This window comes from Mustelus asterias, chromosome 4 (genome assembly GCF_964213995.1).
Source record: "Mustelus asterias chromosome 4, sMusAst1.hap1.1, whole genome shotgun sequence".
NCBI classification, from domain to species: Eukaryota; Metazoa; Chordata; class Chondrichthyes; order Carcharhiniformes; family Triakidae; genus Mustelus; species Mustelus asterias.
In genome coordinates this window covers 144,743,877-144,888,055 of record NC_135804.1, presented here as the reverse complement: position 1 = coordinate 144,888,055, position 144,179 = coordinate 144,743,877, and the positions used below count along the sequence as shown (strand labels likewise).

Below are 144,179 nucleotides of genomic sequence, written 5' to 3'. Positions count from 1 at the left end.
CTGGTTTGATTACTAAGTTTCCGGATGACACAAAGGTTGGTGGATTTATGGATAGTGATGAGGACTGTCAAGAGGAGACAGCAGGATATAGATCAGTTGGAGACTTGGGCGGAGAGATGGCAGATGGAGTTTAATCCAGAAAAATGCGAGGTAATGCATTTTGGAAGGTCTAATAAAGATGGGAAATATACAGTCAATGGCAAAACCCTTAAGATATTGATAGGCAAAGGGATCTGAGTGTACAGGTACACAGGTCACTCAAAGTGGCGACGTAGGTGGAGAAGGTAGTCAAGAAGGCATACGGCATGCTTGCCTTCATCGGCCGGGGCACTGAGTTTAAAAATTGGCAAGTCATGTTGCAGCTTTATAAAATCTTAGTTAGGCTGCACTTGGAATATAGTGTTCAATTCTGGTTGCCACACTACCAGAAAGATGTGGAGGCTTTGGAGAGGGTAGAGAAAAGATTTACCAGGACATTGCCTGGTATGGAGGGCATTAGCTATGAGGAGAGGTTGGAGAAACTTGGTTTGTTCTCACTGGAACGATGGAGGTTGAGGGATGACCTGATAGAAGTCTACAAGTTTATGAAGGGCATGGACAGAGTGGGTAGTCAGAAGCTTTTTCCCAGGGTGGAAGAGTTAATTACTAGGGGCACAGGTTTAAGGTGCGAGGGGCAAGGTTTAAAGGAGATGCACGAGGCAGGTTTTTTTACACAGAGGATGGTGGATGCCTGGAACTCGCTGCCGGGGGAGATAGTGGAAGCGGATACGGTAGTGACTTTTAAGGGGCGTCTTGACAAATACATGAATAGGATGGGAATAGAGGGATATGGTCCCCGGAAGGGTAGGGGGTTTTAGTTAAGTCGGGCAGCATGGTCGGTGCAGGCTTGGAGGGCTGAAGGGCCTGTTCCTGTGCTGTAATTTTCTTTGTTCTTTGTTGGAATCAAACTTATTGATAGCTTCTCAAGGCTGTACATTAGATATTATCTGTGCCTATTCCATTAAATGACTTGGAATAGTATGTTGCAACCTGACAGGAAAGCTGAGGTGGCTTCCATACTCATGTCCCAGCTAGAAAGCAATCAGCCTGTGTTCAGGTCATAAGACCCCAATTTTCATAATTTTATATTTATTACTAAGAAAGTATATTCCCATCTGACCATCTCTATTTGAACATTATGGAAGAGGTGGGTCAGAATGCAAGAGCAGTACCTGTCCACACATATTTACAGGACCAAATAATTATATCTTAAGATGTTTAAAAATATATCTCGGGGCTGAAACTGGTCTATGCCGGCAGCACGAAACAGATTTACGGTGAAACACTACACCAGTTTTTATCTTCCATTGACTAGGAAAATATCAGCAAGACTTTTAATTTAACATCAAGTAAAAACAACATGAAGACTAGGAAACAAATCTACAAGGATAGTTTGAACTATTGTTCTGTGAACTTCAGTGGAAAAAAGATTGAACACAGTGAAAAATCATCTGCCAACTTGCTCCGAGTGAATTCACACTGCTGCTGTCCACCAATTTCACCCCCATTTGTTCAGAACATTGATTCCACAAAAAAAGACCATGGCAGAACTGGAGAACCTCGTAGCCAGATCTGGAAATCGACTCAAGGACACATCAGCTGTTAAAATAACTTCTCCCTTGAATTCCTATGCCACTGAGCCCTTCCAAGTAACAGCATCAGATCATATCTAGCACATCACACAATGTGTAATGCACAGTTGCATCATGAACGTGGCAGAACCATGGCAACACAAAATAGTCCTGCACCATTTGACTGGATTTCTCCAAGTGTAAGAAATTATTATTTGTGGAGTACATCTTTATTTATTTATTCACAGGATTTGTGCATTGCTGGCCAGGCCCAGCGTTTATTGCCCATCTCTAATGCCCTTGAGAAGGCGGTGCTGAGCTGCCTTTTTGAATCGCCACAGTCCAGGTGCTGTAGGTACACACATATTGCTGTTAGGAAGAGAAGGAAAAATGAATAATACTCCAAGTAAAAGTGGAAACTTTACTTACGTGCAGCTTCCTTTGGGCTTAGGTGATGTCAGGGCCCTGTGTTTGTCCAAGAGTCTGGGCTGGTTTGAGCTGACTACACCACATGACAATGAAAATCCCTATCCTCAATGCTGCCACTTCATTAAAAAATGGTTTCATTCATTTGTGGCCAATCTGTGAACACAGGAACAGAATAATCCACATGAATGTCCGCTATTCTGGCCATTATGATGATCCCTCCATGATGCTATTGCTTCAAGAGTGAGTTGTGGAGGGGTGGTACTTCCCAGCACATACGTTCAATTTTTTTTCTCAGTCAGAATTACACAGCAGGTCACATGCACTATGCTTCCCAGAAGGCATCACACTGAAACAGAAACAAGTGCAGGTGAGCAGGGACCGGTATAAACAAATAGAGAGGACTTGACAGGAGGGGACAGGAGTCACCTGTTTAAGTGCCTGCAGAGATAAATTGACATGGAGGGCAATTGGTGAGCAACCTGGCAAATGGTATCCTGGCCTTCATAGCGAGAGGATTTGATTATAGAGATAGGGATGTTTTGCTGCAATTGTATAAGGCGTTGATGAGGCCACACCTGGACTATTGTGTGCAGTTTTGGTGTCCTTATCTGAGGAAAGATGTCCTTGCTATAGAAGGTTTACCAGGCTGATTCCTGGGATGGCAGGTCTGTCTTATGAATCATAAAATCATCATAGAAACTCTACAGTGCAGAAGGAGGCCATTCGGCCCATCGAGTCTGCACCGACCACAATCCCACCCAGGCCCTACCCTACATATTTTTACCCGCTAATCCCTCTAACCTACGCATCCCGGGACTCTAAGGGGCAATTTTTAACCTGGCCAATCAACCTAACCCGCACATCTTTGGACTGTGGGAGGAAACCGGAGCACCCGGAGGAAACCCACGCAGACACGAGGAGAATGTGCAAACTCCACACAGACAGTGACCCGAGCCGGGAATCGAACCCGGGACCCTGGAGCTGTGCTACCGTGCCGCCAGCTGCCTGGACCGCTTTGGTGGGGCCCTCCAATATAGCCCCCAGATATCGTCTGTGGTCGTGTGCTGTGCCCTACATAACCTGGCATAGCAGCGAGGAGACTTTTGGGAGGAGGAGGATGTGGAGGCTGACCAGCCGGGTGTCGCTGGGGAGGGGAGACTAAGTCGGTTAGGGTTATATTCACTGGAGTTTAGAAAAGTGAGAGGGGATCTCATAGAAACTTATAGAATTCTAACAGGGTTGTACAGGGTAGATTCAGAAAGAATGTTCCCGATGGTGGGGGGAGTCCTGAACTAGGGGTCATAGTTTAAGGATAAGGGGTAAACCTTTTAGAATTGAGGTGAGAAGCACATTCTTCACCCAGAGGGTGGTGAATGTGTGGAATTCACTACCACAGAATGTAGTTGAGGTCAAAATGTTGTGTGATTTCAAGAAGAAATTAGATATAGCTCTTGGGGCTAAAGTGATCAAGGGATATGGGAGGAAGTGGGGATCAGGATAGTGAATTTGATGATCAGCCATGATCAAGATAAATGATGGAGCAGGCTCGAAGGGCCGAATGGCCTACTCCTGCTTCTAGTTTCTATGTTATTTCACCCCACACCTGTGACTAATTTGTCTCTGATTGCCCCCTAAAAGCAATGTACTTTCCCCAATGGTCGCCAGAGGGACCCTGCACATTGATGTCAGTGGGGGAAGCCCCTCAATGCACTGCTCCTGAGAAAATCAAGGCACTCAAATAATTCACTGGCTACAGCAGGTAGCATGCATTGGCAGTGACATCATCTGCCGTGGCATCCCCAGAGCCCACGTGAGATTCCCCCCCCATCCGCCCTGGGGCCCTGCTTGGGGGTTTAGTGCTCCGTTACCCACCACCCAGATGTGGGCCCAGGTGCCAGCATGCATGTGGAGCTCAGGTAGGAGTCAGACTAGTTTGCACCAAGGCATCATCACAACGGCGCATAACGAGTCATCATCATCTTCCTGCCTGTCATAGAAACTCACTAACACAGTGTACCCAGGCCCACCACTCTGGTGTTACAATGTTGCAGGAGGTTGTAGGACTCAAGGGGGGTGGAAGGGGGCGGGGGGAATGGAACCCACGTGCAGCCACACAGGCCCCTAATGACCAAAGCACATGGTGATCAGAGCCTCCCTTGCATACCTAACCCTTGCTGCCGCCAGCCCTTCAACACCTGGCTGGTGTTGCTCGTAGTCGTCATCCTCCCCCTTCTCCTCTTTCTCCTCCTGCTGGCCGTCTCCTCCCCAGCGACACCCGGCTGGTCGGCCTCCACATCCTCCTCCTCCCAAAAGTCTCCTCGCTGCTACGCCAGGTTATGTAGGGCACAGCACACGACCACAGACGATATCTGGGGGCTATATTGGAGGGCCCCACCAAAGCGGTCCAGGCAGCTGAACTGCATTTTGCAGAGCCCTATTCACCACTCCACTATCGAACGGGTGGAACATGGACCTCTTTATATCAGGTCCCCGCCTCAGCCTCAGGCCTCCACACAGGTGTCATCAGCCACGTCCACGGGTACTCCATGTCCCCCACTAGCCATCCCTGCACCCTACGGTCCTCCTCATAGACCTCCAGAACATCGGAACTCCTCAATATTAAACTGTCATGCACGCTGCCAGGGTGTCTGGCGCAGACGTGCATGATGTTCAGCTGATGGTCACACACCAACTGCACATTTGTTGAATGGAAGCCCTTTCTGTTCATGAATCTTCCTGAATTCTTCGCCGAGGCCATGAGGGCGACATGGGTGCAGTCTATAGCCCCCTGCACATTTGGCATCCCCGTGATGGCTGAGAATCCTGCAACCTGGACTTCCTGCTGGGCCTGGTCCAGGTCAAATTTAATATATTGGCCAGCCCAGGCATACAGGGCATCCATGGCCTCCTTGACACACTTCTGGATGGATAGTTGGGAAATGCCACAAAGGTTTCCACTGGCAGTCTGGAAGGTTCTGGTGATGTAAAGGTTTAAGGCAGCTGTAACTTTCACAGCCACCGGGAGTGGGTGTCTCCCCCCCCCCCCCCCCCACCCTCCCCACCATGCGTTGAGGTACAAGGTCCTGCAACAAGTGGCACAGGTGTCACACTGTCTTCTTTCGGAGACAGATCCGGAGCCATCAGCAGCACACGATGTCCAACAGTTGCTCGAAGGACACTCTCGTGCGGAACTGCCGGAGTCTCCTCTCCTTCCTTCTCCTGCCCTCCTCCACCCCCAAGGGCAAATGGCGGCCACGTCCTGTCTCCAGTGGCCGTCCCCCTCTACTCCTGCGAGAGATAAGGCGTGGGCCTCTTCTGCCCGCAATTCATCCTCCTGGCTCCTCCTCCTCAGCTCCAGCAGCAACCAAAAGAACAGTAAGATCAATGGGTTGCATTGCAAAAGACATCTCGTCAATCTGAAAGGGGGAGGATGGAATTTGGGGAAGGGGAGAGACAGATGGAGGAGTTAAAGAACTCTGCTTGCCCCCAGCCCAGCAACACATACTCCCCATAACCCCCCCCCATACACAGACCCCCAGCAACACACACTCCCCATAACCCCCACACCCCTCCAGCAACACACACTCCCCATACCCCCCACACACCTCCAGCAACACACACTCCCCATACACCCCCACACCCCCCCAGCAACACACACTCCCCATACACCCCACACACCTCCAGCAACACACACTCCCCATACACCCCCACACCCCTCCAGCAACACACACTCCCCATACCCCCCACACACCTCCAGCAACACACACTCCCCATACACCCCCACACCCCCTCCAGCAACACACACTCCCCATACCCCCCACACACCTCCAGCAACACACACTCCCCATACACCCCCACACCCCCCCAGCAACACACACTCCCCATACCCCCCACACACCTCCAGCAACACACACTCCCCATACACCCCCACACCCCCCCAGCAACACACACTCCCCATACCCCCCCCCCACAGACCCCCATCAATACACACTCCCCATACCGCCCCCCCCCCACAGACCCCCAGCAAAACACATTCCCCATACAGGGTGGTTGGTAAGCTGATGAAGAAGATCCTGAGGGACAAGATTTATGAGCATTTAGAGAGGTTTAGTATGCTTAAGAATACTCAGCATGGCTTTGTCAAAGGCAGACCGTGCCTTACGAGCCTGGTGGAGTTCTTCGAAAATGTGACTAAACACATTGATGAAGGGAAAGCAGTAGATGTGGTTTATATGGATTTTAGCAAGGCGTTCGATAAGGTCCCCCATGCAAGGCTTCTGGAAAAAGTGAGAGGGCATGGGATCCAAGGGGCTGCTACCCTGTGGATCCAGAACTGGCTTGCCCATTGGAGGCAGAGAGTGTGTACAGATGTGTCTTTTTCTAAATGGAGGTCGGTCACCAGTGGTGTGCCCCAGGGATCTGTTCTGGGACCCTTGCTGTTTGTCATTTTAATAAATGACCTGGATGAGGAAGTGGAGGGATGGGTTGGTAAGTTTGCCGACGACACGAAGGTTGGTGGGGTTGTGGATAGTCTGGAGGAATGTCAGAAGTTACAGAGGGACATAGATAGGATGCAAGACTGGGCGGAGAAGTGGCAGGTGGACTTCAACCCAGATAAATGCGTAGTGGTCCATTTTGGCAGGTCAAATGGGATGAAGGAGTCCAATATAAAGGGAAAGACTCTTAGTACTGTAGAGGATCAGAAGGACCTTGGGGTCCGGGTCCATAGGACTCTAAAATCGGCCCCGCAGGTGGAGGAGGTGGTTAAGAAGGCGTATGGTGTGCTGGCCTTTATCAATTGAGGGATTGAGTTTAGGAGTCCGGGGATAATGATGCAGCTATATAAGACCCTCGTCAGACTCCACTTGGAGTACTGTGCTCAGTTCTGGTCGCCTCATTACAGGAAGGATGTGGAAAAGATTGAAAGGGTGCAGAGGAGATTTACAAGGATGTTGCCTGGATTGAGTGGCATGCCTTGTGAGGATAGGCTGAGGGAGCTCGGTCTTTTCTCCTTGGAGAGACGTAGGATGAGAGGAGACCTAATAGAGGTATATAAGATGTTGAGAGGCATAGATAGGGTGGACACTCGGAGGCTTTTTCCCAGGGTGGAAATGGCTGCTACGAGAGGACCCAGGTTTAAGGTGCTGGGGGGTAGGTACAGGGGAGATGTTAGGGGGAAGTTTTTCACACACAGGGTGGTGGGCGAGTGGAATCAGCTGCCATCAGTGGTGGTGGAGGCATACTCAATAGGGTCTTTTAAAGACTCCTGGATGAGTACATGGGACTTAATAGGATGGAGGGTTATAGGTAGGCCTAAAAGGTAGGGATATGTTCGGCACAACTTGTGTTTTGTGCTGTAGTTTTTCTATGTTTCTATACCCCCCACTCACCCCCAGCAACACACACTCCCCATACCCACCTCACAGACCCCCAGCAACACACACTCCCCATATCCCCCACAGACCCCCAGCAACACACACTCCCCATAGCCCCCCACAGATGCCCAGCAACACACACTCACCCATACCCCCTGCACAGACCCCCAGTAAAACACACTCCCCATACTCCCACAGATCCCCAGCAACACACATTCCCCTACCTCCCACAGCCCCCCATCAATATACATTCCCCATACTCCCCCCGCAGACCCCCAGCAAAACACACTCCCCATACCCCCCCCACACAGACCACCAGCAACACACACTCCCCATACCCACCCCACAGACCCCCAGCAACACACACTCCCCATATCCGCCCCACAGACCCCCAGAAACACAGACTCCCCATAACCCTCCCCTCAGACACCCAGCAACGCACTCCCATAACTCCCATAGAGCCCCAGAAAAACACGCTCCCCATACCCCCACAGACCCCAGCAATACACATTCCCTGTACCTCCCACATACACCCAGCAATACACACTCCCCATACCCCCCCACAGACCCCAGATACACACACTCTCCATACGCCCCCCACATAGAACATAGAACATAGAACATTACAGCGCAGAACAGGCCCTTCGGCCCACGATGTTGCACCGACCAGTTAAAAAAAAAACTGTGACCCTCCAACCTAAACCAATTTCTTTTCGTCCATGAACCTATCTACGGATCTCTTAAACGCCCCCAAACTAGGCGCATTTACTACTGATGCTGGCAGGGCATTCCAATCCCTCACCACCCTCTGGGTAAAGAACCTACCCCTGACATCGGTTCTATAACTACCCCCCCTCAATTTAAAGCCATGCCCCCTCGTGCTGGATTTCTCCATCAGAGGAAAAAGGCTATCACTATCCACCCTATCTAAACCTCTAATCATCTTATATGTTTCAATAAGATCCCCTCTTAGCCGCCGCCTTTCCAGCGAAAACAATCCCAAATCCCTCAGCCTCTCCTCATAGGATCTCCCCTCCATACCAGGCAACATCCTGGTAAACCTCCTCTGCACCCTCTCCAAAGCCTCCACATCCTTCCTGTAATGTGGGGACCAGAACTGCACACAGTACTCCAAGTGCGGCCGCACCAGAGTTGTGTACAGTTGCAACATAACGCTACGACTCCTAAATTCAATCCCCCTACCAATAAACGCCAAGACACCATATGCCTTCTTAACAACCTTATCTACTTGATTCCCAACTTTCAGGGATCTATGCACACATACACCTAGATCCCTCTGCTCCTCCACACTATTCAAAGTCCTCCCGTTAGCCCTATACTCAACACATCTGTTATTCCTACCAAAGTGAATTACCTCACACTTCTCCGCATTAAACTCCATCCGCCACCTCTCGGCCCAACTTTGCAACCTGTCTAAGTCTTCCTGCAAACTACGACACCCTTCCTCACTGTCTACCACACCACCGACTTTGGTGTCATCAGCAAATTTGCTAATCCACCCAACTATACCCTCATCCAGATCATTAATAAATATTACAAACAGCAGTGGCCCCAAAACAGATCCCTGAGGTACACCACTTGTAACCGCACTCCATGATGAATATTTACTATCAACCACCACCCTCTGTTTCCTATCCGCTAGCCAATTCCTGATCCAATTTCCTAGATCACCCCCAATCCCATACATCTGCATTTTCTGCAGAAGCCTACCATGGTGAACCTTATCAAACGCCTTACTAAAATCCATATATACCACGTCCACTGCCTTGCCCCCATCCACCTCCTTGGTCACTTTCTCAAAAAACTCAATAAGGTTAGTAAGGCACGACCTACCTGCCACAAAACCATGCTGACTATCACCTATCAATTCATTACTCTCCAAATAACTATAAATCCTATCCCTTATAATTTTTTCCAACATCTTGCCGACAACAGAAGTGAGACTCACCGGTCTATAATTCCCGGGGAAGTCTCTGTTCCCCTTCTTAAACAATGGGACAACATTCGCTAACCTCCAATCTTCTGGTACTATACCAGAGGCCAACGACGACCTGAAGATCAGAGCCAGAGGCTCTGCAATCACTTCTCTTGCCTCCCAGAGAATCCTTGGATAAATCCCATCCGGACCAGGGGATTTATCTATTTTCAGACCCTCCAGAATATCCTGCACATCCTCCTTATCAACTGTAATACTGTCTATTCTACTCCCTTGCAACCCAGTGTCCTCCTCAGCTATATTCATGTCCCCTTGCGTGAACACCGAAGAGAAATATTGGTTCAATGCTTCACCAATCTCCTCCGGTTCCACACATAACTTCCCTCTGCCATCTATAACTGGCCCTAAACTTGCCCTAACCAACCTTCTGTTCTTGACATACCTATAGAACGCCTTAGGATTCTCTTTAACCCTATCCGCCAAAGTCTTCTCATGTCCCCTTTTAGCCCTTCTAAGCTCGCTCTTCAACTCCCTCTTAGCCAATCTAAAGCTTTCTAGTGCACTACCCGAGTGCTCACGTCTCATCCGAACATAAGCCTCCTTTTTCTTTTTAACCAACAAAGAAACTTTTTTGGTGCACCACGGTTCCCTAGCCCTACCAATTCCTCCTTGCCTGACAGGGACATACCTGTCACAGACTCGCAGTAGCTGCTCCTTGAAAAAACTCCACATGTCGGACGTTCCCAGTCCCTGTAATCTCCTAGTCCAACCTATGTTTCCTAATTCTCTCCTAATAGCCTCATAATTACCCTTCCCCCAGCTAAAACCACTGGCCCGAGGTTCATGCCTATCCCTTTCCATCACTAAGGTGAACGTAACCGAATTGTGGTCACTATCACCAAAATGCACACCAACTTCCAAGTCTAGCACCTGGTCTGGCTCATTTCCCAGCACCAGATCCAATATAGCCTCACCTCTAGTTGGCCTGTCTACATACTGAGTCAAAAAACCTTCCTGCACGCTTTGAACAAAAACTGACCCCTCTAACGAGCTAGAGCTATAACAATTCCAGTCAATATTAGTCAAGTTAAAATCCCCCATAACAATTGCCCTATTACTTTCACTCCTAAGCAGGATTGACTCCGCAATCCTTTCCTCAACCTCTCTAGAACAGACCCCCAGAAACACACACTCGCCAAAGCCCCCACAACCCCCCAGCAACACATACTCCCCATAACCCCCACAGACCCCAGAATGGCAATAGAGTCCCTCCCCCCATACCCTCCCCACTCACAAACACACACCCAGAACCCTTGCAGTAGCGGCCACAGACAGTGGTGCTTGACAGGTCCTGAGTGCAAGCAACAGTGTTTGCTGCTGCCACCACTAGGACTCAGAGTCAACGCTAAGACCCATGATCAGCACCCTGACCCGAGGCTGAAGTCGAACCCCGTGAACGACAGCAGCTCCACACACTCGCAGGCCCCCCTGACCCGAAGCACAATACGTCCGCCACGAAACAACTCCCCCTGGAGCAGTTTGAAAGCAGAGACGTACCTCCTCGCTCACCCTCACTGCTCAAATGCCTGAATGCGACTTTTATACTTGAGGTATTTTCCTGACTGATCCGGCTGCAGTGAATGAGGTTGTTGAGGCGGTTGAGCTGGGATGATTGGCAATGAAGCTTACTAATTACATTGTGATGAATACAAAAAAAATCAGCAAATTGACGTTTTGCCCGTTTTGGGTGAGGTCTCGATCGCGACGATTTTTTTTTCCCTGGTAAAATGGGAATGGGCGTGTAAACAGGCACCATTCCCGCTAGTTATATCACACCCGATTTTACAACATTTCCCACTGCAAAACAGGTCTGATGAGGTCGTAAAATTCCACCGCTGTGATGTCGTGTAAAAGTTTGAGGAGGTGGTCAGGACCGTGATCAAAATGTGAGTTTTGAGAAGCTTTTAAAGGTGAAGAGACAGGGATTAAGGGGCAAAGTCTCATAGGCAGGGAATTTTAAAAGGATTTTAAAAAATCAATGTGCTTTTTAAAAAAATCTAGTTGATCCCTAGATCTGCTTAAGCAATTACCCTCTAACTGACCTCAGAAAGACACAGCTACTAGACGCTATGGTCTTAAAGGGCATACAACTCCACCCAGGCAGCAGAATACATGTGTGTCACAGACAATAACTGCAGACATAAGGTCAGCCATCTTAATGGTCTTTGTCAGTCAAAAGGTCCAATTTAAAATTAAGAAATACCATGAGGATATATTTTATTTAAACAATACACAATGATAGGTCTGTTCCATCTCAGACATCTTCTTCAGGGTGAATATCTTCTTCCATTCTTGTGCCAGTTTTTCACATAATGACTCAACACCTTTATTCCTTTTATCTATTTTTTCTTCTCCTGCTGCACAATGTGTTCTGTGTTTTATGCCAATTAAAGGCTGATTATTTAATGTAGTTAAGATAAATAAAGTTTTAATTTTATTTGTTCTGATATATCTTCAAACAAAGAACAAAAGAAGCTATGTTTCAGTATTGGAAATATCACACCTCGTTATTTCTAACAGACCACCTGGGGACAACACAATCCAATTTTAAAAAGACCTACACGAAAGCCATGTGCATTGAATAGACCAGGCTTGCCAGTGGAGTCAGAGAGTCTGCTAAGACAGTAGCTTCTCAAACATTCCTTTTAACCCATAATGGCAAGGACGTCAGTAGTCCTGAAAACCAAGTCAAATTTCAAATACTGGATAAGCAAGTCAAACGCGGCAGCATGCACCATTGGCAGGACCAGGAGATCCCACCAACATGAGCAGCCAGAAATTTCAGCCGATGAATCTACATGTTTTTAAAACATTATGACTGGGGCTCAAACAATATCTCATAATTATTTCATTAAATAAATGTGATACATTGGCCCAGATCATCTGGTCTCTGGATAGTTTGAGATCAGACTAAGCCCAGAAGATGTGCTATAGGACCCTTTAGAAGTTCTAACTCACTGACTGTGTGTGAATTGTCTGGGAAGTCTGAACTTCAGATGGGCTCAATTGCTCCCTGGTATCCTCCAAAAAAAGTCTCTCAGTTAGAGTGAAAGACTTTAGACAGTTCCGACTTGCTTACCTGGATAGTTACCCAGGAATCCTTAGACAGAAAAATCGGAGTCTATTTCCTTTCCTACTGAACTGACTCCCCACAGATTCACAGTAAGCCCCTGATAACCCCCCTTGACACAACTTGATCAGCTTCCACGATCAACTAATCCCCAACAACCCTCCGATTCCCCTGTGAACGCTGGCTCCCCACTGATATGACCTGCCTAGCCCCTGACCCAAACTGACTAACCCTCACCACCTGATTAACTCCTGACCTCCCATCACCCCAATTGATTCCCGAATCCCACCCGACCCGACCTGATTAGCTCCTCTGACCGCACTGACTTCCCCCATCGACCTCTTGACTCAGCCCCAACCCAATCCGGCCAGTCCCCGACCTGACAGGCCCTTCCTACCTAACTATCCCCCAACCCACCAAACTAACCTCCTACCATCATATCACTCTACCCACCTCACGTACCTACCCTACACACTCGCCACCTCAACCATCTGCTACCCTACCCACTTGTTACCCTACCCCTTACTCTGTTACTTCACCTATTCTACCTTTTTATCCACCCACCCTCTTACAAACTTACCTTCTCTCCATAGCTTTTCAAATAAGCTTTGGGACATATAAACTTGCTTACCAGAATATGGCAAGTGGTGCCGTAAAAAGGGGGCATCGCTTGTCTTCCCCGATGCTGCAACGCTATGATAAAGGTCTTTGAGGGACTATATGCTCTCAATTTTTGGAGAAGCCAGGATTGGAAGTCCCAGAAAGAAATAGCAGAGAAAAGTAGATTTAGTTTAGTTTATTTATTAGTGTTGCAAGGAGTGGTGTCACAATCCAACTGTGATTGGCACCGCTCGGAATATTTGAGTTATTGATTTAATTTGAATTACCGGGGTGTTGTACTTTTCTCACATTTCAAATGGAATCCACCTACACCAACAACATTTTACACTTAGCATATAAGTCAACATCCATTTTTGAAAGGATTTTTCAAAGCCTAAAGGGTCGAATTATGAATCTGAGAGTTCAGATTTTTTAGTACATACCAGAACATGCAAATCCCTGTCTGGCTAATTACCATGAGGCAAAAAGCTGCATTACTTAGCAGGAAGTAGCTAACCTAACTACAAAATAATTAGAATGAATAACCAATACCAATAGCGATATTGCTGGTATTTCAGATGGCAAACTGTGACATAATCATTTGCATCACAAAATCTCAGAATCATACAGCAGAAAAGGAGACCATTCTACACATTATGCCCATTAGTTCTTTGAAAGACACATTCAATCAGCCCTCTGTTCTTTCTCCATAGTCCGACAAATACTTCCTCATGAGACACATATCCAATTCTATTTTGGAAATTAATAGACTGAATTCAGAAAAATGTTTGCATTGTGGTTTATTGATTTTGACCATTGCATTATTCATCTTTTTGTAAATTAAACAAAATCAACAAATGTTTATGTAAAGATTCTCCCATCCCGCTGTGCTGATTTTTTAGAGATTCTAGTGGGGGCCATTTCGCGGGCCTCAGCATTCTCCCAGCACCAGATATCCGGCGCCATCAGCTCCGTGCTGGAAAAGGGTGCGGAGCTGAATAAATTATGTACCCCCCTAATTTTAATATAATTCAAATGTCATTAGCAGGCCAGGGACTGAAATCTCCGGGCCCGCTAGCACCTCTCCCCCACCAGGAGTGTTTCACTCCAGCAGCGTTTACAGTAGCTTCCCACTTGCTGGGAGCTAGCGGCCCGACCACGTTGGAGTGAAGGGGGGGGCAATTGAGGCCTCCTCGAGGGTCGTGCGCCAGGAGGGTGTCCCCTTGGCTTTGGCACCTTGGCAGTGCCAGCCTCGGCCCCCTAACAGTGGGGCAAAGTCCCAATGCCCAAGGGACACCTTGGCACTGCCCATACGGCATGGGGCAGTGCCAAGGGTGTGGGGCATAATGGGGTGGGGCCTGATGGGGCAGAACCTCTGGGAAGGGCAATCCGTGGGGGTGGGGGTCCCACTGCCATTCTGCAGTTGGGAGCGGTCAGGGAGGGGGGGGAGGCCAGCGATCGGGGCTGGCCATCGTGGTGGAGGGGGGGTGGCGGGTATCAGCAGATCAGGGCTGAGGGGTGGGGGGGTGGTCAAGGCTGGACCAGGCATGTCCGGGAGACCAGCGATTGGGCTTGGGGGGGGATGGGGGGAGGGGCGGGGGTGGGTCAGCGATGCAGAGATCACTGGGCTGGCCAGTGATCGAGCTGGCCAGCAATCGGAAGGCTGGCAGTGCGGGAGGACTACGCATGCGCCGATCTCTGCTGTGACAGATTGGCGCGTGTGCAGTGGTCCGCTCAGCGCTATGCTGCCGGCCTCTCCAGCGGGAATAGGTGTCGCCCCCTGATTTTCAACACGATTTACGCTGAGGCACTCTGCAGTACACAAGATGTGGGAGATTCTTTTTTAAACTCCCACTGAAAAAGCCAGTGTGATTTACTCCAGTTTTTACGCAAATTCGACAGTTAGAATTTTTTGGAGTTCAGACTATGTCAAACAGACAAGAATTTTAAACTCTCTGAGAAGAAAGACAACAGTGCCTTGGGGCACAGTGGCTGACTGAATGGTCAGTTATAAAACTCAGAAAAGTGATCAGATTTGGGGATCTGCTGCTGGAAGACTGAGTTCATGGAACTCATTAGTTTGCCCAGCAGTTGAAAAAACACTGAGTTTAGACTGGTTTTTGGGTGCCTTGGGGAGAGATACAAATTGGGTGAAAAGCATCAAGTGAATGCTCAGGAATTCACTGGGAGAAAACCATTTGCAACTGTGCCAGTCCCAAGTGAGAAGCCTTTATGTCAAGTTCATGGTAATTCTTCACTGGCGACACGGTAGCACAGTGGTTAGCACTGCTGCTCCAGGGACCTAGGTTTGAATCCCGGCTCGGGTCACTGTCTGTGTGGAGTTTGCACATTGTGTCTGCATGGGTTTCCTCCGGGTGCTCGGGTTTCCTCCCACAGTCCAAAGATGTTCGGGTGAGGTTGATTAGCCATTCTAAATTGCCCCTTAGTGTCCCGGGATGCATAGGTTAGAGGGATTAGTGGGTAAATATATGGGGATAGGGCCCGGGTGGGATTGTGGTTGGTGCAGACTTGATGGGCCGAATGGCCTCTTTCTGCCCTGTAGGGATTCTATGGTTTATATATCTGTAAAGATATTGCTGAGGTAAAGGAATAGTGTGAATTTGAATCACATTCTTGTGTTTGTATTGAGCTCTTTCCATCCTTTTTGTCTAACGTAATATAGTTCAATTTTCTTTGTTTAATAAATATTTCATTCTGCGTTATAAGTTTATCAGCAGATTCTTGAGAATTTGTCCAGTAACTTTCCTTCCATGGTTTCTAAAAAAAAGTTAGGAATCTATCAAGCCAGGTTTTACTGTGGGATCTAACGTGTTCAATATTGTTAGCTGGGATCATAAGAAATTGGAAATGAAAAGCTTGTGTTGGTCATCTCTCTGCTACAGTTTTATGATTTAGTGATACATTCACAAGTAAAATGACAAGCAAAGAGCTTACAGTTAGCCACATATTCACAAGTTGGTGAACAGCCAGTCAGTTATCTGCTTCACTTAGCACATTAAACCAATTGTTTACAAACAATTGGAGTTCGTCTGCAAATCTTGGTATCCCTGCTATGGTAGGGCTGGCATATCAGCTGTTGAGGCTGGTATATGAAATAGATCAGAAAAGATAGAAAATCTTAATATTCTGTGCCCCGAATTCTAGCAATTTCAGCAAAACTACGTGATAGTGGTGCAATTAGTTGTAAGATAAATGATAGACATTAATATAACATAAGTAGATTTGTTATAATTACAAGGTTAGAGGTACCAGCATATTGAGCACCTATGTGGAATAGCACATAATACACAATATTGGCTGCATGGTGGAAAGATCTGTGCGTGCAATTTGGTACCCTACTTGCTTTCACTGCATTTCATGCCATTAGTCGCAAAATATACCAGTGTTTTCCTTTCACCCAAAGCTTTAGCTATTTTCTTTATAAGAGTGTAAGTGTGCTTAGTATTGATTCTGCTGACATTCGTAACAATGTTAAATGTCATTTGCATAAAGCAGGCCCATTCCCCAACACATCAAGGTCTGAACATGCTCGCAATAGCCTCTTCCACATGCCTAACACCTACACAAATCTTCACATAATCTGCAAATTTTTGGAAGCCTGCCAGGGGTGGTCTAATATATCCTTGTGGTGTCGGTGAAAAAGCAGACTTCCCTCAGCCACAAGGGACGTAGGAAATGTATAACTCTTCTGGCTACACTCCTGTCAGCTTTTATCAGAGATTAAGGCACTCTGTCCGACCCATGCAATCCAAATTTAAAATATTGTCATGGATCGAGACTTTTGTGTATTTGCAAGGTCTTACTGGCTTCACCCAAATCCCCACGAGTTAATGGTGGTAGTGAGAAGCACATTACAGAGGTACAGCAATATATCTGTCCTTGGTGTAAAGTCTTACCAATATGTTCCAAGATAAAACATGGATTATTTCTCTTCTACAACATCTGGCAGATGTATGCTTTTTGCAAACATACAGAAACTTACCTCCAAAGTTACCTTTATCTTTATAGTATCAGAACATCTCATTTCACCTGCACCTAAATTCAGATAGATAAACAGATAAGTTAGAATTGTGAGATAAAAGAATAAAATAATGCAATAATCTAATTGATAATTTCTAGAGTAATCATGCAAAAAAAAGATTATTATGGTTTCAAGGAAAATAATGCAAGATTTATTTTTATATGTCAGTAATATTTTAGAGGCACTTGCAAAGAAAGACACCAAGATGGCGAGTTTACACGTTTAATGATGTCTTTGTGAACTGCACACACTCATAACAAATACTGTACACTCCTTCATTTTTCTTTTAAATGAACTATTTTCTGTTGCACTAACTATATAACTTCAAATAAAGCAAATAAACATTTTTTAAAATATGTTCCTCATCTGTACTTCCGTCAACTAAGTCCAGCCATTCTATTTGTACATTCTTTTCTAAACACAGTCTTTCTGAGTTCCAGTTGCCGTGACTGGAAGATCATCATCTGCTACACCTAATGTGAAGACTGCACCTCCATGGCCTACATATGATAGCATTCTCTTTCAAATTGTGACGTTCAATACTATCAGACGCATAACCCACTGCTGCATCCTTGATGCTGCCATCATTGGTATTGCAGACTTTGGTCCCAGAATAGCTGCTAGAGGCTTATGATCTGTTATGAGTGTGAAGTTTCTATCCAACAAAAACTGGTAAAACATTTTGATTCCAAAAATGATTCCAAGTACTTCCTTGTGTACTTGCGCATAATTGCATTCATTCACGATAATGGTCTTCTTTTAACTATCATCCATGACATGACTAATCATGGCCCCAACTCTATGGTTTGAAGCATCATATGTCAGATTTAGTGATTTGTGTCATAATGAACAAGTGATGCATAACTGGTCCAGTTTCTTTTACATGCATCATAAGCATCTTGTTCCACTTTAGACCATTCCCATTTCACAACTTTCCTCAACAACTCACGCAGTGAAGCTAACATCCATCCAAACTCGAGCAGAAATCATGACTAATGCACCATGCCTAGAAAATAATTAAGCTCAGATACATTTTTTGCTTTTGGGGCATTGGCTATAGCCTTTATCTTTTCTTTCCATAGCTGCAGCATCTTTTCACTGATATTCAGGCCAAGGTACACGATCTCAGAATGCATGAAAGCACAATTGATTCTTTTCAACTTTACATAGTGTTCATTCTTTTTAACATTTCTTTTCTTCTGTTGCAGTCGTGATCAACATGTCATCCGGATGGGACAAGAAAGCAACAATCCTTGAAAAATTGTAGCTTGGAAGATTTTAGGAGAAAGCATCATGTTATAGAGCAACCTAATGTAGGAGTATAATCCCACATGCACATTTATTGTGAGATACAGTTGACTCTCAATTCGCAATGAGTTGTGCATAAGCATGAGACAAACTCAGTTTTGTGAATATCTTGGATCTTGTTAATTCCACATACAAATCTTGGGGACAGTAATATATACTGCTCATCATCCAATGTCTGGTTAATTGTGATTTTATAGTCCCCAAATAGTCTCACAGTTTTGTTTGATTTGGGCAATACTATGATTGGGGTTACCCAATCATTGTAGTCAGATTTGATTAGCACACTATTTCTTCTTTGTTTCTTTAGTTCTTCCTCAATATAGATTTTGAGCGCAGAAACAACTGGCCTAGCCTTGCAATTTACTAGCTTTTCATCAGGTCTAATTCGGATATGCACTTCCACATTTGTTATGTCTTCATTAACTGTCCTGGAAAATGTAGCTGCAGCTATTCAGTAGCTGATCAAGCTTCCTGGTCATCTTAACTTGAAAACTTTAACTTGCAAAGCCAATTTTTACTCATTACAATTAGTTTGTTGACATCTTGCTACAATAATTAGCAACTTGAGAGACTTGCCCTTATATTGGACATTGCACTCCACTCCACAGATTGCCAGCACTTCACCAGAGTAGGTTTTCAATTGAACTGCACTCTCAGTTAGATTTAGAATTGAAATGTTTCTCCAACTTGGTGGTAATTGTTTTGAATGGCACATCTTTTGCCGATTCTGAGTAAGAAAGTTGGTCACGTGCCATATTTTTCTGGGCCTATCGCCATTCGCAAAATTGCATTTTTGTGCTCAAGAATTGTTTTATTCTGAGTCTTCACTTTCAACTTTGAGTTGTAAAATATTGCTAACTCTGAAAAACATATCCATTCTTCAAAATAAAAGCTGAATGACTCCCAAGTTGTCTCATGTGTTCCTACCTTCTGGTGCCTCTCGTGGGCACAGCCAAATTGTTGAGATTCAAATGCGAGAGTGACACAGCAGCCTCACTGTGATTTTGCAAAATAATGATTCAAATCTAAATGCTACATTTTATGCTCCCACTCTGGTGAGTTTGAAGGCAGTGGACATGTAAAATCTAGCAGGTGGTGTTCCACCACCTACCCACTTCACCCAGTCTGAAATTTTATTGGGGGGGGGGGTGGTTAGGCAACCCTGCCTGTCCTTGGCCTTATTTAGACTCTTAAGTGGATAATTAATGAGTTGGGGGTGGGTGGGTGGAGAGCGATAAGCCACCTGCTGGAATTCACCAGCATGTTGGTGGGGAGGCTCATCCCCATCAAACCCTCATCTGTCCCCTTGCAGAGATCTCCAAATCCGAACTTACTTAGTCTCCTTGGTGTGGTGGTACAGCTCGTAGGCCCAGCAGTAGCCACCTTTCCTGGCTGATGGCTGCTGGGCCTACGGGCAGTCCTACCATAGTGTGTGACCAATTGATGACAGGAACAATGAGGTTCAGCACGTTCCAGTCAAAATCTCCACCATCCAAGCAGGTACCAGCTGATCTTGTCCATCACAGTCCCATTTGCTGTCTATACTGTTGTGCTTTGATCCCATCATTTTCACCAAAATCTGTGACATATTGAGAAGCAATTGTGAAGAAAAACAGACACCAAGGTGTCCAGTTCACATATTTAATGACATCATGATGCACTGTTCATGCTCACAGTCTTAATTTAAAATGTCATAACAGCCAGATGGTAGAAATATTGTTTCAGCGGCCTTCAAACAATCCAGGAAATAAAATCCCACCTGCTAACGTGCACCTGCTTAATCCAAGATTGAATTCTAGCTAATAAAAGTAATACAACTCTTTGTTAACTGATACCATATCTAGAATAAGTAGGGCATTCAGTAGCTGCATACCATCACCACACTGTGTTAATTCAACATTATTACAATTATCTAGCTTTTCCTTGAGGCTTTTCCCTGCCTGGTTGATGCCCTGTAACTACAAAGCTGAAAGTGATATCTTTTTGTTAAGAGCTTCCATCTCAATGAGGAGGCTTCAGGCCAATCCACATTAAACAACCTGCTCTGAAAATGCTGCTCACATTTTGATAGCTAAGGCGAATTGCTCCCCAGCAGCTGGAACAATTACAATATTCTAAAATAATCAACACAATTCTAAATCAAACAATTCACAGCATTATTTTTAAAAAGTCAATTAACTTAATCTCCCAATGTTAAAACATCCTTTAAAAAATTCAAAGACCTGGATTTTCGCCAAAATTATCCATGGGCTATATCCTACATATGCACCAAGTTTCTTCGAAAGCTGTCCATTAGTTTATGACATAAATGGCTGCACTTAACTTGGTAGTGGTGGTGGGGGGGGGTTGTGGTGTGGTGGGGGGGCGGTGGTGTGTGGATGGCTCCCCCCCACCCACGGAACTAAAATTGGAAGGAAGCCGATTCGCTGCACGCCAGCCCACTCTGCAGCCATAACATGTTGTAGGTGGGGTAACTCTGGGACTTCCACTCCTGGGGAGGGGGGGGAAAGCAGAAAGTCCTGTCCTCGGATTGGCTCACGGCCAGGTTAAGGAGAGGGTGGGGGTTGGAGATGGTGGATTTTGGTGAGCAGGTGGGCAGGAAGGAATACTATATTTTGGGGAGCTGCTCCCGGATGCACAAAGGTCGTCCCTTGAAGACGGTACTGTGGTGTTTGCAGGATTGACTTTTAGAGAGCTTTATTCAGGAGATGTTAACATTGCAGGGTGTGATCGTACACTGCCCAATTACCAGCACAAATGGTCGATGATATCATGCATGGATTCTCTTAAAGTGCCCCTGCTCAATTGCAATGCTGCTGATAAAGAATCACTAAAAATACGATAAATACCCAAACATCTCCTCTGCCTTTAAATAAAACATCCCTAACACATTGAACAGTATAACATGAACAATCAATTAGCAACCTGAACAATCAATGAACAACAGTCAATAAGTCAGACGATTTGGAGGTCGTTGTTGAACCTCTGGCATCTGCTTCTTAGCACTTGCTGTGACCTCTGGTGTCTTTGGCTTGATGTGAATGTTATGAATGGTTGTTTTAACTGTAGTCGACATTATGATCTGAGGTTGACTCGCAATTTGCAATTAAGGTGTGCCTCAAGGATCAGTGCTGGGTCCATGTTATTTGTCATTTATATTAATGATTTGGATGAGAATATAGGAGGCATGGTTAGTAAGTTTGCAGATGACGCTAAGATTGGTGGCATAGTGGACAGTGAAGAAAGTTATCTCCAATTGCAACGGGATCTTGATCAATTGGGTCAGCGGGCTGACGAATGGCAGATGGAGTTTAATTTAGACAAATGCGAGGTGTTGCATTTTGGTAGATTGAACCAGGGTAGGACTTACTCAGTTAATGGTAGGGCATTGGGGAGAGTTACAGAACAAAGAGATCTAGGGGTACATGTTCATAGCTCCTTGAAAGTGGAGTCACAGGTGTACAGAGTGGTGAAGAAGGCATTCGGCATGCTTGGTTTCATTGGTCAGAACATTGAATACAGGAGTTGGAATGTCTTATTGAAATTGTACAAGACATTGGTAAGGCTGCACTTGGAATACTGTGTGCAATTCTGGTCACCCTATTATAGAGAGAATATTATTAAACTAGCAAGAGTGCAGAAAAGATTTACAAGGATGCTACCGGGACTTAATGGGTTGAGTTATAAGGAGAGGCTGGATAGACTGGGACTTTTTTCTCTGGAGCATAGGAGGCTGAGGGGTGATCTTATAGAGGTCTATAAAATAATGAGGGGCATAGATCAGCTAGATAGTCAATATCTTTTCCCAAAGGTAGGGGAGTCTAAAACTAGAGGGCATAGGTTTAAGGTGAGAGGGGAGAGATACAAAAGTGTCCAGAGGGGCAATTTTTTCACACAGAGGGTGGTGAGTGTCTGGAACAAGCTGCCAGAGGTAGTAGTGGAGGCGGGTACAATTTTGTCTTTTAAAAAGCATTTAGATAGTTACATGGGTACGATGGGCATAGGGGGATATGGGCCAAATGCGGGCAACTGAGATTAGCTGAGGGGTTTTTAAAAAAAAGGGCAGCATGGACAAGTTGGGCCGAAGGGCCTGTTCCATGCTGTAAACCTCTATGACTCTATGACTCTAAGGTGCTGTTTTCCCAGGTTTTCAGGAAGTCCAGGTGGTCCTTTGGATTTTGACTATGCAGATTCTGCTTCTGGTGGACTGGTTCTTGTCATCAACAGTTAATCCGCATCCCTCCTCCATATATCATCTCAGGTTTGAACTATGTAAGAGATCAATCCGCTCTGGGCTATGATTGTGGCGGGAACCCATTTTTCACCTGTAGTATAGTTTCTTGCCAGAACCTCTTGTCCCTGGCAGAAAACACAACGTTTCGCCTTGTTTTCCTGCCATACAACCTGATCTTGTTGCTTTTTCTGGATGATTGTCTTTTGTAGTTTTAATAGGTCAAATGCTGTGCTTAGTTGTCGTTTAATCATTAGCAACGCCTGAGAAATTTTGGTTGAGTGAGCAGTATTTCTATACATGAACAGGAATTGACTCAAGCATTTGGCTAATGAAGCTTGTTCCCTAGTTGCATTTAACATGTGCTTCATCATTTGGACAAAGCTAGTCTGTTCATAACAGGATGGTATGGTGTGGACCCATTCTCCTTCAAGAAGTTTTCAAACTCTTGAGATACGAACTGTGGTCCATTAACACTCAACAATTGTTCAGGATTCCAGAATCTGCTGAAGATTTCTCCCAATCTCTCAATAGTTTTCTCCGATGACGTTGGTTTCATGATGGAGCCATTTTGAATAAGCATCGACTAAAATGAGAAACATGCATCCCTCAAATGGTCCTGCGTAATCAATGTGTACCCGTTACCAAGCCTCTTCTGGCCATTACCAAGGATGTAACGGTGCTAATTGTGGCAGGTTTCATACTCTCATGAAAGATGAACGCATTCCCGCCTTCTCCTCTATTACAGCATCGAAAGCAGGCCATTAGAAGTAGCTCCTTGTAATGCCCTTCATTCTCACAATACACAATGGCTTTTGTGTAATTGGTTCAATAGATGTTTTCTTAATAGTGGTGGAATAATGACTCTTAATCCCAGAGGAGACATCTTGCCTGTACGAATAACTCAAGTCTTCAAGTGGAATATGGCTTTAATTCAGGGTTTACTCCTGAGGTCTTGCCTCAAAGCACCATGTCCATTGCCTCAGAAGGTTCTGGGTCATTCCTCCCACAACAGCCTGGTTCCCCCACCACCTGCTCCTTTTCATACAACACCATTCCATGCAAGCACTGGAGATATATCACTGTCCACAGCCCCAAACAATGCTGCTCGTTGAAACAACGATTTACCTCTACTTCCTTCACATTTAGCATGCTGTATTTGCTGCTTTCGATGTAAGAACATAAGAACCAGAAGTAGGCCCCTCAAGCCTGCTCCGCCATTCAATAAGATCGTGGCTGATCTTTTTGTGGACTCAGCTCCACTTACCTGCCCACTCACCATGACCCTTAATTCCTTTACTGATCAAAAATCTATCTTTACCTTAAAAACATTCAACGAGGTAGCCTCAACTGGGCTACTCCTCTGGGCAGGGAATGTCACAGATTCACAACTCTTTGGGTGAAGAAGTTCCTCCTCTACTCAGTCCTAAATCTGCTTCCCCTTATTTTGAGGCTATGCTCCCTTGTTCTAGTTTCACCTGCCACTGGAAGCAATGGGGGCGATTCTCCCATCACGACCCGCAACCTTTCTTGCGGGTCCGGCTGGGATTTGCACGTCGTCGGCCTTTTTCCGGGATTTGCGCATGCACCAGGAACACATCGGCATGTCCCAGAGCCGGAGAACAGTCGGAGTCCAGACCACGCTAGAAACCGGCGGGAATTCAGGTAAGTCATTTGAATCTTTTTTTAATGTAGTTTAAATATGCTTTGCATGCAATTATCTGAAACTTGCTGGGCCCGATTGAATCGCCCACCCCGCCAGGAGTACTTCATTCTGGTGGGGTTTAGAATGGCTCCCCACGTTCGGAGAACCCGCCGAATGAAGGGGGGGCAACTGGGGCCCCCTTAGGGGATCAGGCGGTGGGAGTTGGTGCCCCCTCGGCATGGGCAGCCTGGTGATGACAGCCTGTGCCCCTGGCACTGCCCAAAGGGCAAAGTGTCCATGCCCAGGAGGCACCTTGGCACTACCCATCGGGCATCGGAGAGTGCCAAGGGGCAGTGAGGCCTATTGTGGGCGGGGCCTAGGGGCAATCGGTGGGGGTGAGAGGTCCCGCTGCCACTCTACATGGCAATTGGTCTGGGCTGGAGGGAGGCCAGTGATTGGGGCGGGCTGAGGTGGGGTGGGGTGGGGCGGGGGGGGTGATCTGCCGTGGGGGGGCCTGCCTCCCAGGGGAGGGGGGGGTCTGACCCTGAGGGGGGTCAGCAGGGGGGTGGTGTGCCGGGGTGAAAGGGGTGGGGGGATCGCCATTGCTGAGGAGGAGGGGGGGGGGGGGTGGGCTGGACATTGGGGGGCTCCAGGGCAGGGGGGTCAGGGCTGGCCCGGGAATTGTTGTTGGGGCCGCGATCGGGCAGTCGGGGGGGGGGGGGGGGAGGGCTGGAGGGGTAGCACTGTGGGGGTCCCGGGCTGGCCAGTGATCGAGCTGACCAGCAAACGTGGAATCTGACAGATCGGGGTCACTGCGCATGCACAGAGTTCCAGAGCTGTCAGACTTCGGCGCAAATAGCACCCCCCCACCCACCCCAGGTTTTTAGTGAGATTCACCATTGTGACCTCTGCAGTGCACAGAGTGGGGAGATTCAAGTGTGAAGTTGAACTGAGAAAACAGTCGTGATCTAGAACAGTTTTCTGACCAATTCATCACTTTTGGGAGAATCGCCCCTAACGTCCCTGCTTTCTATCTTATCTATTGCCTATTTAAATAATAGTCTATTTTACTGTTACTCCTACCAAAATGGATGACCTCACATTTACTAATACTGTCCTCCATCTGCCAGACCCTTGCCCATATGGTCTCCCTACAGTGGCGAGATCAAATATAAACTGGGTGACTGCTTTATGGAACACCTCTATCCAGTGTGCAAGCAAGACCCTAAACATCCAATGGACTATCATTTGAATTCTCTGCCATGCTCCCACTCTGGCCTGTCTGTCCTAGGCCTGCTTCAATATTCCAATGAAGTTCAACACAAGCTCACGAAAAAGTACTTCATCTATTGACTAGGTACTTAACAACTTTCTGAACTCAACACTGAGTTCAACAGTTTTGGAGTCGAGGTGGTAAGACCGGGTGGGAGGCTTAGCATATCATTAATGAGTCCCAGCGCTACTGTCCAGGCTCACTTACCTTAACCACCTCGCTGGTTGAGGTTCCCCCTGGCGAAAATCACAGCTGGTCTCCATCAACGGAGACCATACATGATGGCCTTGTCGGGCGGATTGGAGGCCATTGAAGCCCCCCCCCCCCCAGGGTGGTTGGGAGCAGTGATGGTGAGAACTGCATCCTGGTAATTGTTTTGCACTAACTGCCATAAGATTACATTTTCAAACTCACCCAAAAAACAGGTCTGAAACTCTCCCATTTTCTCAAATTTTTCTCAAAAGATCGCACCCATAATCACTGCAGCCGTTTTGTTTTGGTTTGTTTTGCTGGTTAGTTTTTTTTGTTGTCCCATTACCACTCCCTTTGGCCTTGCATCATTAAATCTTTTGTCATTTCACCTCCTCTGCCTCCACCGTTTCGCAGACATTCACCTTTGTTCTTCTTTTTGCCCTTCCTTCTTTCACTTACTCAAAACCTATCACATTTCTAACTTTTTCCCAGTTCTGTTGATAGGTCACAGACCTCGAACATTGAGCGGGAGTTTACGGCCTCGCCTGTCCCAAAACCGTAAAATCCTGCCTGAGGTCAACGGACCTTCCAATGCTATGCCCCTTGCTCGCTCTGATTCCCATGGGAAAATTCAGGCCATTAACTCTGTTTCTCTCTTCACAGATAGTGCATTTTCTGTTTTTATTTCAGATTTCCAGCTTCTGCAGCATTCTATTTTTGTACCTCTGAATGATTGGTTATTGAGATGACCAGGAGGGTGCATGCTCTCACTCCCTGGACAAGATGAGAGGGGCTTTATGGTATGCTCCAGGTCATATGTTACAAATAATTATCAGAAAGGACTGAACCTTGACATTGCTGGTAGGTGGGTCCGGCCATATTGGAGCTATGCTACATGAAGAAGAGCATTCTGATGACCTACAATTCCTCAGCTTTTGCTGCAAATGGCATCACAATCCAACTCATCACTAAAGTCTTCTCTTCTATGTAACAGCTTACTTACACCAGGATAACACATCCCACAACTTCAGCTCCCTATATGACTTTATAAGCATGCCAGTAAACATCACCTTAGTGATCATATCAGCACTAAACATGTAGTACAAGAAAGAGACAGAGGGGCGATTCTCCCATTCCGAACTGCTAATTTTTTTGTGGGTCAGGTTAGGAGGTGCGCACGTGCGCCGATTCGCAGGATTCACTCTTGCGTTCCCGACGCATGCATGTCTCCCACCACCTGAAAGCAGGCGCAGTCGGGACCACGCAGGAAACCAGCAGGAAGATCAGGTAAGTGATTTTAATCTATTTGTAATGTAATTTAAATGTCATTATCGGGCCCAGAACTGAACTCTCCGGGCCCAATAGCATCTCCCACCCCGCCAGTACAATTTCACTCCAGTGGGGTTTAGAGTCACTCCCCACTTTGGGGGAACTTGCGGGAAACCCTGTTGAAGTGAAGGCAGGCCCCCCCTGGGTGTTGGGCAGTGGTGGGGTGGTGCCCCCTGGGCATGGGCACCCTGGTGGGCAGTGCCAAGGGGGCAGGGCCTATTGTGGGTGAGGCTTAGCACAATCGGTGGGGGTGGGAGGTCCAGCTGCCACTCTCATGGGGATCGGTCAGGGCTGGAGGGAGGCCAGCAATCGGGGTCAGCTGGTGGGGGGTGGCGGTGGTCTGGCAGGGGGGGGGGGAAGGGTCTGCCTCCTGGGCGGGTGTTCTGCCTCCCATGGGGAGGGGGATCTGCCTCCCATGGGAGGGGGGTCCGCCTCCTGTGGGGTGGGGGGGGGTCTGCTTCCTGTGGGGGGTTCGTTACTGCTGCGGAGGGGACGTGTTGGAGATTGGGGCGCTCTGGGACGGGGGTGAGGGGGGGGGTCGGGACTGGCCCGGGAATGCTTGTGGGGGCTGCGATCAGGCCGTGAGGTTGGCAGCAGGAGCAGCACTGCGGGGGTCCCGGGCTGGCCCGCGGTCGAGCTGGCCAGCAAATGGGAGGCTGACAGATCGGGGCCACTGCGCATGCGCAGAGTTCCGGAACTGTCAGACTCCGGCACGAATAGCCCCCATCTCCCTGAGCTTTTAATGAGATTCATGATTGTGACCTCTGCATTGCACATAGTGTGGAAGATTCAAGTCTGAACTCCCACGAAAAATACAATTGTGAATTACACCATTTTCCCTGCCAATTCAGCATTTAGAAATTTTTGGGGGAGAATCGCCCCCAGAGAATCTGGTGAACTGGTGAGATGACAATAATCTCTCCGTCAATGTCAGCAAAATGAAGGCGATAGTCATCGACTTCAGGAAGCACAGTGGTGGACATGCCCCTGTCTACATCGATGGGGATGAAGTGAAAATGATCGAGAGTTTAAATTTTCTAGGTGTCTAGATCACCAACAACCTATCCTGGTTCCTCCATGTCAACACTATAGTTAAGAAAGCCCACAGAATACCTTTACTTTCTTAAGAGGCTAAGGAAATTTCACGTGTCCACTACAGCTCTCACCAACCTTTACAGATGCATTCCTTCTGGTTGTATCACAGCTTGGCTCCTGCTCTGTCCAAGACCGCAAGAAATTACAAAGGGTTGTGAATGAAGCCCAGCCCATCACGCAAACCAGCCTCCCATCTACTGACTCTGTCTACACTTCCTGCTGCCTCGGAAAAGCAGCCAGCATAATCAAGGACCCCATGCACCCCGGACATTCTCTATTCCACCTTCTTCCATCAGGAAAGGGATACAAAGGTCTGAGGTCACGTACCAACCGACTCAAGGGCAGCTTCTTCCATGCTGCCATCAGACATTTGAATGGACCCAGCTCATATTAAGTTGATTTTTCTCTACACCCTAGCTATGACTGTAATACTACATTCTGCACCCTCTCCTTTCCTTCTCTATGTACGGTATGCTTTGTCTGTATAGTGCGCAAGAAACAATACTTTTCACTGTATGCTAATATATCAAATCAAATCAAAACACCCTTTCCTGTTTGATTTTAATCTCCATCCGTAACAAAACACGTCAGTTCGTATTTTCTTTTATTACAATGAAATCCAAAGTACACAGAAGACAACTTATTCTCTTCTACCACCATTCTTCCCCTGGAAAATGACATATAACTTTGAGTTATCTATTCTCGTGTTTTTCTTGTGCCAAGTCTGAGTCAGCATCACAACGGGTGGACGGCTACTTGTGATCTATAGAACTAAGACAGTTCTCTTCCCATGATAGCTCATTCATGGCAGGGAGTCACTTCTTGATTATATCTCTGGAACTTGTTCCTGGACAGCTTTAGTTGTTTTCATTGTTCCGTTGGTTTGATGCTCGGAGGGGGAAGGCTGGTGGCCTGTTATATGCTGCTGCACTACGAGATGGCAATATCAGGAACATTATCTAATTGCCCCAGGTGAAAGTATCTGAACTGGTGCAAGATGAGTGAAGGGGATGAGCTATAGCTGTTTGGCCAGGGGATCACAAAGCAGGAGGTCTGCACAGAAACTGATGGCTCAACTTCAATCGACCTTTATTTCCCTTTTTCATCATCTTCATGACAGCCAAAAGAATAGTTGTGTCTGTTCTTCCTTGCCATGATTGTCCTCCCCCTATGACTTCAGGGTTGTGTTTCTACAGTGTTGGAGCGTAGAAGCAACAATTGCTTTGAGTTACACCAGGGATTAAGGAAGCTGAGAATGGGTTTAAACATGTGCCTGCATGGACTTCACATGGATGCCAGGATAGCAGTGTATATGTTGAATCACTAATCTGACACCAGTAATATATCATGGCAAGAGCTGTGCGCCTCCTGACGAGCTCTATGGGCTTCTCCATATATATATATATATATGTAGTGAGCTGTTTAAAGCTAGTGTTGATTCTTTCAGTGGAGATTGCCTTGCATTGTGTGCCAAGTTCTCCTGCAAGAAATTAGTAAATGATTCAGCTGAGCAATTTGTAGCAAGCAGCATGGGATAGCTGAAGAAGGATGTGGGTACATCAGTCTGTTAAAGTGTAGGAAGTGGTGCATGCAAGTAAAAGATCACATTTAGGTAACACCTTTCACAACTTCAGGACTTCCCAAAGTGCTTAACACTTTGAAGTACTTTTGAAGTGTAGTCACTAGGAAACATGGCAATCAATAATACACAGCAATCTGATAATGTCAAACCAGTCTGCTTTAGTGATGCTGATCGAGGGATAAATATTGGTCAGAACTCCCCTTTTCTTCAAAATACTGCCATGGGATATCCAGATCATCAACAACTGTCCTGGTCCCTCCATTTCGACGCTATAGTGAAGAAAACCCACCAACGTCTCTACTTTCGCAGGAGGCTAAGGAAATTTGGCATGTCCGCTATGACTCTCACCAACTTTTACAGATGCACCATAGAAAGTATTCTTTCTGGTTGTATCACAGCTTGAATGGCTCCTGCTCTGTCCAAGATCGCAAGAAACTACAAAGGGTCGTGAACGAAGCCCAATCCATCACCCAAACCAGCCTCCCATCCATTGACACTGTCTACACTTCCCGCTGCCTCGGAAAAGCAGCCAGCATAATCAAGGACCCCACACACCTCAGACAAACTCTCTTCCACCTTCTTTCGTCAGGAAAGATACAAAAGTCTGAGGCCGTGTACCAACCCACTCAAGAACAGCTTCTTCCCTGCTACCATCAGACTTTTGACCTACCTCGTATTAAGTTGATCTTTCTCTACACCCTAGCTATGACTGTAACACTACATTCGTGCACTCTCTCCTTTCTTTCTCTATGAACGGCATGCTTTGTCTGTACAGTGCACAAGAAACAATACTTTTTACTGTATACTAATACGTATGACAATAGTAAATCAAATCAAAGAGAGCAGAAAGGGGCTCAGTTTAAAGTCTCATCAGAAAGATTAGGATCTCCAACAGTGCAGCACTTCCTAATATCAGTCTAGACTTATGCACTCAAATTTCCAGAATGGGATTTGAAACTGCAACGTTCTGACTCTAAGGCAAGAATGATATCCACTCAGTCACAGCTTATACTTAGCCAGTTTTAAGAGGATGATGCATGTGCTGGTCCAGCAAGAAAGAAAGAGTATCTGGTGTGTTATCTTGCTGGCCTTGGTAAGATCATTGAATTTTTTGCAAACGGACTGAGTGCAAGAGACTTTGCATTAGTGCCAATACCACATTTTAGGCAACATTTCTGACAGAGTTGCTGCTATGGTCATGTAGCAGTAAGCATCGCCTTTGCTTTATTTACTCCAGGAGAGCGTGACGGTCCAAGCATTGTTCCCTCTCTTTTTTGTACACGTTTTGTTTATTGCATTGCCCAGTACATTCAAAACTGCTGTGCACCCATGCAGCTTAAAGGGAACATTAAGTCCAAGCCTGTAAAACTCTAGGTTCACCTTCAGCTACTACTATGACACCCTTAACATAACAAAACATCTCATGGTGCCTCACAGAGACATTATAAATCAAAATATGATACTGAGCCAATAAGAAGATATTAGGGCAGATGATCAACTTTTCTAATGGGACGGGGGTGGGGGGGAAATGAGGAATACGCAAAACCAGCCTCCCCGCCCACCTCCACCCCCCCCCCCAACCCACCCATCCCCCCTCCGCCCCAGTATTCTGAAAGACCACTCCTGCAGCAACATCCTGGTCCACTTCTCAATCACCCCATCCTCTTCCCATGGCATCTTTCCATGCCAAGACAAGAGATGTAACATCTGTCCTTTTCCCTCTTACCTCCTTCCAGGTGAAAGTGATTTATGTGTATTTTGTTCAACTTAGGGTACTGTATTTGCTGCTCAGAATAAGGTTTCTCTACATTTGGGAGACCAAATCCAAAAGATGTTTGGCTAACTGGTCTATAATTCCCTTGTTTCCTTGCTCACCTTTCGTAAATAGGGAAGTGACATGTACAGTTTTCCAATCTGAAGGAAAAGTTCCAAAATTAAGAGAACTTTGAAAGATTATAGTTTGGATATCTGCAGTGTTCTCAACAACTTCCATAAAACTCCTGAGGCGAAACCATCCAGTCTTGAGCTTTGATTTGATTTGATTTATTATTGTCATATGTATTAACATTCAGTGAAAAGTATTGTTTCTTGCGCGCTATACAGACAAAACATACCGTTCATAGAGAAGGAAACGAGAGAGTGCAGAATATAGTGTTACAGTCATAGCTAGAGTGCAGAGAAAGATCAACTTAATGCAAGGTAAGTCCATTCATTAGTCTGACAGCAGCAGGGAAGAAGCTGTTCTTGAGTCAGTTGGTACGTGCTCTCAGACTTTTGTATCTTTTTCCCAAAGGAAGAAGGTGGAAGAGAGAATGACTGGGGTGCGTGGGGTCCTTAATTATGCTGGCTGCTTTGCCGAGGCAGCGGGAAGTGCAGACAGAGTCAATGGATGGGAGGCTGGTTTGCGTGATGGATTGAGCTACATTCACGACCTTTTGTAGTTCCTTGCGGTCTTGGGCAGAGCAGGTTGACGGAGGGGAACCGGTGGATGCGGTGTTTTTGGATTTCCAAAAGGCGTTTGATAAGGTGCCTCACAAAAGGTTGCTGAAGAAGATTGGGTCACACGGAGTTGGGGGTAGGGTGTTAGCGTGGATTGGGGATTGGCTATCCGACAGGAAGCAGAGAGTCGGAATAAATGGGTGCTTTTCTGGTTGGCGGATGGTAACTAGTGGCGTGCCGCAGGGATCGGTACTGGGGCCTCAACTATTTACCATTTATATAGACGATCTGGAGGAGGGGACTGAGTGTAGGGTAACACAGTTTGCAGACGACACAAAGATAAGTGGAAAAGTGAATCATGTGGAGGGCGTAGAAGGTCTGCAGAGAGATTTGGACAGGCTGAGTGAGTGGGCGAGGATCTGGCAGATGGAGTATAACATTGACAAATGCGAGGTTATTCACTTTGGAGGAAATAATAGCAAATTGGATTATTATCTAAATGGAAAAAAATTACAACATGCTACTATGCAAAGGGACCTGGGGGTCCTTGTGCATGAGACGCAAAAACCCAGTCTGCAGGTGCAACAGGTGATCAAGAAGGCAAATGGGATGTTGGCCTATATTGCAAGGGGGATAGAATATAAAAGCAGAGATGTCTTGCTGCATCTGTACAGGGCATTGGTGAGGCCGCAGCTGGAGTACTGTGTGCAGTATTGGTCCCCTTATTTGTGGAAGGATATATTGGCCTTGGAGGGAGTGCAGAGAAGGTTCACCAGGTTGATACCAGTGATGAGGGGTGTTGATTATGAGGAGAGACTGAGCAGATTGGGTTTGTACTCGTTGGAATTTAGAAGGCTGAGGGGGGATCTTATAGAGACCTATAAGATAGTGAAGGGGCTGGATAGGGTAGAGGTGGAGAGATTCTTTCCACTTAGAAAGGAAGCTAGAACTAGAGGGCACAGTCTCAAAATAAAGGGGGGTCAGTTTAGGACAGAGTTGAGGAGGAACTTCTTCTCTCAGAGGGTGGTGAATCTCTGGAATTCTCTGCCCACTGAGGTGGTGGAGGCTACCTCGTTGAATATGTTTAAATCACGGATAGATGGATTCCTGATCGGTAAGGGAATTAGGGGTTATAGGGATCAGGCGGGTAAGTGGAACTGATCCACTTCAGATCAGCCATGATCTTATTGAATGGCGGGGCAGGCTCGAGGGGCTAGATGGCCTACTCCTGCTCCTATTTCTTATGTTCTTATGTTCTTAGGAGCCATACCAAGCTGTGATACAACCAGAAAGAATGCTTTCTATGGTGCATCTGTAAAACGTGGTGAGAGTCATAGCTGACATGCCAAATTTCCTTAGTCTTCTGAGAAAGTAGAGGCGTTGGTGGGCTTTCCTAACTATAGTGTCGGCATGGGGGGGGGACCATGACAGGTTGTTGGTGATCTGGACACCTAAAAACTTGAAGCTCTGGACCCTCTCTACTTCGTCCCCATTGATGTAGACAGAGGCATGTTCTCCTTTATGCTTCCTGAAGTCGATGACAATCTCCTTCATTTTGTTGACATTGAGGGAGAGGTTATTGTTGCCACACCAGTTCACCAGATTCTCTATCTCATTCCTGTACTCTGTCTTGTCATTATTTGAGATCCGACCTACTACGGTGGTATCGTCAGCAAACTTGAAAATCAAGTTGGAGGGGAATTTGGCCGCACAGTCATAGGTGTACGAGGAGTATAGTAGAGGGCTGAGAACACAGCCTTGTGGGGCACCGGTGTTGAGGATTATCATGGAGGAGGTGTTGTTGCCTATCCGTACTGATTGTGGTCTGTGAGTTAGGGAGTTCAGGATCCAGTCGCAGAGGGAGGTGCTGAGGCCCAGGCTATGGAGTTTGGAGATGAGTTTCGTGGAAATAATAGTGTTGAAGGCTGAGCTGCAGTCAATAAATAGGAGTCTGACATAGGTGTCCTTGTTATCTAGGTGTTCCAGGGTTGAGTGCAAGGCCAGGGAAATGGCGTCTGCTGTGGACCTGTTGCGGCGGTAGGCAAACTGTCGTGGATCCAGGTAGTCCGGTAGGCTGGAATTGATTCGTGCCATGACTAACCTTTCAAAGCACTTCATAATGATGGATGTCAGAGCCATTGACCGATAGTCACTAAGGCATGCTGCTTGATTTTTCTTTGGTACTGGGATGATGGTCATCTTCTTGAAGTAGATAGGGACCTCAGATTGTTGTAAAGAGAGGTTGAAGATGTCTATGAATACCCCCGCCAGCTGATCTGCGCAGGATCTGAGTGCACGTCCGGGTACCCCATCCGGGCCAATTGCTTTCCGTGGGTTGACCTTCAAGAAAACTGTTCTGACATCTGCAAAGGTGACCCCAGATCACTCTTTAGTGCCATTATTTTCTTCGTTACTGTTGTTTTGCCTACCTTAATTTTAGAGAAGCCTTGATCCAGAATGCTTCCTTGGGATGTTCAGCATTCTGACTTATTTTGCAATTGGAAACATGACACAAAGTATTATTAATTATGCCAGCGATTTCCTTATTTTCATTCACAATATCAGTTTTCAATGGGCCTACCTTGGTCCAAGCCATTTTATTTTTCTTAATGAAATTGTAAACATGTTTGTGTTGATTTTAATATCCCTTGCATGTTTATTTTCATGTCTATTTGTGTTCTTACTATCTGTTTTGTCTATCTTTGCTGATCTTTTTACCCATCAGGAACTGTGCTATCTTTTACATTTAGCATGCTTTTTTATTCTAGCTTTGTCTTGCCTCTTATCTCTTTCGTCAAATGTGGCTGTTTTTACTGTGAAAGAGTTCTAATCCCCGAGGAGTACAAACTGGTCCTGTATGATAAATTATTTTGTGAACACTTCTCACTGATCACCTGTTGTTTAACCCAATAATGGATTCACCCAGTGGCACAGTGGTTAGCACTGCTGCCTCACAGTGCCAGGGACCCGGGACCTGGCTTGGGTTACTGGGTGTGTGGGGTCTGCATGTTCTCCCCGTGTCTGCATGTCTCCCCATCCCCCAGGTACTCCGGTTTCATCCCACAATCCAACGATGTGCAGGTTAGGTGCATTGGCCGTGCTAAACTCTCCCTCAGTGTACCCGAACAGGCACCGGAGACGGTAACTTCATTGCAGTGTTAATGTGAGTCTACTTGTGACACTAATAAATAAACTTAAACTTACTGTGGACAGTATCAAAGTCAGTCATATAAAAGTCAGTCTTACCTAAATGTATAATCATAGTAGCTGTTTTGTCTTTATTCCTTTCAAACACTCGTTGAACTCAATCACATTATTATCAGTAGTAGATAAATTAAGCTGTTAACTAAATCTAGCTTATTACTAATTAAATATGGCATGCCTCCTTCATGGATCTAGGACAGATTGGAGTGATTGTTATGGGAGGAGGGTGTGGTTTAGCGTATTCCTTGCCCCACCAGTAGATAAGTTGATCTTGGGATCATCGACTTTAGAACAGGCTGGCCCAAAGCGATGATACGCTGAGGTCAGCCTTTACAAGTGTGGAACTACTGCTCCTCAGGGACACAATGCCCCACTCTGGAGAGCTGTCAGTCAATTTGATTGGCCAGCAAGTGACCAGACTCAGCAGCACTGGAACATTGTAGTGGCCGCTGCTGGACCTATAAGGGAGACCACAAAGACTCATGGATGCCAGATTGGAAGTCTGGGGTTTTTGGTTCGGGAGCAATCAGGATACATAAGGAGGGGGGGGTAATGGAATGTCAAGGGTAAGGCTTTGGAGGCCAATGGGGAGGGTCTGATCAATGGCAACCACACAAAGGAGGTACCCCGCCTTCCTTCCTGCATTGTAGCTCGACATGTGGGCTGGCCTCCTTCATTCCACCTCCCCCATCCAATAATTGGCCAGTTAATGGCTTAAGGGTGAGCGGGCTGGCTGATATCTTACCTGCCCAACAAATATGGAAGATAGTTCAGGCGTGGGTTGAAAGGTGATGGGGGTATAAAATTTCTCCATCTTTGCAGGAAACTATCCCAGAAATTCACTATCTTTCTAACATGTGCTAAGCTGTTTATCCCAATTTTTCTTAACATTAAAACCCCCCCTCTCTATTAAAAACCACCCCGCCTTTGCTACATGTTTGTCTGTCCTCTGCAGTTATACAAACTACTATTTCAAAGTTGCTACCAGGGGGTCTATAAAAGCTGTCTTAAAATGTTTCTATTTCTTAATTCCACCCATAAAGTCTCTACTGCCTGCTTACCTTGAATTTTGAAAGCTCCAATTATCACAGGTTAATAATGTATTTGTAGATGTATGTGTAATAGAGTGAAAAATATATAGACACACAGAAATCAAAAGCCAGGAATCAAACCCAGGATCAGAAAACACCAAATTCAATGTTTATAGAATTCCCTAGAAAGGCACAAGTCAGTGCTTGTGGGATTCTGTTTCCCCATCCAGCCCTGCCCTCCTCTCACTGATGACTAATACCAGAATCCACTAGTAAGCAAAATCTCAATTAATCCCCAACTGTGGCAAACTGCAGCTCTGCATTCTACTGTTCTCCCAAACCCCAGGATCCCCGTCCATATGCTGCCAAACTACAGCAGTTCTCCTGAAGACCATTCAATAAGTCAGCGTCCATTTTCCAAGGTTGAACCTCAAATGCAGCAGGAAATTCTCCTTCTTTCCGTATTACTGCTATGAATAAAATAGCTAACTCAATTGGTGCATCTTGTGCATTTTCAGCATAAAAATGGGATTGTGTTTTCTTAGCATTAAAATCTCTTTCTCTTCAAGTACCATGCCCGGAGAGGATGTTGGTGACCTCTACGTTAATCTTGCTCTGGAGGCGTGGATCATCTTCATTGGTGGTACACTCATCCAATTTGTGAGGCTATTCAAAACGTAATTCTTTGTCGAACTCTTTTTCTCTTACCCTCAATCTATCCCATCAGCATAAATCATGATTTCTTATTTCGTGTCCAAGAAATTCCAACTGTTTCTTCCTGATTTTGGTCAGCAGAGTTCTCTTGGTCTCAGATTTTACTGGCACCTCAAAAATGATTAGTAATAAAAATTAAATGCATAGTATGTAAAATAATGTAAATAGAGACTATTGATTTAATTTGCACAAAATAATGGAGTTAGTAGATTCAGTTCCCAAAACGCTGGTGAAAAATCAAAGAATATGTTTAAATGAAAGTGGAATTTTACTTATTCAGTCATTGCAGACTAATGTATCAGATGTTATCCTGTTTTTTTCATAAATACTTCTATTTTTCTAATAGTGAATCCTCTGACTTACGTATTGAAAATTTTCACAGTTTGTAACTTTTCCAATTGGCCAGATTTTGCCACAAAAATAATGGTAAGGTTAACACTGTTTGCTTATGCACAAATTGGGCAACAACTTCTGGCAGGTGCACATGGGAGTTAAAACATGAAAATCCATAATTTGCTGTCCAAGATGTGGTGCTGCTCCAAACATTCTGAAAAAATGACATCTGACCACCTGGCTCTCAATTCAAATGTATTGAATGCCATGGCATTCCTGTACTGATGTCATGATGGATTCTCCCGTTGCTTCAACAGATCAAGATGACCAATTGTTCACCATCTAGGTTGTACATTGTTTCATGCGTGATGTTAAGCCATATTTTCATTTTCAGATCTGATCCCAAGCATTGCATGTGAAGTTGGCAGTGTGGGTGAAGGCACTAGTTTTGCGGTGCACTTGCTCGTTCTTAAGAAACTTCACACGATTCTCCACAAGTGTTGAAATTGCTTGGTAACAGAGTCTTTTCCGTTGAGATCTGTCCAGAGTTGTTTTCTCCCCATCTTGTGGGATCCAACTTACAGATTCTGAGATTGGCTTTCAGAATGTCTTTATACCTAGTTTGCAATGTTCTATGATGTGGGTTCCCATGCTTGGCTGGCTGTAGAAAACCATCTTTGGTGTGCAAGAGTCCTCCATGAGAAGCACATGGCCGACCCAGTGAGGTTGAGCTCTGATGAGTAAATTCTCAATGCCAAGTACGTGGCACCTTGCAAGAACTTCAGTGTTAAGGATTTTGTCCTGCCACTTGATGTTACATATGGATCTTTAGCAGCGAGGTAAAAATGCACTTTTTAATTACGTTATGTGATGCTGGTAGGCTGCCTTACAACCATAGACAACTTTTGAAAACCATTGCCTGGTAGATTTACCTTTGTTTTCAGACAAACTCCATGCTCGCTCTAAAGCCGATTGGTGAGCCTGCTGAATGCTGACCTTGTTTTTTCCATGCAATGGGTGATGTCTTTATCCAATTTGATATTGTTTGAGAAAATACTCTCATAATGGCAGAACGTCTGAACTTTATTGAAAAATGTATTGTTGATTGTGACTATGGAAACTTATTGAAAAGCGTATTGTTGATTGTGACTATCGGGTCTTGGAGCAGGTCAGTACAAATCTCTGTCTTGTTCAGACTTACCGTAAAGCCAAAGCATTCTGAGACTTGGACAAAGCATATTGTTGATTGTGACTATGGGGTCGATGAGCAGTTTGGCATGTAGGCCTGAATTTTACCAGAATTCCCCCCCTGATTCTGGGGACGGGCGAGGTTCGGAGAATGGCATTCTCCGTTGGCCTCGAGCGGGATCATACAAACCTTGGGTGGAAGTGCCGGTAAAATTCAGCCCAAAATCTCTGTCTTGTTCAGACTTACTGCAAAGAAAAAGCATTCTGAGACTTGGACAAAGCTATTAACAACAAATTGGATGTCCTCTGGAGTGTGCTATGAGTAAGAAGTCTCACAACACTTGTTGTGTTGTGAGACTTCTTACTGTGCTTACCCCAGTCCAACGCCGGCATCTCCACATCGTGTGCTATGAGAGCATAGTCATTGATAAACAAGTGTTCACTTAGTAGCTGTTGTGTGATCTTTAAGTGAGCCTTAAGCCTTTGCAGATTGAAGTAGTTGTGTTCTGTCCTGAACTAAATGTGTGCTCCTTTTGAGACATTCAAATGCATGCAAGAGCTTGACCAAAAAATAGATTGCAAGCAGAACTAGAACCATCGTGCAGCCTTGCTTTGTGCCACTGATAACAGGAAAGGAATCTGATGAGGCATCATTCTGCATCATGCTGACCATCATGAGTGGATTACATTGATCAATTTGTCAGAGCAGCCAAATTTGTAGCACCTTCCACAGGCTTTCATGATGACCATGTTGAAGGCTTGGTCAAGTCACCAAGTGCCACGTGGAGGTGCTTGCTCTGTTTGCGCAGCTTTTCTTAAATTTGACATACTGCTAAGATCATGTTGACTGTTCTTCAGTCCAACACGAAAGCCACACTGTGATTCCAAGTCTGGAAGTGACCATCATGTTGAGAATAATCCTTGCAATAATTTTTCCCACTGCGGAGAGAAGTGAAATATTATAATGATAGTCAGTGATGGGCTTTGTTTCCCTTCAATTTATACAAGTGAGTTATGAAAGCATATTTGTTATCTTGGAACACCATTCCCCACTTCCAGATTAAGCAGAAGAGATGAGCGAGTCTCCTAACTATGTGAGTTTCTCCTTCAAGTCAAATATCATCGGCTCCACAGACAGTTGCTTTATGGGCTTGGTGAATTCAGCTTGAGATGGCAATCTTGTGATGTGATTCAGTGCACCTTGTGGATTCTTAGTTCAGGAAATTGTTAAAGTGCCCTGTCCAATGAGAGAATACAGTAAGAAGTTTAACAACACCAGGTTAAAGTCCAACAGGTTTATTTGGTAGCAAAAGCTTTAACCTGGTGTTGTTAAACTTCTTACTGTGTTTACCCGGACCCAACGCCGGCATCTCCACATCAATGAGAGAATGCCATGCCTATTCGTTAGGAGTTGATTTCTGTCAGTTGGCAGCTTCCTGCCACAAGGAGACAAAACAAATCTAAATATTCAAATGCCTGACTAAAGGCCGTCACAAGGAGGAGGGAAGCAAACCTAAATGCCTCATATTTTAGCAAGCTGTTAGTATTTTGCCATTGGTTGATCAGCCCTTTGCCAAATGGTGGTCTCACAACAGCAAGCCTAGGGAATGGGATAAAGCATTTTTTCCGATTGAAAGGGCCACAGGCAAGCAGGACAGCCCCCACGGCCCCATACTGGTGAGAAGGGTTTCCCCCTCCATCAATTTAATTTTTATTTTTTAGTAACTGGAGATTGCTGGACGACTCCTACATGTCATAGAAAGGCCACAGCTCCAATTGGCACTGCCAAGGCTGCTGAGCTGCCACCAGTAAAATCAAGGGAGGAGACTTGGCAGTAAGCTAACATGCACGTTGCCAACATGCGTTCCCAGCCGCTGTTGGGTCATTGACCATTTTTACAAAAATTCTGCCCGCAATCTTCCAATAAACATATAAACTGCTGTCACAAATATGGATTAAAGTTGCCACAGGGCTTGTACATTCCATTATAGGTATCCTGTGCTACAATTTCCATTAAAATAACTTTTAAAAAGGAAATACGAATTTTCCAGTGACCAACAGAAAGGATCACACAACAAGATATCACATTTTAAGACTTTTATTGTAACAAACAAAAATCAACATTGACTAAGCATTATTTAGTAAACAACTAATACACTAAACTATGGAAAAGGTACCTTCCTAGTAAACTGAAAGCTCCATACCATGTTTATACATTACACTACATTCTGGGCAGATATTTATTACTGTCACAAGGCTTGCGTTAAAATTGCAATGAAGTTACTGAGCAAATTCTCTAGCCTTGTAGATTAAAATCCAAAACCACTTGACTTTTCCAGCAGACTCTTTTCTCCCTGCTGTGTCAGGATGAGGTTTCCAGTATCTTTTTGAAAGCTGCTTCATTCAGTCTTCCAGCAGCAAGGCACCCTCTGGCAACTCCTTGTTTCTTAAATCTCCACAAATTCCATCTCTTTGAACAGAGAATCATTTTCCCTCAGCATTTTGATTGGCGTTAACAAAACAACCATCTTTTTCCCCTCTGTTTCTCATATCACCCCGCTGTTTCTCCCCTCTAAGAGTCTGTGTCCAGGGAGACCATTTGCCCTTTTTTTGGTGTCAAGGTGTGAAAACTGGCAATTGAGCTTTTCAGGGTTCTAACTTGGGCCTGTGTCTCAACAGCAACCAAATCACATGGACAGAGTTCGGGATGATAACCATCACCCCCTTCTGAGCACCTGTTTTAGCTTAAATCGAAGGAAACATTTTAAAACATGATTGTGTTATAAAGTCTTACATTCAGAATGCCTATTAAAACTGTGATTACTCTTAATTACTGCCAAATAACCCCAGCACTTAAAATTATCTTTTATAACTGCAGCGTGACATAGATAGGATGCAAGACTGGGCGGAGAAGTGGCAGATGGACTTCAACCCGGATAAATGTGTAGTGGTCCATTTTGGCAGGTCAAATGGGATGAAGGAGTATAATATCAAGGGTAAGACTCTTAGCAGTGTAGAGGATCAGAAGGACCTTGGGATCCGGGTCCATAGGACTCTGAAATCGGCCTCGCAGGTAGAGGAGGTGGTTAAGAAGGTGTATGGTGTGCTGGCCTTCATCAATCGAGGGATTGAGTTTAGGAATCGGGAGTCTGACCCTCGTCAGACCCCACTTGGAGTACTGTGCTCAGTTCTGGTCGCCTCATTATAGGAGGGATGTGGAAATTATTGAAAGGGTGCAGAGAAGATTTACAAGGATGTTGCCTGGATTGGTTGGCATGCCTTATGAGGATAGGCTGAGGGAGCTCGGTCTTTTCTCCTTGGAGAGACGAAGGATGAGAGGTGACCTGATAGAGGTGTACAAGATGTTGAGAGGTATAGATCGGGTGGATTCTCAGAGGCTTTTTCCCAGGGCTGAAATGGCTGCTACGAGAGGACACAGGTTTAAGGTGCTGGGGAGTAGGTACAGAGGAGATGTCAGGAGTAAGTTTTTCACTCAGAGGGTGGTGGGTGAGTGGAATCGGCTGCCATCAGTGGTGGTGGAGGCAAACTCAATAGGGTCTTTTAAGAGACTTCTGGATGAGTACATGGGACCTAATAGGATTGAGGGTTATAGGTAAGCCTATATATAAGCCTAGGTAGGTCGGGACATGACCGGCGCAACTTGTGGGCCGAAGGGCCTGTTTGTGCTGTATTTTTTCTATGTTCTATAACTGCGGAATCTCATTCCTACTGCTTTTAATTATCATTGGAGATTTTTAAAAAAATAAACCTTCTCTGTCAGCAGCATTACAGAAGTGGGAAGTAATCGCAGTCTGACAAGTTTGCGTAAGGAGTTTCCATACATTTGAACAAAGCAATTTATAGTAGAAATCTAAAAAATAGAAGAATGCAAGCCCTTAAACTGGGGTTGAATTACATCTGTGCACGCTGATTCAATTATCTCTTGCCAATCAATCCTACTTCTCCTTGAGACGACAACCCTCGTTGCAATGAATTCCACATTCATATATAATCACTCAGAATGGCTATTTAAATTGATCTTATATTTGGTTAATATATTTCCAGTTTTAAAAGGAGAAAGTGTATAATTTCAGAGGATAGAATAAATGAGTATTCAAATAAAAACAGCATCAGCTAGAAGATGCACCTGCCCTGTCAAGCTTCCAAGACAAAGAACAAAGAAAAGTACAGCATAGGAACAGGCCCTTCAAACCTGTGCCGATCATGATGCCCTCAATAAACTAAAAAAACCCTTCTGCGCTTACTCGGACCATATCCCTCTATTCGTGTACTGTAAAACAGCTTACATTTAGGGTGGAATCCCTCGTCAGCGGTGGGCTGAAGGATTCTACCCAGAACATTAAAATGTCTTCTATCTTTTCAAATCCTGACAGACGTGCTTTGCATTCCAGCACATTTTCTTTTTATCTGGTATAAATTTTAATTGGCTAAATTACAGATCCTAAGCAAAAATGGTTCTATCTTTTAAAATAAATTTAGTATGAGTGTATTATTTGAATACCTTGTAGCTGGTTTGTGAAATGTTCTGAAAAAACTGGTAGGTCTTCTCCAGCCCTGGGCTTGTGTGACTGGAGTTGTTATGGTTGTGAGCAGCTGAGCAAATCAGCATGTCATTAAGCCCATTACTACCACCATATAAAGGAAAATAAGGAGAAGTCTAGTTGTAAAGGTGCACTTCTACAGTTCATACTGTCTCCAAAGTAAATTGCTTCCCAACTTAACTATGGGTGGCACAGTGGCATAATGGTTAGCACTGCTGCCTCACAGCGCCAGGGGCCCGGGTTCAATTCCAGCCTGGGTACGATGCTCTTTTGGAGAGTTGGTGTAGACCTGAAGGACTGGAAGACCTACTTCTGCACTGTAGGGATTCTACTCAGCAATCCCACCAGCATGGTTCCCAGCCCACTTGCTTGCCTGCCCTCCTGACCCAAGTACTTCCGAGCACACCTGTTTGGTACCCATCTCAACTGATTGCCTTCCTGAATGCAACCTGATCTGTCTTTTTAGAGGTCTTCCCATCTTGCTCACATACTTGATCAAGATATGACACAGAGAGGTAGATGATAGGATAAAAAGAAGGCAGAGCAGGGAATGAAAGACAAATGAATGAAATGTGAAGAGGGTAAAAGAGTGAAATCAAACAGAAGTAGAGGGGGAGAGATACAGATGTGAAAGAAGAGGATAAATAAATAAAAGGCAAGAAAGAATTATTTGCAGGCTTGCCACTGCACTGTCTTTTGTGGAGCTCCCACTGAACCATTGAATAAAATAGCTTTTAAGAAATGTCGATCGGCAAGGATGGATGTATAAAAATCAAAATATCTTCTTACAATGAAATTTGGTATACTTTGTTGATGAGATGCAATGGTTATACTTTAATCATCAAGACATCAACACTGTAAACCTATTCTTTATCTAAAAACTCTTCACGATCTCTTCACCTGTACCTTTGCTGATGCACTTCTTGTTCATCACTCAAAGCTCAGATTCCTGCCACAGTCTGGTACAGCACCTCGATTGTACATGCAGTTCGTACTAAACTTTGTTCCTTGCTTTAGTCACTTCCGGGCACAAACATGGAAGTTGATTCTGTGTCCTGAACTGTTTGTCCATTCTTAATGTTTTCAGCTTCAATTTACTGTTTCCGTATTCTGTAGGTACATCCTATGCATGTACGCTCAATACTCTTCAGCCAATTTATGTTCCAATCCAGCTGTTTCCGTTCATCCCACTCCAATGTAACACTCCCCATGACCCTACACTCTAACTGTCCACCAACCTGCTGAATGTGACCAGCCTCCTGAGTCCACACAGTCTTCAAATGTCTCCTTAAATCCCATCCACCAGTGTTCCCAACCTTCACACACATGTACTGCCATGGTCTTGCATGAGTAATCACAGCAGCTGTTCCAGATCCAAACACTTTCATGTCACTATAATTAATCTGAGCTCCAGCCTTCATCGTTGCCTTTCAGATGGCACCCCTCTTCATTGCACATTGGAATTACAAGCTTTGTTTCCTCTCGTGCTCACTTCCTCACCTGACTGTCAATCCTGTCTCTCTCAAACACCCATTTGCTTGCACCACTCCAAAAGCATCTTCTTAGCCCCACTATCTTCCCTATCTCCAGCCTCTCTTTCCTCTTCCCATCTAACCAAGTTTGAAAACAAAGATAGAGATAAAAATATAAAGAATAGCAAAAAGGTTTTGTTGTAAAACTTTTTTTATTTCCAAGAGCGATGTCACAGAACATCTTTAACACAATCACATTAAAATTGCTAAAATGAAAACAAAATTAAATCCAAAGTCATTACATTAATTATATTCTCGTTCCACAGATGCTGCCAGACCTGGTGAGTTTGCCCAGCACTTGGTTTACATTAAAATCAATTCCCTCTAACACATTAAACAATTCAGTAGGTGAAACATATTCATCTATCAGTTTCTTATTAAAAATCTTACATCTGCAAGCATTTCTGCTGTATAAAACCACTTGCTTGTTGTTGCACTTGTGTCTCAGTTTACAAATGCCTAAATGCAAATTATAATGGAAACCATGGCAGCGATTCTCCCAAAAATGCTGAATTGGTGGGAGAACTGTTCTAAATCCTGACTGTTCTATCAGTTCAGCTTCTCTGTGCACGGAAGAGGTAAACACAGTAAGAGTTTTAACAACACCAGGTTAAAGTCCAACAGGGTTATTTGGTAGCAAATGCCATTAGCTTTCAGAGCCCTGCTCCTTCGTCAGATGGAGTGGATATCTCCTCCCAAACAAGGCATGACGTGGAGATGCCGGCGTTGGACTGGGGTAAATCTGGACTGGGGTTGGACTCGTCGATCGACAGTTCCGACGCGCCACAGCGAAAAACTGCACCGGCCTCCTCAGAAGACAAACACGGGACACGGTGGACAGAGTACCCTTCGTCGTCCAGTACTTCCCCGGAGCGGAGAAGCTATGGCATCTCCTCCGGAGCCTTCAACATGTCATTGATGAAGACGAACATCTCGCCAAAGCCATCCCCACACCCTCACTTCTTGCCTTCAAACAACCGCACAACCTCAAACAGACCATTGTCCGCAGCAAACTACCCAGCCTTCAGGAGAACAGTGACCACGACACCACACAACCCTGCCACAGCAACCTCTGCAAGACGTGCCAGATCATCGACACGGATGCCATTATCTCACGTGAGAACACCATCTACCAGGTACACGGTACCTACGCTTGCAACTCGGCCAACTTTGTCTACCTGATATGCTGCAGGAAAGGATGTCCCGAGGCATGGTACATTGGGGAAACCATGCAGACGCTACGACAACGGATGAATGAACACCGCTCGACAATCACCAGGCAAGACTGTTCTCTTCCTGTGGGGGAGCACTTCAGTGATCATGGGCATTCAGCCTCTGATCTTCGGGTAAGCGTTCTCCAAGGCAGCCTTCATGACACACGACAGCGCAGAGTCGCTGAGCAGAAACTGATAGCCAAGTTCCGCACACGAGGACGGCCTAAACCGGGATGTTGGGTTTATGTCACACTATCAGTAACCCCCATAGCTTGCCTCCTGGACTTGCAGAATCTCACTGGCTGTCCTGTCTGGAGACAATACACATCTCTTTAACCTGTGCTTAATGCTCCCTCCACTCACATTGTCTGTATCTTTAAGACCTGGTTGGCTGTAGAGATTCGCATTCTAATCAGTATTCTGTAACTTGGTTTTGTGTCTCTGTATGCCCTGTTTGGGAGCAGATTTCCACTCCATCTGACAAAGGAGCAGTGCTCCGAAAGCTAATGGCATTTGCTACCAAATAAACCTGTTGGACTTTAACCTGGTGTTGTTAAAACTCTTACTGCCCAAACAAGGCACACAGAGACACAAAATCAATTTACAGAATACTGATTAGAATGCGAATCTTTACAGCTCATCAAGTCTTAAAGATACAGACAATGTGAGTGGAGGGAGCATTAGGCACAGGTTAAAGAAATGTGTATTGTCTCCAGACAGGACAGCCAGTGAGATTCTGCAAGTCCAGGAGGCAAGCTGTGGGGGTGACCGATGGGTTCATGTCATACTATCGGTAACCCCCACATCTTGCCTCCTGGACTTGCAGAATCTCACTGGCTGTCCTGTCTGGAGACAATACACATTTCTTTAACCTGTGCCTAATGCTCCCTCCACTCACATTGTCTGTATCTTTAAGACTTGATTAGCTGTAAAGATTCGCATTTCTAATCAGTATTCTGTAAATTGATTTTGTGTCTGTGTGTGCCTTGTTTGGAGCAGATATCCAGTCTATCTGACGAAGGAGCAGGACTCCGAAAGCTAATGGCATTTGCTACCAAATAAACCGGTTGGACTTTAACCTGGTGTTGTTAAAACTCTTACTGTGTTTACCCCAGTCCAACGCCAGCATCCCCACATCACAGAAGAGGTCCCAGTCGTGAATATCATTAAAAAAACCCTTGGGGATTGGGGGGGGGGGGGGGAGTGGGGCCTATTCATGTTGGAGTCTGACAGTTCTGGAGCTCTGCACATGCACAGTGGCTCCAATCTGTCAGACTCCCCATTTGCTGGCCAGCCCGGGGCTCCCACAGAGCTGCCCCTCCAACGCCCCCCCCATGGCCCGATCGCGGCCTCCACTGCAATTCCCGGGCCAGCCCTGACCTCCCCAATGTCCAGGCCCCATCCTCCAGCAGTGGTGGTGTCCCCCCCCCCCCCTCCTCCTCCTCCCAGCACGCCCCAATCGCTGGCCTCCCTCCATCCCAGACCGATCCTGTCTGCAGAGTGGCAGCGGGACCCCCCACCGATTGCCCCTAGACCCCGCCCACAATAGGCCCCACCCCCTTGGCACTGCCCATCGGGCAGTGCCAACGTGCCCCCTGGGCATGGGCACTTTGCCCCTTGGGCAGTGCCGGGTGTACAGGCTGACACTGCCAGGGTGCTCATCCCCCGCCCTCCGACCCCCTGAGGGGGCCTGATTGCCCCCCCCCCCCTTCATTCTGGCGGGGGGAGCTAGTTGGAAACCCGCTGGAATGAAGTACTCCTGGCAGGATGGGAGATTCGATCAGGTCCTGATAATTAACTCATATTTAAAATACATCCAGAAAAGGTTTAATTATTTTCCTGCCTTCCCGCCGGTTTCCAGCGTGGTCTGGCTGGCGACTGTTCTCTGGCAGATGTGCTTTCCCAGCACATGCGCAAATCCCTGTTCAATCCAGAGACGCACGTCTCCCACTGCGACCCAACAGAAATGTTGCCTGTCGCAATGGGAGAATCGTGGCCCGTATTTCTGGCACTCAGAAATTGCATAATCTGATCACTGAGCAGGACTATTATTTCTTTCCCATCAGTCAAAATTCCAGAATGTTTGCCATTCCCATTTTTTCCTTCGTAACTGAAATTTCTGAAGTCCAAAATGAGAGTTTAAACAAAGTTTAAAAATGACATGTTCCACAATAACATGATCTCTTTTGTCTATTGAATTTCTTTTCAGGTCATACATGCTTTTGATAAATATTTTACGTGAAGACTTACCTTCTCCCAAAAGCCTGAGCATAGACTTGATATTTTTTGTCAGGTGCACTGATGCTCTTAGCTGAATGTTGAGTGTGCAGCCTGTGCGGGTGATGATTCTAGAATGGTTCTGGCAGATTGGAAGTTAGCAAATGTAACACCACTATTCAAGAAAGGAAGCAGAGAGAAAACAGGAAAATACAGGCCAGTTAGCCTGACATCAGTCAATGTGAAAATGCTGGAATCTATTATGAAGGAAGTTTTATAATGATATGTTGGTATTTTACTTAAGAACCACGTTTGCAGCTCAAAGGCTAAATTGGAGTGTAACTTACATCTAAAAATGCATGTATGGACTGAGAAATCAAGTTAAAATCATGCAAAAATTTAACAATGATATCATAACAAAAGTAGACGAACAAATTCTGAAGGGAACAGGGATATTAAAAGAAAGGATATGTTGAATTGAAATTATATTCAAATTACAAACCAATACATCATTCCTACCTTACTGGCACTAAAGTACATTTATCATTTTCATTGAGGACCCGTAGCCATAAGAAATAGGACTGCATCGTTTCCTTTCCGGCCTGCATATTAAGGGGTTGAATTTAGTTGAAGTACTAAATTGCTTTGATTGCTCAGCACATGGTGGTGTAACCAGCTCTGAGACTGGGTAGACTGTAAAAAGAATTTTCCAAACTTTGCGCGAATGTTAACTCTGATTTGTAAATCTCATTGAAAGATACAAGATTCTGAAGTGACTTGACAAGGTAGACACAGGGAGGGTGTTGCCCTGACTGGTGAATCCAGAGCAAGCGGGCACAATCTCAGGATAAGAGGCCATCATTTAGGACTAAAATGAGAAACATCTTCACTCAAAAGGTTGTGACTCTTTGAAATTCCCTAATGCAGAGTTTGTGGATGCTCCATCGTTAAATTTAATGGCTACTCTTACCGATGCTATAATGGATTGATATGTCTGTAACAGGTAGCTAGTGTGAATGGGATCAAGTAGATTACTCCTTTACCACTTCATGCAGGCTCAGTTTTATGTCTTTCAGCACTTAATCATAGATCATACTATTGGTCCATTTTTAGTGGTTGACATCGAAGTGTGCCACTCAATGGGTCCTGTGCCATTGCTTTCCTAAAAGCTTCCATCAGGTCATGTTCAGCATGGAAGAGCATTGCTTCATCTGTTGGGGGTATCACGAGCAGAGTTTGAGTGTTTATTTATGTCCACGATCCAAGTGTTTGTGTGAGATTAATGTCTTTCCTTACCTTCAAAGTGGTCTGTCCCAATGTAAACGAGTACAGTAGCAAGCTTCTATGCATTTAAAAAAAGATTATTTCATCAGTGCACACTTATCCAGAGATTTAAACACAATCACGCAATGAGTAATACAGGTGAAGAAAAAATGATTACAATCTGAAATTATTTCAGTCTCTTTGGTGGTAGGCCCGTAGCTTCTTAGATGAATTGTTGCTTTAGCTGGAGTAGAGGTCTTGTTAAGGCAGATGATTCTCAGTAATCTGTGAGGCTTCTTGCAGTTGATTTGCCAGAAAATTGGTTCTCATGTGCGCTTCAAATTGGAGGAGGGGTTGAGGTGAAAACTCTTTCTCCTACTTTCAAGGTATAGCTGGAAATGACCTCGGCTGCATAGTTGTAGCTGGTTCAATTGTTTAGATGGTGTTTCTGATGGTATCTGACTCAAATGAGCTTTTGCTGTTATGTTTTAAAAAGCAGGTACCAAACATGGTTGCCTTACAAGTCTAAAGTCCTTTTCCAAATAAGGTGGTGTGTTTGACTTGTTAACATCCACCGTTGTGGCTTCTCGCACCCTGAGAGTTTCAGGCAACCAAGTTCTGTGCATTTGGGATGAGGAGCCATCACAATTTAAGAAAAGGTTGATGAAATACATTTCATATTCATCTAGCACCCATTGAGTTTTGAGGTCTCTATTGTCCATGGTCCTTTCTGTTGTCGACGCATACTTAACAAAGAGATCTGTGTATGATTTGCTACAGCCATCTTAAACAGCTTCTGGAGTCCATTTTTTAAAATTACAGCTTTAAATTTTGTTAATATAATCATGCCTGTATTGGGTCTCACAGGGTGGGGTGATACAGAAGAAAGCAATTTGCTGGAGCTTTTGCTGACCTAGGTTAACCTGAAAGTGCAGCTAAACATGAGGAATTCTGGGGCTCATCTTACCACTGTGTTACCACAGCTCATAGGTCCATTCTGCTGGTTATGTGACAAACATTCACTTGTTAACTACGTTGTAATTATTCATGGATATAGATTGATTTTATCACCACTGAATAGAAAACAACTAACTAATATCAAGAAATACAATACACTGATATAAAAGGATGCTATCTGAACTCAAATACAGCTGCTACCTTTTAATTCCAATTTTTGTGCCATGGATTTCATCTAGTTACTGATTAGTTTCTTACTTTGGAGGTTGTTGTTACTGACAGCTGTCCTTGAGGCAAACGAGCGAAGCAGCCTGTTGTAGAATGTAGCATATCTGCATGCATTTTGGGAGTTAGAAGTACTGGCCTCATTCAGTAAGATAACAACTATTTTTTTACGAGTCACAGATCTGAAAAATATCCCAGGAGGTTTACTGTATTTTATCAACCTGGCGGGTTTTTTTTGTAAGCGCCTTACTCGGGAACGACAGCTTTATAAACAAGTGCTGCGTATGCATACTTAAAGTTATCAATGAATCAATAATGTCAGAACAGCCCTTGTGAAAATAAGTCATTCCATCCGCCTTTTTTTTTCTCCACTAGCAGTCTGAACGCTAACCATTTAAAAAAAACACATCAGAATGTACAATAGGTTGTGGTTGACAATGTAGAGAGATGATTCATCGTGCTGATTTCTAATAGATTGAAGTACGCAGGGGAGGTAACAACATCCCTTTTCATTACATGCAGACACCAAATGCTTATTCATCTCGAATTTTGGTGTAAACAACACATGCAATGGGATGGGGGGCGGTGTGGGGAAGAGGCAAACAGCAGCACGCCTGCGTTTGCACGGCTCTCTCTCGCAACTGCAGTTTTCTCAAAAGGAAAAGAAAACGTGTTTGTCAACTACAACTCTCATGAGAGGGCTTGACATCGTGCGCCGTCCTGTTTATCCAAGCCATGAGCCCAACAAACTTAAACCATTACAACAGAGCAACTTAATTAAAGCTAAATCCCCACCTTTGGGGGCAGATTTCCTTCATATGTGGTTCCCCTTTCAAACCTATATATTAAATTATGTGCCAGGAGAAAAGCAAAAATACTGCGCTCGCTGGTATCTGAAACAAATACTGGAAAATCTCAGCACGTCTGACATTTGTGGAATCGTTGGCTCTGTTCTCTCTCTCTCTCCACAGATGCTGTCAGACTTGCTGAGATTTTCCAGCATTTTCTGTTTTTGTTGTATATGGTGTGCTCAGTTGACAGTTGGCTATCACCATTTACTACATTATACACCTTCCTCTCCCCCCCTCCATTAACAAATCAGTCTTCTAGATGATGGTGAGAGAGATTGGGCGGAGTGCTGGATGAATATTAATCGGGGAAGGTTTTTTTGGTCTCTCCATAGATATATATATATAGCGTGTTCGAGCTTTGGCACCAACCTAAGAGCGAATGAGAAATGCAATTGCACAATCAGAGAGTGATTTTACACAATACCTCGCCTCATCAGCAAAGCTTTGCGGCTCCAGCAAACTTGGCACCGAGTGAAAAACACACCAGCAGCAACGGCTCCCGCCCTCCTGTCAGCCCCATTGGCGCAGGCGCACGTTCAACGAAAACATCCCGCCCCCCTCCCGCCCCCGATTGGTCTCCGGCGTCTGATTGATAGCTCACCTGGAGGTCCTCCCGCTTCCCTATTGGCCGATCCCCCCCTGTCCGTCAAGGGCGGGCCCCGCCCACCCACGTTAGGCTGAGCGAGTACGGTTCACTCCATTAAGGGTACGTCACAGGTTGTTTTTTTTTTACCGTGATTGAGAAAAAGGGGGTGGGGGGCGGGGAGGAGACGGGGGTAAAGAATCGCTCCATTCGGATGTTTATTTTTTTTAAACGACGAGATGTTTACGGAGCCGAAACCTTGAGAAGAAGGAGGGGGGGGGTTAATAAAAACAACAAGGGGACAGCCGCGCAATTAAGAGGTGGCGGGCTTCCCCTTCCATCAGGAGGAGTGGTGGTGAGGGGAAGCACCCGGTACAATGGCGAGCTCGCCCAATTATTATCACCAGGAGCAGTTACTACTACACCGGCACTACAACAACAGAGGGGACAATGAAAACAACCGACGCGCCGGGGAGGCGGCGACAGCAGCAGCGAGGAGAAGGGCGACGGCCACGGTGACAACGACCAGCAGTAGCATCACCCCGCCGCCAACGGTCAGAAGTGGACACGCGACGGCGGAGCCGGCCCGGCTCGAGGAGCTGGCGCTGCTCAGCCCCCCGCCGCCGCCACCAACGGCCGCCGGGCTCGAGCGGGGGGTTTGTGGCGCGCAGCGCGAGACGGTGCCTGGCAACGCGCGCGAGGGGCCAACGGCCGCCCCCAGTAGCAGCAGCGGCGGCGGCGGCGGCGACAACAACAACATCGGCGCGCGCGAGTCGCCCGCTTGCTCCACGCAGCAGCAGCAGCAGCGCGAGACAGTGGCCCCCGCGGGGCGCGAGGTCTGGGCGGCGCGAGCGGCGTCCGCCACCACCAACCCCACCACCACCACCACGACGACCACCGCCGCCACCTCCACCACCATGGACGGCTACCAGGACGTGAGGAAGCACGGCTACCTGAGGAAGCAGAAGCACGGCCACAAGCGCTTCTTCGTGCTGAGGGGCCAGAGCCACCTGGGTCCGGCCCGCCTCGAGTACTACGACAGCGAGAAAAAATGGAGGAGCCGCTCGACCGCCCCCAAGAGAGTCATCCTGCTCTGCCAGTGCCTGACGGTCAGCCGGCGGGCGGACGCCAAGAGTAAGTACCTGGTGGCCCTGTACACCAAGGACGAGTACTTTGCCATGGTGGCGGAGAACGAGCAGGAGCAGGAGGGCTGGTACCTGGCCATCAGCGAGCTGATGAACGAGGGGAAGAAGGCGCCGCCGGAGCCCGACGAGGTGGAGAACTACGGCAATTTTACCCCCGGCACCGTTTTCAAAGAAGTGTGGCAGATTAACGTGAAGCCCAAAGGGTTGGGGCAAACCAAGAACCTGACGGGGGTGTACCGGCTGTGTCTCTCCAGCAAGATGATCCATTTTGTTAAGATCAACTCTGACGTGCCTTCCGTGCATTTGCAGCTGATGAACATCAGGCGGTGCGGCCACTCGGAGAACTTTTTCTTCATCGAGGTTGGCCGCTCTGCCTCCATCGGCCCCGGTGAGCTGTGGATGCAGGTGGACGACTCGGTGGTGGCTCAGAACATGCACGAGACGATTCTGGAGACCATGCGAGCTTTGAAAGCCTTCACCGAGTTCCGCCCCAGGAGTAAGAGCCAGTCCTCCGGGACGAACCCCATATCGTTTCTGACTCGGCGGCACCTCGGGAATCTGCCACCCAGCCAGACCGGATTGCAGAGGCGCTCCCGGACTGAGAGCATGACTGGTGCCTCTGCATCCAGGAGTGAGGCATATCGTTTTCGAACATCCAGTGAGGGTGAAGGCACAATGACGAGACCCTTCGGATCTGTTACTGGGAGTTTAATCCACTTAAATTCTGCACGGATGGGCTTGAGCAGAGGTGATGGGGGTGGGCGGTATGTAAAGCCACCATTTGGTCCCTCAAACCATAGTAGGTCGGTGTCTCTGCCTGTGACTTACTTGCCATCTACTACAAGCCCTGTAAGCGTTTCTTCCAGCAGTGGACATGGTTCTGCATCTGATCCTCTTACACGTCCATCTAGTTCATCCATTTGCGGTTCTCCAAGTGATGGTGGTTTTATTTCCTCCGATGAATATGGGTCTAGTCCCGGGGACTTTAGGTACTTCCGTGTTCGGAGTAATACGCCAGATTCACTTGGGAACACACCACCAATTCAAGAAGAAAGTTGCTTGTGCGATTATATGTCAATGGACAAGCATATAAATACTGCAAATCATGAAAGCAGAACAAGAGATGACTACATGGTTGCTGAGAAAGGATACAGAAAGAGGACCCACTCTCTAACCAGCTCCGGTGCTGTAATAATGCATCAAAAAACCACACAGACAACTTCATCTTTGGATGAGTCTAATGTTGATTCAAACTGTGTGGGTATTAATAGCCAGTTATCATGTTCTGCGTCACCAAAGTTTACCTGTAATCCTTACCATGAAGATTATAGTCATATTGAGATTGGGTCCTCGGTTAACCAAAGCCAAAGCAGAGCAAGAGATGATGGTTATATGCCAATGATGCCTGGTGTTGCATCTGCTAGCCATAATAGAAACCATGATTATATGCCAATGAATCTTAAAAGCATTTCTGCTCCAAAACAAATTGGTTCTTTGCCAGTAAGTCAAATGGACTCGCGGGGCTACATGGTGATGTCCCCCAATGATAGCAATTCTCCAGTGCGAAGCATGTTTACAGAGTACAGTTCGAAACTACTGGGCAGCAACAATGAAAAATTAACTAATAGTGAATACATGGACATGTCCCAGAGAAACCTGAATAGGCGGAAACTATCTAATGATTGCTTCTATAATCTCACTAGTCCTGATGCTCCTAAATCATACAGCTCGTATTATTCACTGCCTCGGTCATTCAAAACTCCTTCACAGGAAAATGGTGAGCATGATGAATATGTTCCTATGTGTTCACCAGGAAAATTGATGTATGGAGAGGCATCAGTGTTTACTGGCAGTATTAGTAACAGTGGTTTAGTTCATGAAACTTCTCATTCTCCAAGGACACAAAACCAGGATGAGCGTGCTATACAAAAAGGAAGAATTGAGAGACCCACAAGATTATCCCTCGGTACGCCAGAAGTAAACACTTTACCAAAACTGTTTGAGCATAGTTTGCCGCCAGAGCCAAAAAGTCCAGGAGAATATATTAATATTGCTTTCAGTGAAAAAACTAGTAATACACCATATTCTCTCTCAGCAGAAGGATCCCCATCTTCACTTGGCTCCAGCAGTGAGCACAGAAGGTCTCCGTTGTCAGACTACATGAGCGTAGATTTAGATGTACAATCACCGAAGCCAGCTACTCATTCCTCAAATTCTTTGACTAGTATGACCATTGCTTCAAGTTCTAGCATACCCAGAAGCCAGCCAAATGCTGCTTACATCAGTGTTCCCCTTGGTGCCACTTGTGTCAGCAAACCTGCTGAAGTGGATGATTATACCGACATGTCATTTAATTTGACAGTATCAGCCACTTGTCCTGCTTTGCCAAAGCCAGACAATGTAGAGGTGAATAGTCCTACAGCCATTGTGAAGAGATTGTGCATTATTGATCAGTATCCTAGTATAAATACCTTTCCTGTCTCTAAACCTCCCGCTGATGCCAATCATGGTCCAAAGGTGATCCGTGCTGACCCACAGGGAAGAAGACGACACAGTTCAGAGACATTCTCCTCTACACCCACAGTGGCACCCTCTTCTCCCTTTTTTGCTGATGGTGGTAAGAGACACAGCTCTGCTTCATTTGATAATGTTTGGCTTAAGCCAAATGACTGCCTTAGTGATGAGCACAGGAGTTCCATGTGCAGAAATACATCTGCTGGATTTCAGAATGGATTAAACTATATTGCTTTGGACTTGAGGGAAGATCATGGATGTTGTGAATCAAATGGAAGTGTGCAGACTCCAACTCACCTCCAAATCGTTAAGAGTACAGATTCTAGAGGCTATGCCAGCATAGACTTTACCAAATCAGATGGGCTGAAATATACCTCTACATCTGAAGGTTTGTTCTGTTTTTGTTCCCATATTTCAGACAACCGAAGTACAAAGTTGCGTGAGGCTAAGAAATATTAACTGGACAAAATGGAAGATGAGGATTTTGTCAGGTTATAGGAAGTGGAATGGTGATTTATGTGTGTGGTGTGTATATTGATGAGAATTGTGGGGTTGGGGGAATTAAATTCCAACTTTCTCCTTTCATAATGCTTTTTCCATAATACTTCCTCTTTCCAAGCCCCTTGCCACCTTGCTTTCGATTATTTTTCTGCAACTGATGTATTAAGAGGTTAACTGCAAATGCTGTAAAAGTATGTATTAGTGAATGTATTATTTGACAATATTGGCTCTGGTTTTAATATAAGTTTACATGACTAGTGCATTTTTATACTGCACATAACTGGTAGTTGAGACACTGGGCAGCTCTTTTTGGAATTTGCAAATGTAAGCTTTAGTGATTATAGGCAACATGTTTGTTGGCAGCAGGTAGATTGCATAGTTACTCTTGATTGTTAGCACTATGCTGTTTTCCAGTTATGAAGATTTGTTCAAATCTACTTGTGGAGGGTATGTTTAATTTATTATTTACATGTTTTCCAATCATATTGGAACCACTGTTTGCAGTAGTGAGGAAGGAAAGAGTTCTTAGAGCCAACTGTTGTGAAGTCTGGTAAATGTAACTGTGCATGCAACTGCCACAATAGATTCATTTTTGTGGTCTAAATTTACTAATCATTTATCAGAGATAAATGTTGGTGGTCTACAGGTCAGTTTTTTTTTCTGTGTGAAGGGAGATGCAAATCTTTGACTTTACATATTTATTCCAAATTAATTGACCATTTTTCTTACAGGTTGCAGTCACTAGATTATACTATAAATTTTCTCCTCCAATAGGCAAGAAGACATTTAATTCCAAATGGGAGGAAGAAATAGTGAGAGTATAGATTTGTGTTTCACAAAAGACCACTATTCTTGAAAATGTGGATGGGAGAATATTGTCCTGCACTGTTACTTTTGTAACACTGTATTTATTTTCATGTTACAATTGCTGTAATCATTTATTTGTCGAATACCAATATCCTATTGCAGATTTAAGTATAAAATTGTAATAAATGTTAAAGTGATTGAGGGAGATAAAATGACTATATTCTCAATGGGATTTTGGATATTTGCGGAATATTGCTTATGACACCATATTGCTGTTTTTTTAAAAATCCAGTGTCTGCTGAATTAATTGTTGTCTAGATCATGCTGGAAAAGCTGACTTGGCGATCTGTTTGCTTATTGATCCATGAGCTTGAGAACTGCATGAAGAGGTCATAAGCTGTGGATTTAGTGATAAATAAAGAGAGCAAATGTTGCACAACAATTTCTCATTGTACGTAACGTTGTTTCAGTAAGTTAATGAGTGAAAGGGGAGGGCCACGGGTTGTGATGTTTGTATGGAGATGGTTATGGTGAAGTCTTCAGTTTACTGGTTAACCACTTTGAAAGTATTCTTTCAATCTATTTTTGGACACATTGTACTACAGTGTTTGATTATTTCTTTTATCTGGAACTGTTGACTACTTGACACATCAGTCATGCATCTGTAGAAAGGAGGCAAACCATTCATGCCAATCCTATAAAGGTTAATGTGATTTTGCTTCTTGCCAGTGAATGTTACTATCATTTTTTATATATAGATCTGTATAGAGGACAAAATATTGTTACTGCTGTATCAACCTGTTCTCCATAGCTTAAAATCTAGCTCCTCAAAATTGAATATGAATAATTTCCTAATTTCAGAATTTTGATCTAGTAGTTTTTTTTTATTTAGTAGGTGCACATGAGTGAATCAAACTGCCTACTGGTTGAAGAATGCTACCTACCATGTAGAACAGTGGTTAGTACTCCAGCCTCTCAGCGCCAGGGACCTGGGTTCGAATCCAGCCTTGGGTGACTGTAGGTATTGTTGAATCCCTACAATACAGAAGGAGGCCATTCGGCCCATTGAGTCTGCACAGACTCTAACAGAGTTTCTTACCCTCTCCCTATAACCCCGTACATTCACCATGGCTAATTCATTTAAACTACACATCGTTGGACACTAAGAGGCAATTTGGCATGGCCAGTTCAACTAATCTGCACATCTTTGGAAACCCACGAGGACACTGGGAAAACGTGCAAACTCCACACATTCACCCGAGGCTGGAATCAAACTTGGGTGCCTAATGCTATGAAGCAGCAGTGCTAACCACTGCGTCACCGTGCTGCACTGTCTGTACTTGGCTAATATAGAGCTTCATCAAAGAGGTGCATTGTAAGGAAGCCGTTAAAAGGGCAGGAGAGTTGTGGGCAGGGAATTTCCAAACAGTGTCCAGGAAGCTGAAAGTAGATGTCCACTGGTGGTGTAAAGTCAGGAATGGAGGAAAAGTGGCAATAGGAAGAACTGTGCTGGGAAGCTTTTAGGGCTAGGTGGTTGAAGAGAATGAGAAGGGTACAGTTAGGAAGAGATTGAAACATGAGGGTAAAAACTTTAAATTGGTAGCACAAGAGCCAATGTAGGTAGAACAAATTATGGTGAAGCAGAACTTGGTGTGAAATAAAATGCAGGAAGCAGAATTTTATAACTGAAGTTCACTGAATGTGGAGGATGGGAGTTTGAAATTCATTAAATACTTAAAATTTTGCCATGAACGTGTTCACCGAATGTGTTTTTTAGCTGATATTAGAATTTCTCAGCAATCATACTAAAACTTACCTGTGACTTTTTGATATGTGGGTTTATAATTAATACTGTTACTTATCAACAGATTTTTTTAACCAGTTTTTCCTTGGACAAATGTATGTGCCATATTGACATTAATGTGTACACCTTTTTTGGAAAAGAAAATGCTATGCAAATTGGATTCTTGGGGGATTCTCTGTTGTTTTGTGATTATCCTTTTATAATCATCGATCTTCCATTCCTAGTTGGCTAGAGAGCAAGGATAACAGTGTACTAGCACAACCTGCCACATTAATGGTCCCCTGAACACTGGGGTCATCAATCAAAGGCTGACCAAGTCTCGCATCAATGCATATTCTTGGTATAAACAAGATTGCAACTGTTCTTTCTTGTATATTTACCAACATGTTTTTATTCCACCATCCAATCTATATGGATAAAGCTACAACAATAAAGATAGATTTTTCAATTTTATTTTGTGTCTGCACTGTTGTGCATTGTCCTTTTTTAACCTGACTTTTTTAAAAAAACCTATTGCTTGTTTTGTGAATGCCTACATTAACTTTTTTGGCTGAGGTTATACTTTGTTTAGCACTGACATTTCTGCTATTTATGTGTTAAAATACGTTTTAAATTAACAAAAAGTATCTTTTAATAATTCTTGCCTGAAATCAAGATGGTGTTTACTTTCTAATGTGCTCTTCTTTGTCGATGCATTCATCATTTTCTTCTTTTACACTCTGATTCATTCTTTCCAATTTGCACTCTCCCTTGATTGGCTCTTTAATTGTGCTGTTCATTTTTTAAATTTTAACTTTTTTGAAGTCTGGTGATACAAAGTGGTCTTTTCCACTCTGCCTTGTTGATGAATATAAGCCTGATCCATCAATAGGAAAACACTGCTTAGAAGACCTTTCCAAACCTCCAGACCTACAAAGTTGAAGTACGGAATAAAAAGTGATGCATAAACCATAAGCACAAATGACAAATGAGTCACTGGGGCTTTGCTGACAGGATAGCTTTGACTTGCAGGCTGCAATATCGACTCTGTGCTGTAGTTTGGGTATCTCATAAATGAATAAAACTGCCAAATTACCATTGGCGTTGCTTGCAGGCACTTGAGTTTTATGTTTGGGTGCTAACCTGTTGTGACTCTTTTAAGGCCTGATCAAGTTGTCCAACAAAAATGTGGTTTAAATAGCCAACTTTTGGCTAGCTGTAAGTGATTGTAAACCAAGGTTATTGAGAGGGCAGATGGTTCTTTGAAAATTTTAGTTTCCAGATAAATGATATGTCTTTTTTTTTTGCTTTGGCAATAAAGTATCCATCTAGAAGTTGCACATGATAAATTCAACTTAGTGTCTTGAAGAAGCTACAACGTATTGCCAGTTATTGGTTTCAAAATTAATGAGTCTGAAGGAATAAACCTATGCCTTGTTTAAGTTGATGTATGGCTCTTAGCTGTTTTTCACTGCAAGTTGCTGCACTGTTTTCTACCCCTCCACTCCCCCACCACCACCAACCTCCCTGTTCTGTCCACTCCATGAGATAGCAGAATATCCTAATCTTCACATGGTTGCCCCGCATTACCTGTGATTTGATGAGCTAATTTAGTTGTTTTTGATACTGGGTAACCACTTCCCTTATTGTCAAATTTGTGGGTACTTTGTTATCCATGTAGCTTCTGTTTATAGCTGTCTACTTTGAACTGACCTAAAAACTGTATGTATCGTATATCATCTGCAATGTTGCAAACCTTCAACCTACTGAATTATCTTTAAATTATCAGTTTGATTTGAGTTTCCTTGAAATAAAAAGTCAAATTTAATTTTGTGGGAATCATTAATCTGAAATTACAAGGAAACAGCACTAGATGATCTTCAGAAAAATACAATAACATATCTGTGCATCAGTTGAGTGGTCATTGTGTAGTCTTGGAAGGTAAAACTGAGAATGTTGTCATGCCTAATTGTCTAAGTCCATTTGGTCACCACAAAGGATTCAGAGTATATCACAACATGCAGCAAAAATATTGGAACAGGAATGTTGCAGTGTTGATATCTGGCATGTGCCATTTGAATTGATGGCATGCTATAGACTTTTCAAGACATGGAACCCTTTTGACCTCCAATGAGTACTGAAGGGACCCCTGAGAAACATTCTTATTGTGTTGAAGAGCCAAACCAATAAAAATGCATTTTCTCTCTCTTGCTCCTCCCTCTCCCATCTTGCGCTTGCCTACTCGTTCCCCTGCCCCTGTGGAACCTAGTTTGGTAACCCCTGCTATAGACATAGAAGAACTTTTTCTCCAATTTGATTCATGAAAATTAAAATGAATATTTTTTTGTATATCTACTTGGTATTTTGATAGGGCTTTATTGTCTTATTTCCCCAGGTAATGAGTGACAGCAGGCTACTTAACCATCAATAGCATCACAGTCAAACCCAATACTATTCTTGCTTGATATCCATACACACACATGTCCCTGCTCCCAAAAAGGCCGACATAACCATTCATAAAGTCTTCAACCTTAAATATTCCCTTCATCCATCACTGGAATTTTCCATTGGGGTTATATTTAGCTTTTTAGATTTTTTTTAAAAATCACTAAACTACAGGTTGAAGTGTGTTAATGGTATGGTACTGTTTTATCACTATTTAATTTTTTTCTGGTCTAAGCATCATTACACAGTAGCTTCGCAAATAGAGCCAATACATTTCAAACCTAGCGCAACAACATCTGTGCTTTTGCCACCTTATTTGGAATAATTTGTTTTTGTAGGTGCAGTTACCTTTAAAGCTAGTACATTGTCTTGTGAATCTGAAACTGATTTCATAATTCTGTCATCAAACAACTTTCCCTATTCAGAAGTATGATTATGACTTCATGCCAAAATGTCACCCGGAAGGAAAGGTCCTTGGCACATTGTCTGCTGAGGCTTCAATCTGAGCTGTTTGCTTGGTAATATTTCAATGGTTGTTTGCTATTACCTTCCACTCTAAGGGAGCAGGCCCCAGGTTAACTTCAACTGGAATAGGAAATGAAACCATGCTGTTGGTATCATTACAGGGGAGGTAGTGGTAGTGTCACTGGATTTATAATCTAGAGATTATAAATCCAGATAAGATTATAATCCCACCATGGCGGCTGGTGAAACTTTGATTCAATAAAAATCTGGAATTAAAAGTCTCTTGATGAAACCATTGTTGCTTGTTGTAAAAACCCATCTGATTCATTAACGTCCTCTAGGGAAGGAAATCTGCAGTTCTTGCCTGGCCTGGCCTACTTGTGATTCCAGATCCACACTCTTGAATTAGAATCACAGAATACTACAGTGCAGAAGAGGCCCTTCAGCCCATCGAGTCTGCACTGACACATGAAAGGTTCTGACCTGCCCACCTAATTCCAGTTGGCCTCTGAATGAGTGACATCTGAAATACACTTGGTTTGATGGTCAATAAAAGCTGGCCCAGCCAACGATGCCAACATCCCCAGAACAATTTTTTTAAAATTCTAAACCACATGCTATCTATCTAGCCACCTAAGCCAACTGGCTTCTATGCTGAAATGTACCTACTGCTATTTAATTTCATCTGGCATTTGTTTTTGCCCCTTGCATTATCTTATCACTATCTCAGAACTTCTTTAGGTTCACTATTATTTACTGTCTGCTATTTCTGTATGACTTCACTTTGACTCTCAACTTTGGACTGAACTCCTTTAGTTAAATCATTGATACATAGGGTAAATAGAATCTCATGGGACATTCTACCCATTTCTAATCATTTTTGAAACTCCCCTTAACCCACTCTCTTCCTTGCTACAATCCCATTTTTAATTTTCTACTTTCCTCCCCAATTTCATAATTCTTATCTTCTCTATTAACTGCTTTTCGACTTTCTTTTAAAAATTCTGCAAGTTCGCAAGTATGGCATCCATAACGTTTCCCCTCCATTCACCATATCTGTTAGCTTCCTTATAGGACTCTTATCAGCAGACAATGTGCCAAGGACCTTTCCTTCCGGGTGACATTTTGGCATGAAGTCATAATTATACTTCTGAATAGGGAAAGTTGTTTGGTGACAGAATTATGGAATCAGTTTCAGATTCACAAGACAATGTACTAGCTTTAAAGGTAACTGCACCTACAAAAACAAATTATTCCAAACATGCAATCGGGAGTTTCCAGATAGGGGTTTATCCAGCAGGACTAACTACGCTGCACAATTGCAGTGCACTGGGAACAATCGACAAAAGCACTTGACTTCAGCATAACTATTTTAAAGACCTGGACTGGGACCACACAGGACATCTCCAACCCCCACGGGATTCCCCGTGACCCGGCCAGGCCTGACCACCCCCTGACCTGGCCCCAGACCCCTGACCCACTCCACACAATGCTGCATGCACGCACCACACGCACACACGTCCCATTCATGTACTTTAGAAACTTTGCTCCCTTTCAATGGGGCCTTTAAATTCACCTGCTTTGCAGCAGCTGTAGAAAGGAAATATGTCCTCCTTCGCTCTGCTCCTTTTAGACTTCTTCACTTCAGCCTAACTAGTACACATTTCGCTTCTGCAGTCTCACCCAGCCTGAGTCAGGAAGATCAGGTGAGACAAGCGCTCAACAATTTAAGTGACGGGTGGCACAATGGTTAGCACTGCTGCCTCAAGAGTGCCAGGGACCCGGGTTCGATTCCTGGCTTGGGTCACTGTCTGTGTGGAGTTTGCACATTCTCCCAGTGTCTGTGTGGGTTTCCTCTGGATGCTCCGGTTTCCTGCCACAGTCTGAAAGACGCGCTGGTTAGGTGCATTGACCCGAACAAGCGCCGGAGTGTGGCAACTAGAGGAATTTCACAGCAACTTCATTGTAGTGTTAATGCAAGCCTTACTTGTGGCTAATAAATTAAACTTAAACGATTTAGATGCAGTAACCCGGTACAAGTGGCAATCCGTTGCTGATTGCCACTCTGTGGCAGTTAAAGCCTTTGTTTCAAACGCCGATGCAATGTTTTTTTTTCCTTGCCTCTTCTACTGAATGTTAAATGTTGTTAGAGACTGAAATATGATGTATCTTGTGTTGAAGATTTGGAGAAATTTGCTGATATGCAACTGGGCAAGTTGTAGACTTCCCATAACTAAGTGCATATCCTGAAAGCTGTAGTTTAGTAATTGTGTCTCTTCTATAGTAAAGAAAGACATTTGCATTCATATGGCATGTTTTATGACCACAAGATATCCCAAAATGCTTTGCAGCCAATGAAGTAATTTTGAAAGCAAAGAGCGGAGGTAAATGAGTGTTTTCCTGGTTGGCGATCAGCGACTAGTGGTGTGTCTCAGAGATCAGTGTCGGGATCGCAATTGCTGACAATTTATATCGATGATTTGAAATTGGGGACCAAATGGTGTGTCAAAATTCGTAGATGACACTTAAGATAAGTGGAAGAGCAAAGTGTGCAGAGGACACAAAGTCTACAACGGGATATAGATAGTTTGAGTGGGCAGTGTCTGGCAGATGTACAATGATGGTAAATGTGAGGTCATCCATTTTGGTAAGAATAACAGCACAATAGACTATTACTTTGATAAATTGCAGCATGCTGGACCTGGGTGTCCTTGTGCATGAATCGCAAAAGCTTGGTTTGCAGGTGCAGCAAGTAATTAAGAAGGCAAATGGAATTGTGTCCTTCATTGCTAGAGGGATGGAGTTTAAAAACAGGGAGGTTATGGTGCAGCTGCATAAGGTGCTGGTGAGCCCACACCTGGAGTACTATGTACAGTTTTGGTCGTCTTACTTGAGAAAGGATGTACTGGTGCTGGAGAGGGTGCAGAGGAGATTCACTAGGTAGATTGCGGAGTTGAGAGGGTTGGCTTGTGAAGAGAGACTGAGTAGACTGGGACTATACTCATTGGAATTCAGAAGAATGAGGGGAGATCTGATAGAAACATATAAGATAGAAGTAGGGAGGTTGTTTCCACTGGTGGGTGGAACTAGAACTAGGTGGCACGGCCTCAAAATAAGGGGCAGCACATTTAGGACTGAGTTGAGGAGGTACTTCTTCATCCAAAGGGTTGTGAATCCGTGGAATTCTCTGCCCGGTGAAGCAGTTGAGGCTACCTCATTGAATGTTTTTAAGGCAAAGATAGACAAATTTTTAAACAGTAAAGGAATTAAGAGTTTTAATGAGGTGGGCGGGTCGGTGGAGCTGAGTCCATGAAAAGATCAGCCATGATCTTATTGAATGGTGGAACAGGTTCAAGGGGCCAAATGGCTTACTCCTGCTCCTAGTTCTTATGTGCTAATGTACTGTTGTACTCTGCAATGTAGGAAACGTAGCATTGCAATGTAAAATCCCACAAACAGTAATGACCAGAAAATCCTTTTTGGTGATGTTCATTGAAGGATTAAATATTTACCAGGATTCTAGGGATAACTCCCTGGCTCTTTTCTGAAATAACACCATTGACCATTGTAACTTTTATTTACGCCTGAGAATACAGACAGGACCTCTATTTCATATCTCATTCGAAAGAAAGCAATTCTGACAGTGCAGCACTCACTCAGTACTGCACTATAATATCAGCTTTAATTTTTGCACTAGAGGCATAGAGTCATAGAGCAATACAGCATGGAAACAGGCCCTTCAGCCCAACCGGTCCATGCTGACCATGACGCCCTTTGATGTCTTTTGATGTGGGACTTGTACAGTTCAATATATTGCCTGGAAGAGATTCCCACTTGCAGGTGAACATTTTATGAAGCTTGTGTTCTATGCAGTCTCTTTAGATTTAAATTATTAGTTTGCAGCAGCAGCAACTTCTATTTTTATTTTGTGAATAGGGAGCTCTTGCTTTAGCACTATCTGTTTTAGTAACTTATGTAGCGTGTCTTTGTAGACCCTTGGTCTATGTTGGGGAAAAATGTTTAAATGGCAAATAGCTAGAATGTTTGAATCTAAAGTAGAGCATCAGAATTGGATGAGAACTAATTTCATTGGATGATGTTGGTGGATGATGAGTCTGGGAAAGGACGTGTAGATAGTTTGAGTCCTGTTGAGATCAAAAAGGAGGAGGTATTGGGGTATAATCCGGACAAATGTGAGGTAATGCATTTTGGAAGGTCTAATACAGATAGGAAATATACAGTAAATGGTAGAACCCTGAAGAGTATTGATAGGCAAAGGGATCTGGGTGTACAGGTACACAGGTCACTGAAAGTGGCAATGCAGGTGGAGAAGATAGTCAAGAAGCCAAGAAGAGCACTCTGGGGGAGGATGACCTCACTGGGCCTGGAGGTCTGGAGTGCTTATACTTCAATGCAAGGAGCGTAGCAGGTAAGACAGATGAACTTAGGGCCTGAATGCTCACGTGGAATTTGGATGTGGTTGCGGTGACAGAGACTTGGTTGAAAGAGGGACAGGACTGGCAGCTGAATATTCCGGGGTACAAGTGTTTTAGGCGAGACAGAGGAGGGGCCAAAAGAGGTGGGGGAGGAGCAGTATTAGTTGGAGAGCATATTACAGCGGTGCAGAGGGAGGACAATTCAGAGGGGTCGTGTAACGAGTCACTCTGGGTGGAGCTTAGAAACAGGAAGGGCGCAGTCACTATGTTGGGGGTATACTACAGGCCCCCCAACAGCCCAAGGGAAGTGGAAGAACGGATATGTCAGGAGATACTGGATAGGTGCAGGAAAAATAGGGTTGTTGTAGTGGGAGACTTCAATTTCCCTGGTATAGACTGGAAATCGCTGAGAGCTGGGACTCTGAATGGGGAGGAATTTGTAAAATGCATACAGGAGGGTTCTTTGGAACAATATGTAGATAGCCCGACTAGAGAGGGGGCTATACTGGACCTAGTACTGGGGAATGAGCCCGGTCAGGTCTTCAAAGTTTCGGTAGGGGAACATGTGGCAAATAGTGACCACAATTCTGTTAGCTTTAGGATAGTGATGGAAAAGGATGAGTGGTGTCCCAAGGGTAAGGTGTTGGATTGGGGGAAGGCTAACTTTAGTGGGATTAGGCAGAAATTGGCAGCTGTTGATTGGGAGAGGCTGTTTGAGGGTAAATCCACATCTGGCATGTTGGAGTCTTTTAAGGAACAGTTGTTAGGGCTGCAGGACAGGCATGTGCCTGTAAAAAAGAAGGATAGGAAGGGTAGGATTCGAGAACCGTGGATAACCAGGGAAATTAAGGGACTGGTCAAAAAGAAAAGAGAGGCGTATGTTAGGTCCAGGCAGCTAAAAACAGAGGGAGCTCTGGAGGAGTACAAAGAAAGTAGGAAATAACTCAAACGGGGAATTAGAAGGGCAAAAAGGGGTCACGAAATGTCCTTGGCAGGCAGGATTAAGGAGAATCCCAAGGCATTTTATTCATACGTTAGGAACAAAAGGGTTGTCAGGGAAAAAATTGGACCTCTCGGACAAAAGTGGGGAATTATGCTTAGAGCCCAAAGAAGTAGGGAAGACCCTAAATGAATACTTTGCGTTGGTATTCACAAAGGAGAGGGATGTGTTGACTGGGACTATCTCGGAGGGGAGTGTTGAACCGTTGGAGAAAATCTCCATTACAATGGACGAAGTGTTAGGTTTGTTAGAGAATATAAAGACTGACAAATCCCCAGGGCCTGATGGAATCTATCCAAGGCTGCTCAGGGAAACGAGAGATGAAATCGCTGGGCCTCTGACGCAAATCTTTGTCTCGTCACTGGACACAGGTGAGGTCCCAGAGGATTGGAGGATAGCTAATGTGGTCCCGTTATTTAAGAAGGGTAGGAAGGATAACCCGGGTAATTATAGGCCGGTGAGCTTGACGTCCGTGGTGGGGAAGTTGTTGGAGAAGATTCTTAGAGATAGGATGTATGCGCATTTAGAATGGAATAAACTCATTAACGATAGTCAGCATGGTTTGTGAGAGGGAGGTCATGCCTCACTAACCTGGTGGAGTTTTTTGAAGAAGTGACTAGAATGGTTGATGAGGGAAGGGCCGTGGATGTCATCTATATGGGCTTGAGTAAAGCGTTTGACAAAGTCCCTCGTGGTAGGCTGGTGCAAAAGGTTGGATCTCATGGGATAAAGGGGGAGGTGGCTAGATGGGTGGAGAACTGGCTTGGTCACAGAAGAAAGAGGGTGGTAGTGGAATGGTCTTTTTCCGGCTGGAGGCCTGTGACCAGTGGTGTTCCGCAGGGTTCTGTATTGGGACCTCTGCTGTTTGTGATTTATATAAACGATCTGGAAGAAGGTGCAACTGGGGTGATCAGTAAGTTTGCGGACGACACAAAATTGGCAGGACTTGCAGATAGTGAGGAGCATTGTCAGAGGCTACAGAAAGATATAGATAGGCTGGAAATTTGGGCAAAGAAATGGCAGATGGAGTTCAATCCTGATAAATGCGAAGTGATGCATTTTGGTAGAACTAATGTAGGGAGGAGCTATACGATAAATGGCAGAACCATAAAGGGTGTAGATACGCAGAGGGACCTGGGTGTGCAAGTCCACAGATCCTTGAAGGTGACGTCACAGGTGGAGAAGGTGGTGAAGAAGGCATATGGCATGCTTGCCTTTATAGGACGGGGCATAGAGTATAAAAGTTGGGGTCTGATGTTGCAGATGTATAGAACGTTGGTTCGGCCGCATTTGGAATACTGCGTCCAGTTCTGGTCGCCACAATACCAGAAGGACGGGGAGGCTTTGGAGAGAGTGCAGAGGAGGTTTACCAGGATGTTGCCTGGTATGGAGGGGCTTAGTTATGAGGAGAGATTGGGTGAACTGGGGTTGTTCTCCCTGGAAAGACGGAGGATGAGGGGAGACTTAATAGAGGTGTATAAAATTATGAAAGGCATAGATAGGGTGAACGGTGGGAAGCTTTTCCCCAGGTCGGTGGTGACGTTCACGAGGGGTCATGGGTTCAAGGTGAGGGGGGGAGGGGAGGTTTAACACAGATATCTGAAGGACATATTTTACACAGAGGGTGGTGGGGGCCTGGAATGCGCTGCCAGGCAAGGTGGTGGAGGCAGACACACTGGGAACGTTTAAGACTTATCTAGATAGCCACATGAACGGAGTGGGAATGGAGGGATACAAAAGAAAGGTCTAGTTTGGACCAGGGAGTGGCACGGGCTTGGAGGGCCGAAGGGCCTGTTCCTGTGCTGTATTCTTTGTTCTTTGCATACGACATGCTTGCCTTCATCGGCCAGGGTATTGAGTTTAAAAATTGGCAAGTCATGTTGCAGCTTTATAGAACCTTAGTTCGACCGCACTTGGAATATAGTGTTCAATTCTGGTTGCCACACTACCAGAAGGATGTGGAGGCTTTGGAGAGGGTACAGAAAAGATTTACCAGGATATTGCCTGGTATGGAGGGCATTAGCTATGAGGAGAGGTTGGAGAAACTTGGTTTGTTCTCACTGGAGCGACGGAGGTTGAGGGGAGACCTGATAGAAGTCTACAAGATTATGAGAGGCATGGACAGAGTGGATAGTCAGAAGCTTTTTCCCAGGGTGGAAGAGTCAATTACTAGGGGGCATAGGTTTAAGGTGCGAGGTGTAAGGTTTAAAGGAGATGTATGAGGCAGATTTTTTACACCGAGTAGTGGGTGCCTGGAACCCGTGGAAGCGGATACGGTAGTGACTTTTAAGGGGCATCTTGACAAGTACATGAATAGGATGGGAATAGAGGGATATGGTCTCCGGAAGGGTAGGGGGTTTTAGTTAAATCGGGCAGCATGGTCGGTGCAGGCTTGGAGGGCCGAAGGGCCTGTTCCTGTGCTGTAATTTTCTTTGTTCTTTGAAAAGGGTTCTAGTCAACATGCAATGGAACAAGATTGACACAAACTGTAATGGAAGAATGGTTGATCGTTACAGAAGAGGTGCTTTGAGTATAGGCTAGGTACATTTCAACAAAGGTGAAAAATAGGGGAATCGAAGCCAGGGCTCTTGGGTGACTAGGGAGAAAGAAAATATAATGATTTACACATTTTAAAAATATTTTGTGTCTGGTGAATTCTTCAAGCAATTCTTCAAGTGAAAACCAGGTCAAATACAATTGGTTGAGAGGGAAAATGAAGAAGAAAATAATACTGGCAAAGAGAGAATATGAGGATAGGATGGCAGTCAACATAGAAGGGAACTCAAAATCTTCTACCAGCATTTTAGCAGCAAAGTTTTAAATTCAAGAGGTCGATATGCACTTAGAGGCACAGGGTTGGCTTGAACACTGTTTGCCAAGGAAGAGGGTGCGGACAAAATATCAATAGAAGCAAAGACATAATGGATGAGGTGAAAATTGATGGACAGAATGTACTAGAAAGGCTGACTGTGCTTAATGTGCCTGGTCCGGGTGACTTGTATTCCAGGTTGCTAAAGGAAGTGAGCCTGGAGATAGTTCAGTTGCTTGCTACAATCTTCCCTAGACATGTGGGAGGTGCTTGGGGAATTAGAGAATGGCAAATGTGATATCATTATTTAAAAAAGGGAATAATGTCAGCCTAGTAACTTTTGGGTAAGGTTTTAGAAAGAATAATCAGAGGCCAAAATCAAAAGGCACTTGGAGATTGAATTAATTAAGGATTGCTAGCACAGATTTGTGAAATGCAGACTGTGCTTGACTAATCTAGTTTGAAAATAATAGAAGGTTGATAAAGGGAATGGAATGGATGTTGTCTGTTTGGATTTTTGAGAAAATGTTTGACAAAGGTTGGTTAACAAAATTATGGTTTGGAGTGTCAGCTTGGATAAAAATTGGCTCAAGGACCGAAAGGCAAACAGCAAGCCATGGTAGATAGTTATTTTTCAGACTAGAGCATGGTAGATGGCGTGGCCAGTGGTAGACCCATTGTGTGTGTAAGTGCGTGTATGCAGAGTAATGGACAGACAAGTTGTAGATGGAATTTAATAGTGTGATGTGGTGCATTTTGGCAGAAAGGATAGGGAGAGATAATATAGACTTAGTACAGTTCTAAAGAGTGTGTAAGAATAGAAGGACCTGGGGGATCATGTGCATAGAACTTCAAAGGTAGCTGGATATATTGAGAGAATGGCTCACAAAGCATTTTGGATCTTAGACCTTCTAAATAGAGGCATTGGATATATCAGAACACAAGAAATAGGAGCAGAATTAGTCCATTTGGCCCCTCGAGCCTGCTTCATCATTCATAGAATCATAGAAACCCCACAGTACAGAAAGAGGCCATTCGGCCCATCGAGTCTGCACTGACCACAATCCCACCCAGGCCCTACCCCCATATCCCTACATATTTACCCACTAATTCCTCTAACCTACGCATCTCAGGACACTAAGGGCAATTTTTAGCATAGCCAATCAACCTAACCCACACATCTTTGGCTGTGGGAGGAAACCAGAGCATCCGGAGGAAACCCACGCAAACATGTGGAGAATGTACAAACTCCACACAGACAGTGACCCACGCCAGGAATCGAACCCAGTTCCCTGGAGCTGTGAAGCAGCAGTGCTAACCACTATGCTACCATGCTGCCCTAAAGATCATGGCTGATCTGATTTGAATGGTGGATTAACTCCACTTTCCTGCTTGCTTCTCATAATCTTCAAATGCAACAGGGATAGAATGAGGGAATGCCAATGACAGAATTACTCTATGGAGTGCCAGTAACGTCTTGATAGGCAAAATTACCTTGTTCTGTACCATACTATGTCGGATTCTGCTGGAAACTGTTGTCAAAGTTAGTGCATAAATTATTTTAATAGGGAATTCCATAGCTGCTTGATGAAAAGGACCATTGAAGAGGTATGAGGTAAGTCAGATGAGTGGAATTGGCCTCAGGCAAAGACACCACCCATTGAAGCGAATGAACTGTTCCTTTCTGATATTGTGCTGAGTTTCGGATGGAAAGCAGTGGAGCTAACCTCCCTGTGATTCCTTTTTGCTTTCCACCTGCTTGCCCCATCCTCTTCCCTTCACTCACATTCTCTCTCATCTTGACTATAACCCTCACCAGAAGCCTGTTGCTACTCCTGTCTTATTGAACCTCCTGTCTTTTCTGGCAGTTTCACAGCATTGCTCTGGGAGCTTAGCTTCTTCCAGTGTTGAGAATATAGTGAAGAAGCCAGAAGGTCTGGAAAATGCAGTAGATTAGAAAGGTTTCAATTTTTAAATTAAAAAAAGCTGTTTATCTGTCACTCGTTAATCTCCCTTATCATTATTGCATAAGAAAAGTAGGGACCAAGTTTAGTCTGCAGGTGAAATGGGGTTCGAGGAAAAGGGTTTGTTGGATCAGAACATGGTGGCTTAATTTGATCCCTATTTAAAGCCATGCTTTTCTCAGATTTTGATTTTATATTGTGCAAATAGCTTCCCTATAAGGCTTTGATTTTTTGTAATTAATAGTTACAAACAGAAAATTTTACAGCAATTTTTGAAGTAAAGTGGGTTTATGCAATTTTCTTTGTCCAGCATAAACTGAAGATCTGAGAAATACAAAGCTTAACAGCTACTATGTCTACACCAGAAAGAAGGTTTAGTTATGTTGTGACACTTCTATGTTGACAGTTCCCTTTGTAAATGTGAACATAGTAATTGCTAATAAAAAAAATATTAACGCTAAAGTAATGCGATGTAAGATGTTGTGGATGTAAATTGCATGCAGATGTTATATCTATAGTAAAACTTTAGGTATACCACATATAGCAGCATTGGTGCAGATCTTTCATAACATCCATCCTGCCAAATTTTAAAGCATGTGACTACAAGAGGCAATTTCCATAAATTAATATGAATAAATAAGCAGATCACATTAAGAAATTTTCTAAATTCAATGAAAATGTTTATCCATTATTGTGCACTTTGATGCAGATAACAGCACATTATTTCCCATAAGTTCACACTGTAACTGGATGTGGTTTAATAACCTGAAGCTGTCATCAACTGTTTCCTTCTATTTGCCCAACTGACCGAAAGTTATTAAAAATTGTTATGCACCTCAGTAATTGACAAACTGCTTTGAATAAGTATGTCAGAATTATGTAACTATCTATGTCCTTCAGAATTATTTCATTTATAGGTCCAAGAGTCTAAGTTTATTATTTTATTCAGAAATAACAAGATATAGCCTGTAGGAACAGGAAAGGACCATTCAACCCCTTCGCCTATTCCATCATTCATTTAAATGTTAGTTGATCAGTATCTAAAGTCCATTTTACTGTCTTGATTCCACATTATTTAATATCCCTTATTCCTTAACCCAACTATATCCACCTCTGTTTTAAAATTTTCAATTGACTTAACCTCAGCAGCTCTTGGGACAGAGTTGAAAAATGTAATATCCTTTGTGTTAAGATGTGTTCCCTGAACAACTCGACTGTAATGTTAAGGTTATGGCCCCTTGTTCTGGATTCTCCCACTAGAGGAAATTGATCAGATCCTTTAATAATCTTATACCTCAGTTACAGCACAGGTGGCATGGTGGTACAGTGGTTAGCACTGTTGCCTTATAGCGCCAGGGACCCGGGTTCAATTCCTGTCTTGAGTCACAGTCTGTGTGGAGTCTGCATGTTCTCCCTGTGTCTGCATGGGTTTCCTCCGGGTGCTCCGGTTTTCTCCCACAATCCGAAAGACATGCTGGTTATTAACGGTGCATTGGCCATACTAAATTCTCCCTCGGTGGACCCGAACTGGCGCCGGAATGTGGTGACCAGTGGATTTTCATTTGAGTGTTAATGTAAACCTACTTGTTCCACTAATAAATAAACTTAAAAATAAAACTTTAGAATATCCCTTAATACTTTATCCTCAAGGTAATACAAACCTACCTCTTTACAACCTAGTGTCTTAATTGATCCTGTTTAGCCTTGGTATCATTCTGGTGAATCAGTGCTGCACATCCTCCCGGGCAAGTATATATATATATATACTTCCTGAGATTTGTGCCCAGAACTGAATGCAAGCACTTGTATCATGGTTACAGGACAGTTTCTAGCTTCTCAACATTCAGAAAACACTAATATATATATTTCTTTGGTCCAAAGTGGATAATCGCAAACTTACCTACATTGAACTCCATGTGCCACAGTTTTGCTGATTGACTTCAATTTATCGTGTCCCTTTGCAACTTTCTGCTCCCATCGGTGTTTTTTTAAATTTGATTTGATTTATTATTGTCACATGTATTAACATACAGTGAAAAGTATTGTTTCTTGCGTGCGGCACGGTAGCACAGTGGTTAGCACTGCTGCTTCACAGCTCCAGGGACCTGAGTTCGATTCCCGGCTTGGGTCACTGTCTGTGTGGAGTTTGCACATTCTCCCTGTGTCTGCGTGGGTTTCCTCCAGGTGTTCCGGTTTCTTCCCACAGTCCAAAGATGTGCGGGTTAGGTTGATTGGCCATGCTAAAATTGCCTTTAGTGTCCTGGGATGCATAGGTCAGAGGGATTAGTGGGTAAATATGTAGGGATATGGGGGTAGGGCCTGGGTGGGATTGTGGTCGGTGCAGACTCGATGGGCCGAATGGCCTCTTTCTGTGCTGTAGGGTTTCTAAGATTCTATACAGACAAAACATACCATTCATAGAGAAGGAAAGGAGAGAGTGCAGAATGTAGTGTTACAGTCATAGCTAGGGTGTAGAGAAAGATCAACTTAATGCAAGGTAAATCCATTCAAACGTCTGACAGCAGCATGGAAGAAGCTGTTCTTGAATCAGTTGGTACGTGATCTCAGACTTTTGTACCTTTTTCCCAAAGGAAGAAGGTGGAAGAGAAAATGTCCGGAGTGCGTGGGATCCTTAATTATGCTGCTTTGCCGAGGCATCGGGAAGTGTAGACAGTCAATGGATGGGAGGCTGGTTTGCGTGATGGATTGGGCTACATTCACGATCGTTTGTAGTTTCTTGCGGTCTTGGGCAGAGCAGGAGCCATACCAAACTGTGATACAACCAGAAAGAATGCTTTCTATGGTGCATCTGTAAAAGTTGGTGAGAGTTGTAACTGACATGCCAAATTTCCTTGGTCTTCTGAGAAAGTAGAGGCATTGGTGGGCTTTCTTAACTATAGTGTCGGCATGGGGGGGACCAGGACAGGTTGTTGGTGATCTGGACATCTAAAAACTTGAAGCTCTCGACCCTTTCTATCTCGTTCCCATTGATGTAGATGGGGGCATGTTCTCCTTTACGTTTCCTGAAGTCGATGACAGTCTCCTTCGTTTTGTTGACATTGAGGGAGAGATTATGGTTATCATACCAGTTCACCAAATTCTCTATCTCATTCCTGTACTCTGTCTCGTCATTGTTTTGAGATCCGACCCACTACGGTGGTATCATCAGCAAACTTGAAAATCGAATTGGAGGGGAATTTGGCCGCACAGTCATTGGTGTCCAAGGAGTATAGTAGGGGACTGAGAACACAGCCTTGTGGGGCACTGGTGTTGAGGATTATCGTGGAGGTGGTGTTGTTGCCTATCTTTACTGATGGTGGCCTGTGAGTTAGGAAGTTCAGGATCCAGTCGCAGAGGGAGGTGCTGAGGCCCAGGCCACAGAGTTTGGAGATGAGTGTTATTAACAAACCTGTAAATGCGCAACTCTCTATTCCTTTGTCTAAATAATTTATAAATACAAGGAATAGCTGAAACACTTGTAGAGATTTCTGGGAGCACTACGAGTCACATTGCCAATTTGACTGCATGTCCAGTATCCCTGCTCTGTCTCCAGCCTCTTAACTCATTTCCTATCCATGTAATTAAGTTACCTTCAATTCCAAATTCACTGTTTTTGCTAACCTTCTCAAATATCTTCTGGAAGTCCATATTACTAACATCCAAAGATATTCCCAAATGTGCCAATTTGGTTACCACCTCAAAATTACTCAAACGATTCAACTAGATTCATTCCATATGATTTGTTTTCACAAACATTCTGGCAGAGAGGAAGTCTATTTGACTCATTGTATCTGCATCACCTCCCCAAACAATTGTCCTCGTGCCATTCACTTGCCTTCTACGCATTCTTCCTTTTCAGATTGACTTTTGAATACTTTGATCCTGTCTTCACCACATTTTCAAGCAATACATTCCAGACCATAACCACTCACTGCGTAAATATGTTTTTCCTCCTATCGCTTTTGCTCAGATGGATTGGAGAAATTGGGACTGTTGTGCCTTCTCATTCTTGATCACTTCACAAGTGGGAGCAATTTCTCCCCATCTAATCTATCCAGATTTTGAATACCACTATCAGATCTCTTCCTTTTGAATATCTCTATCAAAAGGATTAAAGGAAAATCATGCTTAATTAATTTGCTTGAGATCTTTGAGGAGGTATCAGGGAGGGTCGAGAAGGGCAATGCAGTTGTATTTTCAAAAGGCATTTGACACAGTGCCACACATAAAATTGAGCAAGATTCTAGTTGTATGGAATAAAAGGAAAAGTAGGCACTTGAATAAGAAATTGACTGAGTGACAGGAAGCAGTAGTGATAAATGGTTGTTTTTCAGATTGGAGGAAGGTTTGCAGTGAAATTCAATCAGTTTGGGGCCCTTGCTCTTCCTGATGCACATTAATGATCAAGATGTGGCGTTCAGCGCATGATTTCAAAATTTGCAGATGCTAAGAAGATTGGAAATGTTAACTGTGATGAGCATCGTCTTGAACTTCAAAAGAGAGCATAGACAAGTAGCAGATGAAGTTCAATGCAGAGAAGTGAGTGATGATTAATTTTGGCTGTAAGAATATGAAGAGACAGTAGAAAATAAAGAGAGAAACTCTAAAGGAGGTGCAAGAACAGGGGGACCTGTATATGTACATAAATCGTTCACAGTGACAGGGTATGTTGAGAGAGCAGTTAAAGCATACAGCGTCTTAGGCTTCAGTAATAGGGGCACTGAGTAAGGAGGTCTTTTGAACTTGTAAAAGTCAGTGGTTAGGTGTCATCTGGAGTACTGCATCTAGTTCTGGATGTCGTACTTGAGGAAGGATGTGAAGGACTGAAGAAAGTACAGAGGAGATTCAAGAATTATTCCAGAGATAAACAAATCATAGAATCCTTACAGTGCCGAAGGAGGTCATCTGCACTGACTCTTGAGTATCTCACCCAGGCCCACCAACCCTGCCCTATTCCTGTAACCCCACAGATTTAGCCCGCTAATCCCCCTAACCTACATATCCTGGGACACTGAGGGAAAATTTAGCATGGCCAAACCACTTAACCTCCACATCTTTGGACTGTGGGAAGGAACTGGAGCACCCGGAGAAAACCCACGCAGACGTGGAGAGAGCTTGCAAACCACACAGACAGTCACCCAAGGCTGGAATCGAACTCCGGGCCCCTGGCACAGTGCTAACTGTGCCATCATGCAACCCATGTAGCTATTTGTAGATTGGAGAGGTTGGGACTGTTTTCCTTGGAAAAAAGAAGGCTGAGAGGAGATTTGATCGCGATATCCCTGATCCTGAGAGGTATGGACAGGATAAATAGTGAGAAACGTAGAATCCCTACAGTGCAGAAGGAGGCCGTTTGGCCCATCGAGTCTGTACCGACCACAATTCCACCCAGACCCTATCTCCATAACCCCCTGCCTTTATCCTGCTCATCCCCCTGACACTAGGATCAGTTTAGCATAGCCGATCAACCTAACCCGCACATCTTTGGACAATGGGAGGAAACCGGAGTATCCAGAAGAAACCCACACAGACACAGGGAGAATGTGCAAACTCCATACAGACAGTGACCTGAGGCAGGAATTGAACCTCGGACCCTGACACTGTGAGGCAGTAGTGCTAACCACTGTTCCACCGTGCTGCCCCATCGAGAAACTGTTCCCCTTCAAGAGAGCATCAAGTGCTAGAGCGTGTGGATTCATAATAATGGACGAAAGGAGTAAAGTTTATTTATTAGTGTCACAAGTAGGCTTATATTAACACTGCAATGAAGTTTCTGTGAAAATTCCCTAGTCGCCACACTCCGGTGCCGGTTCGGGTACACTGTGGGAGAATTTAGCATAGCCAATGCACACCTAACCATCACATCTTTCGGATTGTGGGAGGAAACAGGAGCACCCAGAGGAAACACACGCAGACTTGGGGAGAACATGCAGACTCCGTATAGACAGTGACCCAAACTGGGAATCGAACCCGGGTCCCTGGTGCTGTGATGCAGCAGTGCTAACCACTCTGCCACTGTGCTGCCCTAAGTCAATGATGAGGGGGGGAACGTATTCACACAGAGAATGGTTGGACTCTAACAAACTTTCTGGGAGTGTGATGGAGGTAAGTTCAATCAAGGTATTCAAAAGGGAATTGGATTGTTATCTGGGAAAAGAAATGCATGCAAAGTTGTGGAGATGAGGCAGGGAGGGCGGAGTGGGATAGATAGAATGCTCTTTCAGAGAGCTAATGCAGATTCAATGGATCAAATGGCCTAATAGTTTTCCCAGCATATTTTCCCGAGTAGTGAGGATTTTGCAAAATTTTCTCGCTCTTGTTCACCTTTTGATTTTCAGGTATGTTTAATTTTCTAAGTCTTCTACAGTGAAAACATAAACAATATACCTGTCCGATGCCTCTGCCATTTCCTTGTTTTTCATTATCAATTCACTGGACCTCCTCTCTTTAGAAGACAACCACTAGCTTTAATTACTCTACATCTATATGCAGCAGCGTTTACTATACTTTCTATATTGATGGCTTTCTCTCATACGCAATTTTCTCCTTTTTTTGTCATTCCTTGGTTGGACTTGAGAACCAGCAATCTTCTGACCTACCACTAATCTTTGCAAATTTATACAGTTTCTTTCAATTTGATAGCAGCCTTAACTTCCTTGTTTAGCCAGAGATAATGCATCTTCTCAGTGTTGTCTTTTTCACTGGGACAAATCTTTGAGTGTTATAAAATATTACTCTAAATATCTGCCACCACCTATCTACTGTCCTATCTTTTAATCTAGTTTCCCAGTTCCCTTTCGCTAGCTCTGTTTATGTATCCTTATAATTATCTATATTCAGGCTTAACACAGTAGTGTTAGACCCACACTTCTCCCCTTCAAACCCATGTTATGATAATGGTCATCTAAAAGCTCCTTTACCATGAGATTATTGATTAATCCTGCCTTATTGCTCATTAGAGTCCAGTTGGTTGTAGAAATACTGCTCTAGGAAATTGACGCATGTAGGCTCAACTCGATTATCTTTGCCAATCTAATGTGTTCAATCCATTTGTAAATTTAAATCACACATTATTATTGCAATATCTTTCTTTCAAGCCCTATTTATTTCTTCCTATATTTTCAAGCCTACAGTGTAACTACTGTTAGGGGACCTATAAACTACTCTCACAAATGACCTCTTGCCTTTCCTATTTCTTACATCTACCCAAATCTGAAACAAGGTCAACCCAGTGGTTAGCACTGCTGCCTCACAGCACCAGGGTCCCAGGCTCAATTCCGGCCTTGGGTCACTGTCTGTGTGGAGTTTGCACATTCTCCCCGTATCTGCGTGGGTTTCCTCCAGGTGCTCCGGTTTCCTCCTAAAGTCCAAAGATGTGCAGGTTAGGTTGATTGGCCATGATAAATTGACCTTAATGTCAGGGGGATTAGCAGGGTAAATGCTTGGAGTTGCAGGAGTGGGGCCTGGGTGGGATTGTGGTCGATGCAGACTCGATGGGCCGAATGGCCTCCTTCTGTATTGTAGGGATTCTATGATTCAAAGTGAGCTAAAATCATTTCACACTTTTGTACTAATGGCATCCTTAATACAGCTATCCTCATCACCTTTTCTTAGCTTCCTATAATTTCAAAGTGTCAAATGCACTTGAATATTCCATCCCAGCCTCAGTCACCCTGCAACATGTCTCTGTGATGGCTCTCTGGTCGTATTTGTATCTGTGCTAACAACTCATCCATTTTGTTAAGAATACTGTACTCCTAAATTGGTAATCGCTGTCTCTTCCTGCCATGCTCTGATTATCTTTACCTAAATCGCTGCTCTAGTAATTTAGTGTTGGTTGCCCTTTGATTTACTAAATTCCTTCTCACATTATATAATGTTTCAACCCATTTCTCCCACACCTTCGAACCACACATTAATCTCTCTCATCTTTCTTACCCTGCACCAATTTGCTCATGGCTCAGGCAATAATTCAGAGATTTTTATCTTTGAGGTTCTGCTACTTACTTTAGCCTCTAGCTGTTCAAAGTCCTGAAGCAGAACCAATGTGAGCCACAACAACTGGATCCTCTCTGTCCCTGTCAGGTTCCTCTCCAGCCCTGAGCCGGTGTCCCTGGCACTGGGCAGGTGGCACAGCTGTCAGGACTCACATTTTCAACTTCAGAGAACAGTCAATGCCCCCTGACTATACTGTCCCCTGCTACCACTACATTCCCGTTAACTTGCCTGCTTGAATGGCTCCCTGTACAGGTAATAATTTTCTTCATTTACAAGATTAAGTGATTCGTTGGCAAATATTTTGATTGTGCCATGGTCAGTTCATTTATCCACCCTGCAGCACCAGCAAGAACCTCAAATCTATTGGACAATTGCAAGAGCTGAGGCTACCCATGTCTACCCTCTCGGCTCCCTTACCGGCCTCACTTGCAGTCATGCCCTTCTGTCTTTGACCACTGACTTAATCAGAAGATCTAACCTAAGGGGTGTGACCACCTTCTGGAACAAAGTGTCCAGGTAAATTTCCCTCTCCCTGAAGAATCATTGTATCTGCAGCTTGGCTTCTAACTCAATGACAAATTCCTGGATCACACTGGTTTCCAGTCAGTTCCTCATTTTGAACGTGTAACATATCTCCTACTCTGCCATCTTGTTTGTATTGTTTTATTTTAATTTTTAATGAACGCTACTACTTTGAGCTTTACTATTGATAGTATACCTCACTACTGTTAATGAAATCTTACTAATAAATTACATGGGCTTTGAAAAATAATGAGCAAAATACACACCAACTAATCACTAACCTGTTTTCCTTCTCCCTCAATTCAAATTTTCTCACTTGATTCCCAAGTTCAGACTCTGTGGCTAGTTACACTAGGTGATGAGTTGCTATCGTTGTGCTTACATAATATAAAACTGCAGGTGTGCATTTGCTTGTTATTTGTCTTTTAATTGAAGAAAATTATTACCTGTAATGTTGCTGATTTTGCAAAGTGAAATACAGAGCATGTCTTAAAATGAGAATGGGTAGACCTGTGGTTAACCTAAAGTCAGTCTATTAGCCACCAATTCATTGCTAAATCGTTTGGGTAAAATGATAAGTCTTTCTTCAGGATATCAAGAGCCCGGAATTGTATTTTAAGCCATGGACGCTAGATCTTAATGTAGAGAGAAGTGTGCAGTGCAACTTCAGTCTTTGCAGAAATCATTTATGTTCTGAATTGCAAGACACTGAGAAGTTACCAGATTACCAGCCATTGTACGGTAAATATTAGGACTTGAATCCAAGGTCAGTGATGACCTTGTTGTTTGATGTGTAAACCATGCTGAAATAAAAAGTAAAAATGTTGGAATTGTATAACGGGATCTTTTCCTTTCAGATATTGATGGATTACTGTTTCACTTGACCTTTTCATCAAGATTGTAGGTCATGCTGCTTGATCTTCTCTATGAAAAGGGAATTGTTTCTTGGTCCCAAAGTGGAAGACATACGTCTTTGAATGGAGTTTCTACCTTCCCATCAGATTAGATTTTAGGGATTTCAGCAAGGAAATAGATTACTGCTACCTTAAATGGCCAAAAGTGCATACTGGTTTACTTAAATTCCTCTGTGTTGCCGGGATCATTGTTCTGTAATTGCTGTAGGTACAGTTGTTTTAGGGATTATGTTATAGGACTTGTAATCTATAGACCTAAATAATCATCTGGAAAATATAAATTGATGTCTCATCATGACAGTTTGAGAACTTGAATTCAGTTTTTCAAAAAATGATGTGGAAATAGAAAGTCACTTTTACAGATAACAGGTATGAAGCTGTACATCATAGAATCATAGAATTGTTGTTGTTGCAACTATACAGGGCCTTGGTGAGGCCACATTGAGAATATTGTGTGCAGTTTTGGCCTCCTTTTCTGAGGAAGGATGTTCTTGCTCTCGAGGGAGTGCAGCGAAGGTTTACCAGGCTGGGATGGCGGGACTGATGTATGAGGAGAGATTGACTAGGTTAGGATTGTTTTCGCTGGAGTTCAGACGAATGAAGGGGGATCTCATAGAGACTTATAAAATTCTAACAGGTCCAGAGAGGATAAATGCAGGGAGAATGTTCCTGATGGTGGGGGAGCACAGAACCAGGGGTCACGGTCTGAGGATTCAAGGTAAACGATTCAGGATGGAGGTGAGGAGACATTTCTTCACCCAAAGAGTGGTGAGCCTGTGGAATTCATTACGACAGGAAGTAGTTGATGCCAAAACATTGAATGCATTCAAGAGGCGGCTGGATATAGCACTTGGGGCAAATGGGATCAAAGGTTATAGGGAAAAAGCAGGATTAGGCTACTGAGTCGAATGAACAGCCATGATCTTAATGAGTGGCAGAGCAGGCTCGAAGGGCCAAGTGGCCTCCTCCTGCTCCTATCTTCTATGTTTCCTACAGTGCAAAAGGAGACCATTCAGCCCATCGAATCTGCACTGACCACAATCCTACTCAGCCCTATCCCCATACATTTACCCTAGCTAGTCCTCCTGACACTAAGGGACAATTTAGCATGGCCAATCCACCTAACCCGCACATTTTTGGACTGTGGGAGGAAACCGGAGCACCCGGAAGAAACCCACGCAGACATGGGGAGAATGTGCAAACTCCACAGACAGTCACCCAAGCTGGGAATCGAACCCAGGCCCCTGGCGCTGAGAGGCAGCAGTGCTAACCATTGTGCCACCATGCCAACCATAGTCTGGGTCTGTATGAATGAGGAGTGACCTTATTCAAACATACAGGATCCTGAGGGGGCTTGACAGGATGGATGACGAGATGTTTTCACTAGTGGAAGAATCTCAAACAAGGGGACCTAGCTGCAGGATAAAGGGCTGGTCGTTTAAAACTGAGGTGCATCAAGTCCATTGATTCAAATGGCTTGTAATTTTTTTCCTGACAATTCATGGCAGCGCTTGTTGTTTTATCTACCAAAAGACCATCCTACAAATAGTGCCCAGATGAAATAAAGGAAAACATTTTCATGAGACATGGGTATCACTGCCAAGGCCAGCATTTGTTGCCCATCCCTAATTGCCCCTTGATGTAAGTGGCTTGCCAGTCCATTTTGGAGGGCAGTTGTGGGTCTCAGCACATCCAAGTAGATTCCCTTCCATTGAAGGACATTAGATTTTGCAGATTACTTGTACATGGGTCGTCACATCTGCTGTAAAAACACAACTGATTTATTGACATCCTTTAAGAAATAAAGTCTGGACTATGTGACTGACTCCATACCAATGTGAATGACTCTTGATTACCCTCTGAAGTTGACTAGCAAACCATTCTGCTGCATTAAACCGCTGCAAAGAAGGCACCCCAACATCACCACCTCAGGGGCAACTTGGAGTGAGCGGTAAAGGCCAGCCCTGCATAAATGTTTTCTGCAAAGACTGAAGTTGTACTGCACACTTCTCTCTACATTAAGGTCGAGTAGCGTCCATGGCTTAAAATGCAATTCCAAGCTTGTATTTATACAAATGACGAATAATAAGGACCCAGCACAGATCCCTGTAGTACCCCACTGGACACTGGCTTCCAGTCACTAAAGCAACCTTCTGTCATCGTCCTCTGTCTCCTACAACAAAGCCAATTATGAATTCAGTGTATCAAATTACCCTGTATCCCATGTGCATTTGCTGCCTTTAGAAGTCTCTCATGTTGGACCTTGTCAAAGACTTCATTAAAATCCATATAGACTACATCAACTGCATTACCCTCATCTATACACCTGGTCATCTCCTCAAAAAAAATTAAATCAAATTTGTTAGGCATGACTGCCCTCTTCCTAGGTAGCACTCTACTAAGTAGGTTGAACCATCCTAAGTCTCCAACTTCACATCAAGACTTTCGGAAGGTTACAGATGTGGTTAATTGTCGAACAGCAGTTGAAACGCCCCGGCAATTCCCATGCAGTCTTTACATGGGGTCTTCTGAGCGATGCATCAGTGAATTTTCAAAGGAACAGGAGTAAGCCATTCAGCCCTTCGAGCCTGTTCTGCCCTTCAGTGAGATCATGTCTGATCTGTGTACCCGCCATTTGCCCATATCCCTTAATACCTTTGCTTAACATAAATTTATCTAAAGATTTAAAATTAGCAATTGATCCACCATTAACTGCCATTTGTGGAATTGAATTCCTAACCTCTACCGCCCTTTGTGTGTAAAAGTGCTTCCTAACATCTCTCTTGAATGGTCTGGCCCTAATCTTTAGGCTATGCCTCCTAATTCTAGAATCTCCAATCAGTGGACGCAGTTTATCTTTATCTACCCTGTCTTTTTTCTGTTAATACTTTGAAGACTTCGGTCAGATCACCCCTCAATCTTCTAAATTCTAGAGAAAACAGGCCTAATTTGTATAATCTGGTATCTTAGGTACAATCTTCTGGAGACTGCAAGTTCTGGACTGATAGTACTTCGCTCAGTGATTAATTTACAGGCAGATGTAACTTGTCCCTCAGTAGCAGTACAATGAACTGTGTAAAGTTACTTCAGTTTGTGAAATGGGGCTATTCGGAAATCCTCACATTTTGCAAAGTGCAGCTATAGTTGATGCATTTTCCTTGAGGTTGTTTATCAGTGCAGAGTATGAAATTGGTTTATTTCAGGGTAGCTGAACAAAGGAAATAACTTGACCAGATTTGGTAACAGATTGCAGACAATGGTTTATTGTTGGTGGTTTTTCCGCTCTGTTTGTAATTTTAAACAGTTTATATTTAGTAACCAAGGGTAGACATTTGAGCAGAGTTCTAAACTGCCTAATTTCAAAGGTTTTGGACTTGCAGAACTAAAATACTTAATAGGTGTGGTTCAATTTGGCAGTTTTTAAAGTGTAATTTTTTGGATTAGTATTTAAATTAGCTGAAAAAATGTAATGGTGCAAAAAAGTAACTGCTATAGTTAAATACCTGACAAGTTGCTCTGCAAAATAAGAACTTTATTCTCATATTTCTCAGCTGTCTTAAAATTCATTCATTTTAGAGCTAAATTGAAGAACCAAGGATTTTTTTTCCCTATAAATATCAGATTGAGAGGAGATTTGATACAGATCAAAATCATGAGGGGTCTAGATAAGTATTATCCAATGCACTTGCCACATGTGTACAAATATGCCATAAGAATGAAGCGCAGAAAAAGTGATTCTGGGCAGCAAAAATGCTGCTGCTAGCATTCTCCAGGTACTGAGGACTTGGGTGAAGCACTAGCGAGCCAAGATTGTAGGCTCTGTGTTGGAAGATGTTACAGCTGAAAAGAAACCCTGGGAGCAATTTATAGCTCAATACAGTTAGGAGGCAGGAGGTCAGAGAAACCCAGGGACAGCTCCTACAGTGGAGCTAGTGGTCTGCTAAAGAGCTAAAATAGTGCCACCAATTGGATGCTCGAATGCAGCTTTGTGAATCTCAGAGAAGTAATTGCATCATTGGGAGGTATGCAGTCATTCAGGCAGTCTGAATTGAAGTGGCTTTTAAGGGAAGTCAGAATCTTCAACTTGTAATCCCTCTTGAGGGAGGCAGAACTTTAACAAGATTGTGTAACTCAGTGATCACTGACATCTGGTGGGTTGCTGCGAAATCCATGGAACTGTCTTGGTTGCATCTTCCATTAGTTTGCCTGTTAATTCATATTTACTTCAGTGTTAATTTTGAATATTACTATAAGCTATATAGAATCCCTACAGCATAGGAGGAGGCCATTTGATCTATCGAGTCTGCACCAACCACAATACCACCCATGCCCTATCCCCGTAACCCCACAGATTTACCCTGCTATTCCCCCCCAACACTAAGGGGCAATTTAGCACAGCCAATCAACCTAACCTGCACATCTTTGGAATGTGGGAGGAAACCGGATCACCTGGAGGAAACCTACACAGACATGGGGAGAACGTGCAGACTCTGCACAGACAGTGACCTGAAGCTGGAATTGAACCCTGGGCGCTGTGAGGCAGCAGTGCTAACCACTGTGCCATCATGCCACCCATGTATTGCAATTTGCTTTACTTTTCTGACGGCAAAGTTTATTGTTGTTTGAAACAATGGAATTTGTGGCTTTATTCTCAGTAAGTAACTGGGATTTCAAACTTTGTCTACTTGGTCTCTAATCAGTACAAGTACAAGAATTGCTAAAAGTTTTGCCACAGGTTAGCAAGGCTTTTTTTAAAAAGCAAGCCAAGCACTAGGCTTTATTTTTAGACGGATAGAATTGAAAAGTAAGGAAGTTACGCCAAACCTGTAGGAAAACTGTTAGACCACACTTAAAAATAGTGTTATAAAATCATGTTGCAGAAAGGATACAGAGACACTAGAAAGGATGCAGAGAAGATTAACAAAAATAATACCAGAACTGTGTGGGTATACGTATCAGAAAAAGATTGACAGTCTGTTTCTCTCTTCTCTTGACAAAAGAAACCTAAGGAGTGACCTACAGAGGTCTTAAAATTATGAATTGTGTTGACAGAATGGATGTAGAGAAAATGTTTGCTATTTAAAGAAAGAGCCTAAGTAGAGGCCATCAAAAAAGGTAGTCACCAGCAAATACAATAGGGAGTTCAGAAGAAAGATCTTTACCCAAAGAGTGGTAAGAAATGTCCAACTTGCTACCACAAAGAGTAGTTAAACCGAGTAGGATGCATTTAAGTGGAAACTGGACAAGCATACGAGGGGGAAGGAATAGATGGTTACAATGGGGAGGAGCCTTGAGTGGAGCATGTACAAGTGCATAGAATGGTTAGACAAAATAGCCTGTTTTTGTGCTGTACATTCTATGCAATCCCATGCAGATTTGTGAAACTGCTCTGTGAAATGCCTTTGAAGGACAGTATTCTGATGATCCTCAAAGTTTTCTTGGAGAATCTAATGACACAGGATATCAACTGAAGAACTTTGTTTTGTTTAGCTCATAGTTGGTTTTCATAGAACTGTTGAGGCACATTGAGCAGTGGACAGCAGTACATGGCTGCCAACGAGGGTTGAAATGTGCAATCTAATGAACGGACATTGACCTGAAACGTTATCTCTGTTTTGCAATCCACAGGTACTGTCAGACTGCAGTGTTTTGAGCATTTTATGTTTTTAATTCAGATTTCCAGCATTTCTGCAGCTTTTGGCTTTTTGAAATGTGCACTTTTGGTAAGCTAGAGCAGTGTAACAACATCCACCTGTGTTCAGCCTTCATTTTAGTAGATCCGTTGAAACAAGCACTTAAAAGGAATTGCGTGCTATTGGCGTAAAAGGAGCGATTATAGAAGGTTGACCATGACACACAGGTGCTGTTTGGAAAATGGCGAGGAACAGAGCATGATCAGGGCAAAAATCAGTGCAGAAGCCAAATGTAAAGGTTTTCCAATTATTTTCTGTCCACCAGTCTCCTAATTTATTAATTATGACAAAATAGAAACATGCTCTTGAAGAAATCTTTTTTTGTAACTAAATTGGAGAGCACTGTTAGAAACATAACACGTCATTTAACAGATTGTCGCCACCCTTTGAGACTTTACCAATAGAATGCTCTGTGGAACAGTGAGATTCCAAAACTCCTTTGGAGCTGTTCTGCAGGCTCTGGAAATTAGTTTGATCATGTCTTGATTGCTGACACCAATGGTTCAGTCTACCAAAATGCATCACGTCGCATTTATCTAAAATATCCATCTGCCATTCGTCAGCCCATTGGCCCAATTGCTCAAGATCCCGTTGCAATCCGAGATAATCTTCTTCACTGTCCACTATGCCACCAATCTTGGTGTCATCTGCAAACTTACTAACCATGCCTCCTATATTCTCATCCAAATCGTTAATATAAATGACAAGTAACAGTGGACCCAGCACCGATCCCTGAGGCACACCACTGGTCACAGGTCTCCAGTTTGAAAAGCAACCCTCTGCAACCACCCTCTGGCTTCTGTCATCAATCCATTTAGTTACATCACCCTGGATCCCGTGAGATTTAACCTTATGCAACAACCTACCATGCGGTACCTTGTCAAAGACCTTGCTAAAGTCCATGTAGACAACATCAACTGCACTGCCCTCATCTATCTTCTTGGTTACCTCTTCAAAAAACTCAATCAAATTTGTGAGATATGATTTTTCACTCACAAAGACATGCTGACTGTCCCTAATCAGTCATTGCCTCTCTAAATGCCTGTAGACCCTGTCTCTCAGAATATCTTACTAACAACTTACTCACTGCAGATGTTAGGCTCACCAACCTGTAGTTCCCAGGCTTTTCCCTGCAGCCCTTAAACAAAGGCACAACATTTGCCACCCTCCATATGCACAACATTTGCTACCTTCCAATCTTAAGGCACCTGATATTTATTGGTGGTGGAACTGAAGAGCAAAAGAGATGGTTTGTCATAAGGATAACTTGGTGTTTATGCTGTCCAGATGTCGATTGAGACATGGTAACAAGTTTAAATGTTCAAATTAGATCTAGTGATCAATTATGAATGAGCCAAGCACCGTTCTGTTTTGTGAATTCCATATTTATGAGATGTGCTGGTCAAAATATGAGGATAGTTTTGCTAGGGACAAAGATACCAAAGGTGGAAGTGAGTGAATAGTTTTGTCGGTTGATGGCAACCAAGATCTCCTAGCTGGTTGAGGGAGAAAAGAGTTGTACAGTAAGGGAAAAAGAGCATACAGCTAATGAAAAACTTTTGTTTGGACAGATGAATGGCAAGGGTATGGCATTGTGGGAAGGTGGGAAAGGGAATGTCACTGATAAGATGAGAAAATGGTTAGAAAGAACCTCTCTGATTTGATGTTTGGATTGCCTATTGTTCCTTATTTACATCAGTGATTATGATTCAGAAGCTAACTGTAAATTCATAAAATTACAGACTTGATATTAAGCTAGGAACAACAATAGAATGAATTGGACAAAATCTACAATTAGACAGTGGCAGATGAAATTTAATGCTGACCAATACAGAGTAGTGCATATAGAAAAGAAAATTTGATGAATGGTGTAGAAGTAACTGAGGATGTAGTTAAATGAAATCCAAGAGTCTTGGTAGATTTGGCACCCAAGAGGTCTAACCAATGGTCAAAAGAGTAGAATAAAAATTGGAGGAAGCACTGATTAAACAGTACAGCATTCTAGTCAGTGACAATTTTTAGTACTCTTTCCCAACCTGGTCACTGAGAAGCCACGGTGGCCATCAAACTGGGAAAAAATTGACTTTTCACCATGGAAATAAACCTTTGGAGATGTGGAGCAGGCATCAAGAACATTATATCTAAACTGAGATAGGGAGTTATTGACAAAGTTAAATTCCATATAGATCCATGAAGGCAAAAACTTTGAATATTTAAGAAACTATTAGAGGGGCTGTCAACTATTTCTGGATGAATCAATTAAGGTAGCACAATGGTCTTCCTGAAATAATCATCATCAGACTGTCAGTTGCTAAATGGCAAATAGTATAATCATGTAATTTAATTTTAGTAGATTTGTTTTACGTCCGGAGCTGTTTAGTGGTAATGGGCTGTGCAGTGAGGCAACATATAGGGCATTGCACTACAAATTCTGGCAGATGATCTGAAAAGTATATAATTGTGCACCATGCACTTGGTTACAGTTGGAACCAGCGAGCAAGTTTAACCATTTTGATTGAACACATCAGCAAGCACCACCGTTCGAATTGAAAGGAAACCATAAAATGCGATGGAAACATTTTGTGCCCACAAAATAAAGTATTTGACATTTCATATGATCCTCTTGTAAGAGAAAATTTTTTATGGTTTAATACTGTCAATATTTTCCATATCCAGGATTTCACACTAATCAGTTTAAAGTGGATTTTTAATTATACCACCTTGGAAAATACATTGGCTGGAATTTTACCATCCCCCCGCCATGGAAATCGGAGTGGACGAGAGACGGATCATGGAAAGCTTCGTTGGGGAGGGGCGGGGGCGAATTTTTCGGTTTTGGGATGAGAGAGGCCATAAAATCCCGCCCATTATATCAGCTATGAAAATAGCTGTATCCGTAGAACCATAGAAAATTACAGCTCAGAAACAGGCCTTTTGGCCCTTCTTGTCTGTGCCGAACCATTTTTTGCCTAGTCCCACTGACCTGCACTTGGACCATATCCCTCCACACCCCTCTCATCCATGAACCCGTCCAAGTTTTTCTTAAATGTTAATGTTAAATGTTAAAAGATTTACCACTTTATCCGGCAGCTCATTCCACACTCTCACCAGTCTCTGCGTGAAGAAGCCCCCCCTAATATTCCCTTTAAACTTTTCTCCTTTCACCCTTAACCCATGCCCCCTGGTTTTTTTCTCCCCTAGCCTCGACGGAAAAAGCCTGTTTGCATTCACTCTATCTATACCCATCAAAATCTTATACACCTCTATCAAATCTCCCCTCAATCTTCTACGCTCCAGGGAATAAAGTCCAAACCTATTCAATCTTTCTCTGTAACTCAGCTTCTCAAGTCCCGGCAACATCCTTGTGAACCTTCTCTGCACTCTTTCAACCTTATTTACATCCTTCCTGTAACTAGGTGACCAAAACTGTACACAATACTCCAAATTCGGCCTCACCAAAGCCTTATATAACCTTACCATAACACTCCAACTTTTATACTTGATACTCCGATTTATGAAGGCCAATGTACCAAAGGCACTCTTTACGACCCTATCCACCTGTGACGTCACTTTTAGGGAATTCTGTACCTGTATTCCCAGATCCCTCTGTTCAACTGCACTCTTCAGAGTCCTACCATTTACCCTGTACGTTCTACTTTGGTTTGTCCTTCCAATGTGCAATATCTCACACTTGTCTGCGTTAAATTCCATTTGCCATTTTTCAGCCCATTTTTCTAGTTGGTCCAAATCCCTCTGCAAGCTTTGAAAACCTTCCTCACTGTCCACTACACCTCCAATCTTTGTATCATCAGCAAACTTGCTGATCCAATTTAGCACATTATCACCCAGATCATTGATATAGATGACAAACAACAATGGACCCAACACCGATCCCTGCGGCACACCACTAGTCACAGGCCTCCACTCAGAAGCAATCCTCCATAACCACTCTCTGGCTTCTACCATTGAGCCAGTGTCTAATCCAATTTACTACCTCCCCATGTATACCAGCGACTGAACCTTCCTAACTAACCTCCCATGAGGGACCTTGTCAAAGGCCTTGCTGAAATCCAGGTAGACAACATCCACCACCTTCCCTTCATCCACTTTCCTGGTAACCTCCTCGAAAAACTCTAATAGATTGGTCAAACATGACCTACCACGCACAAAGCCATGTTGACTCTCCCTAATAAGTCCCTGTCTATCCAAATATTTGTAGATCCTATCCCTTATCACACCTTCCAATAACTTGCCCACCACCGACGTCAAACTTACTGGCCTATAATTTCCCGGATTTCTTTTGGAACCTTTTTTAAACAACGGAACAACATGAGCCACCCTCCAATCATCCGGCACCTCCCCCCGTGAATACTGACATTTTAAATATGTCTGCCAGGGCCCCTGCAAGTTCAACACTAGCTTCCCTCAAGGTCCGTGGGAATACCCTGTCTGGTCCACGCAGTATATCATTATTTGATCACCGTACATCCAGTGGACCATTGTCTTCATGCTTTTGCCTGTCATTGGCCTTTCAAATCAGTGAATCAATCAATGTTACATCAGGTATAGATATGAGATATCCACATGTAGATATAGGCTTCGATTCTCCCATCCCGCTGTGCTAATTTTTTAGCGCAGCGGGCTGGGAGATTGTCGCGTTGGCCGATTCACAGGATTTGCGCCCCGCTAACGCCTCCCAGCGCTGGATTTCCAGTGGTGTCTGCTCTGTGCCAGAAGTCGGCGGGGAGGCACAAAAACCATTTAAATGGCAATTTGAATGTGATTTAAATACAATTAGCATGCCCAGGACTGAAGTCTCCGGGCTCGCTAGCAGGGTTTAGAGTAACTCCCAAATAACGGAAAACTAGCGGCCAGACCCCGCTGGAGTGAAGGGAGGGGAAATAGGGGGGCTCTTCAGAGGTTGGGTGGTGGGGGGTGTTCCCTGAGCAGTGTCAACCTGTGCCCCCTGGCCCTTCCCAAGGGGCAAAGTGCTGATGCCCATTGGGCATAGACTGGGCCTGATGGGGCAGGGTAGAGGAGGTTTCGCTGCCACTCTGCATAGGGATTGGTGGAGGAAGGAGGGAGGCCAGTGATCAGGGCATGCTGTGGGGGGGTGGGGATAAGCCGGCAGAGGAATGGTCAGCCTGCTGGGTGGGTCGGAACGGTGGGGATAACTGTCAGCGTATCAGTGGATGATGGCGGGGGTGACTGGAAATCAGGGCTGGTTGGAGGGCAGGGGGGAGCCGACTTTGTGGGGGTTGCGGGGCTGGCCAGCAACCAAAAGGCCATCAGTGCAGGGCCACTGTGCATGCACCAATCTCGGTGCTGACACACTGGTGACTGCGCAGTGGCCCACTCAGCACGCTGATTTCAGCCTCTCCAGTGGGAATAGGCCCTGCTCCCTGGTTTTAATGATATTCATGCTGGTGGCCTCTGCAGTGCACAAACGTGGGAGATTGTTCTCTGAAGTCTCCCTGAAAAAAACAACGTGAATTGCTCCAGTTTTGACACAAATTCTAAACTTCAAATCTTTTTGGGAGAATTCCGGCCATATACTTGTATGACAGTCTCAGAGAAAAGATGCATCATTTTAAAATCATATGAAAACATTAGATATAGTTTTGAGATGCTATTTTCTGGCTGCTAAGCTAGAAGATAATTGTTTGCTGTAAAATATTTAACTTCTATTGTGTTATTCACTGTATTTCACAGTATTTAACTTCTATTGCGTTACTCACTCCAGGGAGATGATGGCCCAGTGGTATTATCGCTAGACTATTAAGCCAGAAACTCAGCTAATGTTCTGGGGACCTGGGTTTGAATCCCGCCACAGCAGATGGTGGAATTTGAATTCCATAGAAATATCTGGAATTAAGAATCTACTGATGACCATGGAACTATTGTTGATTGTTGGGGAAAACCCATCTGGTTCACTAATATCCTTTAGGGAAGGAAATCTGCCATCCTTACCTGGTCTGGCCTATATGTGGCTCCGGATCCAAAACAATGTGGTTGACTCTCAGCTGCTCTCCAAGGGTAACCAGTGATGGACAATAAATGCTGGCCAGGCAGCAACGCCCATGTCCCACAAATTAACTAATTAATTATTGTTGACAAATTAGTAACAAGTGTTCAGTTTAACACTATAATTTACAGATGCAGTCTACTGTGGCGCTCAATTGTATTTCGAAATCAAAATGAAATCTTTGAAGGTATAGGATAGTCCAGTATCATAGAATCTGTATCTAAGATCTGTTACCAAACAGGATTCACTATTTATTTCCTGGGAAAGTTTCTCGAAGCTAGTGTAGATCAGAAAGCAAAGATAGACAAACAAAGGTTTGGGGAGTGAGTCATAATCAGAATCTTAAATAATGTGATGGTGGTAGGCACTCCTTAATGCATTATCATACTGTATTCTAACCTGCTCTATCCATTGCCATCCTGCTCTCCAGGGCATGAAGTGTGCACTCGAGAAAATAAGAATTTTTGGGTCACAGTTGATGACTGTATCCCTCTCAGCAATGAGTATGCCAATGGGAATGGATAAAATAGACCACAAGTCAAATAAGTTAAAGTTACATGCGATACTGCAAATGAAAGTTGGTCATCACAAGTGCTCAGTTTAACACTATAAATTGAACAAATATGGTTTACAAGCTCGATGAAGAATTCACTGATGAGTCCTAGTTTTTATGTCAGGGATTCATGTTTTATGAGAGGTATTGGAGAATACCACTGTCGATGGAATATTTCAATAGCTGATTGACATGGATTTCTGAAAAAGCATTGCATTCAAAAGCTACAGTTGAATGTACAAAGGAGAAGGACATGTTGACTGGTAGTGTCTTAGAGAGATGTGTTGACCCGTTAGAAAAAATCTCAATTACAAGGGAGGAAGTGCTAGGTTTTTTAGGAAACATTAAGACAGACAAATCCCCAGGGCCGGATGACATCTATCCTAGACTCCTCAGGGAGGCGAGAGATGCAATTGCTGGGCCTCTAACAGAAATCTTTGTCTCTTCACTGGACACAGGTGATGTCCCAGAGGATTCGAGGATAGCAAATGTGGTCCCGTTATTTAAGAAGGGTGGCAAGGAAAACCCGGGTAATTATAGGTCGGTGAGCTTGACGTCCGTGGTAGGGAAGTTGTTGCAGAAGATTCTTAGAGATAGGATATATGCGCATTTAGAACTGAATAACCTCATTAGCGATAGACAGCATGGTTTTGTACGAGGGAGGTCATGCCTCACAAATTTGGTTGAGTTTTTTGAGGAGGTGACAAAAACAATTGACGAGGGAAGGGCCGTGGATGTCGTCTATATGGATTTTAGTAAAGCGTTTGACAAGGTCCCTCATGGCAGGCTGGTGCAAAAGATTAAATCTCACGGGATAAAAGGTGAGCTAGCTAGATGGGTGGAGAACTGGCTTAGCCAAAGAACAGTAAGAAGTCTCACAACACCAGGTTAAAGTCCAACAGGTTTATTTGGTAGCAAATACCATAAGCTTTCGGAGCTTGCTGCTCCTTCGTCAGATGGAGTGGTCTCTGTTCTCCAACAGTGCACAGACACAGAAATCAAGTTACAGAATACTAATTAGAATGCAAATCTCTACAGCCAGCCAGGTCTTAAAAGGTACAGATAATGTGGTTGGAGGGAACATTAAACACAGGTTAAAGAGATGTGTATTGTCTCCAGGCAGAACAGCTGGTGAGATTATGCAAGACCAGGGGCAAGCTGTGGGGGTTACTGATAATGTGACATAAATCCAACATCCCGGTTTAGGCCGTCCTCATGTGTGCGGAACTTGGCTATCAGTTTCTGCTCAGCGACTCTGCGCTGTTGTGTGTCGTGAAGGCCGCCTTGGAGAACGCTTACCTAAAGATCCAAGGCTGAATGCCCGTGACTGCTGAAGTGCTCCCCCACAGGAAGAGAACAGTCTTGCCTGGTGATTGTCGAGCGGTGTTCATTCATCCGTTGTCGTAGTGTCTGCATGGTTTCCCCAATGTACCATGCCTCGGGACATCCTTTCCTGCAGCGTATCAGGTAGACAACGTTGGCCGAGTTGCAAGAGTATGTACCGTGTACCTGGTAGATGGTGTTCTCACGTGAGATGATGGCATCCGTGTCGATGATCCGGCACGTCTTGCAGAGGTTGCTGTGGCAGGGTTGTGTGGTGTCATGGTCACTTTTCTCCTGAAGGCTGGGTAGTTTGCTGCGGACAATGGTCTGTTTGAGGTTGCGTGGTTGTTTGAAGGCAAGAAGTGGGGGTGTGGGGATGGCCTTGGCAAGATGTTCGTCTTCATCAATGACATGTTGAAGGCTCCGGAGGAGATGCCATAGCTTCTCCGCTCCGGGGAAGTACTGGACGACGAAGGGTACTCTGTCCACCGTGTCCCGTGTTTGTCTTCTGAGGAGGTCGGTGCGGTTTTTCGCTGTGGCGCGTCGGAACTGTTGATCGATGAGTCGAGCGCCATATCCTGTTCTTATGAGGGCATCTTTCAGCGTCTGGAGGTGTCTGTTGCGATCCTCCTCATCCGAGCAGATCCTGTGTATTCGGAGGGCTTGTCCGTAGGGGATGGCTTCTTTTACGTGTTTCGGGTGGAAGCTGGAGAACTGGAGCATCATGAGGTTATCCGTGGGCTTGCGGTATAGTGAGGTGCTGAGGCGACCGTCCTTAATGGAGATACGTGTGTCCAAGAATGCAACCGATTCCGGAGAGTAGTCCATGGTGAGTCTGATGGTGGGATGGAACTTGTTGATGTCATCATCTAGTTGTTTCAGTGATTGCTCACCATGACTTAAAGGAAGAAAATGTCATCGATGTATCTAGTGTATAGCATCGGTTGAAGGTCCTGTACGGTGAAGAAGTCTTGTTCGAACCTGTGCATGAAGATGTTGGCATATTGAGGTGCGATATTTGTCCCCATGGCTGTTCTGTGTGTCTGGATGAAGAACTGGTTGTTGAAGGTGAAGATATTGTGGTCCAGGATGAAGCGGATGAGTTGTAAAATTGCATCTGGAAACTGGCAGTTGTCGGCGTTGAGTACTGAGGCCGTTGCAGCAATGCCATCATCGTGGGGGTTGCTGGTGTAGAGTGCCGAGTCATCCATTGTGACGAGGAGTGCTCCTGGTTCAACTGCTCCATGTGTGTTGAGTTTCTGTAGGAAGTCCGTAGTGTCGCGACAAAGGCTGGGGGTTCTTTGTACAATGGGTTTCAAGATGCCCTTGACATAGCCGGAGAGGTTCTCGCACAGGGTTCCATTTCCTGAGACGATGGGACGGCCGGGTGTGTTCGCCTTCAATGCCGTCAACTGCCAGTTTCCAGATGCAATTTTACAACTCATCCGCTTCATCCTGGACCACAATATCTTCACCTTCAACAACCAGTTCTTCATCCAGACACACGGAACAGCCATGGGGACAGATTTCGCACCTCAATATGCCAACATCTTCATGCACAGGTTCGAACAAGACTTCTTCACCGCACAGGACCTTCAACCGATGCTATACACTAGATACATCGATGACATTTTCTTCCTTTGGAGTCATGGTGAGCAATCACTGAAACAACTATATGATGACATCAACAAGTTCCATCCCACCATCAGACTCACCATGGACTACTCTCCGGAATCGGTTGCATTCTTGGACACACGCATCTCCATTAAGGACGGTCGCCTCAGCACCTCATTATACCGCAAGCCCACGGATAACCTCATGATGCTCCAGCTCTCCAGCTTCCACCCGAAACACGTAAAAGAAGCCATCCCCTACGGACAAGCCCTCCGAATACACAGGATCTGCTCGGATGAGGAGGATCGCAACAGACACCTCCAGATGCTGAAAGATGCCCTCATAAGAACAGGATATGGCGCTCGACTCATCGATCAACAGTTCCGACGCGCCACAGCGAAAAACCGCACCGACCTCCTCGGAAGACAAACACGGGACACGGTGGACAGAGTACCCTTCGTCGTCCAGTACTTCGCCGGAGCGGAGAAGCTACGGCATCTCCTCCAGAGCCTTCAACATGTCATTGATGAAGACGAACATCTTGCCAAGGGCATCCCCACACCCCCACTTCTTGCCTTCAAACAACCACGCAACCTCAAACAGACCATTGTCCGCAGCAAACTGCCCAGCCTTCAGGAGAACAGTGACCATGACACCACACAACCCTGCCACAGCAACCTCTGCAAGACGTGCCGGATCATCGACACGGATGCCATCATCTCACGTCAGAACGCCATCTACCAGGTACACGGTACATACTCTTGCAACTCGGCCAACGTTGTCTACCTGATACGCTGCAGGAAAGGATGTCCCGAGGCATGGTACATTGGGGAAACCATGCAGACACTACGACAACGGATGAATGAACACCGCTCAACAATCACCAGGCAAGACTGTTCTCTTCCTGTGGGGGAGCACTTCAGCAGTCACGGGCATTCAGCCTTGGATCTTCAGGTAAGCGTTCTCCAAGGCGGCCTTCACGACACACGGCAGTGCAGAGTCGCTGAGCAGAAACTGATAGCCAAGTTCCGCACACATGAGGACGGCCTAAACCGGGATGTTGGATTTATGTCACATTATCAGTAACCCCCACAGCTTGCCCCTGGTCTTGCATAATCTCACCAGCTGTTCTGTCTGGAGACAATACACATCTCTTTAACCTGTGTTTAATGTTCCCTCCAACCACATTATCTGTACCTTTTAAGACCTGGCTGGCTGTAGAGATTTGCATTCTAATTAGTATTCTGTAACTTGATTTCTGTGTCTGTGCACTGTTGGAGAACAAAGACCACTCCATCTGACGAAAGAGCAGCAAGCTCCGAAAGCTTATGGTATTTGCTACCAAATAAACCTGTTGGACTTTAACCTGGTGTTGTGAGACTTCTTACTGTGCTTACCCCAGTCCAACGCCGGCATCTCCACATCATGATTAGCCATAGAAGACAGAGGGTAGCAGTGGAGGGGTCTTTTTCCGGTTGGAGGTCTGTGACTAGTGGTGTTCCGCAGGGCCCTGTACTGGGACCTCTGCTGTTTGTGATATATATAAATGATTTGGAGGAAGATGTAGCTGGTGTGATCAGTAAGTTTGCGGACAACACGAAGATTGCTGGAGTTGCAGATAGTGATGAACATTGTCAGAGAATACAGTAGGATATAGATAGGCTGGAACATTAGGCGGAGAAATTGCAGATGGAATTTAATCCAGATAAATGCAAAGTGATGCATTTCGGTAGATCTAATGTAAGGGGGAGCAATATAATAAATGGCAGAACCATCAGGAGTATAGACACACACACAGGGACCTGGGTGTACAAGTCCACAGATCCTTAAAGGTGGCAGCACAGGTGGAGAGGGTGGTGAAGAAGGCATATGGCATGCTTGCCTTTATTGGACGGGGCATAGAATATAAAAGTTGGCATATGATGTTGCAGCTGTATAGAACGATGGTTAGGCCACATTTGGAATACTGCATCCAGTTCTGGTCGCCACACTACCAGAAGGACGTGGAGGCTTTGGAGAGAGTACAGAGACGGTTTACCAGGATGTTACCTGGTATGGAGGGTCTTAGCTATGAGGAGAGATTGGGTAAACTGGGGTTGTTCTCCCTGGAAAGACGGAGGATGAGGGGCGACCTAATAGAGGTGTATAAAATTATGAAGGGCATAGATAGAGTGAACAGTGGGAAGCTTTTTCCCAGGTCGGTGGTGACGAACACAAGGGGTCACTCACGGGTTCAAAGTGAGGGGGGCAAGGTTCAACACAGATGTCAGGGGGATGTATTTTACACAGAGGGTGGTGGGGGCCTGGAATGCACTGCCAAGCAAGGTGATTGAGGCGGACACGCTGGGATCCTTTAAGACTTATCTGGATAACCACATGAACAGACTGGGAATAGAGGGATACAAAAGAATGGTCTAGTGGGCACATAAGCGGCGCAGGCTTGGAAGGCTGAAGGGCCTGTTCCTGTGCTGTATTGTTCTTTGTATCTGGTTAATATACATTGCCACATTCAAGCTCCGTCGAAAGGCTGCCATTAAATTATTTGAATAAAAACAAGGTAATTCACTTGCATACTTTAACTGCAAATTATGTGATATCTTAGTAAACTGATTTAAATATTTAACTTCAATAGCACAAAATGCCAGAAATCTATTGAGGCTATCGGACAGAGTGACCAAACTAGCACAAATCCTGTCTTCCTACACATTTTTTCTCTTAGCACAAAAGATGTCAAGTCTCTTGATGGCCAAATGATTATTCTTATTTGAGGTTTTGCCTTTTGTCTGCACACTAATGTTTTTGCTTCATATAATCTCAAAACTAGTGTGCAATTTGGAGAAAATATGTAGAATAAAAGTGCTTTAGGCATGTGGGGTGTCTACGATGAGAAAGGGACTTTAGCACTTTATATAAATATCAGAAAAGGTGCTGGCACCAATCAATAGCAATGGAAGTGAACTGACTAAAAGCAACCAGTGAAGCCTAACTGGTTTCTAGCTCCATCACCAGCCATGACTCAAATTTTAAAACCAGATTATAAAGAATGGCAAAACTCAGATTATTACAGATGTATCACAAAGCGATTGTGATCAATGGTAATTGCCAAGTATTTGGATAGTTATAACTTGCCAGATCTGTCATTGAATGAAACACAAGTTAGTTTAGTTAATTTTAAGTGCAGATTGTAGTATTTTAGGTAAGTTTTATTTATTAGTCACAAGTAAGGCTTACATTAACACTGCAATGAAATTACTGTGAAATTCCCCTAGTCGCCACAGTCTGGCGCCTGTTCAGGTCAATGCACCTAACCAGTGCGCCTTTCAGAATGTGGGAGGAAACTGGAGCACTCGGAGGAAACCCACGCAGACTCAGTCTCACTCATGTCATCTCTTTCATCCAACAGATGTCTGCTAACTTTAGGTAGTAGTTTAGCTGTATAAAAGAGCAGGGTATAGAATGTAATCTTGGTGTGTTATTGGACCTCCACTTACTTGGGCTTCTCTGGGATAGTAATGTTTAAAGTATCCCTGTGTTCAGAAAGGGAAAATCTGCCACTGTTGTTACACTAAAGTACCTTTAATGGCATAAAATATCACAAGGTGCTTGACAGGAGCATAATCAGACAAAAATGGCATTTTACAGAGATGATGGCATGAGAAGTTGGCTCTGCAAGCAAAGGATCCATAAATCCTGTACTTCCAAATTAAGTTTGTACATTACTTGATTTGGTTGGTAGTTCTCTCATAGGCTCCTTTTCTGTTTGTTATTGGGAATGGGGCTCTCAGTAAACCTGAAGATGTATACAAACAAGTTTGAATATGGTACTTTCTGTCCACAAACCATTACTAAAAGTCACAAATTTTGAATAATTTTATGACAGAATATTGTACATTGTAGAATATTAATTAAACAACAACAACAGTCCAAAGATGTGCGGGTTAGGTTGATTGGCCAGGTTAAAAAAAAAATTGCCCCTTAGAGTCCTGAGATGCGTAGGTTAGCGGGATTGGCGGGTAAGTGTGTGGGGGTCGGGCCTGGGTGGGATTGTGGTCGGTGCAGACTCGATGGGCCGAATGGCCTCCTTCTGCACTGTAGGGTTTCTATGATTCTAATAATGACGAGGAAGCCCCTGATTGTTATGTCTTCTCAGAAGTCATGGGATGCTGCTTAAAGAATCCTGGTTCTGCATTTCAAAAGTCAATTTCTGCTTAAAGTGAGTACTGGGCTTTAAATTACAAGAGAGGATTCCCGTTTAATGGTTCCCATTGGCTTAGGGGAAATCCTAGTGGCTGAACAACTAAGGCTGTAAATTACAGGACCTTTCCAAAGGTAGGAGCTTCTCATCGCATGTTCCTGTGCCTTCTCCAATTTCCTTGTTTTCTTCAATCCCCTAAGTGCTTGGTACTCCTCATGTTTGCTTCCCCCTGGTACTGCTTCAAACATCTCCGTCTACCTGCACCCTACCTTTTCCCTCTACTTTTACTGTGTCCTGTCCCGAATCAGATTAATTTGTGTTTCCTGCATTCAACACCTGAAAATGCATCCCGCGCCCTGGGTCCTTGCTTCAACCTAAACTGCCAACTGTTGCCCAAAAGGTATTCTCACCAGCCTGAAGCTCTACCTGCTTCCGTTTTCTAACCCAGTTGCCATGCCTGTTTTAACTAGAACACACCAGATCCCTATTCTCCCTGATTTGCCTTTGCCAGGGCTATAGATCACTGTTAGAACTCAAGTAAGTGTCAATCAGCATCCAATAATGTAATGAAGTGATGCAGCCAAAATGTGGTTGCAGTTGATCAGTAAAATTTGTCAAAGGGGCATTAGCCATGTTTATTAAATCTGCAGGTTACTCAAGATATAATAGCTTCTCAATAATAAGTTACAAAATAAGTCTCAAACTGGACAAGTATCATGTTTCTGATCATTATCTGGCTGCTATCGTATCTACATTCAAACAAGAAAAATCATTGGATTGTGGTTTGGGGGCGCCTAATGCATGAAATTTACATAATCCCCAACACTACTCAAAATTACATTTCACAGTCTCTGATTTGTGAATCTAAACTTACAGTAGATTTTGTGAAGAGATGTTTAAGTAAAATGAATGTTGGAGTTTAATAATTCCAGAAGTAGTATTATAATTTTAAGTTTTTTAATCTTGCCTGACTCCTGCCAAGCTTGCTAGTACAATAAGATTCTTCTTAGCAATATTCCTCTTCACTGCCCCTTTTGAGAATATTTAAAATGTTAAACTACTCCTGGGGATATTTTTATTGGAGCATAGATAGTAGGACTATGAATCAAACACTGTAACAGGAAAACTTCAGCAAATATCTCAAGAATTTGGCAGAGGAAGTTTTTAAACAGAGGTAGTTTAAGTGTTTTATTTTGTAATAGATTTTTGGAGTGGAGGGTAAAACAAATTGCATAATATATATTAAAGTAACTACATAGGCTTAAAGGATGGCTATGTTTTTATTTCCTAAATGTTGTAAAATAAAACCTCTATAGACTTGTTTTTCTTCCAGTTCTCATGTTCTAAAACTGTTTGGCAAATGCCACAGTTTTAGTCACAGTATAACCTGGCTGGGGCAGATAGGAAATCCCTTTGATCATCAGGTCACTGTGGCCTTTGCATGCAAGGTATCCCTCACTTGTCTCCCTGACAAGTTTGACAAAGGGTAAAATGCCGTGGGTTGTGTGAATTCTTTACCCCAACCAATTTAACTATCCATTTATGCAGGTCATACAGTGTTAATGTTAGAACTCCATATGACAAGATTCCTTCCAGTGACATCACGTACTGGAAGTGGATGCTGACAACAGCCCACTGCCTCCTGACAACATTCACAGTTGAATGGCCCCAGAGGAGGTTTCTGTTCGATTTCTATTCTTGGTCTGCTGTTTAGTGCTGCCTCAATTTCTTTGAGACAGTAATTTTTATTTATCCCTTTTATTACTTTGGTTTGCATTTTTTGTTTTATTAATTCATCTGACTTGTAGCGAAATTTCTGAAAGGCATTTTACAAGATCCTGTTGATATCCATCTGAAGAGTACTCATGTCATAAAATTGAGTTGATTTTTTAGAAGTCGTATAAATATCAGCATATTTATTGGAATTATTTGAAGGTGACAAGGAGTCATATTCTTTGGATATAAAATTCTGATTTCTGGAAACATTTGATCTGCGTTTTGTTATAATTAAATTATAAATGTGTGGTATTGGCCAGTAATTCCTTCGATTGGCAATCAGCAGCGGATTGCTACTCGTACTAACTTACCTGCCCTTAAATTCTAAAGCACCTGTTCTATCTGACTTTCCTGACTCAGGCTGGGGTGGGACTCGAGGAGCAAAGCGTGTCCCTCACTCCAGTAGCAAAGTGCAAAAGGAGCGGTGCAAAGGAGGACACTTCTCTTTTTGTGGCACTAGCTGCTGTGAAGCAGGTGAGTTTAAAGGTCCATTGAAAGGGGGAAGGTAAGTTTCGAAGATGAGTGAATGAGATTTGGGGGTGGGGATTCGGACATCGACCGGACAGGGGCAGGGGCATGCGGTCAGGGGTGTGGGCGGATCAGGTTGGAGAGGGGGACTGGGAATTCCATGGAGATGGGGTGCTTAGTTGGTGGGGGAGTAGGCGGTTGTCCTGTCCAGGCTCAGTCTGGGCCTTTAAAATAGTTATTCTGAAGTAAGAAGTGCTATTTTTTCCTTTTAACACTTTCAGAGTAGCTATGAATGTAAAACTAGCAGCTTTATCTGAGGTTAATGATTTAAATCACTTTGTCAGATGGTTCCCAGTGCAGTGCAGTTTTCAGGGGAAGTTAGCCCTTCCGGACAATTGCCGGATAACCACTTATCTGGGAACGTCTGAAAGGGATCCTCAGCACACCCCAAAAATTTGACACTGGAGAACCAGGAGGTTATGGACGATATGAGTAAAATAGTTAGATAGCAAATTTGCTAAGTAGTAGAGACAAAAGATGCTGCCTGCCAGTAGCTAGAAGTGCTCCTTAAGGGATCTGGACCACTTTTCTGTATTTTACATTTGCTGAATGGGTATTATTAATAATTATGCACAATTTGCAAATGATACTAAGTTACCTAAAATCATGCAGCACATGTGGTAATTCTTTGAAAGAGCTATCAAATTAGTCCTACTCCCCTGCAGTTTCCCCATAGTCCTGTCTTTTTTTGCCTTTCAAATATTTATCCAATTCTTTTCCGAAAGTTATTTCATCATCCTTTCGGACAATAGATTCCAGATCATTAGAAATTGATTTTTCTTTTTCGTCCTGTTGCCTCTGCTTGTTTTATCAATTTACTTCAAAAAAATCCGTGACCTCTCGTTACTGCACCTTCTGCCACTGGAAGGATATTTTCTCCTTATTTGTTTCTATCAGAATTCTTTGAGAGTTTGAACATCCCTATTAAACCTCCTCTTAATTACCTCTGTTCTACAGCTTTACTCTAATCTTTCAGTAACTGAATTCTTTTATCCTTGGTACCGCTCTAGTAAACTCCTCTGCACCTTTGACAGTCTTAATAAAATGAGGTGCCCAGAATTGATCATAATATTCCAAATGAAGCCTAATCAATGTTTGGTTTTCGGCATATCTTCCTTATTTTTGTAATCTGCCTCTCAAGGATCTCTTGTGCCTTTTAATAGCCTTCTCAACTTGTCCTGCCACTTCAAAGACTTGTAGCATACATCCCAGGCCTCCCTGTTCCTTCACACTTTTAAAATTGTGCCATTGAGTTTATATTGCCTCTCCTGATTTCCTCCCAAGGTGAATTACTTTGCACCTCTCTGTATTATATTTTATCTGTTATATGTCAGCCCATTTCACCAATTTATTTTTATCATCCTGAAGTTTTTTTACTATCCTCTCATTTTTTGCTGTATTTTAAATAGTGTGTCTTCTGCAAATTTTGAAATTATGCCCTGTATTACCAAGTCAGGATGTGGAGATGCCGGCGTTGGACTGGGGTAAACACAGTAAGAAGTTTAACAACACCAGGTTAAAGTCCAACAGGTTTATTTGGTAGCAAAATCCACACAAGCTTTCGAGGCTCTAAGCCCCTTCTTCAGGTGAGTGGGAATTCTGTTCACAAACAGAACTTATAAAGACACAGACTCAATTTACATGAATAATGGTTGGAATGCGAATACTTACAACTAATCCAGTCTTCAAGAAACAAAACAATGGGAGTGGAGAGAGCATCAAGACAGGCCAAAAAGATGTGTATTGTCCCCAGACAAGACAGCCAGTGAAACTCTGCAGGTCCACGCAACTGTGGGAGTTACAAATAGTGTGACATAGACCCAATATCCCGGTTGAGGCCGTCCTTGTGTGTGCGGAACTTGGCTATCAGTTTCTGCTCAGCGACTCTGCGCTGTCGTGTGTCGCGAAGGCCGCCTTGGAGAACGCCTACCCGAATATCAGTGTCTTGTCTGGGGACAATACACATCTTTTTGGCCTGTCTTGATGCTCTCTCCACTCCCATTGTTTTGTTTCTTGAAGACTGGATTAGTTGTAAGTATTCGCATTCCAACCATTATTCATGTAAATTGAGTCTGTGTCTTTATAAGTTCTGTTTGTGAACAGAATTCCCACTCACCTGAAGAAGGGGCTTAGAGCCTCGAAAGCTTGTGTGGCTTTTGCTACCAAATAAACCTGTTGGACTTTAACCTGGTGTTGTTAAACTTCTTACTGTGTTTACCAAGTCAGGTCATTAAGAGCAGAGGTACCAATACCAACTCCTGGGGAGGCACCACTGCACACTTCCGTCCAGTCCGAAGAAGAACTATTCACCTCTACATTTTCTGTCCCTTCACTAATTTCTTGTCTCTGCACTGACTGCCCTTTAATCGCACCAACCAGGGTATCCCAAACTTTGAGCTGTGGGACCCCCACTGACCTCCCAAGAGCATTAAGTAACCCAAAGCATTTCCATATTGTCACTGCCCCTTTTTGTGCCAAGGAATAGGTGCAAACACAGAAATCAAATATAAACAAATCTTTCTAGCTATACCTGTGCATCTGTTTGGAATTAGGAAGAGGCACACAGTCACAAAACTATTTGCCAGCTACATGGACCCTCACACATTAGCCCCCAGCCAGCCACGCTCCCATGGCCCCTTAACATTAACCATTGGAAGTAGTACCCACTTGGAGTGGGTGAACTGGTAATAATTAAAAAGTTCTCTTGCTTGCACGCTCAGCGCTCCTGCTCCTTTAAATTTAAAAGGAAACATTTCTTTGGTTCTACTTCTTGAATTTTTTTTCAGAAGTCTTTTTGCCTTTCTTTAGTTTCATAATTATCCAAACCTTTGCCTTTATTCTTGCATATCCCTAAGATCTTTGTCCTTGGATGAATGGATGAAGTTAAATTGCAAGCTGGAGTTGCACAATTGCATACTCTGCATTACTGCCGTGCAACTAGTACACAAGTGGAAAATTTACACTAGCTTATACAGGAATGTGTAATTTAATTGTTTTTACTTAATTTAAGTAACAGTGTAGCGCTTTGGTCTTACAAAATTATTACGAAAGCCTATAATGCCTGAAGTGATTAAATGGAGGAAGCTGAAGGTTGAATGCAGCAAGATCAGGACAATATCCAGGCTTGGGCTGACAAGTGGCACGTAACATTCGCGTCACATAAATGCTAGGCAATGACCATCACCAATAAGAGACACTCTAACTACCGCCCCTGGACATTCAATGGTGTAACCATCACTGAATCCCCCACCGTCAACATCCTTGGGGTTACCATTGACCAGAAACTCAACTGGACTCACCGCATAAACACAGTGGCTACAAGGGCAGGTCAGAGGCTAGGAATACTGTGGCGAGTAACTCACCTCCTGACTCCCCAAAGCCTAGCCACCATTTACAAAGTACGAGTCAGGAGTGTGATGGGATACTCCACACTTGCCTGGATGGGTGCAGCTCCAACAATGCGCAAGAAGCTTGACACCATCCAGGACAAAGCAGCCTGTTTGATTGGCACCACATCTACAAACATTCAATCCCTCCACCACCGACGGTCAGTAGCAGCAGTGTCTACTATCTACAAGATGCACTGCAGCAATTCACCAAAGATCCTTAGACAGCACCTTCCAAACCCACAACCACTTCCATCTAGAAGGACAAGGGCAGCAGATAAATGGGAACACCACCACCTGCTAGTTCCCCTCCAAGCCACTCTCCATTCTGACTTGGAAATATATTGCCTTTCCTTTGCAGTCACTGGGTCAAAATCCTGGAATTCCCTCCCTAATGGCATTGTGGGTCAACCCACAGAACATGGATTGCAGTGATTCAAGAAGGCAGCTCACCAGCACCTTCTCAAGGGCAACTAAAGATGAGCAATAAATGGTGGCCAGCCAGTGACGCCCATGTCCCACGAACGAATATTAAAAAACAGAAGTGGGTTGTATAAAAATAAAGTGAATCAAGTTTCTGTGCACACACATGTGGGTTACTCAAGTTCTTAGGGGCAAATAATGTCCAAATCCTGTGAAAGAATAAAAAAGGTGGTTCTCGTGCCCTCTGAAGTGACTGTTTGGTGTGTGTCCTCTGAAGTGATTGATACCCACTTGAGCAGTAATATCATTACAATAATCCTTAATGTTTATAAGCCACACATGGAAATAAATCCATTCGAAGATCCTTCTCATTGAACAGGAGTCACTGTACAGCAAATTTGCAAATTGGTAGCTGTTGAAAAATACCATATTTGATTGGCCGGATGCTTTTCAGTCAAATAATGTCCTTCTAACGTTGCACATGAAATTCAACTCACCAGCGGTGTGCCTCCGGGATCAGTGCTCGGTCCACTGTTATTCGTCATTTATATTAATGATTTGGATGAGAATATAGGAGGCATGGTTAGTAAGTTTGCAGATGACACTAAGATTGGTGGCATAGTGGACAGTGAAGAAAGTTATCTCCAATTGCAACGGGATCTTGATCAATTGGGCCAGTGGGTTGACGAATGGCAGATGGGGTTTAATTTAGATAAATGCGAGGTGATGCATTTTGGTAGATTGAACCAGGGCAGGACTTACTCAGTTAATGGTAGGGTGTTGGGGAGAGTTACAGAACAAAGAGATGTAGGGATACATGTTCATAGCTCCTTGAAAGTGGAGTTACAGGTGGACAGAGCGGTGAAGAAGGCATTCGGCATGCTTGGTTTCATTGGTCAGAACATTGAATACAGGAGTTGGGATGTCTTGTTGAAGTTGCACAAGACATTGGTACGGCCACACTTGGAATACTGTGTCCAATTCTGGTCACCCTATTATAGAAAGGATATTATTAAACTAGAAAGAGTGCAGAAAAGATTTACAAGGATACTACAGGGACTTGATGGATTGAGTTATAAGGAGAGGCTGGATAGACTGGGACTTTTTTCTCTGGAGTGTAGGAGGCTGAGGAGTGACCTTATAGAGGTCTATAAAATAATGGGGGGCACAGATCAGCTAGATGGTCAATATTTTTTCCCAAAGGTAGGGGAGTCTAAAACTAGAGGGCATAGGCTTAAGGTGAGAGGGGAGAGATACAAAAGTGTCCAGAGGGGCAATTTTTTCACAGAGGGTGGTGAGTGTCTGGAACAAGCTGCCAGAGGTAGTAGTAGAGGCGGGTACAATTTTGTCTTTTAAAAAGCATTTAGATAGTTACATGGGTACGATGGGTATTGAGGGATACGGGCCAAATGCGGGCAATTGGGATTAGCTTACAGGTTTTTTTTTTAAAAAGGGCGGCATGGACAAGTTGGGCCGAAGGGCCTGTTTCCACGTTGTAAACCTCTATGATAAACCTGATTTAGTGTGTATTGTTATACCAAATTACATTTAACTGAAATAAAGATGCTTGTAAATATGTATATCAGTGCCTTTGGTATGCATACTAGCTCAGCCTTCAACACCATTATTCCTATGAAACTCATCTCCAAACTCCGTGGCTTGGGACTCAGCTCCTCCCTTTATGACTGGATCTTGAACTTCCTTACAAAATCACCGCAATCAGTAAGGATAGGCAACAACACCACCTCCATGATCATCCTCAACACCGGCATCCCACAAGGCTGTGTTCTCAGCACCTTACTATACTCCTTTTTACACATGTGACTGTGTGGCCATATTCCCCTCCAACTCGATTTTCAAGTTTGCTGATGACGCTACCGTAGTGGGTCAGAGTTTATGACGAGACGGAGTACAGGAAAGAGATAGAGAATCTGGTGAACTGGTGCGACGACAATAATCTCTCCCTCAATGTCAACAAAAGGAAGGAGATAATCACCGACTTCAGGAGGACATGCCCCTGTCTACATCAATGGGGACGAAGTAGAAATGGTCGAGAGCTTCAAGTTTTTAGGTGTTCAGATCGGCAACAACCTGTTCTGGTCCCTTCATGCCGACACTATAGTTAAGAAACCCCACAAATGCCTCTACTTTCTCAGAAGACTAAGGAAATTTGGTATGTCCATTACGAGACTCGGTTGCACTATAAAAAGCATTTTTTCTGGTATCACAGCTTGGTATTTTAATGTTTTAATGGAGCCCCTTTGTAAAGCTGTTTGAGGTATGTAGCTTCAGAACTAGCAGTAGTGAGCTACCTTTTATAATTGTTTTTTTTATGCTTTTGTTTTGGACTTGATGGAACTGGGGTTTTTGCTATTATCCCATAGTCTTGGTTGGTTCTGACACCACAAAAGATAATTTATGATAGGCAACATCTGTGAAAAATTTGAGTCAATTAGTTGATTTTTCAAGACTAAGATCATACCTCAGGATTGTTGGTTTTGGAGTATCAAATTGATGAAGCTAAAGATTACCTGGCTCAATCTTTTCATGTTTTAAAATCAGTCTACCTTTCTGTGCATTTGTGAACCTTTACAAATGTTATTATCCATTATTAATGTGTAGTAGCAGGCTATTTAGAAAATCATGATGCAATCAGGCAGATTTGTGAAAGGAAAATTGTGTTTTTTTAAAATATTAAAATTCTTTGAGGATCTAACAAGCAAAGAGGATAAAAAGGAAGCAATTGACAGAATTTTGATTGACAACAAAATTATGGGTTATAGGCAGGAAAGTGGAGTTAATCCGATCAACCATGATCTTATCAATTGATGGAACAGGCTTGAATGGGCTGAATAGCCTATTCCTCCATTTCTTATCTTAATATCATGCCAGAGTTTAATTCCCTCCATAGTTAACCTGTCGTCAGAACATGTTAGTACTACAACCCTTCGATCTCTTGCAATACTCCAATTTTGTGTTTTTGTGAGTCCTTGCTTGCCATTGCGCCATCATTAGCAGCTGTACCTTCCAGCCTAAACTTTAAAATTTCCTTCCATGAAACTCTGACCTCTTTTTAGATGCTCATCAGAAACTATCCCCCCCCCCACCCACAAAATAACATGTCGTCTGTGTGAGTCCTTGTTCAATTTTGTACAAAAATGCTTCAGTGATTTGCCTTAAGATGTTTTACTAAGTTAAACAGACTTGTATAAATGGGAGTTGTTTTAGTAAAGGTTTCCATTGCATTATTATAGAATAGAGGAGTTCAATGGCCCTATATCTTGTCAATATTTATTCAATTAACATTTTTTTAAAAGAAAAACTGTGGTTTCATTATATGTGCAAATTGACTGTCATATTTCCTGCAATACACAGTTACTACACTTCAAAAGTTGACTATAAAGTACTTTGGGACACCATGAAAGGCACTACATTAATACAAGTTCTTTCCTCCTACCCTTTCCTCTTAATCTCAAACCTACAGCTATCGGATTTTGTGGTGAGTGTTGTATAACTCTATTGATGATAGATGTAGCTGTAGATTTTGAAGAATAGCTTCTGTTCAGTAAACAAAAGGAATGCTGTTACTTTATCCCCAATCTGGGCACAATTTCAGCCACTGCTCATCAGTTAACTATTAGTAAAAACTGCTTGTGATTTTATAATACTTGTAAATTTGATGATGAGATTAAAAATCTTGGCTATAATGCAGAACATTAATAGAAAATAAGTGTGTATTGCGAAACCTGCTTGTTTGAAACAATAAACATTTTTCAGATCTAGGTTGCTGCAGTAACACAAACTAGTTCAGTAAAAATTAATCTCTGCATGTGAACTGTCAAATTTGCAAAGCCCTATTTTTTCAAAGTGTCATTTATTATCTGGGTTTTCTGAGTAGGACAGTTCCTGCTTAAGAGCAGTATCATGTGCTATTATTTACTTGCAGTAAATTTCTCCATAAAAACATCCTGTTTTACTGTACATAATGTGTGGATTAGCCAGTTCAGCATCAACATGCCAGAATGTGAAGTCACTACATTATAAAACATTTTGTTAACTCAACGTAAAATGTTGAGGTTGTGAACTTGATTCTGTTTTGTATTGTATTTGTCATGACATCTGCTTACTGTCATTATCACTTATATAAACATGGAAGTCTGGGACTAAAAGAAGCACGTTACAACAATAAAGTCAGTTGGGACACAGAGACCAATCCAAAAATAAATTGAACCATCCAAGAGATGGCTGGTGTAGGAATTGAGAGCATTTTTGTTTTTAAATTATTTATTTGTGGGACAAGGGCATTGCTGGCTGGGCCAGCATTATTGCCCATCCCTAGTTGCCATTAAACTGAGTGGCCTGCTAGGCCATTTCGGACGGCACTTGCGAGTCAACCACATTGCAATTGTATTGATGCAGTAGGAGGTGGGATTTGAGTTGTTTGAAAAATACTTGATTCTGTATTTGGGTACGTGTTCCACATACTGATGCCCTCGTCTTGATGGTGTATTAACAATCATTAAAAAAGAGAGAAAAGGCAAATTACAGCATTTGCTGCTATCTGAAGAAACGATGCATCGATTTAAAATATTGTTTGCTTTTATTAATACCAGACAGAAACATGAGAAATATTTCAGAAATTACCCTCTACAGATTCTAACCTGACTACTATCTTCAGGACAAAGATACGGCGATAGCATGTTTAAGTGTTGATAATATTTATGTGAGTGTAGCACATTGTACCCTTGATCTGTTTTAATATTTATTGACTGGTGAAAAATTAATTTCAACAAGTGCAGGATTTTTCACTAACTATGACCTGCTGCAGTTACGAATTTTTAACATTAGTCTATGCAATAAAATCAATATATACTGTGCTGTACATTGGCATATTTGGAAATAGACAATTTTAATATCACGGAAAGAAGAAAAACATTAACAGATTACTAAAGTTATATTCAGAGGCTTGAAAGTAATAAGTTGTTTCCTTCTCAGATGGGGAATGCTGTTTAAAACATATGTAACTTCAGGATTCTCGCATATTTTTCAACTTCCCTTCAAATTCTAAAATCCTAAAGAACGATGCAATTTCAGTTATTCAGATCGGAAATTATATAACTAGCTTTATTGCTGAAAGTGAACTGTAAATCTGGTAGTTATAGACCAATTCGACAAACCATTAGTTGTGGACAGAAATGCATATACATTAAATAATGTTGCAATTTGTCTAATGAGTGATGACCAAACATTTGGTCAAAGAGCGAAATAAAGTAGATCTTGCAGACAGAGAAGGCGATGGAGGTTTAGAGGGACAATTCAAGATCACAAGAGCCTAGATGACTGATGGCATGGCAGTTTGGTGTGGCAAAATAGGGGTTGCACAAGAAGTCTAGGTCAGAAATGATTTAGGGTAATTGTTGCAATGGAGGAGATTCCAGTGATGAGTTAGGGCCAGGGAAATGAAGAGATTTTCACAAATGAATGGCAGTTTTAAATTTGAAACATTGAAGGACTAGGAGTCCATTTAGATCAGCGGGGGAAGGAATCATGGGAGAGTGGAATTTGATACAGAATAAAATGCAGGAATGTGTCATGGATTAAGTGTATTGAGAATGGAAGATGCAAGGTTGACTGAGTGAGTGTTGGAATAGTTGAGTTGTGAAGAAATGGGGGTATAGATGAGGGTTCCAAATAGATGGGCAATGTTATGGAAGTGGAAATAGTCAATATTTCTTAAGAGGATGTGGGATTGGCAACTCAGCTCAGAATTGAACACAACGTCATTGTTGTGAAGAGCGGTTGAACCTGATATTGTGGCAGAGATGAGGACTGGAATTGGCGGGAAAGATAGTTTGCAGAAGGAGCCAAAGACGACTGCTTTGGTTTTCCCAATCTTGAGGCATTGATGTAATGTAATTGTTGCTGGACTTATAATCCAGAGACCCACGGTGTGGCTCTGGGGACCAGGGTTCAAATCCCACCGTGCCAGATGGTGAAATTTAAATTCAATAAAAATCTGGAATTAAGATTCTAATGATCATGAAATCATTATCGATTGTCGTAAAAACCCATCTGTTTCACTAATGTTCTTTAGGGAAGGAAAGCTAGTATCCTTACCTGATCTGTCTTGCATGCGACTCCAAATCCACAGCAATGTGGTTGACCCTAAAATGTCCTCCAGTTTGGACAATAAATGTTGGTCTACCCAACAATGCCCACATCCTAAGAGCAAATTTTTAAAATGATGGAAATGTGGTTCCTCTAAATCTGAGGAGGGCATGCAATCTGATAACATTTAAGGCAATGGAAGGGTCCAACATAGCAGTGGAGAGATAAATGTTCACAGAAGCTGATCTCATCTTTGGAATGACGTGGTCAAGTGATAATATGTAGGTGAGAAAAAATAGGGGCTGAGGATAGATCTTTGGGAGAATCCAGAAGCAATGATGCAAGGGGAATGAAGTCAGACCATTGTCACAGATGCTGTGGCTATAGTTAGATATGTTTTGCGTAAACCATTCACAGCTTGGTGCATATTGATTATGCCTGAGAAATCGTACATTGTACTGGAAAAGCAACATAAAGTACTTGCAGCCCAACCCATGTGGCACTGCACCAAACAGACATATAGAATCCCTACAGTGCAGGCAGTGGCCATTCGGCCCACCAAGTTTGCACCGACCACAATCCCACCCAGGTCCTATCCCCATAACCCCATGCGTTTACCCTAGCTAGTTCCCCTGGCACTAAGGGGAAATTTAGAATGGCTAATCCATCTAACCCGCACATCTTTGGACTGTGGGAGGAAACCGGAGCACCCAGAGGAAACCCATGCAGACACGGGGAGAACGTGCAAACTCCACACAGACAGTGACCCAAGCCAGGAATCGAACCCGGGTCCCTGGTGCTGGGAGGAAGCAATGCTAACCACTGTGCCACCATGTCATCCCAATAAATAATTATTCCCTATGAAAGTCGAAGGTGCAATTCTGGACTTGTGCACTATTCATGTTGCACACAGCATTGTAATTAGCTTTAATGTCCTGGTAATATATAGGTGGAAAATCAAATGTGTCTTTCCCACTCTTGGTAAGTATGTATCTAGTGTTCCTTACACATGTGTTCATTTGGATGTTGAAATGAGGGAAAATCACACTTGGCTTTGGTGCCCTTCATGCTCAAGTCTGTTAATATTGTCAAAGCGTCTGTGTGAATGCTTTGAGATGCAAAAATATTTCAGATGCTTGTAAAATCAAAATATGAGTCACTACCACTAGGAAAGAACTAGGGCTGTGAGTTTTGAAAAGCACCTCATTTTGGGATAAAAGTGCAAAAATGCCGGGGAATGATAGATTGGTGGTTCCAAATAAGAAACATAAAGCTGTAGAGGCATAGATAGTTATCCTAGATCAGTAGATTGGTGGTTCCAAATAAGAAACATAAAGCTGTAGAGGCATAGATAGTTATCCTAGATCAGTATTATGCACTATCAAGATAGCTTCACAGTGTGGGAAAATAGTTGAAAGCTTTCATTCTGTATATTTTAATGAGTGTTTTGTAAAAGTACAAAATAACAATTAACAATCAGACTGTACTATTTTATCCTTCACTTATAATGGAGTACTTCATAACCAGTCACTTGGCCAGTTTTGTGTTGCAGCAGTGGTAGTCAAATGACTAGATTTTCATGTAACCGGCCAGTGTCATGCCTAGAAGAAATTTGATACTCAAAACTCAACTAGATTATTGAACTGGATATGGCAGAGGTTTACTACTATATTTACTTTTTTAGTATTCTGATTTTAACCATTTTGAATTTGTGTTTTCTGCAGACTAGGCGCATTGACGTGATTTAAATCCGTGTCCACGGAGGAAAGGATTGAATTCACCTTTTCCCAAGTCACCAACCTTGCAAATGTACGACTCACTAGATGGAACTGGTACTGTCAGAAGCAGTCACCTTATTGCAAGAATATACACAGACCTATTTCCCATGCAGATGAGTGGGAAAAGCCAACACATGAATCTCAACAGGAACACAAATTGCTGCCTTTTTGGTACTTCCTTCAACAAAAAGACATTCTTCCTGCAAGTTTCAGCTGAGCAAAAAAGAAAAAAAGAGCCATAGCTAATGTGAACCTATCTACTGAAGTGTTTTGAATCCATTTGAATGTTGACAAGTAACAGTTAAATGTTCATTTTTTTAATACAGCTGTTCACAAAGAAATACCTGCTAAAAATCACCTTTAAAATGTTCCCCAGTTCAAACACTAATAGGCTTTTTTTTGACTCGTGCTATATGGTAATCAACTGGTGTGACTGCTACCCATTCATGATGGAGCATGAAAATCATTTCACAAGTGGTTTGTAAACAATGTTGTAATTAATCATGGAACACCCATGTTCCATGGTATCCTTAAGCATATTATGTTTTAGATTTAAGTATTTTGGAGGGATAGCAGATTTTGAAACTAACCCTTACAAAGGACTGGTGGGTTTACTAGACTATTATATAAGTTCATGCATTACACCTTTGTAAAACCAAGATGGGATGGTTGAGCAGATCCCCAAGGTAGGCCAACTGTACATAGTTTATTGCTTTCTTTCCCTGCTTTAACTTGCGCTAGGTTTCAAAGCAATCATGTTGCAACTCACATGTGGCCACCAGCCAAGTAGGCCAAATTGTTAAATCTAGTCTGAATACAGCATAGGCTGACCCAAAGTTTAAACTTTTCTCTCCTTGATGTCACAAGCAATGAAAATATTTGTAAAACATTTAAGTTTCCTTTATTGGATATTTGATATGTTCACTGCCAGTTATTACCTCTGAATTTCATTTTACCAGGATACATTTTTCTGTTTTCTAAAAGCTGCTTAATTTCATGTTAAAGCTATGATGTTGTTGGCTTTTGATCTACATGTGCGTTATGTAAATACAAATGAAAATCCACTTTCAGTAACCCCCCCCCCAACTAACAGAATTTACCCTTTCATGAATATGCAAGTTTTAATCTCCCAGGTGTTATCATGGTGCATGATTTTGAAAAGTGACCATTAACAGTTACAGTATTCCTTGTAGCTGTCCTCTATAGAGTTAATTAACTTTTATGACACACTGTCTTTGTAATATCATTGATATATCGCCACATCCTTTCTGCACAGCTGCAGAATGAATGATGCCAAATATCCATCAAAAGTGATTTTCTTTTCCATATCTCTTCATCCAGTTTGTTCACAGTACACGTCTCATATACTCAGTTTGACCAGTGTGTGTGATTTCATTCTTTGTTTTCCTATTTTTGTCAGAACAATAACTAGCCATTTTAAAGGTGTATTTATTCTACATTGGGTGCTGTTTTGGACAGTTTAATCTGAAGAAATGCTTTTTAATGTTTAAAACTAAGAACTGAGAGAAGGCTTAAGCAATTACATATTTTGACTAAAGGAATAATGCAGCTTTAAGTACTGGAGTACAATGAACCATATTTATTCTAGGTTAGAGAGATGCATTTTTGTTCCAGATAAAATTGCACCCAAAATTTATCAGGCAACTTTCAAATTAAATGCATTAACAGTGCTGCAATGAAGGGTATAATTGAAACCAGTTCAATGGACTGCTTGGACCTACCAGTTACAAAAGATGTGCTACGCTCAATACAGAAAATGCCACTTTTTAAAGACATCAGTTAGCCAAAGGGTACTAGATGTCATTTAGATGGTCAGAACAATCAAATATTTTAAATTGTGTTTAGTAGGGTTACTGTTTAAAACTCAGTTATTTTCCTATCCTACATATATCTGAGTCATTGAGACATGGACCATGGTTACAACCTTTCAATAGAGTGGTGAACGAAAGGAAAATATGAAATCCCTGGCAGCTTTTAAATGTGCATTAACATTCATTCTAAGTAATTGATTATTCCCGCACGAAGCATGTCATATTCATTTCACATTGTTATTTCCAAATTCATGGTTTGCATGTGTACACAATTATGCAGCACTTTAATTGTAGTTTCTGTAAAATTTTGTTTTTTAAATTAAATCCAATTAATCCAGGTCAACGAAAGATACAGCATCAGGTTTTTGTGGAGTCAGGTGACTCCAGAGACCTTTAAAAATGGCCAATGGGACCTGATTGTAGGATTCCCACCCACCTTTCCCACTGTTGGAGATTATCACTGGTGCGGGTAAGAGTGCAAGTAGCAACCCTGCAACCTGCACTCCCACCCTGGGCAGCTCCCGTTCCAAGTATAAGCATTTCATAGCACTCCCTACAATTTTCGTGGAGTTGGATTGTTTCCGAGGGCGTGAACTTCTCAGGAGTTGTGAACCATAGTCTGGATTCTATAACCTTTGTATCCCTGCAGCCTCCATGCTCGCTCACTCCACTATGCACTATAGAGCTAATAAGCCATGTAATAATGGCAAGTTTTGAAAAGCATGTAAAAAGTATACCATTTAGAAATCTGCTCATTGGTTCTTTATCTCATTCTGGGTGAGTGAGGATAAAGGATACAGGGGATCATGGAAGGGCATGGAGCTGGCATGGTGGACACTGAGAGAAGTGAGAGCTAGCGAGCTTAATAGCCTTCAGTGCACCTGGACAAAGTCCCAGTGAACTGAGGTGGGCCTTCTAAACCAGCCCATCTTGGCACTTGCCCGCCTCCAACGAGAGCAGATTTTACTCCAACATGCCACCTTGCAGGCATGAAAGTATGATGAGGGCTCTTTTAAAGGAGATACATCTGCTGAATCGGGAAATATCCTGGGTCGAGCTTCCTGTATCGGCGAAACTAGCCCACCGTTTCAGTAAGGGAATAGCTGATCCACAGCAAAACAATATGTTTCCAAATAAAAATAGTGCAGATGGTGGAAATCTGGATTAAAAACAGAAAAGTCTAGAAATAGCAGGTCGGCAGCATCTGTCGAGCGAAAAGCAAAGTTAACATTTCAGTTAACCTCTCATCAGAATTGGGAAATATTAGAAATATAATATTTAAATGAGTGAAATGGGGGAAGAGTGGCGTAAAAGACCAAAGAAGGGAAGATCTGTGATGGAGTGGAAGACAGGAAACATTAAATGATAGAGTTGATTTGGCAAAGCCGCAGGTGTTGTTAAAGATAAAGTGGTAAAGACCAACATACAAAGAAAAGGAAACAAAATAGGGCAGAGATTACAGTCTGAATTGTAGACCATAATCTCTGCCTCCCATTTTGTTTCCTTTCTTTGTATGTGTCGATCTCAAACTTGTTCTGTTTTTTTTCTTACAGACAGCAACTGTTCATTGTTCTACTATTCACAACTCCTCAGGAATTATCTTTTATTTCTTTATTTGTTCCATTACCACTCCATTTAGCCTACCTTCCCAACTCCTGTTGTTTATTGCTTCCTGTCTTCTCTCACATCGTAGGCATTTTTTTCCTCTCACCTGAAACATTAACCCTGTTTCTCTCACCTTAGATGCAGCCAGACCTGCTAAGTATTTACAACATTTTTTTATTTTAAACCCTGTGTTTGTCCAGTTCAAGGTGTTAACATCAAAATCCTTGCTGAAAGTAGGCTGGTTTCATTTCAATTTACTGTTCAGTTATAAAGAAAACTGACCTTATTTGAAGAGGAGTATATACAGAGAAGGGGAGGAGAGATTAGCTGTTTCATAGCATAAGTCAGCTTACTGTGCCATAAAGTTATAGGAGCATAGTTGTTCCTTTTTTATACTTTGATCCCCCCCAAGCTGCACTGAAGGTTTATGGTCTTGCCGTTGAATGACTGGGAAACTTAAGCTGTTCCTCTAGAGGGAGTGAAAGGAAATTTTGGAGTTATGTGGGCCCTTCTTGCACATTACATTGTGCACATTTCCTGTTTGCTTGCCCCCTTGATTTGTGAATAGTATGTAGGATGGGAAGTAATATTTGGGTGAAAGGATTAAGTAACCAATCTCTATTATATCCATGTGCAGAAAATTGGCTATCTTCTATTTACCAATTACAGTATCATACTGACTGTATTGGTAAACCTATTATTTACTGACGCAGTTAACCAATTTGGGGGTTACCATGTTGCGCTGTGTTTCAGACTATCACTAAATAGATGTTAATAAAATTTCTTTATTGTAAGAAATACTCCAATAACTGTTAAGATGAAATACGATTTGTTCGGCGAGTCAAATCTGACATTGCCAATTTGTATTGATATGTTGTTTAATTCAGATGTGTAGAGATTCCACAACATATGCATTGCCCCCAGTTCCAGTATTCGTTTTTTGTATTTTCACGTGGGGACAAATGGTCCAGAAACATGTAACTATTACCACCATCATCACCTTTTGCAGTGATTACTATAACTAACAATTAGAAGTTGCTCTGCAAAGCTTTACAATTTAATGGGAATGCAGCTCTAAGAATGGATACTCAGTTTGAGTCTTTATTATGTCCAGTAGTTAAAATTTCTTTTTTTTTGAGGATTTCCCTCTGATGCCCCGTCCGTTCCATTCATTTCATTGAAGTTGATGAATCAAACTGGTTTAAGCTAGTGCTTTTTAAGCATCTATTGCCTATTGATGATTTCATGATCTGTCAGTTTCCAGATTGATCACTATCAATCATACCTTCTATAATCAGGGGTGGTGGAGTGATCTGAAAGTAGATCGATTGCAATGACTTCTCCATTGGGAAACAGATATTTATATTTCAACCTCCATGGCTTGTATCACCCCACCTGTCCACATTGTTGTTTGCAGTCCACGACAGAGGAAATTAAAAGAAAAATTGTTTGCTGAAAATGTCAGATAGAAACAACACAGCTGTTGAAGAAACATAAGTGTTCGACATCTCAGCCACAACTAGAAATAAAAACGTGACCGTGAACACTTGTCTTCCCATTCAAGCCTCAACCAATCACCAAGAATGTTGTCATAAAAGTGCTATGCATTAATAAGGATTTTATATTGTATATGTATAGTAAAATGTGACCTACATTTAATTGAGCATTACAGATGATATAACAGAAAAGTTGCAGTGAATGTCAGCACTGCCTAAGTGTTATTTACTTTCTTAAACTCCTTGCTGCATATGTGTCCAATTGACAAGACTGTATGGTAGAGGCAGATCTATGTTGTTGAAGAGGTAATAAAGGTGGTTACAGTAATTATGAAGTAGGGGAAACAGCATGTTGCATTGCGCAACAAAATTAAATTATTTTCTCTGGCATCACATTACAGGTAAACTTTACAGTATATATTATTGGTACAAATAACTGATACTAGACCTGTACCAGGATAGTGCTGCTCTATGGCTTGTACCAGTGACTTGAGATTGCACAAGTGGTGATAAAGGTACAAATATACATGCTGGCTTTGTACCACAAGACAGTACTATGTGGATTGTAATAGTGAGGTACGAATTCTAGATACTGACCCATCCCAATAAGTATTTGCGGTTCAGTGATAATTATAGACACCAGATACTGCATGAATCTGTAATAATAGAGATAGAAATACCATTCTGTTAGGAGATCTATACTGGTTTAAAAAAGTTGAGGGGGGGGTGATTTATGGGGTTCACGCTATGCATTCACTGTAAGACCACTATAGTTCTAACTTGAGGCATTTTGAATCCTATTTAGTCTCCTAAATTTAGTATAGCTCTCAAGGTAATATACTAGTACCAGTGGATATTGAATGAAAAATGTAGCAGATCTAACTGGACTGATACATTTTGGTACTTATGTTTTTTTGAGTTCTTTTTAATGGTTATGAAATAGTCAACATATGCTGCAAAAGGACTACTAGCATCGTCATGCAGTTTAGCTAATAAATCAAACACCTGGGTCCTGAAGTCTACTAGTGTACGAAACTGAGCACTGACTACCTGTATTCTGATTTTATACAGTAACCTCAAAAGCCAATTTCTGGCTAAATAGGTATGGCATACACAATATGCAATTCTTTTTTTCTCAGTCTACTTGTAGCTTAGAGTTACTAAATTATTCAGTATTGTGCTGGAAGACTATTTCCGGATAAGAATTTACATATCATTTGATAGGTACGGAAGAAATAATTTCTAAAAAAGAAAATTAGTGGTGGAAAGCAACATAAAAACAAATGAGGGCAGGTATCTGCTTCCATGTGGAGGAAAAGGTGTAAGTGATGATAATTTGCAGGTTTCATCAAAATAGTGTTAAATTTTCAATCCTTTTCTCAGTAAATTGGTTAGTACCTCAAGCATGAAAAGGTGCTTTTCCTGCTGCCTTTTCCATTATGTTAAAAATTACACAAATCCTGGGAAAGCATATGGGTGGGGAGGAGTGGAATGAAGTACAATCAGGAGGATCATTATTCAAATGATTGTTCAAAATTATTGTAACTGGCTATAAAATGCACTTGATTTTAAAATTTAAAAATAATTGAGCCATTAGTGGAGGGGTGCAGAGGGAGAATTGCTGATGGACCTTTTCCACTACAACGTGCAAATATCTTCCCTCATCTCATACATGCAAAACAAAAGTTGCATCTTCCAGACAATAGTATGCTGCTGTATAATAAAACAAAGATGAAACAATTGTATTTCTTCTGTAAATTAATTTGACAAATGGACATAGTTTTTTTTGGCTGTACAGAAAAGCAGACGGTTGATACTCTATATATTGCTATTCCTGCATCACACATGACAGAAGGTTGAAAATATCTAACTTTATCTTGCTGTGTCTTCCACTGTAAATATTGTTTAGCAGTTTAATGTTAATCCACCATGTCTGTGAATGGGAGACTGGCTTAGAGTTCTGTATAGTGTTTATATTTATCACAAATGCTTTCCATAGAGCTACATGCAATAAAATTGTGTTCATGTTATTGCTTACATCTCTTGTGTACTTTAGCATGTTTTATTCATTTTTGCATTGTTTTTCTTTTCACAAGTTCCAGGTGGTGAGGGTGGGCAGCTCAACATCGATCAATTCCTGGTTGACCTTTTTAGTTTGTGCAATAGTAGCTTTCTACCATGGGCAGTTAGTAATGCCATTTTCTACTCCCTTCACTGCAAAAGCCTTTCCATCATGGCAAAAACTTTTCTATCTCTTGAGATGTGAAAGGTAAAAACATTTTATTATACAATAGTTGCAGCATCAGTACACAACATGCCAGTAGATTTGGCTCAACCCTGTTGCATTCCGGACCTTCTGTAGCAAAGTGATAGACACAGCTTACTAAGAAAAACTAACGTAGCTGGGGTGGCTTGTGGTGATATGTGGAAAGAGATCAGCTTCCTTGCACTGGTCGTATTCATTATCTGGTACATTTGCCAGACTCCCAGAGTCATTTATGGCACAGAATGAGATCATTTGACCCATAAAGTCCATGCTGGACAGAGTGCTCCATTTACTGTTGCTCATTCTCAGTAGCCCTACAAGTCAATTTCCTTTGTGTCCATCCAATTTCTGTTGAACATAATTGATTAATTCTGCAATCAACACCCTAAAGTGCAGCAAGTTCCAGGTTATTACCACTTGCTTGTGTTTTAAAACATTCCGCCTCGCATTCCCCCGCATCACTTCTCAATCTTAAATCTGTGTTCCCTTCTCTTTGTACCATAAGCTAATGGAAAGAGCTTTTCTTCTACCTTATCTAAACCTGTCATAATTTTGCGATCTTAATCAAATCTCCCATCACACTCTTGCTCCAAGTAGAACAACCATCATAACATCTAATGTAGCATTTCCTCTCCCCATACCTTCTGCCTCAATGCATCACCTCACACTTTTCTCTTTAAAAGGCCTTCTACCACTTGTCTGCCTATTCTGCGAGATAGGTATGTTGCAGTCAATTAGTGTCATCCTCACTCCTCTAAGTTTGGTGTCATCAACAAATTTTGAAATTTTATTCTATATTCCAAGACAATTTTTATATATAATATTCCACTCACTGAAGGGGAAACCGCTGAACCGTCATCCTCCGGTCTGAAAAATAACCATCTGCCAAAACTTGCCATTTTCTGTCCTTCAGCCAATTTTTATCCAATTGCACGGTGGCCCTCCGATCTCATAAGCTTTAGTTCTGTTAACCAACCTTTTGTATGGTACCTTGTTCACTTTCTTGAATCTGTACAGACAATACCCACTGCATTCCCATCAATCTTCTCTATTGAGCAAAAAATTCAATTGGATTACAAATTGGGCTGGCTCTCAATTCACTCGATCCTCTCAAAGTCTCTTGATTTTCTTCCCTGATTAAGGTTTCCAAAACTTTCCCTGCCACTGTTGTTAGATTAACTGATCTTTACTTGTTATGATTAGCTTTGCGCCCTCATTGCATAAGGGTGTCAGACCTGCTACTCCCCAGTTCTCTGTCACCTCTGGACCAATGTGGCATGCAAATGTCAGGACTTGCCTTACGGCTTTGCAGCTTGTGGACATCCAACAAGAAGAGGGTGGAGGCCTCTATCTACTGGACCCTGGAGCAACGTGTGCATCGTAACGCAGGGCAAGCCTCGTCCATATGGGCCCTCTACGAAAAAGCTTTCGGAAGGTGGTAGCTCTACATGCAACAACTTTGCTCAGGCTTCGGACCTTTTCCAGGGATTTCACAATGGGGCTTGGATCCTTGAGCTGCCAATGTTGAAAGACAACAGGAGCTACTGATGGAAGGTGAAGGGGGGTTGGGTTAAGGAAGACAGGGAGGACTGCAATTGGAGGAGCCTAGAGTGGACACTGTGGGGGTCCAGGAGAGGGTTTCACGGGGTGTAGCCATGCAGTACAGGGAAAGAAGGAGGGGGTAGGGAAAGAAGGAGGGGGTTGGGAAAGGGCCATATTGATGGGTGGGAAAGGAGGGTAGTGAATGTCCAGGTGTGTGAATGGGATGGGGAGATGTCCAGGTGAACATTCTCACAGGGAGGAGTTGGGTGGAATCAATTGTTGTCTCCTGGGGAGCACAAAGGAGGACGTGGCTAACTTTACAAGAGGCAAAGGGCGTCTGTAGGCTGTAAGAGTGAGGGTGTGTCAGGCGAAGGGGAGGCAAAAGTGGTTGGTGAAGATGTGGCAGTGGTCATGGAGACTGGGGGGAGGAGTTGCGGATGGGAGGATGTCGGGCAAGTCAATTTGTAAGGGATTGGGATTTTCGGGTAAGAAGGGAACATTCATATTCACCTGGATATTCTCAAAGAAAAAGGGTTCGAGTTGGAAGGTTACAGCGGGAAGGTTGAAAGTGATACCAGGAGTGTCAATGGTTAAGTGGGGGGGTGGGGGGGGGGAATATGTGACAACAACCATGTTGGTCAGTTGGAAAGTGAGCAGAACTTTATGCTGGATGGACACAGCTGCGCAAGTTGTGATCAAAATTTATTTATTTTATGTGCCCTACTACTACTTGGGGGTTGGGTTAAGGAAGACCGGGAGGACTGCACTTGTGGGAGCATAGAGGGGGTGTTGTGTTTGGGGGTCCAGGAGAGGATTTCACAGATATGTAGCAATGCAGTATAGGGAAAGAAGGGGGAAGTTGGGAAAGGACCATTTGGTGGGTGGGAAGGGAGGGTGGTGAATGTCCAGGTGTGAGAATGGAGTGGGGAGAAGTCCAGGTGAATATTCTCACAGGAAGGGGTTGGTGGAATCAATTGTTGACTCATGGGGAGCACAATAGGAGGGTATGGCTAAGTTTACAAGAGGCAGAGCGAGTTGGTAGGGTGGAAGAGTGTCAGGTGAAGGGGAGGCAATATTTGTTCACCCGTGACTTTAATCTGCATTTCGATTAGACAAATCAAATTATTAACAATAGCGAGGAAAAGGGATTCCTGGAGTGTGTATGGGATGGTTGATGGTTTATTGGACTAAAACATTGAGGAACCAACTAGGGAACAGGCCATCCTAGATTGGGTATTGTGTAATGAGAAAGGAATAATTGGCAATCTGGTTATGCAAGGCCTCTTGGAGTGACCATAATTAGATAGAGTTCTTCATTAAAATGGGGAGTGACATAGTCGATTCCGAGACTAGAGTCCAGAATCTAAATAAAAGAAACTACAATGGTATGAGGCACGAAGTTGGCTATGATGGATTAAGGAACATTACTGAAAGGGATGTAGATTTAAAATGTATTTTTAAATGTCTTGTAAGCTTTGGCCAAGATGCAGCATGCCCCAAAGCATAATGGGAAATGAGCAGAACTAGACAGTCCACATTCTTTGGAAACAATAAGGTACAGAATATATTCTCTATTATCACTAGGAGATCCTACAGTTGCAAGCTACCAAGGTTTTAAAATGAATGGAGGCATTTAGCTTCTGGCTTCAGTGAATAGAAGTATTTAGGTTCTACTGATAAGGGATAGTTAGCAGACAGAGGAAAATGACTCCCTCTCCGTCCCCATGGTTTGCAGGTGGTGAGGGCGATCCTTGAACCTACCGGATTTGCGTAAGTAAGGTTGCTAGGAAATGGGGGAGAAGAACATCTGGGTCCGGTTGACCAATGCATTTTCAAATCTGCCAGAAGGTGGAATGCTATTGGCCAAGGTAAATAATGTGCATTAATGTAATTGGATCATTCAGTTTGGATGACAGGCTGGGCGGGAGAAACGAACCTTCAAAAAAATTTATGTTTTACACATGTATGGTAAGGGAGAAGTTGGAATCTTCCAGCTGTCTCTCCCAACGTGTATTAGAAAAATAAAGAACGTCTTTAACTGCGTAGTGTCTTTTGTGAATCTTTGTATTAGCTGAGTTCAGCTCAATACATGATAACAGAGAGAAGCCCCCAGAAAATCCCCTTACAATTGGTGTAGTTGGCAGGATCGGTCACTGGAGTCCGGAGGCAAGATGTGTTTCCCAGAAGTGGGTGAGTACATTTTTAATTACCACCCAGTAGTTAGGGGGTTATACATCTGGCAGCTAGAAGCTGTAGATTGAGTGATCCGAATAGATCTGTTAGAACAGTTGGGAGTGTAATCGATGTTAAGGCAGGTACTATAGTGTGGTGCAAGCCCTATAAGCGAAACTTGTGGGGTCAGAAGTGGAAAGGTACAATTTCTCAGATAGCAATCCTCCGGACAAATTGGGAGGGCGGAACGGTGTGGGGAAATTTGACTTTACAGCACCCCAAGATCCGGGCTACACATAAACAAGATTGTGGGTATTTGGCTGTTCTTCCGGTAACTTCCTGGGAGAACTCACCCCACTTTTAAACAGTATCCTATTAAGCTGTAAGTGATCAAAGTGGTTAAAATCATTATTGCAGATTTAGAAAAGCAACAAATAGGATTAAAATCTCCTCCGAGGCAAACTCACCGATCTAGCCAGTTAAGAAACCAAACGGCATTATTGATTGACCATCGATTATGTAGCCTTAAACTGCTACAAGACTCAAGAGCATCCCATAGGGGCCAACCCAACTAGTATCCTGAATAACATTGGATCAGAACAGATGGTTATTCACAGTGCTAGACATAGCTAATGGATTTTGGTCAATTTCCGTAATGAAGAAGCACCAGTATAAGTTTGCTTTCACAGTCGGGAACCAGCAATATACTTGGACCTGACAGCCACAGGGATTTCACAATAATCCGACCATATTTCACAAATATATGGCTCAAATAATTGATCCATTAGAATGCATAGGAACAACTATCCTGAAGTATACAGACGACATTTCGATAGCCTCTGACAGTTGAGTATCGCATTGCCCAGCCCTCTGCAGGGTACTTCAGGTGATTCAGGAAGCTAGGCTCAAGTTGAGCGCAAAACAGGCTCAATTAGGACAGGAACAAGTGACTTACTTGGGACACATTATATCCCAGGGTAAGAAAGAGATTCCCGCAGATCGAAAGAAAGCTATGCTTTGTATGAACAAAGAACAAAGAACAGTACAGCACAGGAAACAGGCCCTTCGGCCCTCCAAGCCTGTGCCGCTCCTTGGTCCAACTAGACCAATCGTTTGTATCCCTCCATTCCCAGGCTGCTCATGTGACTATCCAGGTAAGTCTTAAACGATGTCAGCGTGCCTGCCTCCACCACCCTACTTGGCAGCGCATTCCAGGCCTCCACCACCCTCTGTGTAAAAAACGTCCCTCTGATGTCTGAGTTATACTTCGCCCCTCTCAGCTTGAGCCCGTGACCCCTCGTGATCGTCACCTCCGACCTGGGAAAAAGCTTCCCACTGTTCACCCTATCTATACCCTTCATAATCTTGTATACTTCTATTAGATCTCCCCTCATTCTCCGTCTTTCCAAGGAGAACAACCCCAGTCTACCCAATCTCTCCTCATAGCTAAGACCCTCCATACCAGGCAACATCCTGTAAAAGGAGTGGGGCAAGTATTGGGACTTTTCAATTATTGTAGAAATTTTGTAGAGTATTATGCTGCACTGGCGAAGCCCTTAGAGGACTTGATAAAGGGAGGAAAGGCTAGCAAAGATAGAATGGGGAGAGATGGAAGCGCAAACTTTCTCAGATTTAAAACAGGCCCAGCCTTGGGATTGCCAGACCTCACAAAACCTTTTCACATTTTCTGTCAGTAGAGTAATGGGATCTGAGCCGCTGTAGTTACTCAGTAGCATGGGGATCAATTACAACCTGTGTGGTACTCTCCACCCAATTAGATTCAGTTGCCAGAGGTATGCACCGATATGTGAGAGCGTTAGCATATGCCTCGTGGGCAGTAAGTGTTTCAAAGCCACTCACCCTGATGGGAAAAATAATCCTCCATAGTCCCCACACAATTGTCCAGGTTCTGGAAGCTGGGAGATTGAAAGGAGTTTCCAATGGAAGATGTTCCAAATGGGAAGCAAATCACTTACCACAAGATAGGCATGTAGAAATCAGCATAGATGTCAATGAAACTCCCGCGGGAGGACTGATGCAGGGAACAGAACATGAATGTGTTGCAGAAGTGAGTGAGGGTTTAGCAGAAGAACCACTTGCAGGAGACGGGGTAATTAACCTATACATAGATGGAGCAAGAAAATATGTTAATCGAGGATCCCCCACAAAGCAAGGGCAGTGATAGATGATGAGGGAACAGTGGCTGCAGGAGAGCGAATCCCCGGGAATAATTCAGCACAAGTAGCAGAGTTGTTAGCATTAACTAAGGCCTTAGAATGGAGCAAAGGGAAGCGAACTAACATCTATACTGACAGCAGGTATGCCTTTGGGGTAGTGCATGATAACATGGCAGCTTGGAGTAAACGGGTTTTATAACCTCTCGTGGGAGACATGTACAGCATAAGAGTTTGATTGGTCCGGTTGGTCAATAAATTCCTAATTCTGCTGGAAGATAGAATGCTATTGGCCAAGGTAAATAATGTATATTAATGTAATCGGATCATCTAGTTTGAATGACAAGCTGGGGGCAGGAGAAATTAACCTTTGAAAAAGTATATCTGTTGTATACACATACTGGAACATCAGAGAGAAGTTGGAATCTTCCGACCATCTCTCTCTCTCAATGCGTATTGGTCAATAAAGAACGTTGTTAACTGTATACTGTCTTTTGTGAGTCTTTGTATTAGCTGAGTTCAGCTCAATACATGGCACCAGAGGGAAGCCCCTAGAAAATCCGCTTACAAATAGCAAACATTCAAAGAGTGCATGGGTAAACTGCAACAATTGTTCATTCCTGTCTGGTGCAAAAATAAAATGGGAAAGGTGGCCAAGCCATGGCCCAACAAGGAAAATCAGAGATAATATTAGATCCAAGGAAGAGGCATACAAATTGGCTCGGAAAAAAACAGCAAGTCTGAGGTTGGGAGCAGTTTAGAATTCAGCAAAGGAGGTCATAGGGATTGATTAAGAAGGGGAAAATAGAGTTCAAGAGTAAGCTTGTGGGGAACATAAAAACGGACTGTGAACGCTTCTATAGGTATGTGAAGAGAAAAAGATTGGTGAAGCCAAATGTAGGACCGTTACAGTCAGAAACACAAATTTATAATGGGGGAACAGAAATGGTTACATACTTTGGTTCCGTCTTCACAAAGGAGGACACAAATAATGTATCAGATATGTTGGGGAATACAAGGTTTAATGAGAAGGAAATCAATATTAGTTGGGAAATGGTTTGGGGAAATTGGTGGGATTAAAGGCTGATAAATCCCAGGGCCTGATAATCTACATCTCAGAGTACTTAAGGAACTGGCCCTCAGAATAGTGGATGTATTGGTGGTCATCTTCAAGATTCTATAGACTCTGTAACAGTTCCTACGGATTGGAGGGTAGCTAATGTAACCCCACTATTTAAAAAGGGAAGTAGAGAAAAAACGGGGAATTATACACCAGTCAGCCTGACTGGAAAATGCTAGAATCCATTATAACAGATTTAATATCAGAACACTTGGAAAACAACAACAGGATCCGCCAGAGTTAACATGAATTTACAAAAGGAAAATCATGCTGAACAAATCTATTGGAATTCTTCGAGGATGCAACTAGTAAAGTTGATGAGGGGGAACCAGTGGGTGTGGTTAATTTGGACTTTCAGAAGGCTTTCGGCAAGGTCCCGCATATGAGATTAGTGTATAAAATTAAAGTGCATGGGATTGGGGGTAGTGTTTTCAAGGAGTAAGATATAGCCCTTGGGGCTAAAGGGATCAAAGGATTTGGGAGGGATGGTGGAGGTGAGAATTTACTGAGTTGGATGATCAGTCATGATCATAATGAATGGCGGAGCAGACATGAAGGGTCAAATGGCCTACTCTTGCTCCAATCATCTGTTTCAATGTTTCTATCAAAGAGCAGGCAGATGGGCTGCTCCAATTTACAAGCACTCTGTTGAGAGTCTCCAACACCACTGCCTGATGTCGTTCAGACTTTCCATCATGAGTTAGATTCCAGAGGCTCGTCATTGGACTCAGACCTCACAGATGCCCCTTCCGCAGCAGTTCTCCAGGTGGACCTGCCTTCTCTTACTGCAGACCTGTGTCCGTACATTGACCACCAGATTCTGAGACCCTTCCTAAGCTACAGCTGATATCCACCAGGGAGTGTGTTTCTAGGCTGGTGGAGGGTGTCTGTTGTGACCTCTCTACAGGTATGCACCTTTCCTCCTCTCTGCTGGCTCCTGCATAAACTGAGGCTGAGGCCTGATGGGGAGACCTCCTCGAGCCTTGGCCTCTTCTTCAGTGGACTTGTAAATGAGAGAGGAGAGTGCAAGTGGCCTGCCTCCAACATAGAGGTTTCTATACCATGGCCAGAATTCTCTGGTCTCATATGCCCCACCACTGCTGCCAGTGAGAACAGAGAATTTGGTGCTCAGCCAAATCTCCATTCATCACTGTGAGACCGGAGAATCCCAGCCATTGGCAGGCTTGGAGAATTTCAGCCCATGGATGGATTCTTACTGGGGTGGTGGATGCTCAAGTCCAAGCTCCAATCATTAAAAGCCCATTTGGTTCACTAATGCCCTTTTATGGAGGGAAATCTGCCGTCCTTATCTGGCATACATGTGACTCCAGACACATAGCAATGTGGTTGACTCTTAACTGCCTTCAGACATGGCCAAGCAAGCCACTTAGATCAAGGGCAATTAGGGATGGACTACTAATGTTGGCCTGTGAAAGAATAAAAGAAAAATATAGGCAAAACCTGATAACCTTCCTTTCCTCAATTCTGGCAGATGCTATTTAAAATTTTGACTTATTTGTCACAATATTTTCTCTGCACCAGCTTTTGCTGAAACAGCCCTTCCACCTCTGCCTTTTGATGCTCTCCCCAGCAAAACACTTACCAATCCCAATCATTGATCCAATCATTCCCCCCGCTGTGCTCCCTACCTTCATTCCCCCGAGTCCAAGAGGTATGAATGTGAACACCTGGCACAAAACTGGCTCAACTGCTCATTGTTGTTAAGCCGACAAGTGCCAATTCTGTCATTCCTGGATGTTCCATTTTTAATGCGTGGCTTAAGTGGCCACAATACAGAGTAAACAGCTGCCATTTTGTAGTAGAAAATTCCTATTCATGTCTGTCATTTGTGATCACAATGGGTGGCAGCAGGACACAAATGACTGCTTTGCAGTGGTGACAAAGTGCAATTTGAACTACACATAAGTTAGTGCCACCAAAGGGTTAAACCAATTCTCAATAAGCATTTATGAAGTTGATTAGCAGCACATCTTGTACTATATGCAATTTTGTTGTGTACCACTTGTGTTGTGGCATTGATGGAACTATAATAACCACGTAATTTCTCCTTGGCTTGCAGGAGAAGTCATAGTAACAACATGTTATCTAACAAGTTTGGTTACCAACAAGGAACTGATGTCATTTCCTATGGAGACAAACATTCTCTTTGTTTCAGCACAAGAAGGAGGGTGAGCACTGGCCTCAAAAGTTCTGGAGAAACTGAAGTTACAACATCCCCTTTTTTTGCCTCCCACAGACGGCGATCGAAAAAAAAACATGTTACGAAATCACCAGTTTGCTGAGCTAAACGGTTACAGCCAGGTCAGGCTCTGCAGCTATTGCAAACATTGTGTTGTTGCTGCAATTTCCATTTACTTTGACTCCCAATTATTCTTTTTTAAAATGTTCTATTTCTTTCTTTACATCCTGTTCTTTACCTGACATCCTACAGGAATGATCCCAGGAATGAAGTGTTTGTCATACGAGGAGCGGTCGAGGAGCCTGGGTTCATACTCGATGGAGTTTAGAAGGATGAGGGGGGATCTAATTGAAACTTACAGAATACTGAGAGGCCAAGATAGAGTGGATGTGGAGAGGATGTTTCCACTAGTGGGAGAGACAAGAACTCAAGGGCACAACCTCAGAGTGAAAGGACTCTCCTTTAAAACTGAGATGAGGAGGAATTTTTTCAGCCAGAGGATGGTGAATCTGTGAAACTCATTGCCGCAGAGGGCTGTGGAGGCCAGGTCATTGAACAGAGATAGATAGGTTCTTGATCAATAAGGGGATCAAGGGTTACGGAGAGAAGGCAGGGGAATGGGGACTAGTGTCATATCAGCCATGATTGAATGGCGGAACAGACTCGATGGGCGGAATGGCCCAATTCTGATCCTATATCTTATGGTCTTATGACTGTGACTGTTAATATACCTCCCCATTCTTCTTCATCCCTGCAGCCTCTGCTGTCCATCTGGGAATGGCTGCTGTGGTCTGATTTCATCCCTATCTCATTGTGGCCAAAGAATCTCCTACAAAGGCTTCTCCTTCTCACTCCTGTACCTTTGCCTCTAAAGTCCTCCAAAAATTCATCCTTGGACCACTCCGACCTCTCATATGTTGCATTTCAGAGACAGCTTTTGAAAACACATTAACTTCCACGTGTCTGCTGACTCAATTCCTCCACTGCCTGTGATTTGTCATGTTGCTACTCCAACATGCAGTATTTAAGTTTAAGTTCATTTATTAGTGTCATAAGTAGGCTTACATTAACACTGCAATGAAGTTACTGTGAAAATCCCCTAGTCCCACTCCAGTGCCTATTCAGGCACACTGAGGGAGAATTTAGCATGGCACTTCCACCTAACCAGCACGTCTTTCGGGCTGTGGGAGGAAACTGAAACACCTAGAGGAAACCCATGTAGACACGGGACGAATGTGCAGACTCTGCACAGATAGTGACCCAAGTCGGGAATCAAACCCAGAACCCTGACGCTGTGAGGCAGCAGTGCTAATCACTGTGCCACCGTGTTGGATCAGGTAGAAATTATTCCTAAAGTATTGGGATAATTGAAAAGATTAGTTTTGGTCCCTGCCACAAACTCAATTTTCTAGCTTTCGGTTCCAATCATCTCCCTGAACACTGCCTTGAGACTATTTACTATTTACAACCCTTGCATTTCTTCTCCTGCTTGAATCCCTCATCCATACCTTTGTATGTGATGACACGTGGTGATTTGAAATTTCCATTATTTACGTATTTACCTTGCTAATCCTTCTGACACTAAGAGGCAATTTAGCACGGCCAATCAACTTAACCTGCACATCTTTGGAGTGTGGGAGGAAACCGGAGCACTCGGAGGAAACCGAGGCAGACACAGGAAGAACGTGTGAATTCCACACAGACAGTCATGTAGCAGAGGGTGAAAAGTGGCTGGGGCATGCTGCAAAGTAGATACCCAATAACGCATTTAAAAACTTCTTTTGGGGTGACCTATGGGAGGTAGACTACTTTCCACCTAAAATTCTGCCCTCTTGGATGCCATAATATTTGCTTTAAAATGAGAAGAAACTTAATGCAAAAACTTAATAAAATTTGGCTGTAGTAAGAATTCAAAGAAATTAGATTAATTTTAACACTGGCTATTAAAAATTTTCTAAATATAGTCACAAGTTTGTTATTTATTTTTATTAGTGTCACAAGTCAGCTTATATTAACACTGCAATGAAATTACTGTGAAAATACCTTAGTTACCACACTCCGGCGCCTGTTTGTGTACTCTGAGGGAGAATTTAGCATGACCGTGTTTTTTGGACTGTGGAAGGAAACCGGTACATCTGGAGAAAACCCACCCAGGCACGGGCAGAGTGTGCAGAGTCCACACAGTGACCCTTGTCGGGAATCAAACCTGGGTAGACGCAGCAGTGCTAACCACTGTGCCACATGGGGTTAGATATCACTATTGTTGTTTTAAGGAATCTGGAGAAAAATATTCTTCTTCAATTTCTTCACAGAAACCCGTAGCTTTGCGTTTCCAAATTTCTGGATACAACTATCCCTAGTCAATGCAAATTACCGTGTCCTGATGACATTATCAATTCCGCCACCTATTGGCGTTAACTAGAAGAGCAGCAGTGAATTGTTGCACTTAAATAAAATCAAAGGATGGAGTTAGAATGATAAGTTCCAGTGTTAGTATTTCAGGATCAGTGAGATATTTTGTTCTAACTTACCTTCTTTCCAATTTTTTTTGGGCATTAGTCTTTGGTCATGTGGTTGACTCTTAACTGCCCTCTGAAATGGCTGAGCAAGCTCAGTTCAAGGGCAATTAGACCTGGTCAATAAATGCTGATCTAGCCAGGGATGCCCACATCCCATGAATGAATAAAAAAATTGGGATATTTTACCCTTTAAAAAATTGAGCCAACAAGTCTTGAAAATTGTCCTCCAAAACACAAACGTGGATGTGTTAGCCAACAGAAAGCAACAACTAGCGTAGAAATTAAAAAGTTCATTTATTAGTCACAAGTAAGGCTTGCATTAACACTGCAATGAAGTTACTGTGAAATTCCCCAAGTCGCCACATTCCGGCGCCCATTTGGTTCAATGCATCTAACCAGCATGTCTTTCAGACTGTGAGAAGAAACCGGAGCACCCGGAGGAAACCCGTGCAGACACAGGGAGAACGTGCAAACTCCACACAGACAGTGACCGAAGCCAGGAATCAAACTCGGGTTCCTGGCACTGTGAGGTAGCAATGCTAGCCACTATGCCACCGTGCCACGCCAGTCTCACCATTCGTGATGTTTCTCTTAACCATCAGCACACACATCAACAATTAAGGAATTAAACAATCTTCCATATTGTTCTCATCGTCGTCTAAGGATTAATTTAAGGAAAATCTTTTGGGCTTTCCCTGGTGAAGACTATAGACAGCAACCTTACTAAATTGCAAGTCCTGTGAATGCTGCCCCGTGAGTGCAAATCTGTACCTTTTAAAAATAGTTCAAAAGAAAATTGCGTTTGAGGGAATTCATCACTAGTCATGTTCAGTACATAAAATCCATAACGAGCTTTTACATGCAATTGCCTTTTCTCTCATGATACACTGTGCAGGGGAGAAGCTGGGTGAGTAATGGAGTAGAAGGGCAGCAGAGTGGTTAGCACTGTTGCCTCACAGCGCCAGGGATCCGGATTTAATTCCAGCCTTGGGTGACAGTGATGTAGGGTATTCTGATAGGATGGGGGGAGGTTTATGCAGAGTATTAACATTGGCATAGGCCAGTTGTATTGAATGACCTGTATCTGCCCTGTAACTTTAATATAATTCTGTCCGAGGTTCGGGAAAATTTATGTTAAGTTGCTGTGAAGTACTACACTTTTACATGTTCTAGAACAATTAGTTCTTTAAAAAATTCCACATAATTTAGCCCCTGCCCTGAAAAATTGCAGAGTGGCTTGTCCATCGCAGGTAGCCCTGTCAAAGTCCTCTACAGCCTCCAAATATAAGTAGACAACCCATGGAGTCCCTTTGTCTGGGTGCTACATCCATGAATGTCTATTTGTAGGAACCACTTGGCCCAAACGATTGGTAAGTGTGTGTACATCCAGCATTCTATGTGCAATAGAACTTGTACAGTTCATGTTATCCAGCACTCAGTAAGCATCATCGAACATTCAGCAGTCTTAAGTCCCATGATACCCCAAAAGAAAATTGCTATAAACAAGAAAGAACTAGCAGTTTGGCCCTGGCAAACTTCTCTCTGCTAATCTTGTAAAGTGATAATTACATCCTGTGTTCTGCACTCCACTCCAGATTAGAGAACACAGGGAAGTCATTGAAAGCTGGAACTCCCTTCCTGTTCCCATTTAGCAAATTGAGTCAATCTGATTCGGAAGTTACAGCTTGGCCAAGACTAATTTGATTGTAGTTGGCATTGTGCCTGGAGTCAAGTAAATCAAACCAGATTGGTTTATTTTAGAAGGAAACTATTTTCATTGCTTTAGGATCGAGATCTTCCACTTGTCCACAAAAAAGTAATAAAAAGGAGTGTTTTGTTTTTAAAAAAATGCGTGAACTGTAAAAAAAATGGGCACAGTAGGAAGTCTCACAACACCAGGTTAAAGTCCAACAGGTTTATTTGATATCACAAGCTTTCGGAGTGCTGCTCCTTCATCAGGTGAGTGACTTGCCACTCACCTGATGAAGGAGCAGTGGCTCCGAAAGCTCATGATACCAAATCAACCTGTTGGACTTTAACCTGGTGTTGTGAGACTTCTTAATGTGCCCACCCAAGTCCAACATCGGCATCTCCACATCATGTAAAAAATGGAGCCACGTTCAACCATCTCCTGGAGAAAGAAAGGCTTCCATGGAGAAAGCGCTGATAGTTTACAAACCAAACTTCTTGTCATCAAAAGCCTTCATCAAATGGAAATCTCATGGTTAGTTTATGCCCTGAGCTAACTGTTTCACCATTGCCAAACCTGTTGGAGGGAATGAGCTGTCACGCTAAGACAGGCGTGTCCAACCTTTTGGCTCAGGGGGCCACATTTGCATATTTTTCTTACCTGAGACCAATAGACAAATTTTAGAATGTTTGGCATAACAATAAACAGAATTTCAAAAGAGGTTGAGGTTTTAAAGGCAAGAAACAATTGCTGAACAAATGTAAAGCAATGTCATAACCATAAACTTTGGAGTTAGACCATAAGATAAGACATAAGACCAGAGTTAAAAAAGATGAAGCAGTAAGAATGACCAGTCTGTTGGGAGGTCAGTGAATGTGGGTGGGAATGTGTGTCTGTATGTGCTGCTGTGTGTTGTGGGTGGAGTGAGAAAATGGAGACTGGTCATAAGGCAGACTCACAGTCACCCACACCCATTCACCCTGTCATTCACACACTCACTCCCACATACTCACTCACAGGGCCCGAGTTTACCATCAAGTTGCACCTGTTTTTGGGTGCGGAAACTTGGTAAAGTCGGGCGTGAGGCGAGTAGCGTGATCCGCACCCGCCTCTGTGCCGGTTCCCCCTTTACCAAGGCCTGAAAATGGCTGCAATCAGGCCCATGCCTGAAACGCGCGCGATGGCCATTTAAATATATTTGCATGCATTTAAATTGACTTAATGGGCTGCATGCCCAGCCTTACCGGCACTTTCCCCTTTACCACCATGTTCGCCCATCCAGAATTGGCACGAAACAGACATGCTCCACAAAAGCCCAGTTCGGGCGCTCCAGCCAGTGAGGAGATAAGTGCCGAGCGTCCGACGGCTTTCTGTTGGGATCGGTGTGGGGGGGGTGGCGGGGGGGGGACATCCGCTGCCACTCTGCCTGAGATCAGGGAAGGGGGGGAGGGTCCCACGATCGGTCTGGATAGTGGAGGGGGTGGGTGAATAAGGGGGTCAGTAATGTTGTGGGGGTGGGGCAATGTCTGTGGGGGCCAGGAGGAGGCATTATCCAGCCCAGGCGCAATGTGACGGGGTGCCGCATTCAATCATTTTTGTTCTTCCTATGCGCAGTTGAAGGCGCCGATCGGGGCTGCAGAGTTTTGGGTGCGTTAAGCCCCGCCCACAGGCTTGTGCAGCACGATTCGGAATTGCTGATACTTCTTCAGGCAGAGTGCAAATGGGGACGCCTCAGAACGGGTCTAAAAGTCGGATCTGAAATATTCCCAGTTTCAAGTCCGCCCAGAATCAAAATGGTAAGATAGGGCCCACACTGTCACTCACTCCCACATATCCACACACACTGTCACTCAGTCACTCACTCCCCTGCACACACGCACACACCGTCACTCACACCCACGTACACCAGTCACTCACTCACTCCCACATACACACCCACATATACACTCAATAATTCACAGTCACTCACTCCCTCCCCCACACACATTCTCACTCACTCCCTCCTCCACACACTCACTCCCTCCCACCCACACAACACACTCTCAGTCGCTCAGTCACGTATTTGTTCGCTCACTGACTCCCACACACCCTCCAACTCACTCGTTGCTATACACCCACTCCCACATACCCACCGTAAGAAGTCTCACAACACCAGATTAAAGTCCAACAGTTTTATTTGGAATCACGAGCTTTCGGGGCGCTGCTCCTTCATCAGGTGAGTGGACTTTAACCTGGTCTTGTGAGACTTGTTCCTGGGCCCACCCCAGTCCAACGCCGGCATCTCCAACTCACACATACCCGCAATCACTGTCTCCTTGCTGGACTCACCAAAATTACAAAATGTCAATCTACCTGGACCTGATTCGACTTTGGCCACCCTGGCCCATCAAGACCTCACCCATCCAGCCCCACTGTATCCATCTCCCTGGGTCCAGCCCCGCTGTATCCGTCTCTCCTGGGTCGAGCCCCACTGAATCCGTCTCTCCTGGGTCCAGCCCCGCTGTATCCATCTCCCTGGGTCCAGCCCCGCTGTATCCGTCTCCCTGGGTCCAGCCCTGCTGTATCTGTCTCCCTGGGTCCAGCCCCGCTGTATCCATCTCCCTGGGTCCAGCCCCACTGTATCCGTCTCCCCGGGTCCAGCCCCACTGTATCCGTCTCCACTGGCCTCCAGCCCCACTGTATCCATCTCCCCTGGCCTCCAGCCCCACTGAATCTGTCTCTCCTGGGTCCAGCCCCGCTGTATCCGTTTTCCCTGAGCTCCAGCCCCACTGTATCCGTCTCCCCTGGCCCCTAGCCCCGCTCTATCCGTTTCCCTGGGTCCAACCCCGCTCTATCTGTTTCCCCGGGTCCAGCCCCACTGTATCCGTCTCCCCTGGCCCCCAGCCCCACTGTATCCGTCTCCCCTGGCCCCCAGTCCCGCTGTATCCGTTTCCCCTGGGCTCCAGCCGCATTGTATCCGTCTCCCCGTGTCCAGCCCCACTGTATCCGTCTCCCCTGCCCCCCAGTCCCGCTGTATCCGTTTCCCCTGGGCTCCAGCCGCATTGTATCCGTCTCCCCGTGTCCAGCCCCACTGTATCCATCTCCCCTGGCCTCCAGCCCCACTGTATCCATTTCCCCTGGTCCAGCCCCACTGTATCCATCTCCCCTGATCCAGCCCCACTGCCTCCATCTCCTCTGGTCCAGCCCCACTGCTCCGTCTTCCCAGGTTCAGCCCCACTGCATCTGTCTCCCGGAGTCCAATCCTACTGTATCCATCTCCCCTGGCCTGCAGTCCCACTGTCTCCGTCTCCCTGGTCCAGCCCCACTCTATCCGTTTCCCCACGTTTTAGATCTAGCTTCTGATCAAGTCATTAATGTCATTTACTTCGTGTGAACTTGGTTCTGATTAGACTTCTTGATGTTGTGTCAATGTAAGCTGTTAATGAATTTGCACAATTATGAGGTAACTTTGCGCTCTTAGTTCTATTTCCCATTGTTCTGGCCTTAACTTTGCCTTTGCAACTCAGTCACTTCACCTGCCCCATTCCCCAAACCTATTTCAGAGCATCAGATTGAGAATATGACTTGGATTTCTACAGTTAAAGTTTAAAGTTTATTTGTTAGTCACAAGTAGGCTTACATTAACACTGCAATGAAATTACTGTGAAAATTCCCTAGTCACCACACTCCGGCACCTGTTCGGGTACACTGAGGGAGAATTTAGCATGGTCAATGCCCTAACCAGCACGTTTTTTGGACTGTGGGAGGAAACCGGGGCACCCAGGGGAAACCCACGCAGACACGAGGAGAACATGCAAACTCCGCACAGACAGTGGCCCAAGCCGGGAATCGAACCTGGGTCCCTGGCGCCGTGAAGCCGGGAAAACAAGTTTAGTGAGTTCCGTAAGATAGTAAAGGCAGAAGTTAATCTTTACTAATGGATAAACTGGCAGTGTCAGAAGTTGACCCCATTGCTTTTTGCTCTCCTGAAGAAAACCAGTCTGGTTGACATACAAATAAAACTGGATTCCATTCAGTAATCCACACCCAATTTCCAGGAGTCAAACATTAAACTACTTAGGCCAAAAATGAATAAACTATGGCTGTACTCAGCTAAAAAGACAAGTTGGATATTGAACCTGAGAGCTTCCTGTTTTGTATAGCTCAGTACTACACTGGATGATGCATTTACTTACAAAGGCAATGGAAATGGATCACAATTATTCTTATAATGTCAACAAGATATTTGATCTGTTTTCCAATGATTTAACATTTTACTTTCTCATTCCAGCCATTCCAATGCTTGTTCAAATAAAATAGTGCAGTTTTCATGCATTGGACTCATGCCCACCAGGACCAGGTCTGAACATTGGCCAGATACAATGTTCCCATGAAGCCCAACTAAAGCAGGAGGAACAACACCTCATCTGTTGATTTGCCACTTTACAGCCTTCTGGATTCAACATTGAGTTCAACAATTTCAGACGGTCTTCCATTTTGTATTCCCCCCACCACCCGTGCTGGTGTATTCCCCCCACCACCCGTGCTGGTGTAATCCCCCCACCACCCGTGCTGGTGTAATCCCCCCACCACCCGTGCTGGTGTATTCCCCCCACCGCCCGTGCTGGTGTAATCCCCCCACCGCCCGTGCTCATGTATTCCCCCACCACCCGTGAGCACCACCTTGTGCTCATGATTTTGAATTCAGACAGCACTGACTTTGTTCTGCTATTAACACCTAGTCTGGACTAATTATTTGTGTCTTTGATGCTATCATTACTGCAATGTTACTGGGTCGTGAAGGAATGAAGACACAACTTAAATGGTTCACAATAATGTGATGATACTGTGCCTTTAACAAATGTATTTACATCATGTTTCTTGTGAAGATTCTGCTTGGGTCTGCAAGAGGCAAGAAGCGCATTTTTCCTCTTTCTCTGGAGGCTGCTGTTTGAGTGTCAGATGACAGGTGTCTTTCTGTATCTCTCTCTAGGGGGGTTTTAAGGCTCTAGGACTGGTAACAAGTAAAAAGCATGTAAGCCTGTGTGGTTTGATAACTGGCCTATAGTGTGTTGGCGTTTATTAACAGGGGGTTGGAGTTTAAGAGCCGTGGGGTTATGCTGCAACTGTACAGGACCTTGGTGAGACCACATTTGGAATATTGTGTGCAGTTCTGGTCACCTCACTATAAGAAGGATGTGGAAGCAATGGAAAGAGCGCAAAGGAGATTTACCAGGATGCTGCCTGGTTTGGAGGGTAGGTCTTATGAAGAAAGGTTGAGGGAGCTAGGGCTTTTCTCTTTAGAGCGGAGGAGGATGAGAGGCGACTTAATCGAGGTTTATAAGATGATGAGGGGGATAGATGGAGCGGATGTTCAGAGACTATTTCCTTGGGTGGATGTAGCTGTTACTAGGGGGTACAACTGTAAGGTTTATGGTGGGAGATATAGGAAGGATGTCCGAGGTAGGTGCTTTACGCAGAGAGTGGTTGGGGTGTGGAATGGACTGCCTGCTGTGATAGTGGAGTCGGACACTTTAGGAACTTTCAAGCGGTTATTGGATAGGCACATGGAGCACACCAGAATGATAGGGAGTGAGATAGCTAGATCTTGGTTTCGGACAAAGCTCGGCACAACGCCAAGGGCCAAAGGGCCTGTACTGTGCTGTTCTGTTCTATGTTCTATGATTTTTGGAGGGGAACTTAAGTCCATGAGGAATATTGCTCAATTGGAGCTAATAGAAACAGGTTAGCAATTAAAAATTTAAGAAAGTCCTGTTTAAGTATTTAAATTGTGAAAAGTTGAGCTAATTTATTTGTTGTATTAAAACTGTCATTAAAATAAAGTTTGTTTTGATAAAAGCTTTCTAGTGTGTCAATAGAATCACACCTGGAATGAAACACCTTGAGGGCGATCCTCCCATCTCGCTGTGCTGATTTCTTAACGCAGCTGGCCGGGAGATTTATACGGCGCCGGATTAACGTGCTGGGCGCCCGGGCCTGAGCACGTCTCCCAGCACCGGATTTCATAAGCAGGGGATGATTATAATCTAATTTAAATATCATTAGCAGGCCTGGGACTGAAATCTCCAGTCTGCTAGCATCTCCTCACCCCCGCCAGGAGTGGTTCACTCCAGCGGGGGTTACAGAAGCTCCCCCCCCCTTATTCTCACATTAATGCCAAAAAAATAAAAATAGTTGGGGTCTAGTCTTACTTCACAATATACCTCGGGGTTTCTGATCTGGTCCCTAACAATAAGATCTTCAGAATCCCCTACATACCATGCCTGTAGCCACACTGGTGGCAACACCTGAGCTGCCAACACGTCACTTCTTGTGCACAGGTCATGGCAATATATACATGCATGCACATTCTACAATTAGCACCCTTGTGTTCCATGACATCTACATGACAATGTCGTTTCATCTCCCCCACTCTCTAACCTATTCCTGAACCTTCTCTATGCTCCACCTGCACCTCACCCTTTCTCAACAACATAAAAACCATCACATTTTTACCTCAGTTCCAAACATGAGTCATATTTAACTCTCAACATTAACTCTGTTTCTCTCTTCACAGATGCTGCCAGACCTGCAGAGTTTTTCCACTGTCTTGTTTTTTATTTTCCCAAAGAACTCCCAGCATTTTGCTTTCATTTTTGGGGCCAGACTGAGTCTGTGGTTCAATTTAATTCCCTGCGTTCAATTTAGAACAGTTACAGTTAATGTCACAAAGAGGGATGCGCTGGGCCTGGTTGCGGTGAAGACCCAGAATCTCTGAATCTCATCCCAGTATGACTCCCTTGTCCTGTGAGGAGCAAATAGATTGAAGCACTTGTCGTCCATATCGCTGACATTTGCTTCAAAAGATGTGTCCCAAATGTTAGAGAAGCTGGAAGCCTTGCCTGTTTTATATTAGTGAGTGCAATCAATTGCAGGAGTACACATTCTTTACGTTTGAAGTAGCTGTTAAGGAATGGCCCCCATATGAATAGAACTTTTCCTAGGCTAGGGAGATGCAAATATGTAACTTTATTCCGATGACATTAACTTCCATATGTTTGAGGCTGGCAGTGGAATTGGACTTCAGCATCTAACCTCAATGTCTAAAATATTAGCTAAGCAGAAATCATAAAAAGCATTCTTGGAAAAGAATGAATAGATCCAAGAAACACATTCTTTTTACATTGACCTCAGTCCAACAATCAACATTCCCACCATATCTTTCAATCCCATCTTTCTCCAGCCACAAATCTAATTGTGTGACATGGAGCCCATTACATCATCTGCTTCAAAGGTGACTGTTCCATTTGGCTAGTACCTTTTCAGTAAACAAGAAGTGACCTCCATTCTTACTCATAACTTATTCTTTGACTTAATGTCCTCTGGCACTTGTACCCTTCATCAATGCTGTTAATCCCCATCATAGCTTTGAAAACTTGCTTCAGTCAAAGTCTCTTTTTCAAAGAAAACAAATTCAACTTCCTTAACCTTTCCTCATAACTTAAATTCCTGATGCCCTGAATCATCAGAGTTACCCCGCCTCCCACCCCCCCCCCCCCCACCCCCCCCCCCCCCCCACCCCATCCCCGCACCCCGAGCAGTAAGAGTTTTACAGCAATTAGATGAATAAAATGTAATCCTGGGAAATAAGAAATATAGTCGAGGCATGGTGGCACAGCAGTTAGCACTGCTGCCTCGCAGCACCATGGGCCCGGGTTCAATTCCTGGCTTGGGTCACTGTCTGTGTGGAGTTCACACATTCTCCCTATGTCTGCATGAGTTCCCTCCGAGTACTCTGGTTTCCTCCCACAGTCCAAAAATGTGTGGGATAGGTGCATTGGTCATACTAAATTGCCCCTGAGTGTCCCATGTGCATAGGTTAGTGGGATTAGCGGGGTAAATATGGGGGATTACGGGGATAGGGCCTAGGTGGGATTGCTGTCATTGTAGACTCAATGGGCCGAATGGCCTCCTTCTGCACTGTAGGATTTCTAATTATAAATATGATTTATTTCCCTTCCCCGTCTCCTATTTTTGATGTAACAATTCCCAATGGGAATTTCCAATGAATATGGATCAAGCGCTCCAATTTGGCATATTCTGTCGTCACCTCCTAGAAGAGATAGAATCCTGGAATAGCAGAGGACAGAAGAAGGCCACTTGAGTTGGGGTTTTTTGAAGAGCGATCCAGTTAGTCACAGAACCCTGCTCCCATATCCCTAGAATTGTTTATGCTTCAAATACCAATCCAATGTTCTTTCGAAGGCTACAATTGAATTTGTATCCACCACCCTATCAAGCAGTGCACTCCAAATTCTAACTATTCGCTCTGTAAAAAAAAACAATTTCCCATGTTGCCTCTGGTTCTTTGCCAATCACTTTACCATTAGAAGCAACTTTTCTTCACTTACTCCATGTAAATCATTCATGATTTTAAACACATCCATCAAATCTCCCCTTTGCCTTCTCTAAGGGAAAGAAGTCCAGCTTCTCAGTCTACCTATGTAAATGTAGACATGATGTGGAGATGCCGACTAACCTGATGAAGAAGCAACGCTCCGAAAGCTCGTGATACCAAATAAACCTGTTGGACTTTAACCTGGTGTTGTGAGACTTCTTACTATGTAAATGTAATCTCTCATTCCTGGAATCATTCCTGGAATTCTCTTTTGTACCCTCTCCTAAACCTTCATGTCTGTCCTAAAGGATCCTGTGTGCTTTATTTGCTGCTTTGTTAACCTGTTCTGCGACACCTTCAATGATTTGTA

General features: G+C 43.6%; 1 protein-coding gene across 1 annotated transcript; it reads left to right on the top strand.

Annotated features, from left to right (window-relative positions):
- The first annotated feature begins 52,264 nt into the window (after positions 1–52,264).
- LOC144493051 (insulin receptor substrate 2-A-like) lies at positions 52,265–115,898 on the top strand. Its single transcript, XM_078211890.1, has 2 exons — positions 52,265–56,158; positions 114,763–115,898. The coding sequence occupies exons 1-2, from the start codon at positions 52,489–52,491 to the stop codon at positions 114,765–114,767; spliced, it is 3,675 nt and encodes a 1,224-aa protein (XP_078068016.1). The 5' UTR covers positions 52,265–52,488; the 3' UTR covers positions 114,768–115,898.
- Positions 115,899–144,179: the final 28,281 nt, after the last annotated feature.

Excerpts from the sequence above, each read along its gene's own strand:
- LOC144493051 (XM_078211890.1), top strand. The coding sequence starts at position 52,489 with ATGGCGAGCTCGCCCAATTATTATCACCAGGAGCAGTTACTACTACAC.